This window comes from Heptranchias perlo, chromosome 42 (genome assembly GCF_035084215.1).
Source record: "Heptranchias perlo isolate sHepPer1 chromosome 42, sHepPer1.hap1, whole genome shotgun sequence".
Lineage (NCBI taxonomy): Eukaryota > Metazoa > Chordata > Chondrichthyes > Hexanchiformes > Hexanchidae > Heptranchias > Heptranchias perlo.
The window spans coordinates 3,531,404-3,655,271 of NC_090366.1; the positions used below are offsets into that span (position 1 = coordinate 3,531,404).

Consider the following 123,868-nt stretch of genomic DNA (forward strand, 5'->3'; position numbering starts at 1 on the left):
TTGGTTTTACTGACTAGTTTAGGGATGTGTGTTCAGGTCCATGGCCCAGTTTGGTTTTACTGACTAGTATGGGGATGTGTGTTCAAAATGAGTCTACAGTTTTGTTTTCTTGATTAGTTTAAGGATGTGTTTTTGGATCAAGGGCCATTTTGCTTTTCCTGGTTAGATTAGAGATGTGTATTCATGTCCAGGGGCCAGTTTGGTTTTAATGACTAGTCTTGAGATGTGTGTCCAGATCCAGGCTCAGTTTGGTTTTACTGACTAATTTAGGGATGTGTGTTCAGATCCAGGGCCAAGTTTGGTGTTACTGACTAGGTTAAGGATGTGTGTTCAATTCCACGACACAGTTCTGTATTGCTGACTAGTTCAGTGATGTTTGTTCAAATACAGGGTCCACGTCGTTCTAACTGACTAATTTCCGAACGTTTTTTCAGAACGAGGGCCCAGTTTGATTTTACTAACTAGTTTAGGAATGTTTGTTCAGATCTCGGCCACAGTTTGGTTTTACTGACCAGTTCAGGGATATGCGTTGAAATTCTGAGCCCAGTTTGGTGTCTACTGAATAATTTAGGGAAATGTTTTCAGATCCAGGACCCAGTTTGGTTCTACTGAATAATTTAGGGAAATGTGTTCAGATCGATGGCCCAGTTTTGTTTTACTGACTAATTTGGCGAAGTTCCAGTTCGATCCAATTTGGCAGGTTACGTGATATGTCGTCAGCCCTGGGCTCAGTTTGGTTTAACACAGAAAGTTCATATGTTGCAGACTCAATGTCGCGCCACTGCTCACATTGGGACCGAGTCAATGTCTCACCCACTGTTCTCAATTCAGTGTGGCTACACCGAGATGGGTTTATTTGCACCCTGTACCAGTACAGCTCGAGAGCAGAGGTGTGAAGAGCTCAGTTTTATTTAGAACCCAAGTAGTTTCGGTTTCTTTAGCCCACAGCCCCCTGCTATCTATGACGTTCGTAGGTGTGAATCATTCTGACCAGTTTAGGGATGTGTGTTTTGATCCAGGCCCCATTGTGTGCTGTATCGTGAAAGTTCCTGTTGTGTTTGCAGCTGTATGTTTAAACTGTAAGGCAAAGTGAGAGGTCAGAACGTCCATGTTAATAATGTATCTACATAACTAATAAATCCTGTTAATAACAAACGCAATATTAAGGTGTCAGCTGTGGCTCAGTGGGTAGCACTACCACCTCTGAGTCAGAAATTCATGAGATCAAGTCTCATTCCAGAGACTTGAGTACAAAATCTAGGCTGGCGATTCACAGATGAAGGAGCCGTCTTTCAGATGATGCGTTAAACCCAGGCCCCGTCTGCCCGAACAATTGGACGTAAGAGTTCCTGTGCCATTGTTTCCAAGAAAATCAATTGAGCTCTCCCTGATTTCCTAATCTTTGTTTATACCTCAACCAACATCACCAAAATAGATTATCTGGTTATTATCTCATTGTTGTTCGGGGAATTTGCTGTGCACAGATTGGCTGCAGCCTTTGCTACGTTACAACCGTGACTGCACTTCAAAAGTACTCCACTGGCTGTAAAGCGCTTTGGGACGTCCTGAGACCGTGAACGGCGCTGTATAAATGCAAAGTCTTTCTTTTCTCCGCATTCTCTCTGACATTAGGGTAAATGTTGTTGTCGGTGTTATTATTAACAAACATTCAAAGCCTTTATCCCAAATTTCTCCTCTCCAGTATTTTTTAAAAACTGTACAAACCTATTGGAAATAAACGAATCAAAAGGTCTATGTTCTCTTTCACATGCTGACCGACCGGCGGTGCATTTTAGCATTTTTGCCTTATTTTATGAATGGATTGTCTGTGCTGGGATTGTGATATTTTATCAAACAGAGATCAAAGGCATATTTGGTTCTTTTATCACTGTAAGCAGTGAAAACAGACCCACACTCACACAGAATATATTCCACCACCCACCTTTAACATTCAGTTACAACCGACTGGGCCATTAGGTCACACATTCCAGCACACAGTGGACTCGAATTATATTAAAACCACTAATGCGGTGTATTTCTGAAATTGGCAAAACGTTGCACGTAAGGGTGGTTAAGATGCCTTGGGTAGTAAAAGAACATAACAGATAGGAGCAGGAGCAGGCCATTTGGCCCATCGAGCCTGCTCCGCCATTCAGTGAAATCATGGCTGATCTGATTCTGGCCTCAACTCCACTTTCCCGCCTGTTCCCCTTATCCTTTGACTCCCTTGCTGATCATTTTTTTTTCTAACACGGCCTTGAATATATTCAATGACTCAACCTCCGCCGCTCTTTGGGGCAAAGAATTCCAAGAGTTCACAACCCTCTGAGAGAAGAAATTTCTCCTCATCTCCGTCTTAAATGGACGATCCTTTATTCTGAGAACATGCCTCCTAGTTCTAGAACTAGCGTATGGAATAGTAACAGGTATCAGTCACATCCAGCAGCCTCACTGTGTTCACATTAAGTTCGTAGTACCACCTCCCACTTTAACTTTTCCTTTCCCAAGATGGCAAAACAGTGAAACACTTCGATACTCTCCTCTCCCATCTTCCCTTCCCTTCTACAGATATTTAACCCTCTCGTTTGTCCTAATTTAGCGATTTGAGTTGTCTCTGCTTCATTCCTACTTTTCGCCCCTTCCACATCCTTTCGCCCACATCCCATGAACGAATAAAAAAAACTGGGTTTCTCTACGAAAATAAAAATTCTGCTTACCTGCCACACAATGACTTATTCCATTTTCACTGGTTCATTTATTTATCACCGTCACTTTCTCAATTTGTATCTTCAATTTTCCTGTGTATTGTGGCTTCTCTTTACTCTCTTTCTCTCTAGCTCTGCTCCTCCCCTTTTCACTCTCTCGTCCTATCTCTCTCCGCTTAGTAACTGCGAGTTGAGCAATTACGGATGAAACATAAGAAACATAAGAAATAGGAGCAGGAGTAGCCTACATTGCTCCTCGAGCCTGCTCCGCCATTCAATCAGATCATGGCTGATCTTCGACCTCAACTCCACTTTCCCGCCCGATCCCCATAACATTCGGCCATCCCTTGATTCGCTTAGAGTCAAAAATCTATCAATCTCGGTCTTGAATATACTCAACGACTGAGCATCCACAGCCCTCTGGGGTAAAGAATCCCAAATATTGACAACCTTATGATTGAAGAAATTCCTCCTCATCTCAGTCCTAAATAGCAGACCGCTTTATCCTAAGACTGTGTCCCCCAGTTCTAGACTCTCCAGGTAGGGGAAACATCCTCTCAGCATCTACGCTGTCAGGCCCTCTTGTTATCTTATATGTTTCAATGAGATCACCTCTCATTCTTCTAAACTCCAGAGAGTATAGGCCAATTCTACTCAAACTTTCCTCATAGGAAAACCCCCTCATCCCAGGAATCAATCCAGTGAACCTTCATTGCACCGCCTCAAAGGCAAGTACATCCTTCCTTAGGTATGGAGACCAATATTGCTCACACTCTCGTTGTGGTCTCACCAAAGCCCTATACAATGTCAGCAAGAATTCCTTACTCTTAAACATCAATCCCCTTGCAATAAAGGCTAACATACCATTTGCCTTCCTAATTGCTTGCTTTACCTGCATATTAACTTTCTGTGCTTCATGTACAAGGGAACCAAAATCCCTCTGAACACCAACATTTAATAGTTTCTCACCTTTTTTTTTAAATACGTTTTTCGATTTTTCCTACCAAAGTGAATATCCTCACATTTCCCCACATTTTACTCCATATGCCACCTTCTTGCCCACTCAGTTAACCTGTCTATATCCCTTTTCCGACTCTTTGTGTCCTCCTCACAGCTTATTTTCCCACCTAGCTTTGCATCGTCTGCAAACTTGGATACAATACGCTCGGTCTCTTCATCTATGTCATTAAAATAGATTGTAAATAGTGAGCCACCAGCACCAATCCCTACGGCAACCAACGAGAAACAACCTGCCAAATGACCTGTTTATCCTACCCTCTGATTTCTGTCCGTTAACCAATCCTTAATCCAAGCTAATATGTCATCCCCAATCCCATGTGCCCCAATATTGTGTAACACCCTATTATATGGAACCTTATCGAATGCCTTTTGAAAACCAAAATATGCTACATCCACTGATTCCCTCTTATCTGCCCTGCTCGTTACATCCTCAAAAACACTAACAGATTTGTCAAACACGATTTTCCTTTCATAAGACCATGTTAACTCTGCCTAATCATATTATGATTTTCTAAGTGCCCTGTTACTGCGTCCTTAATAATAGATTCTAGCATTTCCCTTACTCCTGATGTGATGCTAACTGGTCTATATTTCCCTGTTGTCTCTCTTTCTCCTTTCTTGAATAGCGGGGTTACATTTGCTATCTTCCAATCCACGGGGACCGTCCTAAACGCCACAGAATTCTGGAAGATCAAAACCAATACATCCTCTATCTCTGCAGCCACCTCTTTTAAAACCTTAGGGCGCAGACTATCAGGTCCAGGGGATTTGTCGGCTTTTGGACCCATTCATTTTTCCAAAAATTTTCTTTAATAATCTGAATTACTTTAAGTTCCTCACTCTCATTAGACCTTTGGTTCCACATTATTTCCATTATTTTTTTTGCCTTCTACTTTGAAGACAGATGTAAAACATTTGTTTCGCGTCTCTGCCCTTTCCTTATTTCCCATTATAATGTCTCCTGTCTCTGCCTCTAAGGGGCCAACGTTTACTTTTGCTACTCTCTTCCTTTTCATATACTTAGCGAAGCTCTTGCAATCTGTTTTCATAGTACTTGCTAGTTTGCTTTCATATTCAATTTCCTCCTGCCTCTATTAATTTCTTGGTTATCGTTTGCTGATTTCTAAAACCCTCCCAAACATCAGGCTTACTACTCTTTTCGACAGGATTGTAAAGCTGTAATGCTATCATTAGCTTCTCTATTTAGCCATGGTTGGATCACTTTTCCTGTGGAGTTTTTATTGCTCAAGGGTAATTCGTTAGGAATTATGAATTATGTCTTCAAATGTTTTCCATTGCTTATCTACCGTCATATCTTTTAATCTAGTTTTCCAATCTACCTTAGCCTACTCACCCCTCCTACCTACGTAATTGGCCTTGTTTAAAGGTAAGACCATAGTTTCGGACTTAACTATATCACTCTCAAACTCATTATGAAATTCTATCGCATCATGATCACTCTTCCCTAGAGGATCCTTCATTATATGATTACTAATTAATCATGTCTCATTACCCAATGCTAGATCTGATATAACCTGTTCCTCGACATATTGTTCTAGAAAACTGTCTCGAATGCATTCCATGAATTCGTCCTCCAAACTACTTTAGCCAATTTGGTTTGCCCAGTCTATATGAAGATTATAGTTCCCCCATGATTATTCATTACTCTTGTTACATGCTTCTCTAATTTCCTGATTTATATTCTGTTCAACACTGTAGCTATGTGTTAGGGGGCCTGGAAACTACTCCTACCACTGTTTTCTGCCCCTTGTTATTTCTTAGTTCCACCCATTCTGATTCTACATCGTGATTTTCTGAATTAAGATCCTTTCTCACTGCTGCCTTTATCTCATCCTTTATTACCAGATCATAATAACGGGCTGCATAAACAAATGTATCCTCACCTCAACTCTGGCTCTTTTGCCAATTACTTAAATATGTGGCCTCTGGTTACCGACCCTTCTTGCAGTGGAAACAATTTCTCTTATTTACTCTATCAAAACCCTTCATGATTTTCAACACGGCTATTCAATCTCCTTTTAACTTTTCTGCTCTAAGGAGAACAATTCCAGTTTGTGTAGTCTCTGCATACCTGAAGTCCCTCATTCCTGTTACCATTCTAGTAAATCTCCTCTGCACCATCTCCCAAGGCCGTGACATCCTTCCTAAAGTGTGTTGCCCAGAATTGGACACGATACTCCAGCTGAGATATAAACAGTGATTTAAGGGATTCTCCCCAGTAAACCTGAACTGGAGAGTCTGCCTGGATTATGTGCTCAAGTTTCGTGAGAGGGAATTGAACCAACGAACGAACCCACAGCCTCTGAGGCGAAAGCGCCACCCACTGAGCCAAGGTTGACACAACACGCCACCAAAGCAAATCGATCCATCCAAAATCCCTAGCACGAAGGCTGCACTTTGAGCCGGTGGGAAACCCAGCGAACTTTGAGGCGAAATTATTATGTGCATTGATTATTTAGACACCAGCGGATATAATATTTGAAATGAAACGAAGAAAATGCATCAACGATTAAGTCCCATACAGTGCTGTAAAACCAGCGACCAATGGTAAAACATTGAAAAAATGTTTGTGATTGCAAATCAAACGTGCCAAAAAAAAGTGAATTTATTAAATATCCTCTGAACGATATTCTTTCTCGCGTGCGTTCCTGCAGTGTTTGGGGAGATAGGAGATTGCATCAAACCCTGCCCCCTAACGATGTACATCGTATTTCCGTTCAGTTATGTTAATTGTTCCATGTTCACCTGTCCCCATGCTGGATAGATCCTGCACATTGTTCAGTAATTGACAAACTCCCAGCAGCGTCCGTGAGTCTCAATTGGTTTCATCGCGAGAAAAGGAAACTTAAAGTTGAACTTCTGTGCGTCCATCGTCACTCCGTAACAGAAACAGTGGGGATGGAGATAAACCGGATCTGAACTGACAATGGAATCTGATCTGACCCTTTTATGGTATTCGTCCAGGGTTAATAAATTTCTGCTGAGTGAGTTGCGGATTTGCGAAGAAGTGTACATTCCTATGGGATTGCTCTGCACTCTTTACGTAGACACGTCGTAAATGCGTTTTCAAACATTTACATAGATTTACCTAGAATTTCACAGAATATACAGCACAGAAACAGGCCATTCGGCCCAACTGGTCCATACTGATGTTTATGCTCCACACGAGCCTCCTCCCTCCCTACTCCACCTCACCCTATCAGCATATCCTTCTAGTCCTTTCTCCCTCATGTGTTTATCCAGCTTCCCCTTAAATACATCTATGCGATTCATCACAATTATTCCTTGTGGTAGCGAGTTCCACATTCTCACCACTCTCTGGGTAAAGAAGTTTCTCCTGAATTCGTGATTGGATTTATTAGTGACTGTCTTATATTTTTGGCCCCTAGTTCTGGTCTGCCCCACAAGTGGAAGCAGCTTCTCTTCATCCACCCTATCAAACCCTATCTTAATCGTATAGCGCTGTATCAGCCTTGTCCCACGAAGCCTTCCGTCCACGAAGAATTTAATCATAGTGGGAAGATTTCACATGGTTCTCATTTCCAGCGAATTTGTAAACGGTCCAGAAGATTTAGATTTCACTGCAAATGGTCACCAGAAGAAATGATCCCTCCTACCGTGTTATTAGAACACTTTACAATCATTAAATTTGGGGTGCGTGTTATGCTGTAACAAACCAGGTGAATTCTTAAGGTTTAAATTTGTGATTTTATTTAACTCCGTTTTTATTTGGAATGCACTGATATGGACGATGTTAATATAATGGGCCTGTAGGACCATATTCGCGACCCAAGAAGGTAATTGCTGAGTCGAGCTTCATACAATACAAACAGGTGCCACAATTGTCTCCGCGTGAAAGACAACTGAAACAATGTACATTTATCTATCGCCTTTCACGTTTTCGGGATGTCCCAAGGTGCTGTGCAACTAATGGATTAATTAGAAATTCTTAATTACCTTGTTGGTTTACGTCAGAGATAACACATGCCGTTTGAGGGTAAAGACTTCGCCAGTTGTGAAATGATCCCAAGCTTCAATTTCAGTTATGTGCTAGCATAGCAGTGGCCGCACTGTGAATGGCCTCGACGCTCCTGGCCTAAATGGCAGAAAACAGCCAGCGTTCCCATTCCTGATCATTGTCGAGTGAGCCATTTCCAGCTGGTAAACGTGCCGATGCCACGGCTGAGTAAGCACAGGATCAGGCACAACCGTGAGCACTTAGCTACGCCCAGGACAAGTTTTTACCACTACATGTTCTGAAAAGGAAGGATGCATTGTGAAGGAACAAGGCCACACAGTTTAGTGGTAAATAGTGAAAGATCCCCCGGGTGCTGACAGTGTGTCACAGGAAAAAATACAGTGCACTTACTGCGCCACCTAGTGGCCGTAGCCAGCAACTACACCTACATTCGAACTCGCTGGAAATAACTATATTAACATGCCCATAAGGCAATAAGACCGTAAGAGATAGGAGCAGGAGTAGGCCATTCGGCCCCTCGAGCCTGCTCCGACATTTAATGAGATAATAGTTGATCAGATTATTACCTCAACTCCACTTTCCCGCCCTTTCCCCATATCCTTTGACTCCCTTGCTGATCAAAAATTTGTCTAACTCAGCCTTGAATGTATTCAATGACTCAGCCTCCACAGCTTTTTGGGGTAAAGAATTCCAAAGATTCACGACTCACTGGGAGAAGAAATTCCACCTCATTTCTGCCTTTTTCTGAGACTATGCCCCTTAGTTTTAGATTCCCCCATCAGGGGTAACATCCTCTCAGCATCGACCCCAGAGAGTCCTCTCAGAATCTTGTATGTTTCAATAAGGTCTCATCTCATTCTTCTAAACTCCAATGAGTATAGACCCAACCTGTTCAATCTTTCCTCATAAGACAACCCTCCATACCCGGAATCAACCTCGTGAACCTTCTCTGAATTGCCTCCAATGCAAATATGTCCTTCCTTAAATAAGGGCACCAGAACTGTACGCAGTACTCCGGGTGTGGTCTCACCAGCACTCTGTACAGTTGCAGCATGACTTCCCTGCTTAAATATTCAATCCTCCTGGAAATAAAGGCCAATATTCCGTTTGCCTTCCGGATTACCTACTGCACCGGTATGTTGATATTTTGTGTTTCCCAAATCCCCGGGGCCTGATAATCTACACCCCAGAGTACTAAAGGAAGTGACCCTGGAAATAGTGGATGCATTGGTGATCACCTTCCAAAAATTCTAGATATTCTGGAACTGGTCCTACAGATTGGAGAGTGGCAAATATAATCCCACTAATTAAAAAAGGAGGAAGGGAAAAAACAGGGAATTGCAGACCAGTTAGCCTATCATCAGTAGTGGGGAAAATGCTAGAGTCTATTATAAAAGATATGATGACAGAACCTTTGGAAGGCATTAACGGGATTGGACAACGTCGGCATGGGTTTATGAAATGGAAATCATGCTTAACAAATCTACTGGAGTTTTTGGAGGATGTAACTAGTAGAATAGACAGGGCAGAACAAGTGGATGTGGTGTATTTGGATTTGCAGAAGGCTTTTGATAAGATCCCACAAAAGAGGTTATTGTGCAAAATTAAAGCACATGGGATTGGGTTAAATATACTGGCATGGATTGAGAATTGGTTGACAGAGAGGAAACAGAGAGTAGGAATAAACGGGTCTTTTTCCGGATGGCAGGCAGTGACTAGTGGGGTACCGCAGGCATCAGTGCTTTGGCCCCAGCTATTCACAATATATATCAATGATTTGGATGAGGGAATTAAATGTAACATTTCCAAGTTTGCAGACGACACAAAGCTGGGGTGGAATGTGAGCTGTGAGGAGGATGCAAAGTGGCTCCAACGTGATTTAGACAAGTTGGGTGAGTGGGCATAACATGGCAGATGCAGTAAACCGTGCATAAATGTGAGGTTATCCACTTTGCTTGTAAAAACAGAAAGACAGATTATTATCTCAATGGTGATGGATTGGGAAAAGGGGAGGTGGAACGAGGCCTGGGAGTCCTTGTACACCAGTCGCTGAAAGCGAGGATTCAGCTGCAGCAGTTAGGAAGGCGAATGGTGTGTTGGCCTTCATTGCAAGAGGATTTGAGTACAGGAGCAGGGGTGTCTTACTGCAGTTATACAGGGCCTTGGTGAGACCACTTCTGGAGTATTGTTTGCAGTTTGGTCTACTTATCATGGAGGGAGTGCAACAAGGTTTACCAGACTGATTTCAGGGATGGCAGGACTGACGTATGAGGAGAGATTGGGTCGACTAGGCCGATATTCACTAGAGTTTAGAAGAATGAGAGGTGATCCCATCGAAACATATAAAATTCTAACAGGACTAGACAGACTAGATGCAGGGAGGATGTTCCCGATGGCTGGGGAGTCCAGAATCAGGGGTCACAGTCTCAGGATACGTGGTATGCCATTTGGAACCGAGATGAGGAGAAATTTCTTCACTCAGAGGGTGGTGATCCCGTGGAATTCTCTACCACAGAAGGCAGTGGAGGCCAAGTCATTAGATGTATTCAAGAAGGAGATACATATATTTCTTAATGCTAAGGGGATCAACGGATATGGGGAAAAAGTGGGAACAGGGTACTGAGTTAGACGATCAGCCATGATCATTTTGAATGGCGGAGCAGGCCCGAAGGGCGGAATGGCCTACTCTTGCTCCTATTTTCGATGTTTCTATGTTTCATGTACGAGGACACCCAGATCCTTCTGTACCGCAGCATTTGGTATTATTTCTCCATTTAAATAATATTTAGCTTTTTTATTTTTCTCACAAAGTGGATGACTTCACATTTTCCCACATTATATTCCATCTGCCAAATGTTTGCCCATTCGCTTAACCTATCAATATCCCTTTGCAGACACTTTGTGTTCTCATCGCAACTTGCTTTTCCACCTATCTTTGCATCTTCAGCAAAGCTGGCCACAAGACACTCTGCTCCTTCATCCAAGTCATTGATATATATTATAAATACTTGAGGCCCCAGCACTGATCCCTGCGGCACCCGACTAGTTACAGATTGCCATTTTGAAAATGACCCTTTTATCCCGACTCCTTGTTTTCTGTTAGTTAGCCAGTCCTCTATCTATGCCAGTATATTACCCCCAACACCATAAGCTCTTATCTTGTGCAGTAATCTTTTTTGTGGCACCTTATCGAATGCCATTTGGAAATCCAAATATACTGCATCCATTGGTTCCTCTTTATCCACCCTGTCCGTTACTTCCTCAAAGAACTCTAATAAATTTGCCAGACATGATTTCCCCTTCATAAAACCATGTTGACTCTCCTTGATTGCATTATGAGTCTCCAAATGTCCTGCTACTACGTCCTTAACAATGGATTCTAGCATTTTCACAGTGATAGATGTTAGGCTAACTGATCTACAGTTACCTGCTTTCTGTCTCACTCCCTTCACTAACACACAGATTGCAACGGCAAGAGAGACCATAGTGAGTCTTTCCCTGCACTTCCCCGCCTCTCCAGTTTGTGTTTTCCAACTCTGATTCTAATTAATACGAAGCAGAAATACTCCTTCGTGTATCTGTACCATGTGTTATTTGCCTATGTGTACCACATGTTTTTGTGTATCTGTACCGCGTGTTCATTGTGTATCTGTACCACGTGTTCTTTGAGGATTTACACCACGTGAACTTTATGTCCCTCTATCGCGTATTGTTTGTGGACCTCCACCAAGTGTTCTTTGTGTATCTGCACCATGCATTCTTTGTGAATGCACCACATGTTCTTTGTGTTGCAGGGAGAACATTGTGAGAATGATCCAGACAGTGGCGTCAGGGAACTGATATCAGATTCGTCTCAGCAGAACGAATACATTAATTACGCCAGTGTGCATTTTTCACATATTCCTCAAGAGCATGCATGTGTACATGGTAAAGGGATGAGTCAATTTGCAGCTATTAAGTACAACTGAAAAGGACCGGAAACTGCAGAGGCCGCATTTTCTGATTCCCCACATTTCAGTTTCTTTCTCTAAACGATCTAAGTATAAAAACCAGGAGATACTGTGCGTTTTTACAATCCAGACATCGGCAACGCTCGCTGTTGTTGCTTGCAGTGTTTGCCCCAGTATTCACCTCCTCCACCTTGAACGAGTTGACTCCTTGCTGAGCTTCGGTTCCTCCAATCCCTCGCTCAAGTTGCTACTTTGCAGATGGCTCTATTAACACTGAAGTTTGCTGCGAGACCCACCACCCCGAATCTGATCCTGCCCTCTCTGGATGTCCACAGGGAAACTTGCAACTGGGTTCACTCAACAGCGATAATAAACTATGGATGACATTTGTGACGTTATAACGGCAACATCGTGTTAGGAAGTACATATGTATTAGGGCGTTTTCCTAAAAGATATCGTAGATTTACAATAGGGCAAACATAATTAACATCAAACCTTCCCAGTGGAACCTAAAGCTTATCTATTGCCTAAGTAGGAAGTTTGCGGGGCGGAAAGAATAGGAATGAGTGGGAAGCCGTGCACTCTGGTCCTCCGGATGTGACATCTCCGGGTTTCCAAACGATATATAAAATGTCAGGGCAATCTGACAGAAACGTCACAGCCTCCCCATGTGACTTCACATGTTAAAAAATCAGTTCACGAGCGAGAGGTTTGAACATTGGGTGCAGTGCAGAGGAACGCTGCGACCGGTGAAAATAAAATACATTTAATGCCTCTCCATTAAATGTTGCCCGTTATTTTATTCACGATCATCAGATTGAAACGAAATATATAAAATATGAATAGACGATAAAACAGAACTGACAATCCGATTGTTAAAGCATTTTCAATGAAAGGATAATCAGTAAACATTTATTGGGAAATTTTGAAGGTCAAAATATTTCCCTTCAAGGGGCAATGTGCTTGTGTGAATTAAAGGAAACACGGGTCGGAGATAGGCCGCATCACTGTATCCAATTCTTTGACAACACCTCAAACCACCCCCACCCCCACCAAGCCCCTCCGCCCCCAGCCCCCACCCTCCATCCCCCCCCCCCCCCCCCGCCCCACCAAATCATTTCAAGCGTGGTTCTGAGGTTGTAGTGTGGAACAGTGCAATTACCCCTACAATCAAAATGTAAGCTAGGAGGAAGCAATTATTGCTTCCATGTGAGGCCAGTAGGTGTCTCGGAACACGGTCAACTCCAAATTCGCCTCCAAGTCACACACCATCCTGACTTGGACCTGTGTCGCTGTTCCTTCATTGTCGCTTGGTCAAAATCCAGGAATTCCCTACCGAACAGCACCGTAAGAGCACCTTCACCAGGCGGCATGCAGCGTTTCTAGATGAAAGGTCACCACCACCTTCTCAAGGGCAACTAAGGATGGGCAAAAAATGCTGGCCTTACTAAAGACACCCACACCCCGAGAATGAATAAAAAATGTCCTAGTATTTTTCAATCAATTTCACTCCAATTTTCCAATGATGTCCATGTTCTGAAGTTCATTGTTCTTATTGAAATGTGTTTCCACCGCTGCACAGTTGACCATTTTAACTTGCAAACCGAAAAACGAGTATATGCGGGTTTTTCGACAATAGCGGGCGCCCTGACTGACCTTTAAGTTCTGAGCCCAGGTTCGCTGGGCTTGGGACAATTTAATTGCTCAATTGTTTTCTGGTTACCGTGGAAAACCTACAATCGCATTTTGAATTGCAGTTTGTTATAATTTCTCTGATTCCTTCTGGCGCCTGAGGTCTTGATTGCTGCGTATTATCAGTGTGGAATATAAAGTCTACTCAACTCAACAGCGCGCCACACAGTGACAGACCGGCAGCATTACAAAGGCTATTTGTCACTGCATTCATCAGGCACATCTGAGTCCGACAGAGGTAGAGAGACGTGACATGCAAAGATCAACTCCTGATTTACATCACTCTTTCCAACATTGACTGTCGAAATGTGTACTGAGTGTGCTAAACAAAACAGATGTGGCCGGAGAATGTGTTCTTCCTGAGGAAATGCACTTGCTACATTTGTCAAATAGAAGAATAGAAGGCGTGCACTGTGATTTGGTCGCTTTCCTCTCATCCTGTAGATGGAAACAACAGCACAAACTGCCATTTGGATACCAAGCACAGGAATCTTCAGTTATGGAAGGTAAATCATAATCGATACACGTTGTAAAGCTTGTGACGTTCCTCGTGCAATGCTTGGTCGTATTAACAACACAGTTCTTGGTATATTAGGTTGAATCAAAGTAAATGGAGGAGTTTCACCAAAGTGAATCTTTGCTACGTTTCATGCAAATTATCCTCTTTGATGTTTGGAACATAGTTATTTTATGGAAATTAACGTGTTTTAATATTTAATTGGGACATTATAATCTAGACTGTGACGTCAAATCAATTCGTGCTGGTTTGTTGTCCGAATAATCTAGTTCATCCTTCAGAATCGGTTCTCCTGAAACAGAGACTCAAACAAAACCGAAGGTTGACCGAAGATTCCTCTGGAGGCTGTGTTTTAGTGACAGTGTAAACATAATTGGAGGATTAATCACTATTTTAAGCATAACACCTGGGAAACTTTTACGATTATTTCGAGACACCGAACAAGGGACATATTCACAAAAATCATGACCAATGTCACTAACGCAGAGGGACCAAATGGAAATCCTCCAGCAATATTTACACTGTCACTAACACAGGGAGTTAAAAGGGAGGATCCAACCCAGTTGCTGTACAAACTAACAAAAGCGTATTTCTTCTGCTGACTACTGTACCTGACTGGGGAAGGGTGGATGCTTATTTTGACTTTCAGTAAAGTAAAGTAATCCACGTTCATTGGAGAACAAAAACAATAACAAATGACCAGTTACGTCATGACCATTTTCTAACCATGGCCCCACCATCTTTAAGCAAGTATTAATTTTCAGTACAATTTGATAAAGATTGGAATCCAATACTTCATGGAACTCCCTGCTCCGCCCTTTGTAATCAGTTCGCTTCCATTTCAAACTGCTTCTGAATGAATCAATAAGTTTATAAATGTCTAGATATCGTCGTGAATGAAACTGATGAAATTTGACACTGAGCTGAAGCTTCATTACTCTGGATGGGAGAGGCTTCCAAACTAACACAGCCGCCTATTGAGACGTTTAGCGCCGTGCAACAGGGCCATATAACAAGGTGAGAGAGGGAAGCCTTCCATGGAAGGAACGTTAAAATTACTTAGGAGATTACTTCGTTTTATTAAAATAAAAATAAAGTTTTTAAAAAGTTATATTGACCACTAGAGTCCGCCTCACTGCATTTCAGATTGGTGGTTTAAATGAAAGCACATGTGGGGTTATAAATCATATGTTCCAACAAAGAGAATTGAAAATGTTAGCAATTAATCTCGGGAAGATGTCCATTTTCACAGCACTTCCTGAGTGTGAAGTCCCTGTTCTATCTCATGAAACCAGTTGTGTTGAGTTGTTGATGAGATCTTTCTGTCCAAATCCAGTAAATCCCATTCGATTTTCACTTAAATTTAATTGCGGTGTATTCACTGGATTCCTCAGTGTGGGGATATCTTTCAAGCTTGCGAAAGTTTCAAACATTGGCCACTGCATACAAAACCTCTTCACACCAATGTTTGTACACAGACCAATGATTCAATACAGGCCTTGGCTCTATAACATAAAGTACTGCCTTAGACATGGAGTTATTGTTCCGGGTGAGAGTGCGCGTTCAGTACCGGAATAATCCGCTTCATCCCACCTCTGGCACGAATCTATTGTTCGTACTGAGTTAGGGGAACATTTTGAGCTTCACAACATACAATCATACGAAAAGACGGGAAGGAAAAGACCGACTAGTCCATCGAGCATGAACCAAACTGTCATTTCCCAACAATGTATCAGGACACCAGCCTTCCCTCCCACCATGACGAACTGTCCAGGAAGAGGCAAAAACATAGTAAAAAGCATTAGGCCACTTCATCAAAAAATATATGTTAAATTCCTCTCTGATCACTAAAAGGAGTTAGAGGTTGATAACAGTGCCGATGAAGTAAATTAAACAACATCCAACCTATGGTTTGAATGCCAGGAGGGAACACATCCAGTTGCTTTATGAACTTTTGCAGATTCCTCTCCAACTTCACCAGGACACCGACTGCAATCAGAATGATAACTGCGGCGGTTGTTCTTATTCGCATGGCTATTATCAATGAAAATGTAACTAAAATATTCAAAAGAAAAAGCTTGCTGCTCACTATTCTTCCAAGATTACAACACGGTATGAGGATAGTATTTATCAGCTTGTATGGGAATCTGTAAACATTACAGCCCAGCGTTACACTTCTTAACTAAACAATGGAGGGAGCTTCTGCAAGTTGCCGAGAATTCAATTATTTCTGTTCAATTCAAAACCTAACACACATCTCGGTATTATTCAATGTACCAGCAGCCTCCCTGTAGCTTGTGACGTAGGTGAGGAGTATCACGATATATTTCCATTCTAGGCTTAAGTTAAATGGCACTGAGAAGATGGAACATAAACGACAAAAGGAACAAATGAAGAAAAAAATCCTGAAATAGAAAGATTGACATGAGATCTGGAAGCGTGTTCTTCTATAATATTCCGGGCATTAGTTTTATTCAGTCGGAATTAATAGTCACCTTCATCGATGTCTTTTATCCGTAAGAAATATTGTTTTTTTGTGAAGTCGCTGGTGAACTCACCTCTCCCTCTATAGATCAAGTTTATATTGTCTAGGCCTCTGGGATCAGGGACAATAAAGACCCCTCGGGTTCCACGATCAGAACCCATCTTCAACCACATACCCCGTGGGTTGCGGCCATAGACGGGATAATCACATTTGCACTGGATCTCTGCACATGAACCGCTCACTTCCGTCACAAAGCATGGCATCGCCACAGACCATGGTGACCTATGGACAACTGATGATAAATAGAAATTTAGCACCCGTTGAAATCCCCAATATCGTTCCATTTCAAACATTCCAGAAAAGTCCAGCTAAATGCTTTTAAATTACTCTTTAATGCTGAAATAGCCACTTCGTGAATTTACAAATCACTAACTAACCATATAACACGTCTGTAATTAATTACTTTGATAGTTTTCCACAAGATGGAAAACGTCGCCAGCAGAAATAATTAGAACGAATATTTTAATTCCAGGGATGAAGGGCTTTAGTTATATGGATAGATTGGAGAAGCTGGCGTTGTTCTCCTTATAACAGAGAAGGTTGTGAGGTGATTTGATAGAGGTTTTGAAAATCATGAGCGGCATAAATAGAGTCGATAGAGAGAAACTATTCGCATTGGCAGAAGGGTCAAGAAGCAGAGGTCATAGATTTAATGTGATTGGCAAAAGAACCAAAGGTGACATGAGGAAAAGCTTTTTTACACAGCAAGTGGTTAGGATCTGGAATGCGCTGCCAGAGAGGATGGTGGAGGCAGATTTAATTATGGCCTTCAAAGAGGAACTGGATAAATACTTGAAAGGAAAAACAATGCAGGGCTACGGGGAAAGGGCGAGGAAGTGAGACCAGCTGGATTGCTCTTGCATAGAGTCGGCACAGAGTTGACAGGCCGAATGGACTCCTTCCGCGCAGTAACTTTTCTTTTATTCTATGATTTAACCTTCGCTAAATAATAAGAGAGAAACGAACTTCATATTCTTCATCACTACAGACGGTTCATGATGTAAACACAATAAAAAAACAGCTATCTCAATCAGATCTAAGACTAATCACGGGTCTGGATTCCGCTCGCTGGGAATATATTCGATGTCGATGACAATCGAAATAGAGTATTGGAAGACCAGCTGTTGGGCACCAGCCAATAATTGGGAACCATGTGAACTCACACAGCTTGAGAAACCCCTTCACTGTTAGTGACCATAACTGCTCGCACTCTCGAACAGTTCGAATATGAAGAGGGACATCTATGTGAGACCATTGTTACTGGATATAACGTCAACATAGCGCCAGACTCTCGATCAGAGAATTATCCCTCCCCCTCATCAGCCACACATTTACTGGACAGGAAGTAACATTTAAGATTCGAATATCTAAAATAACCCGGTATACAAACGTTAGCCTTTCATCTCCCACATGTTTAACTACTTGGCTGTCATTGCGCCAAGAACGAGACGGTGTGGTTAGTTTTGCAGCCGCTGTCTCCAGACATGTGGGTTTATCACCTTCAGTGTTTGGAGACACAATATGTATCTGAAATGTCAAAGGCACAAAAGAGTTTGCTATATTTCGAAGTGACCTCAACAGTTTATTTTCACTCTCCAACGATGTGAAATCTGCTGAAATTAACTCATTTATAACCCGGTGGCTACAGTGACCGGTGTGTGATTAAGAACGAGATCTGGGGCGTGTGACTTGAGCTTTTAGATTCGAGTGTCAATGCTGGAGAAAACCATATGGATATTTTTATCTGCATCAATTTGAGTTGATCAGTGTAAACAAATTCTGGATCCAATCGGGAACTCAATCAAACCCCATCCACTTTAAGCATTAGGCGCCATTAGCGTTTGATTGAGACCGAATCAGTTCAAACTAATTCTGCCAGCAGGAGGTAAAAGGCCCGTGTTATTACTGCCGTGAAACTGAGGTCCAGAGTCAATTGCCATTTTATATTACAGATCACAGTGAAGTGACCGGATGAGCCTCGTACAGTTTGCTCAAAATTCTTTTTAGTTTTATTCAATTTCACTGATCGGTTGGCGATGTGGTGGTTATGTCACTGGACTCATAATCCCGAGAACGTGAGTTCAGAATCCCACCATGGCAGTTTGAGAATATGAATTCAGTTTTTAAAAATCTGGAAAGAGAAAGCTGCCTCTGAGTCAGAAGTTTGTAGGTTCAATCCCACTCCAGTGACTTGAGCACAAAATCTAGGATGAGATTCCCGTGCTGTCCTGGGGGGTGCTGCACTGTCAGAGGCGTTGTCTTTCAGATCAGAAATTAAACCGAGGACCCATCAGCTCTTTCTGGTGGACCTAAAATATCCCACGACACTATTTCGAAGAAGAGCAGGGGTGTTCTCCCTGGTGTCCTGGCCAACATTTATCCCTCAATCAACACCACCAAACAGCACGTTACCTGGTCAATATCACACTGCTGTTTGTGGTACATTGCTTTGTTCAAATTGGCTCCCGCGCTTCCTACCACAGTGACGACAATTCAAAAAAGGCCTTCATTGGCTGTAAAGCGCTTTAGGTCGTGAAAGGCGCTATATAAATGCAAGTGTTTCTTTAAAAACTCAACTGGTTCACTCATGTCATTGAGCCAAGGGAACATGCTGTCCTTAGCCAGTCTGCGCCTATGTGTGTCTCCTGTCCCACATCAACGGGGTTGACACTTAACTGCCCTCTGAAGTGGCCTAGCAAGCCATTCAACCGTATCAAACTCAGGACAGCTCGAGGTGAGAAATAAATTGGCCCGTTTCCAGCGACCTGACCTTCTCGATATTTTGTTTTTGAAATGCTAAGCCTGAATCCGGAGCAGAAAGGCTGACAGTAGAGATTCGCCAAACCCAAAGATCCACCCTTTATACTTCCTTCCCTTCTGCATGATGCCGGTGAAATCACAATAAATAAACTGATGGAAGTTTAAACCCGAAAAATCGTTTGTTACAATGGGCTGGGAGAGGGTGCAAACAAACCCAGCCCCGGATAGAGACAGTGAACGCTATTCGATAGGGCTTTGTAATATGTTAGCAAAGATAGGTCTTAAATGAAAACAACGGTCGAATTTTAAAAAAATATTTATTTTACTAGAGCAGATAAAAAAAGTTTCAATTCTCATTGACGATTAAAGCCCATTTTCCGACGCTTTTCACAAGTGTATTTGGAAAGGAAACACGTGTTCGGATTGCAAATCAAATGATCTCACAAAGATTTAAAAATGTTAGCATGATGTCCATTCCCACAGCACTTCCTGGAATGTGAAGTTCCTGATCTAGCTCAGAAAACCAATTGTGTGAAGATGCTAACGAGCTCCCTCTCTCCGAACGCTGTAAATCCTGCTTCATTTCACTCAAATTGAATTGCTCCGTATTCACTGGACTCCTCATTCCGCAGATATTCTTCATGTTTTCGAACGTTTGATACTTTGACAGCTGCGTACAGCACATTTTCTCTTTGAGCTAGTTGGTTGGAGGCAGCCCCTCGAACATCAGTGTTTGCATACTGCCCTTGGCTCTGTAACAGAAAGTGAGAATTAGATATGGAACTACTGCCGGTTGGGAGTGCGCTTCCTGTGCCAGAATAACTCGCCTTATTCCCTACCTGGTGCATTCTAATGTTCCTACTCAGTGTGAAAAGCATTTGAAGTTCTAATACAATAAGTAACGTGTGTTTACATAATACCTCATTACAGCGTCTTGTAACCAACGGATTACATTTAAAGTACATCAGCTAATTTGCCCACAATAAAAGGAAATGAGTAAAATGACCTGGCGATCCATTTTGGTGGTGTTTTGAACAATTTTAACCATGACAGGTGGAGAAATCGCTACTCTTCTTCCAATAGTGCATTGAGATTTCTAACTTCCAACTGAACTACTGGAACAGGCAGCCAAGGCCCTGGATTAAGCAGTCATTTGAAAGACGGCACCTCCCTTAATGCAGCACTTGCTCTGTACTACATCCCGGTCACACTCTAGATGGAAGGCTCAAAATGTGACTTAGAAACATAGAAACATTGAAAATAGGAGCAGGAGTAGGCCATTCGGCCCTTCAAGCCTGCTCCGCCATGCAATATGATCATGGCTGATCCTCTATCTCAATACCATATTCCCGCTCTCTCCCCATCCCCCTTAATGCCTTTTGTGTCTAGAAATCTATCTACTTCCTTCTTAAATATATTCAGTGACTTGGCCTCCACAGCCGTCTGTGGTAGAGAATTCCACATGTTCACCACCCTCTGAGGGAAGAAATTTCTCCTCATCTCAGTCCTAAATGTCGTACACCATATCCTGGGACTCTGACCCCTCGCTCTGGATCCCGCCAGCCAAGGGAAACATCCTCCCTGCATCCACGTTTGGTGACGTAGTTTTTGAACCACCAACACTGTGAAACAGACCGTGGGCGCGACGAAAGGAGCCAAACCAATATTAATGCCCTGAATATTAATCCTCTGTGCGCCTGGCGGATACCAGGTAGGGCACTTGAAATCTAGCGGGCTACTTATCTACCCCTTTCCCACCCAGATATGACCGCCTGCAATTTTAAATTGCAGGGGGCAAGGGCATCCACCGCAAGACGGCGGGGCCCTCTTTAAATATGCAGTTCGGGCTCCATATCCGGCATTGGAGCCCAATGTGTCATTTTAGCCCGAAGCCTTAGCGAGGGACACGTGTCTGGAGCTGAATGGTGGCCAGAACAGCCCCAGTATGATTTATTTCTTATTTCGGTTTCCTTGTGGGCAAGGAGTGGAAGGAGTACTGCGTCTGGCGCCACAAAGAAACCTTATGGCTGCCTTGTCGCGGGCTCCTCTCCCCCTACCCAGATTAACTTCGCCCCCACTTCCAACCCTTACCTGACTTTTGTGGACTATTCCCGCGGTCGCAAGCAGCGGCCGGCCAGGCAATCATTTATGTCGGGGCTTGGATATGGAAATGAGGCACCGGGCGTAAAATCTATCCGGCTTTCGGCAGGCGAGCATGTTGCTCAACCAAGCCCCTCGCACGGACCGATCGCACCCCACAATAAAATAGGGACGTAAAATCCAGGGAGGAAAATGCAGATAGTCCCAGAGAACTGCAATGCGGTTTGTCGCTTCTCAGGCCCGTCACACACTGTGATCGTGCTGAGAATTTAAACCAACGGACATAAGAAATAGCAGCAGGTGGAGCCCATAGGGCCCCTCGAGCCTGCTCTGCCGTTCAATAAGTTCATAGCTGAACAACGACCTGAACGAAACTTTCCTCCACAATCCCCATATCCCTTGATTCCGTTAGAGTCCAAAAATCTATCCATCTCAGCCTTGAATATACTCAACCACTGATTATTCACAGTCCCCCGGGTGTCACAATGTCATGAGGGAGGGCAGTGCAAGATTTTTTTCCTTAAGAGATATGAGAAAACGATTTTCTTCGACTGACTTTGATTTCAATAAAATCCCCAATAATGTAAACGTCGATGACCGATTTATCAGGTCATGACCAGCGCATCAGTTCCTGTTAGTAGGCTGAGGTGGCCATTCAACCCTTTAAAAATTCCGTCAAACTATTTTCTAAAGCACCCGTTAAACCGTTGCGTTGTGTGTTGAATGTCATTCCCACTGGTTACAAACAGAGCAAATATCAGGTAGGTAACTCCAGCGAATGCTGGATAATTTCCATATGCTCACTTACCTCATTGTTAAACGGGTGCTGCACTGCAGCGTAAATCACGGAATCGCTGTTTGTTGGGGGGACAGTAACGGTGTCTCTTGTCTTCTTGCTGATTCAAAACAATACAAACAATCAAAATCTCATAACTGCTGATATTTAAAGTTAATAAATCTTCTGGTGCCCTATGTTGAACTACGTCATCGAGGATTTGTGTATATAACGTTTCCTGATTAGCATAGACATGATTTCATTCCAGTTTCTGTTCTATCCTTACGCTTCCATATTTCTGAATGAGGATTTATCTCTATCCCGTGAAGCTGGATAATGAATTGGCGCAGTCTGCACTTGGAGAAAAGATTAGCCTGGACAGTGTGTTATCACACTTGGAGATAGATTGCTAACAACTGTTCAAAAACCGGACACAGGAGTTGCATACATTGAGGTAACACCTTGTTAAAATAGGAAATAGAGGAGTTTTATCAAGTGTGTTCCCACTTTATTAAGTAGCGGGGTTGTTTTAATTGATTATTAACACTATTTGAACTGCAGGTATGAGCTTCACAAATTAACACCTTATTAAGTAGCAGAGAAGTGGTTAAAGAGGCGGGATTTGCAGACATTGGCTTAACATATTGCCGAAAGAGCAGTCGGAAGAGTTTCCTGCGATATATTAACACATTTCTAAAATTACAGACGGGACTTTTATGTTGTGTGTTACCACATTCGTTACTGGTATTGAACAGTTGAATTCCAACCGATTAGATTTTTGAAAAGAGGAATAAATTAACTTTCTTCTGATTCAGTTTGAAAACCTGGGGTCGAATTTCTGATATTTCTTATATTTTTTGTGAAGTTAAGCTAGTTTGTGATTTTCTGAGTTTTTTTATGGTAAATTGGAGGCAACAACCACCTTCGCTCACAGAAGAATGTTGGAGCTCATTGAGATCCCGTTGTTGCCAGTGTGTGGTTCTAATCAGGCATGGGTATGAGGGAAAAGCCTGATATTTTTTAAACCACAAACATCTTTTGTGATTAAGTAACACGTCTTCGAAGAAGCTGCTTTTTTTAGAATCGCCGAGCTGTTTAAATTTAGATGCTCCCAATTACTTTTTTGAAAGTATTTAACAGCCAATCTTTCAGCTGACAGCAATGCTGACAGTAGCCTTGGAAGGAAATTAGTGAAACTAAATAGGTTCATCAGGAAAAGAGACACAGGAAAATAACTCATTTCTCCTATAATATTTTCTCTACTCCATTAGTAATAACTACCATCATACTATTATTGGACAGATTAACATTTGTATAAATCCCTCCATGGTTTCACCCCACCCGGCACATGTAACAGCCTCTCGCCCCACAATAAACCCCGCGCATCGAACTCTGTGATGTTCTGACTCTCGCCTCTTATTTCCCTCTTCCCTCCACCCACAATTGGCGGACGTGCCTTCAGCTAGTGAGCCCACAGAGTCTGGAATTACCTGCTCAGAGCCTTTCACAACTCCATCTCACTCTTCTCCAAGGGGGCCCTCCTTAAAACCCATCTCCTTGACCAAGATTTTACTCACCGCTCATAATATCAGATTCTTTGAATCCGTTTCCGATTAGTTTTTCCTTGTAGCTCTTTTAAACCCTTGGGACGGGTTAGTACAAGGTGCTTTAGAAATTTAACTTGGTTTTTTTGGCACTTGAGTCCAAAATTAAGAAGAATGACCTTGCAATTATAGATTGCCTTTATCTGAAGGTCTCTCTCCAAAGCACTTCACAGCCAAATAATTAATTTTGCAAACTGTTGTTTCGTAGACAAACACGGCAGCTATTTTGAGCATAGCAAGATCCCACACGAGTTAAGTGAACAGTTAATCTGTTTTCCTGGCTTGACTGGCTGGATATATGTTTGCCATGACACTTGGTGAACTCCCTTCTCTTCCGCCAATATTATTAAGTGATATTCCATATCCGCTTGAGCATACAGACGATGCTTTGGTTTAATTTCTGATATGAAAGAAGGCACCTCCCACAATGCTGCACTCCACTACAGTGGTGTGTCCGGCTCGATGCGGTGCTCATGATTTATTTGGATGCTGGAACCACAAGCTTTAAACTTAGAAGCGAAGGAGAGGAAGCCAAGGTCGAGAATAGGATTTTTCTGGTCTGTTAATCGAGCTGGGAGAAGTGATAGACAACTCTTAGCTGAGTTTCAGGGTCAAAGCTTTCAAGGGTTAATTATTTGAAGAAATAGCATCATATTAATGCAGTATAGTACAGCACAGAAGGAGGCCATTCGGCCCCTCGCGCCTGTTCCGGTTATTTGAAAGAGCTATCCAATTCGTCCCACTCCACTGCTCTTTTCCCATAGATATGATTTGTTTCCCCTTCAAGTATTTATCCAAGTCATTTTTGAAAGTTATTTTTGAATCTGCTTCTACCGCTCTTTCATGAAGTGCTTTCCAGATCATAACAACTCATTGTTTGAAAAAATGTTTGCTCATGTCGCCTCGAGTTCTTTGAGAATCACCTTAAATCTGTGTCCTCTGTGTCCTCTTCTGCCACTGGAAACAGTTTCCCCTCATTTATTCTATCAAAACCGTTCATGATTTTGAACACCTCTATTAAATCTCCTCTTAAACATCTCTGCTGTAAGGAGAACAATCTCAGCTCCTCCAATTAATCCACATGACTGAAGTCCCTCATGCCTGGTCCCATTCTAGTAAATCTCCTCTGCACCCTCTCCAAGACCTTTACATCCTTCCTAAATTGAGATGCCCAGAATTGAACACAATACTCCAGCTGGGGCCTACCCAGTGTTTCATAAAGGTTTAGCATGACTTCCTTGCTTTTGCACTCTATGCTTCTATTGATAAAACACAGGATCCCAAATGCTTTTAAACGATCTTGTCGACTTTTCCTGTCACCTTCACACTCTGAGTTCTCTGTTCCTGCACTCCCTTCAAAATTGTACCATTTACTTTATATTGCTTCCCATTATTCTTCCTACCAAAATGAATCACTTCACACTGCGTTAAATTTCATTTGTCATGTGTCAGCCCATTTCACAAATCTGTCCATGTCCTCCTGATATCTGTTACTATCCTCTACACTGTTGACTATAATAGTTTCTCAGTTGCAGAAATCCTGATGCCATGGACCCCTTTCAGATCTGTGATTGGCACATGACTTCATGTGAACTGTGCACCACACATACCTCAGTGCCATAACCGCGATCAGAAACAGGATGATCAAAGTGGCCGCTGCTGCAACTGGGATGACAATTTTCCAAGGAAAAGTTCCTGAAATATTCAAAAAGACCTTGTTGTTCATTATTGCTCTACGATTACAACATGGTATTAGGATCACTTTAATCCGCCTGAATTGGCAAGTTCCCTCTATGTTCACATCTCAAAAGCAAGAATCAAAGATTTTATATCTTTACTGAAACCTCAGAACTCTGACCCGGCGATTAAAGGACGGACGATTTGAAAATGGTCCCAAATCTAATCTCCCTAAAAATCGTCAATGTGCTTCATTAATATATTGGGAAATATTTGCAGAAAATGCACAGGGCAGCATTTAAACTGATTACTTTTTCCCCGAACTAACACTGGATTTCCCACATCGTTTTACCCTTGTTGTGAGTGTTCTGTAAATTTAAAATAAATATTTATGGATTGAATTCCTCTCTGTTCCGTTCATATCAAATTATGGAAAGAGAAATGTACACGGACAGTCCATCGAATACACCTCTGCCTCGATAAAACAGTCGGATTCTTTTAATGCAACTGGGACACTTGTTAAAATGCAACATCGGGTCACGAAGCAACAAACGAACCCCCCTCACACGGTGCCTTATTTACTTTAGCAGGATGATATCTGCCTTGAATGGATGTTATTGAGGACTGTATAAAGCACAACAAAGAATTCAGTCTCCAATCGCGAATGTGTGAAAATATCCATCTCACAAACATGGGTCGATTCGCTTGAATTCAGTCTCTCATCTTCAATTATCCCAGGTATTCGGGTATTCAGACTCCATTTTCAGAATTACCCAAATTAACAGTCTTCTCAGAACATCTTCAGGAAAGCAATCCCAGGAGCAGTCTGAAATAGCTGTAAGAGCTGCTTAGTTCTACTGTATGAACAAGATAGAACTGAGCAAGTATGAATTCAATGATGCATCCAGCCCGCGACTGTTGTAGTGCGAGACAACCTGACTTCAGAAAGCGTCGAGTTAATTCTGAAGATTCTGTTTTGTTCAAAATCGCATGGCACTTATACTGTTTTATATTAATCCCTTCCGATTTGCGCAAAACAAAGCAACAATAAATACATCCGGTAAATCAGTGACACATCTGCAGCAAGACCTGGACAACATCAGGCTTGGGCTGATAAGTGGCAAGTAACATTCGCGCCAGACAAGTGCCAGGCAATGACAATCTCCAACAAGAGAGAATCTAACTGCCTCCCGTTGACATTCAACGACATTACCATCGCCGAAGCCCCCGCCATCAACATCCTGGGGGTCACCATTGACCAGAAACTTCATTGGACCAGCCACATAAATACTGTGGCTACAAGAGCAGGTTAGAGGCTCGATATTCTGCGGGGAGAGACTCACCTCTTGACTCCCCAAAGCCTTTCCACCATCTACAAGGCCCAAGTCAGGAGTGTGATGGAATACTCTCCACTTGCCTGGATGAGTGCAACTCCCGCAACACTCAAGAAGCTCGACAACATCCAGGACAAAGCAGCCCGCTGGATTGGCACCCCATCCACCACCCTAAACATTCACTCCCTCCAACACCGGCGCACTGTGGCTGCAGTGTGCACCATCCACAGGATGCACTGGAGCAACTCGCCGAGGCTTCTACCACAGCACCTCCCAAACCCGCGACCACTAACACCGAGAAGGACAAGCGCAGCAGGCACATGGGAAAAACACCACCTGCACGTTCCCCTCCAAATCACACACCATCCCGACTTGGAAATATATCGGCCGTTCCTTCATCGTTTCTTGGTCAGAATCCTGGTACTGCCTTCCTAACAGCACTGTGGGAGAACCTTCACCACACGGACTGCAGCGGTTCAAGGAGGCGGCTCACCACCACCTTCTCAAGGGCAATTAGGGATGGGGAATAATTGCTGGCCGCGCCAGCGACGCCCACATCACGTGAACGAATAATAAAAAATTATTATTCTGATCGCAACTTTTAGTGAGTTAGTGGTCAGTGGCGGACAATACCTATAGACTACTTAAATTATCCAGTGGATTCTGTCCTTAATTGCAGATGGATTTGGTATTCAACTGCCGAATGGAGCTGATATTTGCTGACACTAACACCGTTCACTTAGTGACGGGTCAGTGATGGAAAAATCCAACGACAGTAATGAAATCCCAGGAAATGTCACGATTTACCTGTTAAATGGAGTTGATATTTGCCGACACTAACGCCGTGCTGGTTTGCTGCAACACATGAGATCTGGTTTCCAGTTCTAGTTGGGTGAATCAATATCAGAGAGCTCTGCACCAAGTGACCATTCACTGCCCAGGAGATAAATTAATCTGAACTGTTCCTGGTGATGTTTCTTCCATTGAGACCCCATGTGATGTTTGCCGGGCGGTTGGCTCTGACACCGCAGGTACAATCAATCCCACTCTCAGAAATGATGCAGTTCGGGCCTGATACTATTGAAGGTTTATCTAAAAAAAATAAGAAAAGAGTTCACCTTCAGATAGCTTTCATCAAGCAGTTTGCAGTGTCTTAGTAGAACCGACTTGGACTTTTAGACTAACCAGAGAGGTTACTGCACAGCCGTGTTTAATTGGAGCCATTAAATGTTACATTCGTTTCATGGATCATCAGATTTTGCTTTTTGCTCAATTCCAGCAATCAATAAGTTCACATCGAACCAATGAGAGGTCATTTAATCCATTCATCTTCATGCTGTGGGCGATCACCCAGTTACAATATTGTAAAAATACCCGACTAACTCACCTCAACTGTCAGTATATATAAAGTTATACATATAAAGTTATACATTTCTACCTTTGTGACTGACTAACGTGTTCTTCCACTTCAGGGCCGCTGGGATCAATCCCCCGCACATTAATTCTGCAGATCCACATCTCACATATTCATTAACTTGGTTTCAACCAGTCTGAGATACATTTTACCTTGTTTTATGCAATCGGGTCTCTGTTATTTAACAATGTTTTTTTACACGCTAAATGTGATCAAATTATCCTTTTACTAGCCTTTCTGTGACCATTACTGACATCGGCTCGTGAGAGAATTGTGTGAACATGTGGGAAATAACACCCATGCGTAGTCACTGTGGAACGGATCATTCATGTCCCTTTGTGCATTCAATAGGTGGAACCTCCAATAATACTCCATGGGTCTGGGAAAAATGTTAAGCAAAGTGACTGACAAGAATTAGCTGGTAGACAGTTCGATTAATTGATGATCCGGTCGAGCTCTCACTACACTGAGAATAACAACAACTTTTGAACCTGTTTATCAACAAGTTAGTTGAATCAAGCATAGAGCGGGTATTTACATTTAACGGCCAGTGCAAGAGTTTCTTGAACAGTAGCTTCGACACCTTCAACTATAACTTTACATCCCAGAGTTTTCCCATGAAGGTCCGAGGATGGGACGAAGGTGAAAATGGATGAAACCCTCCGGGAATAATCCAAACCGTTGACATTTTGTTCGGAAGTTTTAGTCTCTGTCAGAAAAGGAAAGTAACCTTGATCATAAGTCCACTTCAGCTCAAGGTTGGCGGATGGGCAACTGTGGGTGATCGAGCAGGTCAGTTGCGCTGGTTGTCCAACAACCAATTCCCCAGAGACCGATACATTTAGTTTTTCTGTACGGGGAGAAGGAAATTCGCGTTACAGTGGATTTCAATTTTGAAAATGGCCAATAGTGTGAAAGGCGATTCAATCCAAAGACTGAGAAAATATCACCATGAAAATGAATTCTTTTCTTTTCCGCCTGCTTTCAGCTGCAGGCAAAGATGCCTAAAGTCAATTACTCCTTAATATTACTGAACTAATCAGATCATATATGCACTCAGCCGCTTTATCACTCGAATTATTCACGTTATTGGCCAGTGAATTAATTTCCACACATCCACTGCGTTGCTGACAACTCAAAATGAGCTCTTCAAATATCAGCAAGCATTAAACCCGTTCATGCCTCATTGGGTAAATTAATTCTTTGATGTGATACTGAACGATTAGGCCAGCCCGGTCCCACATTCTATCCCAAGTCTGTGGTTGGGATAGAATCTGGTATCTTCTTTGCCCGAACTGCTTCAAAGAAACGATGGTTGAAGACAGTCCTGACGGGGAACCGAGAGCCTGATAAAATCTTACGGGAGGAAACAACAAACAGGGGCCTGTCCTGAAAAAGTCATGCAGTCTTCAGCGGAAATATCATGCTGGTGGTGTGCGATGGAATCAATAAATAAATCAGAATTGGAAATCCGGTCAATTGTCGCATAGGCATTTGGTTATTAAATATTGAAAGACAAATCTCAGTCCCAAACCTGCGGGGACTCGGGGAGATCTCTGTAAAACTTAATCTGTCGGTGATGAGGAAGCGAAAATTGTGAACTTATATTGTTTAATATTGGGAGAAAGGGTCACATTTAGTCGTTTTATCTTACTGGGAGTTGCCCTGTGGATTTTCACCACCCATCGGTCATTAGGTATTTTGAGAAATTGCTTTGTTGAAAATTGTACTTGGACGATTGGAAATTGGTCCTTATTGGCCCTGTCTTTATTATGATAATGGACTTAAAATTATCACTTGGGATAATAGCAGAAGACGTTTCTGTCTAATTTCTTGCCACGCCGTTTTAGTGAGCTTTTCTCCATCTATTCTACATTTCAGCTAAACCTAAGCATTCAATGGCTCCAAGTGCATGGTGTAATTTCGCAGCCCGTGAGCTCTTTAACGAATTTGTTTGAGTCGGGTTACTGGGATAAATAACCCGCAGTCGTTATTCATGCAATCTTTATGACCAGTGCGGTGTGACAATACATGGGAAAACGTACAAAGAGACTGGTCCATCTGCCTCCCATTGGGACTATTCAAAGTAAAGCAGGGATGTTCTCCCCGCTGTCTTGGCTAAAATATATCCACCAAGCAACTCCTAAAAACAGATTTCCTGGTCATTATGTCATTGCTGTTTGAGAGAACTTGGTGTGCGAAAATTGGCTGGGGGATTTTCTACATTACATTAATCATTACATTTCAAAGTACTTCATTGGCTGTGAAGCGTATTGGGATGTCCTGATGTTTTGAAACTCCATGTATCAATTCAATCTTTATTTTTTTTTATTCCTTTATGATATTGAGACCTGTAGGTGATGTTACCAGAGAAATCCCTCCCGTGTTTAAACCATGTCCACCTACCCTTCCTTCAGAATTGCAAACGTTGACTTAGTTTTGCGCTTCAATTATGGATTGAATTTTGACCCGCCGTTCTGTACGGTTCAATACAACATCTAACGTTGCACTTACTAACCTAACAACGCGGAGCGCTTCTGTAAGTTTTTAAGAATACCTATGCCATTTTTCAACTCAAGTCAAAACATAATCCTCACCTGGGTATTATTCAATGGACCAGCCCGGCAGCTATAGCCAGTGACGAAGGCCAAAAGTATCAAGATATTTTTCCATTCTAGGCTTAAATTAAATGGCACTGAGGAGACGGAGTATAAACTAAAAAAGGAACAAATGAAAAAAATCTTACCTAAAATATAAAGACTGACGTGAGATGCGGATGTGTTTGTTCTATACTATTCTGGGATTTGCTGATCTTCGGTCTAAATAATAGTCACCTTCATCGCTCTTCCTGATATCTTTTATCCGTAAGAAACATTGTTTCCTTGCAAAGTTGCCGTTCAACTCAGTTCGTCCTCGATAATTAAAGTTTATTTTGTTTAAATCTCGGGGATCATGGACAATAAAGACCCCCTGGCTACGAGGATCAGAAACCCCCTTTAACCACATACCCCATGGACTGTGGCCAAATGTACACAAGATCTCTGCACATGAACATTTCACTGCTGACACAAACCACGGCATCTTCACAGACCATCGTGAACAAAGGACAACTGATGAAAAATAGAAATTAAACACCCATTGAAATCCCTAATAACATACCAATTGCAACATCCCATGACATTCCAGCTAAGTACTGTTAAAAATAACCTTTAAACATTCACGAACATATTCATTAGTATGTCTATTAAAGCGTGTGAAATTATCACTAAAACTCTTTAAATTCCATCAAAATTTCGATTACAGTCGAACAAAACAGAAATATTCAAAAATATCCTACTTAAATACAGAATAAAAGTCCGAATACAATGTACCTTAAATACCCACTTCTGAATTTACAAATCACTAAATAACCATACACGATTTGAATCACTAATTACCTTGTTATTTTGCAATACAAGTTATTAAAAAGAATATTTTACCTTCGCTAAATATCAGGATGAAAATAACCATAATGCTCTTCATGACTATCACGGTGTTTCACTGTGTCAAAATGAACAAATAAAAACGACCTCAGATCGAAGATTAATTACGTTTCTTGACTCCGCTCGCCGGTAATATACTGGATTTCAATATCAGTATGTCCGGAGGTCAGCAGTTCGGCACGAACCAATCCAGGCCAACCGTGATAGCTCACACAGCTTGCAACATTCCTCCACTCTGGGACAGTTCGACGATGACAATGTGACTTCAGTGTGTGGCCCGCAGTTCCAGGACGTGATAACTCCAAACTACTGCTAAATTCAGATAAATGCCTCCACCTCATTATCTGCACAGTTACAGGGCAGGCGATGGCATTTTAAATTGCAAACTCTAAAATAATCTTCTACACCAAGTGTTAGACGCCCACACTCACAACTCCCACATATTTAGCTAATTTTCAGCACTTGAGCTCTGAATGTTTGAAATGTGCAGCTGTGGTTAGTTCTGTAGCCGCTGTCTCCAGACATGTGGGTTTATCATCTTCAGTAGTTTGGGGCGTAACACGCATCTGAAATATCAAAGGCACAAAAGTATTTGTCAGTAAACAGTTTCAGACGAGCAAACCGCCGTTTTTCGAAGTGACCTCAAGTATTTATATTCACAATCCAGAGATATGAAATCTGCTGAAATTAACTCATTTATATCCCAGTTGCTTCAATAACCCGTTTATGATTTTTCTGATGCTGGATCTGGGACGCATGGCTGGATCTTATAGATTCGTGTGTCAGTGCTACAGGAAACAAGATATTTTTATCTACAGAATTAAATTCCTTCAAATTGATCAGTGAGAGCAAATCTTAGATCCAATTAAACACCGCCCATCCTCAACTGAGCGCTTTTTCAGATTCGGTTAAGAGGAAGAATAAGTTCAGACCAGTTGGACGGTAAGAGGCCCGTATCACCGCTGCCTTGGACACGGCGTTAGTGATCAATAAATATCTTAAATTATACGTTCCAGTAAAGCGTCGGATGAGCCTCGTAGAGTGTGCTCAACTCACTTATTCCATTTTCTGTTTCACAATTCCAAACCTGAAATCCGTTCCACTTTCATGAGGAAATCGCTCATTTTCTGCCGCACTCTCAAGTGACCAATTTTTGCACGTTCTAGTCATACTTATTGGACTTCTCGACACGGGAAACATAATTCACTCTCCGCGATATCCCCACGCCCACAAGGAGAAGGGTCACGGCAGCCAGGCGAGATAAATCTGGACTCTTGGACATCCCGTGAACCCAAAGGCTTGTAGCAAACCAGAAAATGCTGGAAAGACATTACAGGTCAGTCGCTATCGGTAGGGGAGAAGAAATTCGTAAATTTTGGGTTAATAGTTCATCAGAATTGAAAGCAAGCATTTTAGTAAAGTGAAAGAAAGGAAGTCTTGACGAGAACGATGTCTCACATTACAGAATGGCGACTAATCGTTTACAAATCGGTTACTTGAAATCTATTAGGAAATATAAAATATCATCGGGGAGTGAAAGGAAATACAATATACGAACGTAGGAATGTGTAAGTATTTCAGCGGATGAAAATTGTCTGCGAGGAACAATCAATGTGGAGCTCTGAATTTAACTATTTGAGCCTTCTAGGATGTACACGCACTGGACCGAACATGCAATGGCAGTTTCCCTGAAATATCTACGGTTTCAAGAACTCTGAAAACGGAGCGCTAAATTCTCGGGAGTGACCGTGTACCAATCCAGCTTCCCTTAAATGCATCTGTGCTATTCTCCTCAACCACTCTTTGTGGCAGCGAGTTCCACATTCCAACGACTCTCTGGGTAAAGACGTTTCTCGTGAATTCCCTATTGCATTGATTAACGACTATCTTATATTTATGTCACCTAGTTTTGGACACCCCCTTAGGTGAAAACATCTTCTCCACATCTAGACTATCAAACCCCTTCATAATTTTAAGGACGTCAATTAGGTCTCCTCTCAGTCTTCTCTTTTCCAGAGAAAATAGAGAGTGTAGGAGCGTGAGTAAGTACAGATGCGTGCTCAGATCCATGTCCAGTTCAGCTTTACTGACTAGCTTAGGGAAGTGTGTTCAGATCCAGGGCCCAGTTTGGATTGACTGACTAGTTTATGGATCTGTATTCAGATCCAGGGCAAGTTTGGTTTTACTGACTAGTTTAGGCATGTTGGTTCAGATCCAGGTACCAGTTTAGTCCTACTGACCAGTTTAGGAATGTGTGTTCAGGTTGAGGGCCAGTTTGGTTTCACTGACTAGATTAGGGATGTATTTTCAGATCCTGGCGCAGTTTTGCTCTACTCACCAGTTTAGGCATGTGAAATCTCATCCAGGGCCCAGTTTGGTTCTACTGACTAGCTTAGTGATGTCGGGTCAGATCCAGGTACCAGTTGAGTCTTACTGACTAGTTTAGGGATGTGAAATCAGATCCAGATCCCAGTTTGGTTTTGCCACCTAGATTCGGGATTTGTTTTCAGATCATGGCCCCAGTTTGGTTCTACTCACTAGTTTGGAGAAGTGAGATCTGATCCAGGGCCCAATTTGGTATTGCTGCCGAGATTAGGGGTGTGTGTTCAGATCCAGGTCCCAGTGTGTTTTTACTGACGAGATTAGTGATCGTCTCAGGTCCAGACCCCAGTTTTTTTTTTGCTGCCGAGATTAGTGATTATTTTCAGAGCCAGGGCCCAGTATGGTTTTACTGACAAGATTGGGGATTGTTTTCGGATTCAGGGCCCAATATGGTTTTACTGACTAGATTCGGGATTATTTTCAGATCCCGGTTCCAGTGTGGTCTTACTGACTAGATTAGGGATTGTTTTCGGATCCAGGGCCCAGTATCTTTTTAATGACTCGATTTAAGGATTGTGTACAGATCTCGTGTCATGTGTGGTTTTACTGACTAGGTTAGGGATTGTTTTCGCATCCAGGGCCCAGTGTGGTTTTACTGACAAGATTAGAGATTTTTTACAGATCCCGGGTCCAGTATGGTTTTACTGACTAGATTAGGGATTGCTTTCAGATGCAGGGCACAGTATGGTTTTCACTCACTAGTTTAGGGATGTGTATACAGATCCAGGGCCCAGTTTGGATTTATTGTATTTTTTAGGTGTGATCGTTTATTAATCCAGGGCCCAGTTTTGCTTTACTGCCAAGCTTAGGGATTGTGTTCAAATGCAGGCTCCACTCAAGAACCAGTTTGCTCTGAGGCTGACAGCTGAAGTGGTGTGTGGTCAGCCCAGGGGCTCTGTCATCTGATGCTACCTCATTGTCTCGGTACTGTTCACATTGGAAACGAGTTAGTGTCTCACACTGTTCTCATTGAGTGTGGCTGCACCGGGGTGGGTTTATTTACACCGTGGGCCAGTACAGCTCCAGAGCTGAGATGTAAAGAGCTCGGTTCTATTTAGAGCCCAATTAGTTGTGGGCTGTACAGCCCATGCCCCGCTGCTATCTATGACGTTCTTGAGGTGTGAATCATTCTAGCAATTGAACCAGAATGAGCTTACTTGTGGTCAGGTAACATCCGGTTATAGTATGTGTTGCATCGTGAAAGGAGCTGTTGTGTTTTCAGCTGAATGTTTAAAGTGTAATGCAAAGTGAGAGTTCAGAACTTGAGTATTCATAATATATCTGCATCATTAATAATACCTGCTAATAACAATGGCGTTATTAACGTGTCAGCTGTGGTTCAGTGGGTAGCGCAGCATCAGGCACAACTGTGAGCATGTAACACCGTCCAAGGTGGATTTCTACCCCTAACATGTTCTGAAAAGGATGGATGCATTGGGAAGGGAGGCGAACAATCAGTTTTCTGGTAAATAGTAACAGACCCCCCGTGTGCTGACAGTGTGTGGCTGGATCAATCACAGCAGACCTACGGGAAATTGAGGAGCAAATATGTAAGGAGATTACAGACAGCTGCAAGAAAAATAGGGTGGTAATAGTAGGGGACTTTAACTTTCCCAACATTGACTGGGACAGCCATAGCATTAGGGGCTTGGATGGAGAGAAATGTGTTGAGTGTATTCAGGAGGAATTTCTCATTCAGTATGTGGATGGCCCGACTAGAGAGGGGGCAAAACTTGACCTCCTCTTGGGAAATAAGGAAGGGCAGGTGACAGAAGTGTTAGTGAGGGATCACTTTGGGACCAGTGATCATAATTCCATTAGTTTTAAGATAGCTATGGAGAAGGATAGGTCTGGCCCAAAAGTTAAAATTCTAAATTGGGGAAAGGCCAATTTTGATGGTATTAGACAGGAACTTTCAGAAGTTGATTGGGAGAGTCTGTTGGCAGGCAAAGGGACGTCTGGTAAGTGGGAGGCTTTCAAAAGTGTGTTAACCAGGGTTCAGGGTAAGCACATTCCTTATAAAGTGAAGGGCAAGGCTGGTAGAAGTAGGGAACCTTGGATGACTCGGGAGATTGAGGCACTAGTCAAAAAGAAGAAGGAGGCATATGACATGCATAGGCAGCTGGGATCAAGTGGATCCCTTGAAGAGTATAGAGATTGCCGGAGTAGAGTTAAGAGAGAAATCAGGAGGGCAAAAAGGGGATATGAGATTGCTTTGGCAGATCAGGCAAAGGTGAATCCAAAGAGCTTCTACAAATACATAAAGGGCAAAAGGGTAACTAGGGAGAGAGTAGGGCCTCTTAAGGATCAACAAGGTCATCTATGTGCGGAACCACAAGAGATGGGTGAGATCCTGAATGAATATTTCACATCGGTATTTACGGTTGAGAAAGGCATGGATGTTAGGGAACTTGGGGAAATAAATAGTGATGTCTTGAGGAGTGTACATATTACAGAGAGGGAGGTGCTGGAAGTCTTAACGCGCATCAAGGTAGATAAATCTCCGGGACCTGATGAAATGTATCCCAGGACGTTATGGGAGGTTAGGGAGGAAATTGCGGGTCCCCTAGCAGAGATATTTGAATCATCCACCGCTACAGGTGAGGTGCCTGAAGATTGGAGGGTAGCAAATGTTGTGCCTTTGTTTAAGAAGGGCGGCAGGGAAAAGCCTGGGAACTACAGACCAGTGAGCCTGACATCTGTAGTGGGTAAGTTGTTAGAGGGTATTCTGAGGGACAGAATCTACAGGCATTTGGAGAGGCAGGGACTAATTAGGAACAGTCAGCATGGTTTTGTGAGAGGAAAATCATGTCTCACGAATTTGATTGAGTTTTTTGAAGGGGTAACCAAGAAGATAGATGAGGGCTGTGCAGTAGACGTGGTCTACATGGACTTCAGCAAAGCATTTGACAAGGTACCGCATGGTAGGTTGTTACATAAGGTTAAATCTCATGGGATCCAAGGTGAGGTAGCCAATTGGATACAAAATTGGCTTGACGACAGAAGACAGAGGGTGGTTGTCGAGGGTTGTTTTTCAAACTGGATGCCTGTGTCCAGCGGTGTGCCTCAGGGATCGGTGCTGGGTCCGCTGTTATTTGTTATTTATATTAATGATTTGGATGAGAATTTAGGAGGCATGGTTAGTAAGTTTGCAGATGACACCAAGATTGGTGGCATTGTGGACAGTGAAGAAGGTTATCTAGGATTGCAACGGGATCTTGATAAATTGGGCCAGTGGGCCGATGAATGGCAGATGGAGTTTAATTTAGATAAATGTGAGGTGATGCATTTTGGTAGATCGAATCGGGCCAGGACCTACTCCGTTAACGGTAGGGCGTTGGGGAGAGTTATAGAACAAAGAGATCTAGGAGTACAGATTCATAGCTCCTTGAAAGTGGAGTCACAGGTGGATAGGGTGGTGAAGAAGGCATTCAGCATGCTTGGTTTCATTGGTCAGAACATTGAATGCAGGAGTTGGGATGTCTTGTTGAAGTTGTACAGGGCATTGGTGAGGCCACACTTGGAGTACTGTGTACAGTTCTGGTCACCCTATTATAGAAAGGATATTATTAAACTAGAAAGAGTGCAGAAAAGATTTACTAGGATGCTACCGGGACTTGATGGTTTGACTTACAGGGAGAGGTTAGACAGACTGGGACTTTATTCCCTGGAGAGTAGGAGGTTAAGGGGTGATCTTATAGAAGTCTATAAAATAATGAGGGGCATAGATAAGGTCGATAGTCAAAATCTTTTCCCAAAGTTAGGGGAGTCTATAACGAGGGGGCACAGATTTAAGGTGAGAGGGGAGAGATACAAAAGGATCCAGAGGGGCAATTTTTTCACTCAAAGGGTGGTGAGTGTCTGGAACGAGCTGCCAGAGGCAGTAGTAGAGGCGGGTACAATTTTGTCTTTTAAAAAGCATTTGGACAGTTACATGGGGAAGATGGGTATCGAGGGATATGGGCCAAGTGCAGGCAATTGGGACTCGCTTTGTGGTATAAACTGGGCGACATGGACATGTTGGGCCGAAGGGCCTGTTTCCATGTTGTAACTTCTATGATTCTTCTATGATTCTATGATTCTACCGCGCCATCTATTTGTCACAGCCAGAAACTAAACCTGCATTCGAACTCGTGGCAATAACTGTATTAACATGTCGCTAAAACACAGAGTGCAGAGGCAGGAGAGACCAGAGCGAGTCTCTCCCCACTCTGTCCCATGACAATTTGTGTTTCACAAAACTGATTCTTACTAATTCGAAGCAGAAATACTCTTCTGTATATCAGTAGCACGTGTTCTTTGCGTATCTGAACCATGTGTATTTTGGGTATCTGCACCACGTGTCTTTTGTGTAGCTGCAGCACGTGTTTTTTGTAGCTGTACCACGTGTTCCTTGCCTATCTGTATCGCGTGTTCTTTGTGTATCTGCATCATATGTTCTTTCCGTATCTGTACCGCGTGTCTTTTGTGTATCTGTATCACGTTTTCTTCTTGTATTTGTACCACGTGCTCTTTACGTATCTGTACCACGTGTTATGTGTTGATCTTTAGCACGTCGTCTTTGTGTACCCATTCCACGTGTTCTTGATGCAACTGTACCATGTGTTCGTTCTGCATCCGTAACGTGATGATTGTGTATCCGTACATGTTCTTTGTGTAATTGTACCACGTGTTATTTGTGCAACTGTGCCACGTCTTTTTTGTGTATCCGTATCCAGTGTTATTTTTGGATCTGTACCCCGTGTTCTTTGTGTATCTGTACCACGTTTTCTTATTGTATCTGTACCGTCTGCTCTTTATGTATCTGTATCACGTGTTCATTGTTGATCTGTACGTCGTGATCTTTGTGTACCTGAACCACGTGTTCTTTTTGCATCTGTACCACGTGTTCTTTATGTATATGTACCACATGTTCTTTGTGTATCTGCACTAGTGTCTTTGTGCATCTGTACAACGTCTGCTTGGTATACCTGTACCACAAATCTATATGCATCTGCACCACATGTTATTTTCTATCCGAACCAAGTGTTCTTCATGTATCTGTACCGAATGTTCTTTGTGTATCTGTACCAGGTAGTCATGTCGTATCTTGTGCCACGTGATCCTTTTATATGTGCACCACATGTTTTTTTGTGTATCTGGACCATGTGTTCCTTTTGTATCTGTAGCACTTGTTCTTTGTGCATCCGTGCCAGGTGTTCTATGCGCATGTGTACATGTGTTCCTTGTATATCTGCATCACGTGGTGTTTGTGTATCAGTACCAAGTGTTCTTTTTGCATCTCCATATATTCTGCTCATACCTGTAACATGTGAACTTTGTGTATCTGTACCACGTATTCATTGTATATCTGTACCAAGTGTTCTTTGTGTATCTGTGCAAATGTTCTTTGGGTATCTGTATCTGCGAATCTGTACCAGGTGTGCTTTTATATCTACACTACAGTTATTTGTGTACCTGTGACACGTGTGCTTCGTATAGCTGTTTAATATTGGTACCAAGTTTTGTTTGTGGATCTGTACCACGTGTCTTTGTGTATCGGTCCCTCCAGTTGCTTTTGCATCTGCACTATCTGTTCTTAGTTTAACTGCACCAGGTGTCCTTTGTGTTGCAGTGTGGTCATTGTGAGAATGATCCAGATAATAGTGTCGGGGAACTGATATCAGATCCAACTGTGCAGAACCAAGAAATTAATTATGCCACTGTGCACTTTTCAACTCTTCCTCCAGGGCATAGAGATGAGACAATTTGTTGATATTAAGTCGAATGAAAAGGACCAGAATCTGCAGAGGCCGCATTGTCTGATTGCCCACATTTCAGTTTCTTTCTCTAAACGAACTAAATATAACAACCAGGAGATACCAGCCGTTTTTACAATCAAGACAATGGAATCGCTCGCTGTTGTTGCTTGCAGTATTGGCACCAATATTCTCCTCTTCTACCTTGAACGAGTTGACTCCTTGCTGAGCTCCGGTTCCTCCAATCCCTCGCTCAAGTTACTACTTTGCAGATGGCTCTATTAGGAATGAAGTTTGCCGCGAGACCCTTCACCCCGAATCCGATCCTGCCATCTCTGGATATCCACTTGCAACTGGGTTCACTCAACAGCGATAATAAACTATGGATGACTTTTGTGACGTTATAACGTCAACATCGTGTTCGGAACTACATATGTATTAGCGCATTTTCCAAAGAGATATTGTAGATTTACAACAGGACAAACATAGTTAAGATCAAACCTTCGCAGTGGAGCCTAAAGCTTATTTATTACCAAAGGAGGAAATGTGCGGGTCGGAAAGAATAGGAACGAGTGGAAAGCCGTGCACCCTGGTCCTCGGGATGTTACATTTCCGAGTTTCCAAACGATATATAAGATGTAAGGATAATCTGACAGAAACGTCACAGCCTCCCCATGTGACTTGACATGTTAAAAAATCAGTACACCAGCGAGACGTTTGAACAATGAGTGCAGTGCAGGGCAACACTGCGACCGGTGAGCTTAAAATATATTCTAATCCCTCTCTAGTAAATGTTGCCAGTTATTTTAGTCACTATCATTAGATTGAAACGAGATATATTAAATATTAATAGACGATTAAACAGAACTGACAATCGGATTGTTAAAGCATTTTCAATAAAAGGATAATCAGTAAACATTTATTGGGAAATTTTGCAGATCAAAATATTTCCCTTCAATGGACAACGTGCTTGTGTGAATTACAGGAAACACGGGTCGTAGATAGGCCGCATCAATGTTCCCAATTCTTTGTCAACACCTCAAACCCTCCCCCACCCCCACCCCCACCACCCAAAATCATTTCAAGCGTGGTTCTGAGCTTGTAGTGTGGAACTGTGCAATTACCCCTACAATCAAAATGAAAGCTAGGAGGAAGCAATTATTGCCTTCATGTGAGGCCAGTAGGTGTCTCAGAACACCATCAACTCCAAACTCGCCTCCAAGTCACACACCATCCTGACATGGACATATATCGCTGTTCCCTCATGGTCGTTTGGTCAAAATCCGACAACTCCCTTCCTAACTGCACTGTGGGAGCACCTTCACCACACAATATGCATCGGTTCAAGATGAAAGCCCACCACCACCTTCTCAAGGGCAACTAGAGATGGGCAATAAATGCTGGCCTTACCAACGACATCCACATTCCGAGAATGAATGAAAAACGGCCTTGTATTTTTCCACGACTTTTCCCTCCAATTTTCCAATGATGCTCCTGTTCTGAAGTTCATTCTTCTCATTGAAATTTGTTTCCCCCGTGCCTCACACAGTTGAACATTTTTAACCAGCAAATCGAAAAACGAGTATGTGCGGGTTTTTCGACAGTAGCGGGCGCCCTGACTGACCTTTAAGTTCCGAGCCCAGGTCTGCTGGGCTTGGTACAGATTAATTGCTGAATTGTTTTATGTTTACCGTGAAAGTTGGAAAACCTACAATCGCATTTTGAATTGAAGTTTGTTACAATTTCCCTGATTCCTTCTGCCACCTGAGGTCTTGTTTGCTCCGTATTATCAGTGTGGAAGAAAATGTCCACTCAACTCAACAACGCGCCACACAGTGGCAGACCGACAGCATTGCATAGGCTATATGTCTCTCATTGCATCATCAGGCACATCTGAGTCCGAGAGAGATAGAGACACGTAACATGCAAATTTCAACTCCTAATTTACCTCACTGTTCCCAACATAGACTGTTGAAATGTGCACACAGTTTAATGAACAAAACAGATGTGGCCGGAGAATGAGTTCCACACGATGAAATGCACTTGCTATCTTTGTCCAATAGATGGCGCGCACTGTGATCTTGTCGTTTTCCTTCCATCCTGTTGATGGAAATAAAAGCTCAAACTGCCATTTGGATACCAAGCACAGGAATCTTCAATTATCCAAGGTAAATCTTAATCGAAACAGGTTGTAAAGCTTGTGACTTTCCTCAAGCAATGTTTGGTCTTATTAGCAACACAGTTTAAGGTGTGTTAGGTTGAATTAAAGTAAATGAGGGAGATTCACCAATGTGAATCTTGGCTATGTTACATGCAAATTATTCTCTTTGATGTTTGGAACAAAGTCATTTTATGGAAATTAACATGTTTTAATATTTAATTGGGACATTATAATGTAGACTGTGACGTCAAATCAATTCGTGCTGGTTTGCTTTCCGAATTTCAGGATACCGTCGTTACCTCCCTCTCCGACATTCCTCTTCTTACGATTCATAGAATCATATAGCACAGGAGAACATTCGGTCCATCATCCATGTGCCGGCACTTTGAAAGGGTTATCCAATCACTCCCACTTCCCCTTTTCTTTCCCTATAGATCTGTATTTTTTTTCCTTTTCAAGTATATATCCAATTCCGTTTGGAAAGTTAGTATTGAATCTCTTTCCATCAACATTTTAGGAAGTGCATTCCAGATCGTAAGAGTTCTCCTTCCATTCGCTGCAACTTTTTGCGAATTTACTTTCCTGCACTATTCGTGCTGTGATTGTGACGTCCACATTGCAACATCCCACCATTGTTGACAAGCACTCACAGCTGCCTCGGACATGCAATGTGGCGCCCCCTTGCTGTCCTCGTCCCCTCTTTCCTTCACTCTCTTCCTCCCAAGCCATCATTTGGTTCTAGCCTTCAATTGGCTCTCTCTAACACTCTTAAACATCCTCTACTGTCTTGGCATTCCGCGTCTCTTGCTACAAAGTCAGCAAGCGGCTTTGCATACTTTATACTTCAAAACACTATATTAATGCGAGATTTACTTACGGGCTTGTAGTTCATCCATTATATCTCATATTGAATATGGTTAATGGACTCGCTCATGTCGATTTCCCATTGAATATTGCATTCAGGGTTGTGAATTGAACATGCTTGAGGGCATGTAGATCCCACCTTGTATTTCGCAGTGGGTGGTCTGCATGGACTAACCGTGTTGACGTGTAGTTTGCCTATTGTTTCGTACGTTGGGGGTGGTTAATGATTATCTCTGAGGACAAGTAGATCATCCAATGTAGCTCACATTATGGGTGGTGAATGGGTATCCCATAGTCATGAAGTTTGTCCATTGTATCTCGAATGGTGAGCTGCGGTTCGTTGATATTGTCTCAATATTCCATGGTCCAAAATCTAGCAGGTTAGTTGTGCTAGTTTGCAACACAGTAAACACACAGTTTAACAGATGTTCTAAATACTACTGACCTGTTAGACAATAATGAAAAGTGAGGTGATATTTCATCACTGATAAAGTGACAGAAGTAATCAATGACCCATTATTATAAAACACTATAATCCAGTTCATCCTTCAGACTCGCTTCTCCTGAAATAGAGACACAAACATAACCGAAGGTTGACAGAAGATCCCTCTGGCGGCTGTTTTGGTGACAGTTCAAACATAATGGGAGGATTTATCTCTATGTTAATCATAACACCTGGGAAACGTTAACGATTATGTGGAGATACCAAAGAAGGGAAATAGTCATAAAAATCTTGACCAATGTCACGAACGCAGAGAGAGCAAATGGAATCCTCCAGCGATATTTACACTGTCACGAACACAGGGAGTTAAAAGGGAGGGTCTAACCCAGTTGTAGTACAAACTAACAAGAGCGTATTTCATCTGCAGACTACTGTACCTGACCGGGGAAAGGTGGATGCTTATTTTGACTTTAAGTAAAGTGAAGTGTTCCACGCTCATTGGATAACAAAAACAATAACAAATTACCAGTTACGTCATAGAATCATAGAATCATAGAAGTTACAACATGGAAACAGGCCCTTCGGCCCAACAGGTCCATGTCGCCCAGTTAATACCACTAAGCTAGTCCCAATTGCCTGCCCTTGGCCCATATCCCTCTATACCCATCTTACCCATGTAACTGTCCAAATGCTTTTTGAAAGACAAAATTGTACCCGCATCTACTGCTGCCTCTGGCAGCTCGTTCCAGACACTCACCACCCTTCGAGTGAAAAAATTGCCACTCGTGACCCTTTTATATCTCTCCCCTCACACCTTAATTCTATTTCCCCCCCCCCCCCCCACACTTTATAGACTCCCCTACCTTTGGGAAAAGATTTTGACTATCTACCTTATCTATGCCCCTCATTATTTTATAGACTTCTATAAGATCAGCCCTTCACCTCCTACTCTCCAGGGAAAAAAAGTCCCAGTCTATCTAACCTCTCCCTATAAGTCAAACCATCAAGTCCCGGTAGCATCCTAGTAAATCTTTTCTGCACTATTTCTAGTTTAATAATATCCTTTCTATAATAGGGTGACCAGAACTGTACACAGTATTCCAAGTGTGGCCTTACTAATGTCTTGTACAACTTCAACAAGACATCCCAACTCCTGTATTCAATGTTCTGACAAATGAAACCAAGCATGCCGAATGCCTTTTTCACCACCCTATCCACCTGTGACTCCACTTTCAAGGAGTTATGAACCTGTACTCCTGGATCTCTTTGTTCTATAACTCTCCCCAACGCCCTACCATTAACGTAGTTGGTCCTGGTCCGATTCGATTTACCAAAATGCATCACCTCACATTTATCTAAATTAAACTCCATCTGCCATTCATCGACCCACTGGCCCAATTTATCAAGATCCCGTTGCAATCCTAGATAACCTTCTTCACTGTCCACAATGCCACCAATCTTGGTGTCATCTGCAAACTAACGAACCATGCCTCCTAAATTCTCATCCAAATCATTAATATAAATAACAAATAACAGCGGACCCAGCACCGATCCCTGAGGCACACCGCTGGTCACAGGCCTCCAGTTTGAAAAACAACCCTCCACAACCAGCCTCTGTCTTCTGTCGTCAAGCCAATTTTCTATCCAATTGGCTACCTCACCTTGGATCCCGTGAGATTTAACCATATGTAACAACCTACCATGCGGTACCTTGTCAAAGGCTTTGCTGAAGTCCATGTAGACCACGTCTACTGCACAGCACTCATCGATCTTCTTGGTTACCCCTTCAAAAAACTCAATCAAATTCGTGAGACATGATTTTCCTCTCACAAAACCATGCTGACTGTTCCTAATCAGTCCCTTCCTCTCCAAATGCCTGTAGGTCCTGTCCCTCAGAATACCCTCTAACAACTTACCCACTACAGATGTCAGGCTCACCGGTCTGTATTTCCCAGGCTTTTCCCTGCCGCCCTTCTTAAACAAAGGCACAGCATTTGCTACCCTCCAATCTTCAGGCACCTCACCTGCAGCTGTCGATGATTCAAATATCTCTGCTCGGGGACCCGCAATTTCCTCCCTAACCTCCCATAACGTCCTGGGATACATTTCATCAGGTCCCGGAGATTTATCTACCTTGATGCGCGTTAAGACTTCCAGCACCTCCCTCTCTGTAATATGTACACTCCTCAAGACATAACTATTTATTTCCCCAAGTTCCCTAACATCCATGCCTTTTTCAACCGTAAATACCGATGTGAAATATTCATTCAGGATCTCACCCATCTCTTGTGGTTCCGCACATAGATGACCTTGTTGATCCTTAAGAGGCCCTATTCTCTCCCTCGTTACTCTTTTGCCCTTCATGATAATTTTATAACCATGACCCCACCATCTTTAAGTAAGTATTAATATTCAGTACAGTTTTATAAAGTGTGGGATCCAATACATACTTCAATAATTCATGGAACTCCATGCTCCGCCCTTTTGTAATCAGTTCGTTTCCATTGCAAATTGCTTCTGAATGAAGCAATATTTTTATAAATGTCTGTAGCGTTTATTTTTTAGTGAATCAAGGTCCCTAGTGTAGTTAACATTCTCTAAATTGAGAACAATTTAAAGGTGTAAACTCCTTAAAGGGAGTGGTAAGTAGTTTTACTTTCCTTTTTTTTTCTCTTGACATTGTAGTTGTTCTTAAGCTAATTTAAGGGTTAAGTCATGGCAGGAGATCCCAGGGCCGTGTCATGTTCCTCTTGTGGGATGTGGGAATTCAGGGCTCCTTCCTGTATCCCTGATTCCTTCACCTGCGGGAAGTGTGTCCAGCTGCAGCTATTGTTTGACCGCTTGACGGCTCTGGAGCTGCGGATGGACTCACTTTGGAGCATCCGCGATGCTGAGAAAGTCGTGGATAGCTCGTTCTGTGAGTTGGTCACACCGCAGATAAAAATTACTGAGGGAGATAGTGAATGGGTGACCAACAGACAGAGGAAAAGTAGGAAGGCAGTGCAGGGGTCCCCTGCGGTCATCTACCTCCAAAACAGGTATAACGTTTTGGATACTGTTGGGGGAGATGGCTCACCAGGGGAAGGTGGCAGTGGCCAGGTTCATGGCACCGTGGCTGGCTCTGCTGCACAGGAGGGCAGGAAAAAGAGTGGCAGAGCTATAGTGATAGGGGACTCGATTGTAAGGGGAATAGACAGGCGTTTCTGCGGACGCAACCGAGACTCCAGGATGGTATGTTGCCTCCCTGGTGCAAGGGTCAAGGATGTCTCGGAGCGGCTGCAGGACATTCTGGAGGGGGAGGGTGAACAGCCAGTTGTCGTGGTGCATATAGGCACCAACGATATAGGTAAAAAAACAGGATGAGGTCCTACAAGCTGAATTTAGGGAGTTAGGAGTTAAACTAAGGAGTAGGACCTCAAAGGTAGTAATCTCAGGATTGCTACCAGTGCCACGGGCAAGTCAGAGTAGGAATGACAGGATAGCTAAGATGAATACGTGGCTTGAGAAATGGTGCAAAAGGGAGGGATTCAAATTCCTGGGCCATTGGAACCGGTTCTGGGGGAGGTGGGACCAGTACAAATTGGAGGGTCTGCATCTGGGCAGGACTGGAACCAATGTCCTAGGGGGAGTGTTTGCCAGTGCTGTTGGGGAGGGTTTAAACTAATGTGGCAGGGGGATGGGAACCGATGCAGGAAGTCAGTGGGAAATAAAGTGGTGACAGAAACAAAAGGCAGTAAGGGAGAGTGTACAGAATATGACCGGACAGATGGTCTGAGAAAGCAGGGCAAAGACCAAGGGAAGTCTAGATTAAACTGCATTTATTTCAATGCAAGAAGTCTGATGGGCAAGGCAGATGAACTCAGGGCATGGATGGGTACATGGGACTGGGATGTTATCGCTATTACTGAAACATGGCTAAGGGAGGGGCAGGACTGGCAGCTCAATGTTCCAGGGTACAGATGCTATAGGAAAGATAGAGCAGGAGGTAAGAGTGGAGGGGGAGTTGCGTTCTTGATTAGGGAGAACATCACGGCAGTAGTGAGAGGGGATATATCCGAGGGTTCGCCCACTGAGTCTATATGGGTAGAACTGAAAAATAAGAAGGGAGAGATCACTTTGATAGGATTGTACTACAGACCCCCAAATAGTCAACGGGAAATTGAGGAGCAAATATGTAAGGAGATTACAGACAGCTGCAAGAAAAATAGGGTGTTAATAGTAGGGGACTTTAACTTTCCCAACATTGACTGGGACAGCCATAGCATTAGGGGCTTGGATGGAGAGAAATTTGTTGAGTGTATTCAGGAGGAATTTCTCATTCAGTATGTGGATGGCCAGACAAGAGAGGGGGCAAAACTTGACCTCCTCTTGGGAAATAAGGAAGGGCAGGTGACAGAAGTGTTAGTGAGGGATCACTTTGGGACCAGTGATCATAATTCCATTAGTTTTAAGATAGCTATGGAGAAGGATAGGTCTGGCCCAAAAGTTAAAATTCTAAATTGGGGAAAGGCCAATTTTGATGGTATTAGACAGGAACTTTCAGAAGTTGATTGGGAGAGTCTGTTGGCAGGCAAAGGGACGTCTGGTAAGTGGGAGGCTTTCAAAAGTGTGTTAACCAGGGTTCAGGGTAAGCACATTCCTTATAAAGTGAAGGGCAAGGCTGGTAGAAGTAGGGAACCTTGGATGACTCGGGAGATTGAGGCCCGAGTCAAAACGAAGAAGGAGGCATATGACATGCATAGGCAGCTGGGATCAAGTGGATCCCTTGAAGAGTATAGAGATTGCCGGAGTAGAGTTAAGAGAAAAATCAGGAGGGCAAAAAGGGGATATGAGATTGCTTTGGCAGATCAGGCAAAGGTGAATCCAAAGAGCTTCTACAAATACATAAAGGGCAAAAGGGTAACTAGGGAGAGAGTAGGGCCTCTTAAGGATCAACAAGGTCATCTATGTGCGGAACCACAAGAGATGGGTGAGATCCTGAATGAATATTTCACATCGGTATTTACGGTTGAGAAAGGCATGGATGTTAGGGAACTTGGGGAAATAAATAGTGATGTCTTGAGGAGTGTACATATTACAGAGAGGGAGGTGCTGGAAGTCTTAACGCGCATCAAGGTAGATAAATCTCCGGGACCTGATGAAATGTATCCCAGGACGTTATGGGAGGTTAGGGAGGAAATTGCGGGTCCCCGAGCAGAGATATTTGAATCATCCACCGCTACAGGTGAGGTGCCTGAAGATTGCAGGGTAGCAAATGTTGTGCCTTTGTTTAAGAAGGGCGGCAGGGAAAAGCCTGGGGACTACAGACCAGTGAGCCTGACATCTGTAGTGGGTAAGTTGTTAGAGGTTATTCTGAGGGACAGGATCTACAGGCATTTGGAGAGGCAGGGACTAATTAGGAACAGTCAGCATGGTTTTGTGAGAGGAAAATCATGTCTCACGAATTTGATTGAGTTTTTTGAAGGGGTAACCAAGAAGATAGATGAGGGCTGTGCAGTAGACGTGGTCTACATGGACTTCAGCAAAGCATTTGACAAGATACCGCATGGTAGGTTGTTACATAAGGTTAAATCTCATGGGATCCAAGTTGAGGTAGCCAATTGGATACAAAATTGGCTTGACGACAGAAGACAGAGGGTGGTTGTAGAGGTTTGCTTTTCAAACTGGATGCCTGTGTCCAGCGGTGTGCCTCAGGGATCGGTGCTGGGTCCGCTGTTATTTGTTATTTATATTAATGATTTGGATGAGAATTTAGGAGGCATGGTTAGTAAGTTTGCCGATGACACCAAGATTGGTGGCATAGTGGACAGTGAATAAGGTTATCTAGGATTGCAACGGGATCTTGATAAATTGGGCCAGTGGGCCGATGAATGGCAGATGGAGTTTAATTTAGATAAATGTGAGGTGATGCATTTTGGTAGATCGAATCGGGCCAGGACCTACTCCGTTAATGGTAGGGCGTTGGGGAGAGTTATAGAACAAAGAGATCTGGGAGTACAGATTCAGAGCTCCTTGAAAGTGGAGTCACAGGTGGATAGGGTGGTGAAGAAGGCATTCAGCATGCTTGGTTTCATTGGTCAGAACATTGAATGCAGGAGTTGGGATGTGTTGTTGAAGTTGTACAGGGCATTGGTGAGGCCACACTTGGAGTACTCTGTACAGTTCTGGTCACCCTATTATAGAAAGGATATTATTAAACTAGAAAGAGTGCAGAAAAGATTTACTAGGATGCTACCGGGACTTGATGGTTTGACTTACAGGGAGAGGTTAGACAGACTGGGACTTTTTTCCCTGGAGAGTAGGAGGTTAAGGGGTGATCTTATAGACGTCTATAAAATAATGAGGGGCATAGATAAGGTCGATAGTCAAAATCTTTTCCGAAAGGTAGGGGAGTCTATAACGAGGGGGCATAGATTTAAGGTGAGAGGGGAGAGATACAAAAGGGTCCAGAGGGGCAAATTTTTCACTCAAATGGTGGTGAGTGTCTGGAACGAGCTGCCAGAGGCAGTAGTAGAGGCGGGTACAATTTTGTCTGTTAAAAAGCATTTGGACAGTTACATGGGTAAGATGGGTATAGAGGGATATGGGCCAAGTGCAGGCAATTGGGACTAGCTTAGTGGTATAAACTGGGCGACATGGACATTTTTTTGGCCGAAGGGCCTGTTTCCATGTTGTAACTTCTATGATTCTATGATTCTATGATTCTATGATATCGTCGTGAATGAAACTGATGAAAATTGACGCTGAGCTGAACGTTTATTATACTGGATGGGAGAGGCTGCCGCAATAACACAGCCCCCTTTGGAGACGTTTAACGCATTGCAGGGCCATATAACAAGGTGAGAGAGGGAAGTCTTCAATGGAAACAATGTTAAGATTACTTAGGAAATTAGTTCTTTTTATTAAAGTAAAAAGATTGTCCATTAACGTCCGCCTCACTGCATTTCAGATTGGTGGTTAAAATGAAAACCCATGTGGGGTTATAAATCATATGTTCCAACAAAGAGAATTGCAAATGTTCGCAATTAATCTCGGGAAGATGTCCATTTTCACAGCCCTTCCTGAGTGTGAGGTCCCTGTTCTATCTCGTGAAACCAGTTGTGTTGAGTTATTGTTGAGATCTATCCGTCGAAATGCAACAAATCTCACTCGATTTTCACTTAAATTTAATTGCGGGGTATTCACTGGATTCCTCAGTCTGGGAATATCTTTCAAGCTTGCGAAAGTTTCTATCATTGGCCACTGCATAAAACCTCCTCACACCAATATTTGTATACAGGCCAATGAATATATATAGGGCATTGGCTCTATAACATAAAGTACTGCCTTAGACATGGAGTCATTGTTCCGGGTGAGAGTGCGCTTTCAGTGCCGGAATAATCCGCATCATCCCACCTCTGGCACTAATCGACTGTTCCTAATGAGTTCGGGGAACATTTTGAGCTTTAGAACATGCACACGAACTAAAAGACGGGAAGCAAAAGACCGACTGGTCCATTGACCATCACCCAAACTGTCATGACCCATACAATGCATCACGACAGCAGCCTTCCCTCCCTCCACCACGAACTGTCCAGGAAGAGGCAAAAAAATAGATAAAAAGCATTAGGCCACTTCATTAAAAAAAATGTTAAATTCCTCTCTGATCACTAAAAGGAGTTCCAGGAGATAACAGTGCCGATTAGGTACATTAACCAACATCCCACCTGTGGTTTTTATGCCAAGTGGGAAGACATCCAGTTGCTTTATGAACTTTTCCAGATTCCTCTCCAACTTCACCAAGACAACGACTGCAATCAGAATGATAACTGCGGCGGCTGTTCTTATTCGCATGGCTATTATCAATGAAAATGTACCTAACATATTCAAAAGAATAAGTTTGGAGATCATTATTCCTCTGAGATTACAACACGGTATGAGGATAGCATTTATCAGCATGTATGGGAATCTGTAAACATTACAGCCCAGCGTTGCACTTATTAAATAAACAATGGAGGGAGCTTCTGCAAATTGCTGAGAATTCAATTATTTCTGTTCAAGTCAAAACCGAACACACACCTCGGTATTATTCAATGTACCTGCAGCCTCCCTGTAGCTTGTGACTTAGGCTAGGAGTATCAAGATATCTTTCCATTCTAGGCTTAAGTTGAATGGCACTGAGGAGATGGAATATGAACTCCAAAAGGAACAAACAAAAAAATACCTAAAATAGAAAGATTGACATGAGATCTGGAAGCGTGTTGTTTTATAATATAGCGGGCATTGGTTTTCTTCAGTCGGAATTAATAGTCACCTTCATCGATGTCTTTTATCCGTAAGAAATAATGTTTTTTGTTAAAGTCGCTGGTGAATTCAGCTCGCCCTCTATAGATCAAGTTTATATTGTCTGGGCCTCTGGGATCCTGGACAATAAAGACCCCTCGGTTTCCAGGAACAGAACCCCTCTTTAACCACATACCCCGTGGGTTGCGGCCATCGATGGGATAATCACATTTGCACGGGATCTCTGCACATGAACCGCTCACTGCCGTCACAAAGCATGGCATCGCCACAGACCATGGTGACCTTTGGACAACTGATGATAAATAGAAATTAAGCATCCATTGAAATCCCCAATAACATTCCAATTCAAACATTCCGGAAAAGTCCAGCTAAATGCTTTGAAATTACTCTTTAATGCTGAAATAGCCACTTCGTGAATTGACAAATCACTAACTAACCATATACCACGTCTGTAATAAATTACTTCGATATTTTTCCACAAGATGGAAAACGTCGCCAGCAGAAATAATTATAACGAATATTTTAATTCCAGGGATGAAGGGCTTTAGTTACGTGGATAGACTGGAGAAGCTGGCGTTGTTCTCCTTGGAACAGAGAAGGTTGTGAGGTGATTTGATAGAGTTTTTGAAAATCATGAAGGGCCTAAATAGAGTAGATAGCGAGAAACTATTCCCATTGGCAGAAGGGTCAAGAACCAGAGGTCATAGATTTAAGGTGATTGGCAAAAGAACCAAAGGTGACATGAGGAAAAAAATTTTTACACAGCGAGTGGTTAGGATCTGGAATGCGCTGCCAGAGAGGATGGTGGAGGCAGATTTAATTATGGCCTTCAAAGAGGAACTGGATAAGTACTTGAAAGGAAAAACAATGCAGGGCTACGGGGATAGGGCGAGGAAGTGGGACTAGCTGTATTGCTCTTGCATGGAGTCGGCACGGAGTTGGTGGGCCGAATGGCCTCCTTCCGCGCAGTCACCTTTCTATTATTCAATGATTTTACCTTCGATAAATAATAAGAGAGAAACGAACTTCATATTCTTCATCACTACAGACGGTTCATGATGTAAACACAATAAAAAAAACAACTATCTCAATCAGATCTAAGACTAATCACGGGTCTCGATTCCGCTCGCTGGGAATATATTCGATATCGATGATAATCGAAACGGAGTATTGGAAGACCAGCTGTTGGGCACCAGCCAATTATTGGGAATCATGTGAACTCACGCAGCTTGAGAAACCGCTTCACTGTTAGTGACCATAACTGTTCGCACTCTCGAACAGTTCGAATATGAAAAGGGACATCTATGTGAGACCATTGTTACTGGATATAAGGTCAACATAGCGCCAAACTCTCGATCAGAGAATTACCCCTCCCCCTCATCAGCCACACATTTACTGGACAGGAAGTAACATTTAAGATTCAAATATCTAAAATAACCTGATACACAAACGTTAGCCTTTTATCTCCCAAATGTTTAGCTACTTGGCTGCCAATGCGCTATAAACGAGACGATGTGGTTAGTTCTGTTGCCGCTGTCTCCAGAAATATGGGTTTATCAGCTTCAGTGGTACGAGGCACAACATATATCTGAAATGTCAAAGGCACAAAAGATATATTTCGAAGTGAACTCAACTGTTTATTTTCACACTCTAGCGATGTAAAATCTGCTGAAATTAACTCATTTATAACCCGGTGGCGACAATGACCCGTCTGTGATTCAGAACGAGATCTGGGCCGTGTGTCTTGAGCTTTTAGATTCGAGTGTCAATGCTGGAGGAAACAATATGGATATTTTTATCTACATCAATTTGAGTTGATCAGTGTAAACAAATTCTGGATCCAATCAGGAACTCAATCAAACCCCATCAACTTGGAGCATTCGGCGCCATTAGCGGTAGATTAAGAGACAGAATCAGTTCAAACTAATTCTGCCAGCAGGAGGTAAAAGGCCCGTGTTACTACTGCCGTGGAACTGAGGTCCAGCGTCAATTGTCATCTTATATTACTGATCACAGTGAAGTGACCGGATGAGCCTGGTACAGTTTGATCAAAACTCTTGTCAGTTTCTTTTTTAATTTCACTGACCGGTATGTGATGTGCTGGTTATGTCACTGGACTAATAATCCAGAGAACGTGAGTTCATAATCCCACCAAGGCAGTTTGCGAATATGAATTCAGTTTTTAAAAATCTGGAAATAGAATGGTGCCTCTGAGTCAGAAGATTGTAGGTTCAATCCCACTCCAGTGGCTTGAGCACAAATTCTAGGCTGAGACTCCAGTGCTGCACTGAGGGGTGCTGCACTGTCAGAGGCGCTGCCTTTCAGGTTAGAAGTTAAACCGAGGGCCCATCAGCTCTTTCTTGTGGACGTAAAAGATCCCACTTCACTATTTCGAAGAAGAGCAGGGGGGATCTCGCTGGATTTCCGGCCAATATTTATCCCTCAATCAACACCACTAAACAACACATTACCTGGTCACTATCACACTGCTGTTGTGGGACATTCCTGTGCGCAAATTGGCTCCCGCGTTTCCCACAACAGTGACTACACTTTAAAAAAGCCCTTCATTGGCTGTAAAGCGCTTTGGGTCGTGAAAGGCACTATATAAATGCAAGTCTTTCTTTAAAAACTCAATTGGTTCACTCATGTCATTTAGCCAAGGGAACATGCTGCCCTTAACCAGTCTGCTCCTATATGTCTCTGCTGTCCCACATCAACGTGGTCGGCACTTAACTGCCCTCTGAAGTGGCCTAGCAAGCCATTCAATCGGATCAAACTCAGGACAGTTCGGGATGAGAAATAAATTGTGCAGTCGTTAGCGACCTGACCTTCTCGATGACATATTTTATTGAAATGCTGAGCCTGAATTCGGAGCAGAAAGGCTGACAGTAGAGATTCGCTAAACACCCAGATCCACCTTTTATAATTCATTCCCTTCTGCATGATGCCGGTGAAATCACAGCAAATAAACTGATGGAAGTTTACACTTGGGTAATCGCTTGTTACAATAGGCTGGGAGAGGGTGCAAACAAACTTAGCCCCGAATAGAGACAGTGAACGCTGATCGACAGGGCTTTTTATAAATTAGCAAAGAGAGGTCTTAAATGAAAACAACGTTCGAATTAAGAAAGTAATTATTTTACTAGAGCAGATGAACAAGTTTCAATTCGTATTGACGATTAAATCCCATTTCCCGCTCCTTTTCACAAATGTGCTTGGAAACCAAAGGCGTGTTTGGATTGTAAATCAAATGCTCTCACAAATATATGAAAAATGTTAGCAATTAATGTCTGAAAGATATCCATTCTCACAGCACTTCCTGGAATGTGAAGTTCCTGTTCTAGCTCATAAAACCAATTGTGTGAAGATGCTAATGAGCTCCCTCTCTCCGAATGGTGTAAATCCTGCTGCATTTCATTTAAATTTAATTGCGGCGTATTCACTGGACTCCGCATTCCGGAGATATTTTTCATGTTTGCGAACGTTTGATACTTTGACAGCTGCGTACAGCACATTTTCTCTTTCTGCTGATTGTTTGGCGGCAGCCCCTCTAACATCAGTGTTTGCATACTGGCCTTGGCTCTGTAACAGAAAGTAGATATTAGATATGGAACTACTGCCGGTTGGGAGTGCGCTGCCTGTACCAGAATAACTCGCGTTATTCCATATCTGGTGCATTCCAATGTTCCTACTCAGTGAGTAAAGCATTTTAAGCTCAAACACAATAAGTAAGGTGTGTTTACATAACAACTCATTATAGCGTCTTGTAACCAACGGATTACATTTAAAGTACATGAGCTAGTTTGTCCACAATAAAAGCAAATGAGTAAAATGATCTGGCGGTCTATTTTCGTTGCGTTTCGACCAACTTTAACCAAGACATGTGGTGAAATCCGGACTCTTTTTCCAATAGTGCATTGAGATTTCTAACATCCAACTGAACTACTGGAACAGGCAGCCGAGGCCCTGGATTAATCAATCATCTGAAAGATGGCACCTCCCTTAATGCAGCACTTGCTCGGTACTACATCCCAGTCACACTCTAGATGGAAGGCTCAAAATGTGACATAGAAAAATAGAAACATAGAAAATAGGAGCAGGAGTAGGCCATTCGGCCCTTCGATCCTGCTCCGCTATTCAATGGCTGATCCTTTATCTCAATAACATATTCCTGCTCTCTCCCCACACCCCTTAATGCCTTTCGTATCTAGAAATGTATGTAGCTTCTTCTTAAATATATTGAGTGACTTGGCCTCCACAGTCTTCTGTGGGAGATAATTCCACAGGCTTACTACGCTCTGAGTGAAGAAATTTCTCCTCAGCTCAGTCCAAATTGTCCTACCCCCTATACTGAGACTTTGACCCCTCGTGCTGGACACCCCAGCCAGGGGAAACATCCTCCCTCCATCCACGTTAGGTGAGGTAGAGTTTGACCCACCAACACTGCGAAAAAGACCGTGGGCGCTACCAACTCAGCCAAACCAACATTAATGCCCCGAATCTCACTCCGGCCGCCTGGCGGAAATCACGTAGGGCACTGGAAATGGAGCGGGCTACTTATCTGCGCCTTTCCCACCCAGATATGACCGCCTGCAATTTTAAATTGCAGGGGGCAAGGGTATCCATCGCAAGACGGCGAGGCCCACTTTAAATATACAGATCTGTCTCCATATACGGCATTGGAGCCCAATGTGTCATTTTCGCCCGAAGCCTTAGCGGGGGAGACGTGTCGGGAGCTGAGTGGTGGCCAGAACAGCCCCAGTGAGCTTTTATTTTTCATTTCGGTTTCCTTGTGGGCCGGGAGTGGCAGGAGTACTGCATCTGGCGCCAGAAGGCAAACTTATGGCTGCCTTGTCACGGGCTCCCCTCCCCCTGCCCAGATCGACTTCGCCCCCACTTCCCACCCTTACCTGACTGTTGGGGACTATTCCCGCGGTCGCAAGCAGCGTCCTGCTCAGAGCCCTTCACAACTCAATTTCATTCTTCTGCAAGGGGGCACTCTTTAAAACCCACCTCCTTTCCTGCCTAAAAATAAGGGCGCTCCCGCAGGCCAGGCAATAATTTATATCGGTGCTTGGATTTGGAAATGAGGCCCAGACCGTCAAATCTCTCTTGCTTTCGGAGGCGAGCTCGTTGCTCACCCAGCCCCCCCGCACGGACCGATCCCAACCCCAGAATAAAATCGGGGCGTAAAATCCAGGGAGGGAAATGCAGATAATCCCAGGGAACTGCAATGCCTTTTGCCGCTTCTTAGGCCCCTCACACACTGTGATCTTGGTGAGAATTTAAACCAACGGATATAAGAAAAAGTAGCAGGAGGAGGCCATTCGGCCCCTCGAGCCTGCTCCGCCATTCAATAAGTTCATGGCTGATCTACGACCTCAACTCCACTTTCCTGCGCGACCCCCTATCCGTTGATTCCCTTAGAGTCCAAAAATCTATCCATCTCAGCCTTGAAATTACTCAACCACTGAGCATCCACAGCCCTCTGGGGTTGAGAATTCCAAAAATTCATTCCCCCCGCCCGCCCAGTGCCATAATATCATGAGGGAGGGGTGTGCAAGAATTTTTACCTCGTGTGACATGAGAAAACGATTTCCTTCGACTGACTTTGAATTCAACAAAGTCCCCAAAAGAGAAAAAAGTCCATGACCGATTTATCAGGTCATGACCAGCGCATCAGTTCCTGTTAGTCGGCTGAGGTGGCCATTCCACCCTTTAAAAATTCCGTCAAGCAAGTTTGTAAAGCACCCGTTAAACCGTTGCATTGTGTGTTGAATGTCATTCCCACTGGTTACAAACAAAGCAAATATCAGGCAGGTAACTCCAGCAAATGCTGGACAATTTCCATATCCTCACTTACCTCAGTATTAAATGGGTGCTGCACCACAGCGTCAGTCACTGAATCGCTGTTTGTTGGTGGGACATTAACGGTGTCTCTTGTCTTCTTCCTGATTCAAAACAATACCAATTATGCAAATCACATAACTGCTTATATTTAAGGTTAATAAATCTTCTGGTGCCCTATGTTGAACTATGTCATCAAGGATTTGTGAAAATAACGTTTCCTGATTAGCATAAATATGATTTCATTCCAGTTTCTGTTCTATCCTTACGCTTCCATATTTCTGAATGAGGATTTCTCTCTATCCCAATTGGTGCAGTCTGCACTTGGAGAAAAGATCAGCCTGCACAGTATATTATCACACTTCTAGATAGATTGCGAACAACTGTTCAAAAACCGGACACGGGAGTTCCACTCCTTAAGGTAACAGTTTATTTAAATAGCAAATAGAGGAGTTTAATCAAGTGTGTTCCCACTTTATTAATTAGCGGGGTAGTTTTATTCATTATTAACACTGTGTTTCAATGGCAGACATGAGTTTCACAAATTAACACCTTATTAAGTAGCAGAGATGTGGTTAAAGAGGCAGGATTTGCAGACATTGGCTTAACATATTGCCTAAAGAGCAGTCGGAAGAGTTTCCTGCAATATCTTATCACATTTTTAAATTACAGACGGGACTTTTAAGTAGTGTGTTGACGCATTCGTTACTGATATTGCACAGCAGAATTCCAACACATTAGAGTTTTGAAATGAGGAAGAAATTAATCTTCTTCTGATTCAGTTTGAAAACCTGGGTTCTAATTTCTGATATTTCTTATATTTTTTTAAGTTACAGCTAGTTTGAGATTTTCTGAGATGTTTTATGGTAAATTGGAGGCAACAACCAGCTTCGCTCACACAAGAATGTTGGAGCTCATTGAGATCCCGTTGTTGGCCAGCCTGTGGTTCTAATCAGGCATGGGTCTGAGGGAAAAGCCAGATATTTCATTTCAACCACAAACATTTTGTGTGATTTATTAACATATCTTTGAAGAAGCTGTTTTCTTTTGAATTGCCGAGTTATTTAAATTCAGATGCTCCCAGTTACTTTTTTGAAAGTATTAAACAGTCTATCGTTAGTGAAACTAAATAGGTTCATCAGGAAAAGAGACAGAGAAAAATAACACATTTCTCCGATAATATATTCTCTACTACATTAGTAATAACTACCATCATACTATTATTGGACAGATTAATATTTGTATATATCCCTCCATGGTTTCCCCCAACCCGGCCTCTGTAACAGCCTCCAGCTCTACAAGAAACCCCGCGCTTCGAACTCTCCGATGTTCTGACTTTCGCCTCTTGTTTCCCTCATCCCTTCACCCACAATTGGCGGACGTGCCTTCAGCTAGTCAGCCCACAGAGTCTGGAATTACCTGCTCAGAGCCGTTCACAACTCCATCTCACTCTTCTCCAAGGGGGCCCTCCTTAAAACCCACCTCTTTGACCAAGATTTTAATCACTGCTCATAATATCAGCTTCTTTGAATCCGTGTCCGGCAAGTTTTTCCTTGTACCTCTTTTAAACCCTTGGGACGGGTCAGTACAAGGTGCTGTAGAAATTTAACTTGTTTTTTGGCACATAAGTCCAAAATCAAGAAGAATGAACTTGCAATTATAGATTGCCTTTAACTGAAGGTCTCTCTCCAAAGCACTTCACGGCCAAGTAATTAATTTTGCAAACTGTCGTTTCGTAGACAAACACGGCATCTATTTTGCGCAAAGCAAGATCCCACACGAGTCAAGTGAACAGTTAATCTATTTTCCTGGCTTGACTGGCTGGATATATTTTTGCCATGACACGGGGGAAGCTCCGTTCTCTTTCGCCAATATTATCAAGGGATATTTCACATCCGCGTGAGCATGAAGACGATGCTTAGATTTAATGTCTGATGTGAAAGAAGGCACCTCCCACAATGCTGCACTCCACTACAGTGGTGTGTCCGGCTCGATGCGGTGCTCATGATTTATTTGGAGGCTGGAACAACAAGCTTTAAACTTAGAAGCGAAGGAGAGGAAGCCAAGGTCTAGAGTAGGATTATTCTGGTCTGTTTTTTCGAGCTGGGAGAAGTGATAGACAACTCTTGGCTGAGTTTCAGGGTCAAAACTTTCAAGGGTTAATTATTTGAAGAAATAGCATCATAATAACACAGTATAGTACAGCACAGAAGGAGGCCATTCGGTCCCACGCGCCTGTTCCGGTTATTTGAAAGAGCTATCCAATTAGTCCCACTCCCCTGGTCTTTTCCCATAGATATGATTTGTTTCCCCTTCAAGTATTTATCCAAGTCCTTTTTGAAAGTTATTATTGAATCTGCTTCTACCGCTCCTTCATGAAGTGCATTCCAGATCATAACAACTCGTTGCTTAAAAAAATGTTTGCTCGTATCGCCTCTAGCTCTTTGCGAATCACCTTAAATCTGTGTCCTCTGGTTAACAGCCTTTCAGCTACTGGAAACAGTTTCTCCTTATTTATTCTATCAAAACCGTTCATGATTTTGAACGCCTCTATTAAATCTCCTCTTAAACATCTCTGCTGTAAGGAGAACAATCTCAGTACCATTCAAGTAAATCTCCACTGCACCCTCTCCAAGACCTTGACATCCTTCCCAAAGTGAGATGCCCAGAATCGAACACAATACTCCAGCTGGGGCCTAACCAGTGTTTCATAAAGGTTTAGCATGACTTCCTTGCTTTTGCATTCTATGCCTCCATTGATAAAACACAGGATCCCAAATGCTTGCTAACGACCTTGTCGACTTTTCCTGTCACCTTCACACTCTGGATCCTCTGTTCCTGCACTCCATTCAAAATTGTACCATTTACTTTATATTGCCTCCCCTCATTCTTCCTACCAAAATGAATCACTTCACACTTCTCTGAGTTAAATTTCATCTGTCATGTGTCTGCCCATTTTACAAGTCTGTCCATGTCCTCCTGATATTTGTTACTATCCTCCACACTGTTCACTACAATAGTTACTCAGAGGCAGAAATCCTGATGCCATGGGCCCCTTTCAGATCTGTGATTAGCACAAGAGTTCATGTAAACTATGCACCACACATACCTCAGTGCCATCACCGCGATCAGAAACAGGATGATCAAAGTGGCGGCTGCTGCAACTGGGATGACAATTTTCCAGGGAAAAGTTCCTGAAATATTCAAAAAGACTTTGTTGTTCATTATTGATGTGAGATTACAACATGGTATTAGGATAGCTTTAATCCGCCCGAATTGACAAGTTTCCTGTATATTCATATCTTAAAAGAAAGAATCAAAGATTTTATATCCTTCCCTGAAACCACAGAACTCTGACACGACGATCAAAGGGAGGACTATTTCAAAATGGTCCCAAATCTAATCTCCCTAAAAATCGTCAATGTGCTTCATTAATATATTGGGAAATAATCGTAGAAAATGGACAGCGCAGCATTTGAACTGATTACTTTTGCCACGAACTAGCATTGGATTTCACCCATCGTTTACATCTTGTTCTGTGCCCTGTCTAAATTTAAAATAAATATTATAGATTGAATTCCTCTCTGTTCGGTTCATATCAAATCATGGAAAGAGAAACCTACACGGACAGTCCATCGAATGCATCTCTGCCTCGGTAAAACAGTCGGAATATTTGAATGCAACTGGAACACTTGGTAAAATGCAACATCGGGTCACGAAGCAACAAACGAGCCCCCCTCACACGGTGCCTTATTTAAATTACCAGTATGACATCAACCTTGAAAGGATGTTATTGAGGACTGAATAAAGCACAATAAAGAATTCAGTCACCAATCCCGAATGTGTGCAAATATTCATATCACATACATGGGTCGATTCGCTTCCGAGCCGTATTTCAATTCAGTCTCTCATCTTCAAAGATCCCAGGTATTCAGGTATTCAGACTCCATTTTCAGCATTACCCAAATTAACTGTCTTCTCAGAACATCTCCAAGACAACAATCCCAGAAGCAGTCTAAAATAGCTGGAAGAGGTGCTAAGTTCAACTGTATGAACAAGATAGAACTGAGAAAGTATGAATTGAATGATAGAATGCAGCCCGCTACTGTTGTAGTGCGAGACAACCTGACTTCATAAAGCGTCTAATTAATTCAGAAGATTCTGTTTTATTAAAGATCGCATGGCACTTATACTGTTTTATATTAATCCCTTCCGATCTTGAGCAAAACAAGGCAACTGTAAACAAATCCGGTAAATCAGTGACAAATCTGCAGCCAGACCTGGACAACATCCAGGCTTGGGCTCATGACTGGCAACTAACATTCGCGCCAGACAAGTGCCAGGCAATGACCATCTCCAACAAGAGAGAGTCTAACCATCTCCCCTTGACATTCAACGGCATTACAATCGTCGAATCCGCAACCATCAACATCCTGGGGGACACCATTGACCAGAAACTTAACTCAACCAGCCAAATAAATACTGTGGCTCGAAGAGCAGGTTAGCTGCTGGGTATTCTGCCGCGAATGACTCACCTCCTGACTCCCCAAAGCCTTTCCACCATCTACAAGGCACAAGTCAGGAGTGTGATGGAATACTCTCAACTTGCCTGGATGAGTGCAGCTCCAACAACACTCAAGAAGCTCAACACCATCCAGGGCGAAGCAGCCAGCTTGATTGGGCCCCATCCACCACCCTAAACATTCACTCCCTCCACCACGGACGCACGGTGGCTGCAGTGTGTAAAATCCACAGGATACACTGCAGCAACTCGGCAAGACTTCTTCGACAGCACCTCACAAACCCGCGAATTCTACGACCTGAAAGGACAAGGGCACCAGACTCATGGGAACAACACCACCTGCACGTTCCCCTCCAAGTGACACATCATCCTGACTTGGAAATATATCGCTGTTCCTTCATCGTCGCCGGGTAAAAATCCTGGAACTCCCTTCCTAACAGCACTGTGAGAGAACCTTCACCACACAGACTGCAGCGGTTCAAGGAGGCGGTTCACCACCACCTTCTCAAGGGACAATTCGGGATGGGCAATAAATGCTGGCCCCGCCAGCGAGGCCCACATCCCATGACCGAATAAAAAAATATTATTCCGTTCGCACCTTTCAGTCAGTTCGTGGTCAGTGGCGGACTATACCTACAGACGACTTAAATTATGCAGTGGATTCTGTCCTTAATTAGAGATGGATTTGGTATTCAACTGCCAAATGGAGCTGATATTGGCTGACACTAACACCGCTCATATAGTGACGGGCCAGTGACGGAAAAATCCAGCTCCAGTAATTAAATTCCACGAAATGTCAGGACTTACCTGCTGAATGGAATTGATATTTGGCAACACTAATGCCGTGCGTGTTTGCTGCAACATATGAGATCTGGTTTCTCGTTCTAGTTGGGTGAGTCAGTGTCAGGGAGCTCTGCACCAGGTGACCATTCACTGCCCAGGAGATAACTTCATCTGAACTGTTCCTGGTGATGTTTCTTCCATTGAGACCCCATGTGATGTTTGCCGGGGGGTTGGCTCTGACACTGCAGGTACAATCAATCCCACTCTCAGAAATGGTGCAGCTCGGACCTGAGACTACTGAAGGTTGATCTAAAAAAGTAAAAGAAGAGTTCAACTTCAGCAAGTATTCTTCAAGCAGTTTGCAGTGTCTAAGTAGAACCGATTTGAACCTTTAGACTAACCAGAGAGGTTACTGCACAGCCGTGTTTAATTGGAGCCATACAATAATTCTAGCAATCAATAACTCAGGTAAAAGTTCACATCGAACCAATAACCGGCATTTGAATCATTTATCTTCATGCGGGAGATTACCCGGTTAGAATACTGTTAACAATACCCGGCTAACTCACCTCAACTGTCAGTTCTGGTAAAACTGTTTGTATTTAATCTTATAAACTTCTACCTTTGTGATTGAATAACGTGTTCTTCCACTTCAGGGCCGCTGGGATCAGTCCCCCGCACATTAATTCCAGCGTTTCACATCTCACATATTCATTAATTTGGTTTCAACCAGTCTGAGATACATTTTACCTGGTTTTGAGCATTGGGGTCTCTGGTGTTTAACGATTTTTTTTACCCGCGAAATGTGGTCAAATTCTCGTTCTTTTACTGGCTTTTCTGTGACTATTACTGACATCGGCTATTGAGAGAATTGTGTGAACACGGGGGAAATAATACCCACGCGTAGTCACTGTGGAACGGATCATTGATGTCCCTTTATATATTTAATAGGTTGCATAAAAATCTCTGTAGAGCTGTTTGCGGTGCCCAAGTTATCTCCAGCCATGCGCCAATGTTACATTTATGTTACGTTTGATCCTCAACGGAATCGGGTGTGAGGAAGATTAGCTTTCCAAATATCAGTGGGATAAATAGGAAATGTTTAACACCACTCCCAGTCTAAGAGTTTTGAAGATGATTGTTTATAACAGCACGCTTAACTTCAGTAAAGAAACATAATAAAGAGAATGAAGGTAGTTTCACACCGCACTTACATTGTACAGAAATCTGTGTGGAGCTGTTTGCGTTGCCCACGATATTTTCAGCCACGCACCAATATTGTCCGTCATCTTTAGAACTAATATTGTGAAATATCTGCCTCAGTTCACCGGTGGAAGACATGCTGATCTCCAAACCATCTCTCACCCATCTTAAACTGACCGGTAGTTTGCCCTGGGTCGTGCAGTACAGTAATACTGAACTTCCTTCCACTGCTACTATCGAGGAATTGACGGTTGGTTTCCGTGGGATAGCTGGTACTGTTGAGGACATTGGCGGCCAATGAGAATTCCAGTGCATTAAAGAGAAATAACTTTTTAAGTGACAACCAAAGAACAATATTAAGTAATATATGGTGACTATCTCACCCTATTATAGAAAGGATATTATTAAACTAGAAAGAGTGCAGAAAAGATTTACTAGGATGCTACCGGGACTTGATGGTTTGACTTACAGGGAGAGGTTAGACAGACTGAGACTTTATTCCCTGGAGAGTAGGAGGTTAAGGGGTGATCTTATAGAAGTCTATAAAATAATGAGGGGCATAGATAAGGTCGATAGTCAAAATCTTTTCCCAAAGGTAGGGGAGTCTATAACGAGGGGGCACAGATTTAAGGTGAGAGGGGAGAGATACAAAAGGATTCAGAGGGGCAATTTTTTCACACAAAGGGTGGTGAGTGTCTGGAACGAGCTGCCAGAGGCAGTAGTAGAGGCGGGTACAATTTTGTCTTTTAAAAAGCATTTGGACAGTTACATGGGGAAGATGGGTATCGAGGGATATGGGCCAAGTGCAGGCAATTGGGACTTGCTTAGTGGTATAAACTGGGCGACATGGACATGTTGGGCCGAAGGGCCTGTTTCCATGTTGTAACTTCTATGATTCTATGATTCTATGAACTCTAAATTGAGAAGCGAGCTCGTGTTTTTTGATGTCTTAGACCTTAAGCTCATTTCAAACATAAGCATCGTTTCCTCTCTTGTCATTAAAGATTTGTCTGTTTGCCCGGGTAAGGTTCTAGTCCAGCGGTACGTCAACGAAGTGACCATTCCTCCCAGAACAAGAACTTGGTCGACTTTCCCTTCCCTCACGCAGGGATGTTGAGGCGAATTGTAGCATCTCGACCCCACCGCCCCAGCTAATTCAAAACAGACTCTCCTGGTCTGCATGATGCATTTAAGGGGAAGCTAGAGAAACACAAGAGGGAAAAAAGAATAGAAGGTCACGTTGATGGGGTTGGATGTAGAGAAGTGGGAGAAGGCTCGTCTGTAGCATAAACAACAGCATGAACCAGTTGGGCCGAACGGCCTGTTTCTGTGCTGCACATTCTTTGCAATGTTATTCATTTACTCTGTGGCTAAAACGATATCTGACATTGGGATCCTTTGGAATAATATTGTACATAAACCACACCCGTGGAACGATCAATATTACTCCAATGGTTTGGGAAAAATGTTAAGTAAAGTGACTGACAAGAATTAGCTGATAGACAGTTCGATTAATTGATTATCCAGTCGAGCTCTCACTACACTGGGCAGAACAACAACTTTAGAACCTGTTTATCAACAAGTTAGTTGAAACAAGCATAGAGCGGGTATTTACATTTAACGGCCAGTGTAAGAGTTTCTTGAACAGTAGCTTCGACACCTTCAACGATAACTTTACATCCCAGCGTTTTCCCATGAATGTCCGATGATGGGACGAAGGTGAAAATGGATGAAACCCTCCGGTAACCATCGAAACCGTTGACATTTTGTTCGGAAGTTTTAGTCTCTGCCAGAAATGGAAAGTAACCTTGATCATAAGTCCACTTCAGCTCAAGGTTGGCGGATGGGCAATTGTGGGTGATCGAGCAGGTCAGTTGCGCTGGTTGTCCAGCGATCAATTCCACAGAGACTGATACACTTGGTTTTTCTGTGAGGAGAGAAGGAAATTCGCGTTACAGTGGATTTCAATTTGAAAATGGCCAATGGTGTGCAAGTCGATTCAACCCAAAGTCTGGGAAAATATCACCTTACAAATCGAATTCTGTTCTTTTCCGCCTGCTCTCAGCTGCAGGGAAAGATGCCTAAAGTCAATAGCTCCTTACAATTACTGAACTAATCGGATCACATATGCACTCAGCCGCTTTATCACATGAATTATTCACGTTATTGGCCAGTGAATTAATTTCCACTCACCCACTGCGTTGCTGACAATTCAAAATGAGCTATTCAAATATCAGCAAGCATTAAACCCACTCATGAATCATTCGGTAAATTAATTGTTTGATGTGATACTGAACCATTCGGCCAGCCCGGAGCCACATTCTATCCAAAGTCTGTGTTAGGGATCGAATTTGGCATATTGTTTGCCCGAATTGCTTCAACGAAACGATGGTTGAAGATAGTCCTGACTGGGAACCGAGAACCTGATGCAATCTTACGGGAGGAAACAACAAACCGGCGCTTGTCCTGAAAAAGTCATGTCGTCTTCAGCAGAAATATCATGCTGGTGGTGTGCGATGGAATCAATAAATAAATCAGAATTGGAAATCCGATCAATTGTCGCATAGGCATCAGGTTATTAAATATTGAAAGACAAATCTCAGTACCAGCCCTGGGGGGACTCGGGAAGGTCTCTGTGGAATTTAATCTGGGGTGGATGAGGAAGCGAAAATTGTGAACTTATATTGTTTAATAATGGGAGAAAGGCACAAAATTATTAGATATATCTTATTGGTTGTTGCCCTGTAGGTCATTGAGTATTTTGGCAAAATTATTTGTTGAAAATTGTTCTTGTGAGCTTGGAAATTGGTTGTTTTGGCACTATATCGCAGTTCCTTTATCGTCGCTGCGTCAAAATCCTGGAACTCCCTTCGCAACAGCACTGTGTGAGAACCATCACCACATGGACTGCAGCGGTTACATTTTTTTATTATGATTATGGACTTAAAATTATCAAGTGGGATAATAGCAGAAGACATTTCTGTCTAATTTCTTGCCACGCCGTTTATGCGAGTTTTACTCCATCTATTCGACACCGGTTATCATTTCAGGTACGCTGAAGCATTCAAAGGCTCCAAGTGCCTGGGGTAATTTCGCGGCCCTTCATTGGCTGCAAAGCGTGTTGGAATGCCCTGCTGTTGTGAAACGCCCTATATTAATACAAGTCTTTATTGTTTTTAATTTCTTTATTATATGGAGACCTACAGCTCATTTGACCCTTGAAATCCCTCCTGTGCATAGACCATATCCAACCTACCCTTCCTTCAGAATTGAAAACTTTGACTTACTTTTGCGCTTCAATTATGGATTTAATTTTGACCCGCCGGTCTGTACGGTTCAATACAACATCTCAGGTTGCACTTACTAACTGAACAACGCGGTGAGCTTCTGTGCGTTATTAAGAATACCCCAGTGTCATATTTCTGTTGAAGAGAATAAATAATACTCACCTGGGTATTATTCAATGGACCAGCCCTGCCGCTGTAACATGTGACGTAGGCCGAAAGTATCACGATATTTTTCCACTCAAGGCTTAAATTAAATGGCACTGAAGAGATGGAATATAAATTACAAAAGAAACAAATGAAAAAAACTTACCTAAAATAGAAAGACTGACGTGAGATCTGGATGGGTGTTGTTCGAAACTATTCTGGGATTTGCTGATCTTTGGTCTGAAGTAATAGTCACCTTCATCGCTCTTCCTGATATCTTTTATCCGTAAGGAACATTGTTTCTTTGCAAAGTTGCCGTTCAACTCAGTTCGTCCCATATAGATAAAGTTTATATTGTCTGAACTTTTGGGATCATAGACAATAAAGACCCCATGGCTGCTAGGATCAGAACCCCCCTTCAACCACATACCCCATGGACTGTGCCCATAGACGGGATAATCAAATGTACACGGGATCTCTGCACATGAACCCTTCACTGCCGACACAAACCACGGCATCTTCACAGACCATCGTGAACTATGGACAACTGATGAAAAATAGAAATTAAACACCCATTCAAATAGACAATAATATTCCAATTAAAACATTCTCTACAATTCCAGATAAATACTATTAAGTGACCATTTTAACACCCACAGACATTTACATCTCCAGACCCATCTAAACTCGTAAATTTCCCAGTGCAACTGTTGCGTTAAAATTTCCTTTATTTCCCAATCAAACACACATTAATATTCAATAACCCTAATAAATTACAGAATTCAGTTCCGAATATAATATACATTAAAAACCTTCTTCGCGAATTTACAAAACACTAAGTATGTTATATTTCTATAACTAATTACTTTGTTATTTTGCCACGAGATGGAAATCGCTTGAGAGAATTATTAAAAAGTATATTTTACCTTCATTAAATACCAGAATGAAAATAATGTTTATGCCTTTCATGACCAGCGGAGTTTCACGTTGTCAAAATGACAAACAAACATTTATCCCCGATCGAAGATTAATCACGGTTCTGGATTCCGCCCACCGGTAATATACTGAATTTCCTCGCGAATCGAATCAGAGTACCGAGAGGTCAGCTGTTCGGCACCCACCAATCCACGGGAACCGTGATGGCTCATACAGGTTGAGACACTCCCCCACTGTTATCCACCATTTCTGCTGCCACTCTGCGACACTTCGGCTATGACAATGTAGATCAGTCTGTGGCCCGCAGTTACAGGACGTGATCAGACCAAACTATTGGTCAATACCCCTGGCCAGTAAATGCCCAGCCTCCCTCGTCATCAGGACAGTTACAGGGCAGTGGATGGCTCTTTAAGTTGCACTCTCGAAAATAATCTTATGCACTGACTTTAGACGCCCAGACTCACAACTCCCACATATTTAGCTATTTGTTAGCACTTTAAATCTGAATGTTTGAAATGTGCAGCTGTGGTTAGTTCTGGAGCCGCTGTCTCCAGACATGTGGGTTTATCATCTTCAGTAGTTTGGGGCGTAACACGGATCTGAAATATCAAAGGCACAAAAGTGTTTGTTAGGAAACAGTTTCAGATAGGCAAACGGCCATTGTTCGAATTGACCTCAAGTATTCATATTCACACCCCAGACATATGAAATCTGCTGAAATTAATTCATTTATATCCCAGTTGCTTCACTAACCCGTTTATGATTTTTCTGAGGCTGGATCTGCGACGCGTGGCTTGAGCTTTTAGATTCGTGTGTCAGTGCTGCAGGAAACAAGGTCGATATTTTGAACTGCAGGATCAAATTCCTTCAACTTGATCGGTGAGAGCAAATCATAGATCCAATCAAACACTGCTCACCTGCAACTGGGCGCATTTCAAATCAGGTTAAGAAGCACAATAAGTTCAGACTAGTTGGACGGTAAGAGGCCCGTATCACCGCTGCCTTGGACGCGATGTTAGTGATCAATCAATATCTTAACTTATACGTTCCAGTAAAGCCTCGGATGAGCCTCATACAGTTTGCTTAACTCACTTATTCCGATTTCCGTTTCACAATTCTAAACCTGAAATCCGTTCCACTTTCACGAGGAAATCGCTCATTTTCTGCCGCATTCTCAAGTTACCAATTTTTGCACGTTCTTTTCATACTTATTGGACATCTTGATACGGGAAACATAATTCACTCTCTGAGTTACCACCACGCCCATAAGGAGAAGGGTCACGGCAGCCAGGCGAGATAAATCAGGACTCTTGGACATCCCGTGAACCCAAAGGCTTGCAGCAAACCAGAAAATGCTGAAAAGACATTACAGTTCAGACGCTATCGGTGTGGGAGAAGAAATTAGTACATTTGTGGAAAATAGTTCATCAGAATTGAAAGCAGGCATTTTAGTAAAGTGAAAGAAAGGAGGTCTTGACGAGAACGATGTCTCACATTACAGAGTGGCGACTAATCGCTTGCAATCTATTAGGAAACATAAAATATCATCGGGGAGTGAATGGAAATACAATATACGAACCGAGGAATGTGTAAGTATTTCAGCGGATGGAAATTGTCTCCGAGAAACACAAATGTGGAGCTCTGAATGAGACTGTTAGGATGTACACGCACTGGACTGAACAAGCAATGGCAGTTTCCCTGAAATATCTATGGGTTCAGGAATTCAGAAAAGGGAGCGCTAACTTCTCGGCAGCGACCGTGTTCGAATCCAGCTTCCCTTAAATGCATCTGTGCTATTCTCCTCAACCACTCTTTGTGGCAGCGAGTTTCACATTCTAACGACTCTCTGGGTAAAGAAGTTTCTCGTAAATTCCCAATTGGATTGATTATCGACGATCTTATATTTATGTCCCCTAGTTTTCGACACCCAATTAGGTGAAAACATCTTCTCCACATTTGATTTTCAAATCCCTTCATAATTTTAAGGTGGTCTATTAGGTCACCTCTCAGTCTTCTCTTTTCCAGAGAAAACAGAGAGCGTAGGAGCGTGAGTGAGCACGGATGCGCGCTCAGATCCATGTCCAGTTCAGCTTTACTGACTAGTTTAGGAAAGTGTGTGCAGATCCAGGGCCCAGTTTGGATTGACTGACTGGTTTATGGATCAGTATTCAGATCCAGGGCCATTGGTTTTACTGATTAGTTTGGGGATGTCGGTTCAGATACGGCTACCAGTTTAGTCTTACTGACCAGTTTAGGAACGCGGGCTCAGGTTGAGGACCATTTTGGTTTCACTGACGAGATTAGAGATTGTTTTCAGATTCAGGGCCCAGTATGGTTTTACTGATCAGATTAGGGATTGTTTTCAGATCCAGGGCCCAGTTTGGCTTCATTGTCTCGTTTAGTGATGTGTGTTCGGCTCCAGGCCCAATTCACTTTTGCTGACCAATTTAGGGATTTGTATTCCGATTGAGGCCTCAGTTTGGTTTTACTGACTAGTTTAGGGATGTGGGTTCACCTACAGTGCCCAATTTGGTTTAACTGTCTTGTTTAGGGATGTGTTCACAGATCCAGGGCCCAGTTTGGTTTTATTGATTAATTTAGGTGTGTTTGTTCAGATTCATTGACAATTTTGTTTTACTGACTAGTTTCGGGATTGTGTTCAGATGCAGGCTCCACACAAGAACCAGCTCGCTCTCAAGCTGACAGCGGAAGTGGTGTGTGGTCAGCCCAAGGGCTCTGTCTGTTCATATGATGCTACATCATTGTCTCGGCACTGTTCACATTGGGAACGAGTCAGTGTCTCAATCACTGTTCTCATTGAGTGTGGGTGAACCGAGGTGGGTTTATTTGCACCGTGTGCCAGTGCAGCTCCAGAGCAGAGGTGTAAAGAGCTCGGTTCTATTTGGAGCCCAATTAGTTGTGGTTTATACAGCAACTATGTATCGCTGCTATCTATGACGCTGTTGGGGTGTGAATCATTCTGGACAATTGAACCAGTATGAGCTTACTTGTGGTCAGGTAACATCCGGTTATAGTATGTGCTGCATCGTGAAAGGAGCTGTTGTGTTTTCAGCTGAATGTTTAAAGTGTATTGCAAAGTGAGAGTTCAGAACTTGAATATTAATAATATATCTACATCATTAATAACACCTGCTAATAACGATGGCGTTATTAAGGTATCAGCTGTGGTTCAGTGGGTAGCGCAGCATCAGGTACAACTGTGAGTATTTAACACCGTCCAAGGAGGATTTCTACCCGAACATGTTCTGAAAAGGAAAGATGCATTGGGAATTGAGACGAACAATCAGTTTTCTGGTAAATAGTAACAGACCCCCCGTGTGCTGACAGTGTGAAGCGGGATAAAACACATTGGACCCACCGCGCCATCTATTTGTCACAGCCAGAAACTAAACCTTCATTCGAAATCGTGGCATTAACTATATTAACATGTCGCTAATACACAGAGTGCAGAGGCAGGAGAGACCAGAGTGACTCTCTCCCCGCTCTGTCACATGGCAGTTTGTGTTTCGCAAAACTGATTTTGACTAATTCGAAGCAGAAATACTCGTTTGTGTATCGGTAGCACGTGTTCTTTGTGTATCTGTACCGCGTGTTCTTTGTGTATCTGAACCATGTGTATTTTGGGTATCTGTACCACGTGTCTTTTGTGCAGCTGCACCACGTGTTTTTGTGTAGCTGTTCCACGTGTGCTTTGACTATCTATATCAAGTGTTCTTTGTATATCTGCATCACATGTTCTTTCCGTATCTGTACTACGTGATATTTATGTATCTGTGCCACGTGTTCTTTGTTGATCTGTAACACCTAGTCTTTGTGTACCTGTTCCACGTGTTTTTGATGTATCTGTACCATGTGTTCCTTGTGCGTATGTAACGTGATGATTGTGTATCCTTACAACATGTTATTTGTGTAACTGTACCACGTGTTCCTTGTGTAACTGAACCACGTGTTTTTGTTTATACGTACCCAGTCTTCTTTTTCGATCTGTCCCCCGTGTTCTTTGTGCATCTGTATTACGTCTGCTTGGCATACGTTCACCACAATTCGATGTGCATCTGCACCAAATGCTATTTGTGTATCTGAACGAAGTGTTTTTATGTATTTGTACCTAATGTACTTTGGGTATCTGTACCAGGCGGTCCTTTTATATGTGCACCACATGTTATTTGTGTATCTGGACCATGTGTTCTTTATTTATCTGTACCACGTGTTCTTTGCGCATCTGTACCAAGTGTTCCTTGTGTATCTGCACCACGTGGTGTTTGTGTAACAGTACCACGTGTTTTTTATGCACCTCCATATATTCTGCGCATATCTGTACCACGTGTTCTTTGTGTATCAATCCCACGTGTTCTTTGTGCATCAGTCCCACGTGTTCATTGTGTATCGTCAAATCTGTACCAGGTGTGTTTTTTATATCTGCACTACAATTATTTATGTATCTGTGTCACGTGTGCTTCGTATAGCTGTTTGTGTATTGGTACCAAGTTTTGTTTGTGCATCTGTAGCACGTGTTCTTTGTGTGTCTGCACCGCGTGTACTTTGTGTATCTGTACCACGTGATGTTTGTGTATCTGTAAATCGTAACCTTTGTGTATCTGTACCAAATATTCTTTGCGTATCTGTACCAGTGCCTTGTGTATCTGTACAAAATGTGCTTTGTATATTTGTACCACAATTCTTTGTGTATCTGTACCACGTGTTTTTTGTGTATCCATACCAAGTGTTCCATAAGTGTCTGTGCCACGTGTTCTTTGTGGATCGGTACCACGTGTTCTTTGTGTATCTGCCCCACGTGTACTTTGTGGATCTGTATAACGTGCCTTTGTGTATCTGTACCAACAGTTCTTTTTGCATCTGCACTCTGTGATCTTTGTGTACCTGCATCAGGTTTCCTTTGTATTGCAGGGAGGTCATTGTGAGAACGATCCAGACAATAACGTCGGGGAACTGATAGCAGATCCGACTGAGCAGAACGAAGAAATTAATTACGCCACCGTGCATTTTTCAACTGTTCTTCCAGGGCATAGACTTGAGTCAATATGCCGATATTAAGTATAACTGAAAAGGGCCAGAACCTGCAGAGGCCGCATTATCTGATTGCCCACATTTCAGTTTCTTTCTCCAAACGAACTAAACATAAACACCAGGAGATACCAGCCGGATTTACAATAAAGAGAATGGAATCGCTCGATGTTGCTTGCAGTATTTGCCCAAATATTCTCCTCCTCCACCTTGAACGAGTTGAATTCGTGCTGAGCTCCGGTTCCTCCAATCCATCGCTGAAGTTGCTAATTTGCAGATGGCTCTATTAACAATGAAGTTTGCTGCGAGGCCCATCACTCCGAATCTGACCCTGCCCTCTCTGGATGTCCACAGGGACACTTGCAACTGGGTTCACTCAACAGCGATAATAAACGTTGGATGACTGTTGTGACGTTAAAACGTCAACATCGTGTTCGTAACTATATATATATTAGCGCGTTTTCATAAAAGATATCGTAGATTTACAACAGGCAAACATAATTAAGATCATACCTTGCAGGGGACCTAAAGCTTATTCATTACCTGAGGAGGAAGCGTGCGGGTGGAAAGAATAGGACTGAGTGGGAAGCCGTGCACTCTGGTCCTCGGGATGTTCCATGTCCGGGTTTCCAAACGATATATAAGATATAAGGGCAATCCGACAGAAACGTCACAGCTTCACCATGTGACTTGACATGTTAAAAATTCAGTACACCAGCAAGCCGTTTGAACAGTGGGTGCGGTGCAGAGCAACGCTGCGACAGGTGAACAAAAAATACATTCTAATACCTCTATATTAAATGTTGCCAGTTATTTTAGTCACTATCATCAGGTTCAAACATTTGCGCCAGACAAGTGCCAGGCCATGACCATCTCCAACAAGAGAGTCGAACCATCACCCCTTGACATTCAACGGCATTACCATCACCGAAACCGCCACCATCAACAGCCTGGGGGGTCATCATTGACCAGAAACTGAACCAGCCATATATATACTGTGGCTACAAGAGCAGGTCAGAGGCTCGGTATTCTGCGACGAGTGACTCACCTCCTGACTCCCCAAAGCCTTTCCACCATCAACAAGGCACAAGTCAGGAGTGTGATGGAATACTCTCCACTTGCTTGGATGAGTGCAACTCCAGCAACACTCAAGAAGCTCAACACCATCCAGGAAAAAGCAGGCCGCTTGATTGGCACAAGTCAGGAGTGTGATGGAATACTCTCCACTTGCCTGGATGAGTGCAGCTCCAACAACACTCAAGAAGCTCGACACCATCCAGGACAAAGCAGCCCGCTTGATTGCCACCTCACCCACAACCCTAAACATTCACTCCCTTCAACACCGGCGCACAGTCGCTGCAGTGAGTACCATCCACAGGATGCAGTGCAGCAACTCGGTAAGGCTTCTTCGACAGCACCTTCCAAATCTGCGAGCTCTACCACCCAGAAGGACAAGAGATGCATGTACATTGGAACAACACCACCTGCACGTTCCCCTCCAAGTCACACACCATCCCGACTTGGAAATATATCGCCGTTCCTTCATCGTCGCTGGGTCAAAATCCTGGCAATCCCTTCCGAACAGCATTATGGGAGAAACTTCACCACACGGACTGCAGCGGTTCAAGAAGTCGGCTCCCCCACTACCTTCTCAAGGACAATTAGGGATTGGCAATAAATGCCGGCCTCGCCAGAGATGCCCACTTCCCATGAACGAATGAAAAAAACGACATAAATAAAATATGAAACGACGATTGAACAGAATCGACAAACGGATTGTTAAAGCATTTTCAATATAAGGATAATCAGTCAACATTTATTGGGAAATTTTGAAGGTTCAAATATTTCCCTTGAAGGGAAAATGTGCTTGTGTGAATTACAGGAAGCACGGGTCGGAGATAGGCCGCATCACTGTTCCCAATTCTTTGACAACACCTCAACCCCTCCCCGCGCCACCCATCCAAACTTTTCAAACGTGTTTCTGAGCTTGTGGCATGGAACTGTGCAATTACCGCTACAATCAAAAAGTAAGCTAGGAGGAAGCTATTATTGTCTCCATGTGAGGCCAGTAGGTGTCTCGGAACAAAAACAACTCCAAATTCGCCTCCAAGTCACACACCATCCTGACTTGGACATATATCGCTGTTCCTTCATTGTCGCTTGGTCAAAATCCAGGAACTCCCTACCGAACAGCACTGTGAGAGCACCTTCACCACACGATATGCAGCGGTTCAAGATGAAAGCTCATCACCACCTTCTCAAGGCCAACTCGGGATGGGCAATAAATGCTGGCCTTACCAAAGACATCCACATCCCGAAAATGAATAAAAGTATGTCCTTGTATTTTTCCATGACTTTTCCCTCCAAATTTCCAATGATGCCCCTGTTCTGAAATTTTTTCTGCTTATTGAAATGTGTTTCCACTGGAGCCGCACACAGTTCACCATTTTAACTTGCAAACCTAAAAACCAGTATATACGGGTTTTTCGACAATAGCGGGCGCCCTGGCTGACCTTTAAGTTCCGAGCCCAGATTCGCTGGGCTTGGGACAGATTAATTGCTCAATTGTTTTATGGTTACCGTTGCAGTTGGAAAAACTACAATCGGATTTTGAATTGCAGTTTTTATAATTTATCTGATTCCTTCTGCGACCTGAGGTCTTGTTTGCTCCGTATTATCAGTGTGGAAGAAAAAGTCCACGAAACTCAACAGCGCGCCACATAGTGGCAGACCGACAGCATTACATAGGCTATTTGTCACTGCATCATCAGGCACATCTGAGTCCGACAGATGTAGAGGGACGTAACATGCAAATTTCAACTCCTGATTTACATCACTGTTCCCAACATAGACTGTCGAAATGTTTACAGAGTGTGCTAAACAAAAGAGATGTGGCCGGCGAATGTGTTCTTCCGGATGAAATGCACTTGCTACCTTTGTCCAACAGATGGCGCGCACTGTGATCTTGTCGCTTTCCTTCCATCCTGTTGACGGAAACAACAGCTCAAACTGCCATTTGGAGACCAAGCACAGGAATCTTCAGTTATCCAAGGTACATTTTAATCCAAACACATTGTAAAGCTTGTGACGTTCCTCGTGCAATGTTTGGTCTTTTAGCAACACAGTTTACGGTGTATTAGGTTGAATTAAAGTAAATGAGGGAGTATCATCAATGTGAATCTTGGCTATGTTACATGCAAATTATTTTCTTTGATGCTTGGAACATAGTTATGTTATGGAAATTAACATGTTTTAATATTTAATTGGAACATTATAATGTAGACTATGACGGCAAAACAATTTGTGCTGGTTTGTTTCCCGAATTTCAGGATACCGTCGTCACCTCTCTCTCCGATATTCCTCTTCTTACCATTCAAAGAATCATACGGCACAGGAGAACATTTGGCCCATCATCAAAGTGCCTGATCTTTGAAACGGTAATCCAATTCGTCCCATTTCCCCTATTCTTTCCCCATAGATCTGTTTATTTTTTTCCTTTTCAAGTGCATATCCAATTACGTTTGGAAAGTTACTATTAAATTTCTTTCCATCAACAATTGAGGAAGGGCATTCCAGATCATAACATTTCGCCTTCCATTCGCTGCAACTTTTTGCGAATTTACTTTTCTGCACTATTAGTGTCGTGATTGTGGCGACAAAATTGCATCATCCCACTATTGTTGGCTAGCACTTACAGCTGCCAAGGCCATGTTGTGTGGCGCCCCCTTGCTATCCACGTCCCCTCTCGACTTCACTCTCTTCCTCCAAAGGCATCATTTGGTTCTAGCCTTCAATTAGCTCTCTCTAATACTCTTAAACATCCTGTACTGCCATGGAATTCCGTTTCTCTTGCTACCAAGTCAGCAAGCGGCTTTGGATATTTTCTGCTTTAAAGCACTATATTAAAGCAAAATGTTCTTACCGGCTTGCAGTTCATCCGTTATATCTCACATTAGATATGGTTTATGGTCTAGCTATGGACACGTGTAGATTTCCCATTGAATATTGCATTCAGGGCTGTGAATTGAACATGCTTAAGGCATGTAGATCTCACCTTGTATCTCGCAGTGGGTGGTCTGTATGGACTAACCATGTTTACCTGTAGTTTCTGGCTATTGCGTCGCAGGTACATATTGATTAATGATTGGTTCTGAGGACAAGTAGATCATTCAATGTAGCTCACATTATGGGTGGTGAATGAGTATCCCTTAGGGCATGAAGGTTTCTCCATTATATCTCGAACTGTGAGCTGTGGATGCATTGCTCCTTGGTGGCTCGCTGATATTCTCAATATTCCATGCTCCAAAATCTAGCAGTTTAGTTGTGCTAGTTTGCAACACAGTAAACACACATTTTAACAGATGTTCTAAATACTACTGACCTGATAGGCACTAATGAAAAGTGAGGTGATGTTTCATCACTAATAAAGTGTCAGAAATAACCAATGACCCAGTATTATAACACATTATAATCTAGTTCATCCTTTACACTCGCTTCTCCTGAAATAGAGACACAAAGATAACCGAAGGTTGACCGAAGATTCCTCTGGTGGCTGTATTTCAGTGACAGTGCAAACATAATGGGAGGATTTATCTCCATTTTAATCATAACACTTGGGAAACGTTTACAATTATGTGGAGACAGCGAACAAGGGAAATAATCACAAAAATCATGATCAATGTCACTCACGCAGAGGGACAAAATGGAAACCTCCAACCGTATTTACACTGTCACTAACACAGAGAGTTAAAAGGGAGGGACGAACCCAGTTGCTATACAAACTAACAAGAGCGTATTTCTTCTGATGACTAATGTACTTTACCGGGGAAAGGTAGATGCTTATTTTGACTTTAAGTAAACTAAAATGTTCCACGTTCGTTGGATAATAAAAGCAATAACAAATGACCAGTTACCTCATGATCATTTTCTAACCATGGCCCCACCATCTTTAAGCAAGTATTCATGTTGAGTACAATTTTATAAAGTGTGGAATCCAATACATGCTTCAATAATTCATGGGACTCCATGCTCCGCCCTTTGCAATCAGTTCGCTTCCATTGCAAACCGCTTCTGAATGAAGCTATATGTTTATAAATGACTGGATATCGTCGTGAATGAAACTGATGAAAATTGACACTGAGCTGAACTTTTATTACACTGGATGGGAGAGGCTGCCAAACTAACACAGCCGCCTTTGAAGACGTTTAACGCGGTGCAGGGCCATATAACAGGGTGAGAGAGGGAAGTCTTCAATGGAAACAATGTTAAAATTACTTCGGAAATTAGTTCTTTTTATTAAAGTAAAAATAAAATTATTAAAAAGTAAAATTGACCATTAACGTCCGCCTCACCGCATTTCAGATTGATGGTGAAAATGAAAACACGTGTGGGGTTATAAATCATATGTTCCAACAAAGAGAATTGAAAATGTCAGCAATTAATCTCGGGAAGATGTCCATTTTCACAGCCCTTCCTGAGTGTGAAGTTCCTGTTCTATCTCATGAAACCAGTTGTGTTGAGTTATTGATGAGTTCTATCCATCCAAATGCAATAAATCCCGTTCGATTTTCATTAAATTTATTTGCGGTGTATTCACTGGATTCCTCAGTCTGGGGATATCTTTCAAGCTTGTGAAAGTTTCAAACATTGGCCACTGCATACAAAACCTCTTCACACCAATGATTGTATACAGGCCAATGATTGAATACAGGCCTTGGCTCTATAACATAAAGTACTACCTTAGACATGGAGTCATTGTACCGGGTGAAACTGCGCGTTCAATGCCGGAATAATCCGCTTAATTCCACCTCTGGCACTAATCTATTGTTCCGACTGAGTTAGGGGAACATTTTGAGCTATGGAACATGCACACGTACGAAAAGACGGGAAGGAAAAGACCGACTGGTCCATCGAGCATCACCCAAACTGTCATGACCCAACAATGCATCAGGACACCAGCCTTCCCTCCCTCCACCACGAACTGTCCACGACGAGGCAAAAAATGGATAAAAAGCATTCGGCCACTTCATCCAAAAAAAAGTTAAACTCCTCTCTGATCACTAAAAGGACTTCCAGGAGATAACAGTGCCGATAAGGTACATTAACCAACATCCCACCTGTGGTTTGTATGCCAAGAGGGAACACATCCAGTTGCTTTATGAACTATTGCAGATTCCTCTCCAACTTCACCAAGACAATGACTGCAATCAGAATGATAACTGCGGCGGCTGTTCTTATTCGCATGGCTATTATAAATGAAAATGTACCTAACATATTCAAAAGAATAAGTTTGGAGCTCATTATTCCTCTGAGATTACAACACGGTATGAGCATTTATCAGCATATATGGGAACGTGTAAACATTACAGCCCAGCGTTACACTTATTCACTAAACAATGGAGGGAGTTCCTAATAATGCATGTATTTCTATTCAAGTCAAAACTTAACACACACCTCGGTACTATTCAATGTACCAGCAGCCCACTGTAGCCAGTGACGTAGGCGAGGAGTATCACGATATCTTTCCATTCTTGGCTTAAGTTAAATGGCACTGAGAAGATGGAATATAATCGACAAAAGGAACAAGCGAAAAAAAAATACCTAAAATAGAAAGATTGACATGAGATCTGGAAGCATGTTCATTTATAATATTCCGGGCATTGGTTTTGTTCAGTCCGAATTAATAGTCACCTTCATCGCTCTCCCGGATGTATTTTATCCGTAAGAAATATTGTTTTTTTATAAAGTCGCTGGTGAACTCAGCTCGCCCTCTATAGTTCAAGTGTATATTGTCTCGGCCTCTTGAATTATAGATAATAAAGACCCCTCGGGTTCCAGGATCAGAACCCCTCTTTAACCACATACCCCGTGGGTTGCGGCCATCGACGGGATAATCAAATTTCCACGGGATCTCTGCACATAAACCGCTCACTGGCGTCACAAAGCATGGCATCGCCACAGACTATGGTGAACTCTGGACAACTGATGATAAATAGAAATTAAACACCCACTGACATCACCAATAATGTCCCAATTCAAACATTCCCGAACAGTCCAGCTAAATGCTTTTAAATTACTCTTTAATCACGCACTAATCTATTCATCCCTAACCATTAAAACTCGTGAAATCCCCACTGAAACTCTTTAAATTCGATTACAATTCTCATTGATACCCAATAAAACACACATTGTGTTCAATAAATCCTAATAAAATACAGAATAAAGTTTTGAATGTGACTTAAATAGCCACTTGGTGAATTTACAAATCACTAACTAACCATTTAACATGTCTGTAATTACTTTGTTATTTTTCCACAAGATGGAAAACGTCTCCAGCAGAAATAATTATGACGAATATTTTAATTCCAGGGATGAGGGGTTCAGTTAGGTGGATAGACTGGAGAAGCTGGGGTTTTCTCCTTCGAACAGAGAAGATTGCGAGGTGATTTGATAGAGGTATTCAAAATCATAAGCGGTCTAAACAGAGTAAATAGAGGGAAACTGTTCCCAGTGGCAGCAGGGTCAAGAACCATAGGTCATAGATTTTAGGTGATTGGCAAAAGAACGAAAGGCGACATGAAGAAAAACGCTTTTACACAGTGAGCGGTTAGGATCTGGAATGCACCGCCCGAGGGGGTGGTGGAGGCAGATTCAATCATGGCTTTCAAAAGGGAACTGGATAAGTACTTGAAAGGAAAAAAAAATTACAGTGCTACGGCGAAACGGTGGGGAGTGGGACGAGTTGGATTGCTGCTTCATAGAGTCGGCACGGAGTTGATGGGCCGAATGGCCTCCTTCCGTGCTGTAACCTTTCTTTGATTCTATGATTTCACCTTCGCTAAATATTAGCAAGAGAGAAACGAACTTCATAATCTTCATCACTATAGACGTCTCATGATGTAAACACAATAAAAAACAACTATCTCAATCAGATCTAAGACTAATCACGGGTCTGGATTCCGATCGCTGGGATTATATTCGATATCGGTGATAATCGAAACAGAGTATTGGAAGTTCAGCTGTTGGGCACCAGCCAATCATTGTGAACTCACACAGCTGGAGAAACACCTTCACTTTTAGTGACCATAACGGCCAGCACTCTCGAACAGTTCGAATATGAAAAGGGACATCTATGCGAGACCACAGTTACTCGACAGAAGGTCAATATAGCTCCAGAATCTCGATCAGAGAATTCCCCATCCCCCTCATCAGCTCCACATTTACAGGACAGGAACTAACATTTAAGATTCGAATATCTGAAATAACCTGATACACAAACGTTTGCCTTTTATCTCCCACATGTTTAGCTACTTGGCTGCCAAGGCACTACAAACGAGACGGTGTGGTTAGTTCTGTAGCCGCTGTCTCCAGACATTTGGCTTTAACACCTTCAGTGGTTCGGGGCACAACATGTATCTGAAATGTCAAAGGCACAAAATAGTTTGTTTTATTTCGAAGTGACCTCAGCTGTTTATTTTCACACTCCAGCGATGTGAAATCTGCTGAAAATAACTCATTTATAACCCGGTGGCTACAATGACCGGTCTGTGATTCAGAATTGGATCTGGGGCATGTGACTTGAGCTTTTAGATTCGAGTGTCAATGCTGGAGGAAACAATATGGATATTTTTGTCTACGTCTATTTGAGCTGATCAGTGCAAACAAATTCTGGATCCAATCGGAAACTCAATCAAAACCCATCCACTTTAAGCGTTAGGCGCCATTAGCATTGGATTGAGAGACAGAATCATTTCAAACTAATTCTGCCAGCAGGAGCTAAAAGGCCCGTGTTATTACTGCCGTGGAGCTGAGGTCCAGAGTCAATTGCCATTTTATATTACAGATCACAGTGAAGTGACCGGATGAGCCTCGTCCAGTTTGCTCAAAACCCTTGTCATGTTTTTTTTTAATTTCATGGACCGGTAGATAATGTGGTGGTTGTCACTGGACTAACAATCCAGAGAACGTGACTTCACAATCCCACCATGGCAGCTTGAGAATATGAATTCAGTTTTGAAAAATGTGGGAATAGAAAAGTGCTTCCAAGTCAGAAGTTTGTAGGTTCAATCCCACTCCAGTGACTTGAGCACAAAATCTACGCTGAGACTCCAGTGCTGCACTGAGGCGTGCTGCACTGTCAGAGGCGCTGTCTTTCAGATCAGAAATTAAATCGAGGACCGGTCAGCTCTTTCTGGTGGACGTAAAATATCCCACGTCACTATTTCGAAGAAGAGCAGTGGGGTTCTCCCTGGTGTCCTGGCCAATATTTATCCCTCAATTAACACCACTAAACAACACATTACCTGGTCACAATCACACTGCTGTTTGCGGTACATTGCTCTCCGCAAATTGGCTCCCGCGTTTCCTACCACAGTAACTACACTTCAAAAAAGTCCTTAATTGGATGTAAAGCGCTCTGGGTCGTGAAAGGCGCTATATAAATGCAAGTCTTTCTTTAAAATCTCAACTGGTTTCGCTCATGTCATTTAGCCAAGGGAACATGCTGTCCTTAACCAGTCTCCGTCTATATGTGTCTCCTGTCCCACTTCAACGTGGTTGACACTTAACTGCCCTCTGAAGTGGCCGAGCAAGTCATTCAATCGTATCAAACTCAGGACTGCTCGGGATGAGAAATAAATTTCCCCGTTGTTTGCGACCTGACCTTCTCGATAATATATTTTTTTGAAATGCTAAGCCTGTATCCGGAGCAGAAAGGCTGACAGTAGAGATTCACCAAACCCACAGATCCACCCTTTATACTTCCTTCCTTTCTGCATGATGCCGGTGAAATCACAATCAACAAACTGATGGAAGTTTACACTCGGGTAATCGCTTGTTACAATAGGCTGGGAGAAGGTGCAAACAAACTCAGCACCGGATAGAGACAGTGAACGCTGATCGACAGGGCTTTTTAATAAGTTAGCAAAGAGAGGTCTTAAATAAAAACAACGTTCGAATTAAGAAAATAGTTATTTTACTAGAGCAGATGAACAAGTTTCAATTCGGATTGACGATTGAAGCCCATTTCCCGCTGCTTTTCACAAGTGTGTTTGGAAAGGAAGCACGTGTTTGGATTGTAAATCAAATGCTCTCACAAAGATATTAAAAATGTTCGCAATTAATGTCTGAAAGATGTCCATTCTCACAGCAATTGCTGGAATGTAAAGTTCCTGTTCTAGCTCATAAAACCAATTGTGTGAAGATTCTAATGAGCTCCCTCTCTCCGAATGGTGTAAATCCTGCTGCATTTCATTTAAATTTAATTGCGGCGTATTCACTGGACTCCGCATTCTGGAGATATTTTTCATGTTTGCGAACGTTTGATACTTTGACAGCTGCGTACAGTAAATTTTCTCTTCCTGCTGATTGTTTGGCGGCAGCCCCTCTAACATCACTGTTTGCATACTGGCCTTGGCTCTGGAACAGAAAGTAGGAATTAGATATGGAATTACTGCTAGGTGGGAGTGCGCTTCCTGTACCAGAATAACTCGCGTTATTCCCTACCTGGTATATTCTAATGTCCCTGTTCATTGAGTAAAGCATTTTAAGCTCAAATACAATAAGTAACGTGTGTTTGCTTAGCACCTCATTACAGCATATTGTAACCAACGGATTACATTTAAAGTACATCAGCTAATTTGCCCACAATAAAAGGAAATGAGTGAAATGACCTGGCGATCAATTTTGGTGACGTTTCGACCAATTTTAACCATTACATGCTGAGAAATCCCGACTCTTCTTCCAATATTGCATTGAAATTTCTAACATCCAACTGAACTACTGGAACAGGCAGCCGAGGCTCTGGATTAAGCAGTCATCTGAAAGACGGCACCTTCCTTAATGCAGCACTTGCCCTGTACTACATCTCAGTCAAACTCTGGATGCAAGGTTCAAAATGTGACATAGAAACACAGAAAATAGGAGCAGGAGTCGGCAATTCCGCCCTTCGAACTTGCTCCGCTATTCAATATGATCATGGCTGATCCTTTATCTCAATACCATATTCCCGCTCTCTCCCCATACCCCATGTTGCCTTTTGTATCTAGAAATCTATCCAGCCCCTTCTTAAATATATTCAGTGACTTGGCCTCCACAGCCTTCTGTGGTAGAGAATTCCACAGGTTCACCACCCTCTGCGGGAAGAAATTTATCTTCATCTCAGTCCTAAATGTCCTAACCCGTATCCTGAGACAGTGACCCCTCGTTCTGGACCTCCCAGCAAGGCGAAACATCCTCCTTCCATCCACGTTTGGTGAAGTAGATTTTGAACCGACAACACTGTGAAACGGAACGTGGGCGCGACCAACGCAGCCAAACCAGTATTAATGCCCTGATTCTAACTCCGTGCGCATGGCGGATACGAGGTAGGGCACTTAAAATGGAGCGGGCTACTTATCTAACCCTTTCCCGCTCAGATCTGACCGCCTGCAATTTTAAATTGCAGGTGTCAAGGTCATCCACCGCAAGACATCGGGGCATTCTTTAAATGTGCAGATCGGGCTCCATATGCGGCATTGGAGCCCAATGTGTCATTTTAGCCCGAAACCTCAGCGGGGGAGACGTGTCGGGAGCTGAATCGTGGCCAGAACAGCCCCAGTAAGTTTTTATTTCTTATATCGGTTTCCTTGTGGGACAGTAGGGGCAGGAGTAGTGCGTCTGGCGCCACAACCCAACCTTATGGCTGCCTTGTCGCGGGCTCCTCACCCCCTGCCCAGATCGACTTCGCTCCCACTTCGCACCCTTACCTGACTGTTGGGGCCTATTCCGGTAGTCGCAAGCAGCGGCCTTCTACTGCACAAAAAAATGGGCCCGCCCGCCGGCCAGGCCATAATTTATATGGGGGCGCTGATATTTAAATGAGGCCCGGGCGTAAAATCTCTCAGGCTTTCGGCAGGCGAGCATGTTGCACACACAGGCCCCTCGCACAGACCGATCCCACCCCAGAATAAAATCGGGGCGTAAAAACCAGGGAGGATAATGCAGATAATCCCAGAGAACTGAAATGCGGTTTGTCGCTTCTCAGGCCCCCCACACCGTGGGATCTTGCTGAGAATTTAAACCAACGGACATAAGAAATAGAAGCAGGAGGAGGCCATACGGCCCCTCGAACCTGCTCCGCCATTCAATAAGATCATGGCTGATCTACGACCTCAACTCCACTTCCCCTCCCTATCCTCATATCCCTCGATTCCCCTAGAGAACAAAGATCTATCCATCTCAGCCTTGAATATACACAACCAATGAGCATCCACAGCCCTCTGGGGTTGAGAATTCCAAAGATTCACTGCCCGCTCCTGCACCCCCGCCCCCACCCCGCCCCCCTCAGTGCCATAATGTCATGAGGGAGGGGAGTGCAACATTTTTCCCTTAAGTGATATGAGAAGACGATGTCCTTCAACTGACTTTGAATTCAATAAAATCCCCAATTGACAAAATGTCCATGACCGATTTATCAGGTCATGACCAGCGCGTCAGTTCTTGTTAGTAGGCTGAGGTGGCCATTCCACCCTTTTAAAATTCCATCAAACAAGTTTCTAAAGCACCCGTTAAACCGTTGCATTGTGTGTTGAATGTCATTCCCAATGGTTACAAACAGAGCAAATATCAGGCAGGTAACTCCAGCGAATGCTGGACAATTTCCATATCCTCATTTACTTCATTGTTAAACGGATGCTGCACCGCAGCGGAAATCACTGAATCGCTGTTTGTTGGTGGGACACTAACGGTGTCTCTTGCCTTCTTCCTGATTCAAAACAATACAAATAATGAAAATCTCATAACTGCTTACATTTAAGGTTAATAAATCTTCTCGTGCCCTATGTTGAACTACGACATCAAGGATTTGTGAAAATAACGTTTCCTTATTCGCACGGACATGATTTCCTTCCAGTTTCCATTCTATCCTTAAGCTTCCATATTTCTGAATGAGGATTTGTCTCTCTCCCATGAAGCTGGATAATAAATTGGTGCAGACTGCACTTGGAGAAAAGATCAGGCTGTGCAGTATTTTATCAAGCTTGCAGATAGATTGCGAACAACTGTTCAAATAACGGTCAGAGGAATTCCTCACGCTAAGATATCACTTTGTTTAAATAGTAAATAAAGAATGTTTATCAAGTGTGCTCCCACTTTATTAAATATCGGGGTTTTATTGTTTATTAACACCTTGTTTGAATTGCAGACATGAGTTTCACAAAATAGTAAGTAGGAAGAAGCAGAGAAGTGGTTAAAGAGACAGGATTTGCAGACATTGGCTTAAAATATTGCCTAAAAAGCAGTCGGAAGAGTTTCCTGCAATATCTTATCACATTTTTAAAATTGCAGCCGGGACGTCTTTTAGTGTGTTAACACATTCGTTGCTGATATTGTACAGCTGAATTCCAATCCATTAGAGTTTTGAAATGAGGAAGAAATAAATTTTCTTCTGATTCAGTTTGAAAACCTGGGTTCGAATTGCTGATATTTCTTTTATTTGTTGTTAAGTTTTAGCTAGTTTGAGATTTTCTGAGTTTTTTTATGGTAAATTGGAGGCAACAACCACCTTCGCTCAGACGAGAATGTTGGAAATCATTGAAATCCCGTTGTTGGCCAGTCTGTGGTTCTAATCAGGCATGGGTCTGAGGGAAAAGCCAGATATTTCTTTTCAACCACAAACATCTTGTGTGATTTATTAACATATCTTTGAAGAAGCTGCTTTTTGTTTTGAATTGCCAAGTTATTTAAATTTAATTGGTCTCAGTTGCTTTATTGAAAGTATTTAACAGCCAATCTTTCAACAATTCTGACAGTCGTCTTGGAAGGAAATTAGTGAAACTAAATAGGTTCATCAGGAAAAGAGACACAGGAAAATAACTCATTTCTCCTGTAATGTTTCCTCTATTACATTAGTAATAACTACCATCATACCATTATTGGACAGATTAATACTTGTATAAATCCCTCCATGGTTTCCCCCCACCCGGCCTCTGTAACAGCCTCTAGCCCAACAACAAACCCCGGCTTCGAACTCTCTGATATTCTGACTCTTGCCTCTTGTTTCCCTCTTCCCGACACCCACAATTGGCGGACGTGCCTTCAGCTAGTGAGCCCACAGAGTCTGGAATTACTTGCTCAGAGCCCTTCACAACTCCATCTCACTGTTCTCCAAGGGCCCTCCTTAAAACCCACCTCCTTGACCAAGATTTTAATCACCGCTCATAATATCAGCTTCTTTGAATCCGTGTCCGATTATTTTTTCATTGTGCCTTTTTTAAATTCCTTGGGACGGGTCAGTACAAGGTGCTGTCGAAATTTAACTTTTTTTTGGCACTTGAGTCCAAAATTTAGAAGAATGGCCTTGCAATTATATATTGCCTTTATCTGAAGGTCTCTCTCCAAAGCACTTCACAGTCAAATAATTAATTTTGCAAACTGTTGTTTCGTAGACAAACACGGCAGCTATTTTGCGCATAGCAAGATCCCACACGAGTCAAGTGAACAGTTAATCTACTTTTCTGGGTTGACTGGCTGGATATATTTTTGCCATGAAACGGGGGAAGCTCCCTTCTCTTTCGCCAATATTATCAAGGGATATTTCACATCCGCTTGAGCATGCAGACGATGCTTAGGTTTAATGACTGAGATGTAAGACGGCACCTCCCACAATGCCGCACTACACTACAGTGGTGTGTCCGGCTCGAGGCGGTGCTCATGCTTTACTTTGAGGCTGGAACCACAAGCTTCAAACTTAGAAGCGAAGGAGACTAAGCCAAGGTCTAGAGTAGGATTATTCTGGTCTGTTATTCCAGCGGGGAGAAGTGATAGACAACTCTTAGCTGAGTTTCAGGGTCAAAGCTTTCAAGGGTTAATTATTTGAAGAAATAGCATCATAATAACACAGTATAGTACAGCACAGAAGGAGGCCATTCGGCCCCTCGCGCCTGTTCCGGTTATTTGAAAGAGCTATCCAATTCGTCCCACTCCCCTGCTCTTTTCCCATAGATATGATTTGTTTCCCCTTCAAGTATTTATCCAAGTCCTTTTTGAAAGTTATTATTGAATCTGCTTCTACCGCTCTTTCATCAAGTGCATTCCAGATCATAACAACTCGTTGCTTCAAAAAGTGTTTGCTTATGTCGCCTCTAGTTCTTTGCGAATCACCTTAAATTTGTGTCCTCTTGTTACCGACTTTTCTGCCACTGGAAACAGTTTCCCCTCATTTATTCTATCAAAACCGTTCATAATTTTGAACACGTCTATCAAATCTCCTCTTAAAGTTCTCTGCTCTATGAGTACCAATCCATCTTCTCTAGTCTGTCCACATAACTTAATCCCTCATCCCTGGTACCATTCTAGTAAACCTCCTCTGCACCCTCTCTAAGACGTTTACAGCCTTCCTAAAGTGAGCTGCCCAGAATTGGACACAATACTCCAGCTGGGGCCGAACCAGTTGTTCATAAATGTTTAGCACGACTTCCTTGCTTTTGCAATCAATGCCTCTATTTATAAAATACAGGATCCCAAATGCTTTTTAACGATCTTGTCGACTTTTCCTGCCACCTTCAAAGATTTGTATACCTGCACCCTCAGGCCTCTCTTTTCCTGCACTCCCTTCAAAATTGTACCATTTACTTGATATTTCCTCTCCTCATTCTTCCTACCAAAATGAGTCACTTCACAAGTCTCTGCGTTCAATTTCATCTGACATGTGTCTGCCCAGTTCACAAGTCTGTCCGTGTCCTCCTGATATCTGTTACTATCCTCCACACTGGTCACTACAATAGTTACTCAGAGGCAGAAATCCTGATGTCATGGACCCCTTTCAGATCTGTGATTAACACAAGAGTTCATGTAAACTATGCACCACACATACCTCCGTACCATCACCGCGATCAGAAACAGGATGATCAAAGTAGCCGCTGCTGCAACTGGGATGACAATTTTCCAGGGAAAAGTTCCTGAAATATGCATAAAGACTCTGTTGTTCATTACTACTCTACGATTACAACATGGTATTCGGATAACTTTAATCCGTCTGAATTGGCAAGTTTCCGACATATTCACATCTTAAAAGTGAGAACCAAAGATTTGATATACTTCCCTGAAACCTCAGAACTCCGACCCGGTGATCAAAGGACAGACTATTTGAAAATTACTCCAAATCTAATCTCCCGAAAAATCGTCAATGTGCTTCATTAATATATTGGGAAATATTCGCAGAAAATGGACAGGGCAGCGGTTGAACTGATTACTTTTTCGACGAACTAACACTGGATTCTCCCCATCATTTTACCCTTGTTCTATGCCCTGTGTAAATTAAAAATAAATATTTACACATTGAATTCCTATCTGTTCCGTTCATATTAAATCATGGAATGAAAAACGTACACGGACAGTCCACCGAATACATCTCTGCCTCGATAAAACAGTCGGATTCTTTTGATGTAACTGGGACACTTGGTAAAATGCAACGTCGGGTCACGAAGCAACAAATGAACCCCCCTCACACGGTGCCGTATTTAAATTACCAGGATGACATCTACCTTGAAATGATCTTATTGAGGACTGAATAAAGCACAATAAAGAATTCAGTCTCCAATCCCGAATGTGTGCAAATATTCATATCACATAGAATCATAGAATCAAAGAAGTTTACAACATGGAAACAGGCCCTTCGGCCCAACATGTCCATGTCGCCCAGTTTATACCACTAAGCTAATCCCAATTGCCTGCACTTGGCCCATATCCCTCTATACCCATCTTACCCATGTAACTGTCCAAATGCGTTTTAAAAGACAAAATTGTACCCGCCTCTACTACTGCCTCTGGCAGCTCGTTCCAGACACTCACCATCCTTATTTTATAGACTTCTATAAGATCACCCCTTAACCTCCTACTCTCCAGGGAAAAAAGTCTCAGTCTATCTAACCGCTCTCTATAAGTCAAACCATCAAGTCCCGGTAGCCTCCTAGTAAATCTTTTCTGCACTCTTTCTAGTTTAATAATATCATTTCTATAATAGGGTGACCAGAACTGTACACAGTATTCCAAGTGTGGCCTTACTAATGTCTTGTACAACTTCAACAAGACAACATACATGGGTCGATTGGCTTCCGAGCCGTATTTCAATTCAGTCTCTCATCTTCAATTATCCCAGTTATTCAGGTATTCAAACTCCATTTTCAGGATTATCCAAATTAAGAGTCTTCTCAGAACATCGCCAGGAAAACAATCCCAGCAGCAGTCAGAGATAGCTGTAATAGCTGCTTTGTTGAACTGTATAATAAAGATAGAACTGAGCAAGTATGAATTCAATGATGGACTGCAGCCCGCTACTGTTGTCGTGCGAGGCAACCTGACTTCATAAAGTGTCGAATTAATTTCGAAGATTCTCTTTTATTAAAGATCGCAGTATACTTACACTGTTTTATATTAATCCCTTCCGATATTGAGGAAAACAAGGCAACTATAAACAAATCCGCTAAATCAGTGACACGTCTGCAGCAAGATCTGGACAACATCCAGGCTTGGGCTGACAAGTGGCAAATAACATTGGCGCCAGATAAGTGCCAGGCACTGACCATCTCCTACAAGAGAGAGTCTAACCATCTCCCCTTGACATTCAACGGCATTACCATTGCCGAATCCCCCACCATCAACGTCCTGGGGGTCACCATTGACAAGAAACTGAACTAGACCAGCCACATAGATACCGTGGCTACGAGAGCAGGTTAGAGGCTCGGTATTCTGCCGCGAGTGAGTCACCTCCTAACTCGCCGAAACCTTTCCAACATCTACAAGGCACAAGTCAAGAGTATGATGGAATACTCTCCACTTTCCTGGATGGTGCAGCTCCACCAACATTCAAGAAGCTCGACACCATCCAGGACAAAGCAGCCCGCTTGTTTAGGCACATTCCACCCCACTAAACATTCACTCCCTCCACCACCGGCGCACCGTGGCTGCAGAGTGTACCATCCACAGGATGCACTGCAGCAACTCACCGAGGCTTCATCGACAGCACCACCCAAACCCACGACCTCGACCATCTAGAAGGACAAGGGCAGCAGGCAGATGGGAACAACACCACCTGCACGTTTCCCTCCAAGTTACACACCATCCCGACATGGAAATATATCGACGTTACTTCGTCGTCGTTGGGTCAAAATCCTGGAACTCCCTTCCGAACAGCACTGTGGGAGAACCTTCAACACACGGACTTCAGCGGTTCAAGAAGGCGGCTCACTACCACCTTCTCAAGGGCAATTGGAGATAGACAATAAATGCTGGCATTGCCAGCGACGCCCACATCACATGAACAAATAAAAAAAATAATGTATTATTCCGATCGCAACTTTTAGTGAGTTAGTCGTCAGTTGCGGACTATACCTACTTAAATTATTCATTGGAATCCGTCCATACTTGCAGATGGATTTGGTATTCAACTGTCGAATGGAGCTAGTATTTGCTGACACTAACACCGTTCATTTAGTAGCGTGCCAGTGACGGAAAAATCCAGCTATAGTAATTAAATTCCACGAAATGTCAGGATTACCTGCTAAATTGTGTTGATATTTCCCGAAACTAACGCCGTGCTCGTTTGCTGCAACACATGAGATCTGGTTTCCAGTTCCAGTTGGGTGAGTCAATATCAGGGAGCTCTGCACCAAGTGACCATTCACTGCCCAGGAGATAACTTCATCTGAACTGTTCCTCGTGACGTTTCTTCCATTGAGACCCCATGTGATATTTGCCGGGGGGTTGGCTCTGACACTGCAGGTACAATCAATCCCACTCTCACAAATGGTGCAATTCGGGCCTGATACTATTGAAGGTTTATCTAAATAAAAATAAAAGAGTTCAGCTTCAATTAGTTTTCATCAAACAGTATGCAGTGTCTAAGTAGAACCGATTTGGGCCTTTAGACTAACCAGAGAGGTTACTGCACAGCCGTGTTTAATTGGAGCCATACAAAGATACATTCATTTAATGGATCATCTGATTTTGCTTTTTGCTAAATTCTAACAATCAATAACTCAGTTATAAATTCTCATCGAACCAATAAGCGGTCATTTGATCAATTTATCTTCATGCTGTGGGCGATTACCCAGTTAAAATATGGTAAACAATACAGACTAACTTACCTCAACTGTCTGTTCTGGTAAAACTGTTTGTATATAATGTTATCAATTTTTACCATTGTGATTGAATAACGTGTTCTTCCACTTCAGGCCTCTGGGATCAGTCTTCCCGCACATTAATTCTGGAGCTCCACATCACACATATTCATTAATTTGGTTTTAACCAGTCTGAGATACATTTTACCTGGTTTTGTGCAATGGGGTCTCTGGTTTTTAACGATGTTTTTTACCCGCTAAATGTGGTCAAATTCTCCTTCTTTTACTGGCTTTTCTGTGAATATTACTAACATCGGCTATTGAGAGAGTTGTGTGAACACGGGGGAAATATCACCCATGCGTAGTCACTGTGCAACGGATCATTGATGTCCCTTTATACATTTAATAGATTCACACTGTACTTACGTTGTATAAAAATCTGTGTGGAGCTGTTTGCGGTCCCCTAGTTATCTCCAGCCATGCGCCAATGTTATATATATGTTACGTTTGATCCTCAACAGAACCTGGTGTGAGGAAGATTAGCTTTCCAAATATCAATGAGATGAATAGGAAATGATTAACTCCAGTACCAGTCTGCGAGTTTTGATGGTGATTGTTTATAACAGTGAATAACTTCAGTAAATTAATATAATAAAGAGAATGAACGTAGTTTCACACCGCACTTACATTGCACAGAAATCTGTGTGAAGCTCTTTGCGTTGCCTACGATATTTTCAGCAACGCACCAATATTGTCCGTCATCTTTAGAACTAATGTTGTGAAATATCTGCCTCAGTTCACCGGTGGAAGACATGCTGATCTCCGAACCATCTCTCACCCATCTTAAACTGACCGGTAGTTCACCCTGGGCCATGCAGTACAGTAATACTGAACTTCCTTCCACTGCTACTATCGAGGAATTGACGATTGGTTCCCGAGAGGCAGCTGGTAATGCGGAGGTCATTGGCGGTAAATGAGAATTCCAGCACATAAGACAAAAAAAACAATTTAAGTGACAACCAGAGAGCAATATGTCGTGACTATTTTGTTAATTCTGATGAGGATCAAACGTAACATAAATGTAAGAATGGCGCATGGCTGGAGATAACTTGGTCACTACAAACAGCTCAACACAGATTTTTATACAACGTAAGTACAGTTTCAATCTATTAAATGTATAAGGGGACATCAGTGATCCGTTCCACATTGACTACGTATGGGCGTTATTTCACTCGTGATGTCTTATTCCTTCAGCTCATTTCAAACATAAGCATCTTTCCCCCTCTTGTCATTAAAGATTTGTCTGTTTGCCCGGGTAAAGTTCTAGTCCAGCGTTACTTCAACAAAGTGAACATTCCTCCCAGAACAAGAACTTGGTCGACTTTCCCTTCCCTCACACAGGGATGTTGAGGCCAATTGTAGCATCTCGACCCAACCGCACCAGTTAATTCAAAACAGACACTCCTGCTCTGTATGATGCATTCAAGGGCAAGGTCGAGAAACACACGACAGTAAAAAGAATAGAAGGTCACGTTGATGGGATTGGATGTAGAGAAGTGGGAGAAGGATCATTTGGTGCATAAACGCCAGCACGAGCACGTTGGGCCGAATGGCCTGTTTTTGAGCTGTACATTTTATGTAATGTTAATCAGTTACTCTGTGGCAAAAACGGCATCTGGCATTGGGATCCATTGGAATCATTTTGTACACAAACCACACCCGTGGAACCACCAATATTACTCCAATGGTTTGGGGAAAATATTAAGCAAAGGGACTGACAAGAATTAGGTCTTAGACAGTTCGATTAATTGATTTTCCAGTCGAGCTCTCACTACAATGAGAATAATAACAACTTCACAACCTGTTTACCAACAGGTTGGGTGAATCAAGCATAGAGCGGGTATTTACATTTACCGGCCAGTTAAAGAGTTTCTTGAACAGTAGCTTCGACACCTTCAACAATAAGTTTACACCCCAGCGTTTTCCCATGATGGTCTGATGATGGGACGAATGTGAAAATGGATGAAACCCTCCGGGAATCATCGAAACCGTTGACATTTTGTTCGGAAGTTTTAGTCTCTGTCAGAAAAGGAAAGTAACCTTGATCATAAGTATACTTCAGCTCAAGGTTGGCGGATTCGCAACTGTGGGTGATCGAGCAGGTCAGTTGCGCTGGTTGTCCAGCGATCAATTCCCCAGAGACTGATATACTTGGATTTTCTGTAAGGAGAGAAGGAAATTACAGTGGATTTCAATTTTGAAAACGGCCAATGATGTGCCAGGCGATTCAACCCAAATTCTGAGAAAATATCACCTTAAAAATGAATCCTGTTCTTTTCCGCCTGCTCTCAGCTGCAGGGAATAATGCCTAAACTTAATAACTTCTTAAAATTACTGATCTCATCGGATCACATATGCACTCAGACGCTTTATCACATGAATTATTCACGTTATTGGCAGTGAATTAACTGCCACTCACACACTGCTTTGCTGGCAACTCAAAATGGTCTCTTCAAATATCAGCAACCATTAAACCCGCTCATGCCTCATTGGGTAAATTCATTATTTGATGTGATACTGAACCATTCGGCCAGCCCGGACCCACATTCTATCCCAAATCTGTATTTGGGATAGAATCCAGTACCTTTTTTGCGCGAACTGCTTCAAAGAAGCGATGGTTGGAGACAGTCCTGACTGACCCTAGAAATCCCTCCTGTGCTGAGACCATATCGACTCTACCCTTCCTACAGAATTAAAAACTTTGACTTCCTTTTGCGCTTCAATTATGTATTTAAATTTGAACCGCCGGTCTGTACGTTTCAATACAACATCTAACATTGCACTTACCAACTGAACAACGCAGGGAGCTTCTGTAAGTTATTAAGAATAGCCCAGTGTCATATTTCTGTTCAAGATAATGCATAACACTCACCTGGGTAATATTCAGTGGAGGAGCCGTGCCGCTGTAACATGTGACGTAGGCCAAAAGTATCACGAAATTTTTCAATTCAAGGCTTAAATTAAATGGCACTGAGGAGACGGAATATAAACTACAAAAGGAATAAATGAATAAAAACTTGCCTAAAATAGAAATATTGGCCTGCGATCTGGAAGTGTATTGTTCTGTAACATTCCGGGCAGCGGTGATCTTCGGTCTGAAGAAATAGTCACCATCATCGCTCTTCCTGATATCTTTTATCCGTAAGGAACATTGTTTCTTTGCAAAGTTGCCGTTCAACTCAGTTCGTCCCATATAATTAAGGCTTATATTGTCTGAACTTTTGAGATCATAGACAATAAAGACCCTTCGGCTACTAGGATCATAACCCCCCTTAAACCACACACCCCATGGACTGTGACCATCGACTGCATAATCAAATGTACACGGGAGCTCTGCACATGAACCCTTCACTGCCGACACAAACCACGGCATCTTCACAGACCATCGTGAACTCTGGACAACTGATGAAAAATAGAAATTAAACACCCAATGAAATACACAATAATTTTCTAATTAAAAAATTCCCTGCCATCCCAGATAAACACTATTAAATGACCCTTCTAACACCCACTGATATTTCCCTCTCCATATCCATTTAAACTCGTAAATTTCCAACTGCAAATTTTCCGTTAAAATGTCCTTTATTTCCCAATCAAACACATTAATAGTCAATTATCCTAACAATTTACAGAATTCAGTTCAGAATATAATATACATTAAAAACCTTCTTCGCGAATTTACAAATCACGAACGATGTATTATTTCTATAACTAATTACTTTGTTATTTTGCCACAAGATGGAAATCGCTTGAGAGAATTATTAAAAATAATATTTTACCTTCGCTAAATACCAGAATTAAAATAACATTTAGGCTCTTCATGACTGGCGGAGTTTCACGTTGTCAAAATTACAAACTAAAAATTAACCCCGATCTCACATTAATCACGTTTCTGGATTCCGCCCACCCTGAATATACTGGATTTCCTCGCGAAACAGAGCACCGAGAGGTCAGCTGTTCGGCACCCACCAATCCACGGGGACCGTGATGGCTCATACAGCTTGAGACACTCCCCCACTGTTTTCAGATCCATGGCCCAGTTGGTTTTACTGTCTAGATTAGGGATTGTTTTCGGATCCAGGGCCCAGTATTGTTTTACTGACTAGTTTAGGGATTGTTTTCAGCTCCAGGGTCCAGTCTGGTTTCATTGTCTAGTTTAGTGATGTGTGTTCAGCTTAAGGCCCAATTCACTTTTGCTGACTAATTTAGGGATTGTATTCCGATTGAGGCCTCAGTTTGGTTTTCCTGACGTGTTTAGGGATGTGTGCTCACCTATAGTGCCCGATTTGGTTTAACTGTTAAGTTTAGGGATGTGCTCACAGATCCACGTTCCAGTTTGGTTTTACTGATTAATTTAGGTGTGTTTGTTCAGATCCAGGGCCCAGTTTTGTTTAACTCACTAGTTTAGGGATTGTGTTCATGTAGGCTCGACACAAGAATCATTTCGATCTCAGGCTGACAGCTGAAGTGGTGTGTGGTCAGCCAAGAGTCTCCGGCAGTTCATATGATTCTATCTCATTGTCTCGGCACTGTTCACATTGGGAATGAGTCAGTGTCTCACCCGTTGTTCTCATTGAGTGTGGCTGCACCGAGGTGCGTTTATTTACACCGTGTGCCAGTACAGCTCCAGAGCAGGGGTGTAAAGAGCTCGGTTCTATTTAGTGCCCAATTAGTTGCGGTTTATACAGCAACTATGTATCGCTGCTATCTATGACGCTCTTGGGGTGTGAATCATTCTAGAAAATTAAACCAGAATGAGCTTACTTGTGGTCAGGTAACATCCGGTTATAGTTTGTGCTGCATCGTGAATGGAGCTGTTGTGTTTTCAGCTGAATGTTTAAAGTGCAATGCATGTGAGAGTTCAGAACGTGAATATTAATAATATATCTACATTATTAAAAATACCTGCTAATAACAATGGCGTTATTAATGTGTCAGTTGTGGCTCAGTGGGGAGCGCAGCATGAGGCACAAGTGTGAGCATGTAACACCGTCCAAGGCGGATTTCTACCCTAACATGTTCTGAAAAGGAAGGATGGATTGGGAAGGGACAGGAACAATCAGTTTACTGGTAAATAGTAAAAGATCCCCCGTGTACTCGCAGTTTGTGGCGGGATGAAACACAGTGGACCCACCGCGCCTCCTATTTGGAACAGCCAGAAACTAAACATGCATTCGAACTCCTGGCAATAACTATATTAACATGTCGCTGTACAAAGGTGCAGAGGCAGGAGAGACCAGAGTGAGGTTCTCCCCACTCTGTCCCATGGCAGTTTCAGTTTCGCAAAACTGATTCTTACTAATTCGAAGCAGAATTACTCCTTTGTGTATCTGTAGCACGTGTTCTTTGTGTATCTGTACCGCATGTTCATTGCGTATCTGATCCATGTGATTTTGGGTATCTGTACCACGTTTCTTTTGTGTAGCTGCACCACGGGTTCGTTGCCTACCCGCATCACATGTTCTTTGCCTATCTGTATCGAGTGTTCTTTGTGTATCTGCATCACATGTTCTTTCCGTATCTGTACCACGTTTTCTTTGCGTATCTGTACCACGTTTTCTTTGTTGATCTGCACCACGTAGTCTTTGTGTACCTGTTCCACATGTTCTTGGTGTATCTGTACCAAGTGTTCGTTGTGCATCTGCAACGTGGTAATTGTGTATCCGTACAACATGTTCTTTGTGTAACTGTACCACGTCTTCTTTGTATAACTGCACCAAGTGTTTTTGTGTATTTGTACCCAATGTTATTTTCGGATCTGCACCCCTTGTTCTTTGTGTATCTGTACCACGTTTTCTTGTTGTATCTGTACCACGTGGTCTTTATTTGCCTGTACCACGTGTTCTTTGTTGATCTGCACCTCTTGATCTTTGTGTACCTGTACCACGTGTTATTTGTGCATCTGCACCACATTTTCTTTATGTATCTGTACCACATATTCTTTGTGTGTGTGCACTAGTGTCTTTGAGCACCTGTACCACGTGAGCTTGGTGTACCTGTACCGCAATTCTTTATGTATCTGCACCACACGCTATTCGTTTATCTGAACCATGTGTTCTTTATGTATCTGTACTGAATGTACTTCAAGTATCTGTACCAGGTATTCATTTCGTGTCTGTACCACGAGGCCCTTTTGTATCTGCACCACAAGTTATTTGTGTATCTGGACCATGTGTTCTTTATGTATCTGTACCACTTGTTCTTCATGCATCTGTACCACGTGTTCCTTGTGTATCAGTACCAGGTGTTCTCTGTGTATCTTCATATATTCTGCGCATATCTGTAACATGTGAGCATTGTGTATCTGAACCACGTGTTCATTGTTCATCTGTGCTAAGTGTTTTTGTGTATCTGCCCCACGTGTTCCTTGTGTATCTGTACCTGCGAATCTGTACCAGGTGTGCTTTGTATATCTGAACGACAATTATTTGTTTATCTGTGCCACGTGTGCTTTTTATAGCTATTTGTAATTATTTGTGCATTGGTACCAAGTTTTGTTTGTGCATCTGTAACACGTGTTCTTATTGTATCTGGTCCACGTGTTCTTTGTGCATCTGTACGGCTTGTAATTTGTGTAACTGTACCAATTGATTTTTGTGTGTCTGTAACACGAGTTATTTGTGTATATGGACCACGTGTTCTTTTTGTATCTGTATCACGTCTTCTCTGTGTATCTGTAGGGCGTGTGCTTTGTGTATCTGTACCACGTGATCCTTGTGTATCTGTACCAAATATATTTTGGGTGTCTGTACCACGTCTTGTTTGGGTATCTGTACTGCATGTTCTTTCTTACTCTGTGCTACCTGTTCTATGAGGATCTGAACCACGTGTTCTTTGTGCATCTGTCCCACGTGTTCTTTGTGGATCTGTGCCGCGTGTCTTTTTGGATTTGTGCCACGTGTTATTTGTGTATCTGTACTAAGTGTTCTTTGCGTATCTGTACCACGTGTTCTTTTTGTACCTGCACCACGTTTCCTTTGTGTTGCAGAGAGATCATTGTAATAATGAACTAGACAATAATGTCGGGGAACTGATATCAGATTCGACTGAGCAGAACCAAAAAATTAATTACGCCAATGTGCACTCTTCAATTGTTCCTCTAGGGCATAGAAATGAGTCAATATGCCGATATTAAGTATAACTGAAAAGGACCAAAACCTGCAGAGGCCGTATTGTCTGATTGCCCACATTTTAGTTTCTTTCTCTAAACGAACTAAATATAAAAACCAGGAGATACAAGTCGTTTATCCAATCAAGGCAATGGAAACGTTCTCTGTTGTTGCTTGCAGTATTTGCCCCAATATTCTCCTCTTCCACCTTGAAAGAATTGACTCCTTGCTGAGCTCCTGTTCCTCCAATCCCTCACTCAAGATACTACTTTGCAGATGGCTCTTTAACAATGAAGTTTGCTGCGAGACCCATCACCCCGAATCTGATCCTGTCCTCTCTGGATGTCCACATGGACACTTGCAACTGGGTTCACTCAAGAGCGATAATAAACATTGGATGACTTTTCAGAAATTATAGCGTCAACATCGTGTTAGGAACTAAATATGCAATAGTGCGTTTTCCTAAAAGATATCTTAAATTTACAAATGGATAAATACACTTAAGATGAAACAATCTCAGTGGAATCTAAACTTATTTATTGATTAAAGAGATGGCGTCTGGGAAGGAAAGAATGGGAAGAGTGTGAAGCCTTGCACTTTGGTCTTCGGGATGTTACAACTCCGGGTGTCCAACCGATAGATAAAATTTAAGGACAATCTGACAGACACGTCACAGCCTCCCCATGTGTTTTAACATGTTAAAATTTCAGTACACCAGCTGCAATTTTGACCAATATGGTGCAGTGCAGAGCAATGCTGCGGCCGGTGAACACATCACAATACATTCCAATGCCTTTGTGTTTCATGTTGCCTGTTATTTTAGTCAATATGATCAGTTTCAAACTATATATATCAAATATTAATTGAGTATTAAACAGGCACACAATCGGATTGTTAAAGCACATTCACTGTAAGGATAATCAGTACATATTTATTGGGCAACTTTGCAGGTCCAAATATTTTTCATAAAGGAGCAACGTGTTCGTGCGAATTGCAGGAAAAACGGGTCGGAGATAGGCTGCATCACTCTATCCGAAACTCTGACAGTCGTTGCAAGCGAGGCTTACAGCTTGTCGAGGGGAGCAGTGCAATTACCATTAAAATTAGAAAGTAAGCTAGGAAGAAGCAATTTTGAGAGCCATTTGTTGTAATGGATCACCATCACTTCCAAATTCGCCTCCAAGTCACACAAACCTCCTGACTTGGGCATAAATTGCAGTTCCTTCATCGTCGTTTGGTCAAAATCCTGGAATTCCCGACCTAACATCATTATGGGAGTACCTTCATCACTCGGACTGCAGCGGTTCAAGAAGAAGGCCCAACAACACCTTCTCAAGTGCAAATATCAATGGGCAATAAATGCTGGTATCACCCATCAAGCCCACACCCTGAGAACAAATTAGAAATATCGCTCCATTTTTTCACGGGTTTTCCTTCCAATTTTCCAATGATGCCCCTGTTCTGAAGGTCTTACTTTTCATTGAAATGTGTTTCCGTGATTCCTCACAAAGTTGCTCATTTTTAACTTAGAAACCTAAAAACGAGTGTATGCGGATTTTTCGATAGCAGCGGGAGCCCTGACTGACCTTTAAGTTCCGAGCCCAGGTTAGCTGAGCTAGGGACAGATTAATTGCAGAATTTTTACCTGGTTATTGAGACAGTTGTAAAATGTATTGTATTTTGAGTTGTAATTTCTCTGATTCCTTGTGCCATCTGAGATCATTTTATCCCCATGTAATCAGGGAGAAAAGAAAAGGCTTCTCAATCCAACATCGCGACACACAGTGTCAGGCCGACAGCATTGCATAGGCCACTTCCCATTGCACCTTCAGGCACATCTGAGTCCAACAGAACTAGAGAGAAGTATCATGCGAAGTTCAACTCATGATTTACCTCACCGTCCCAACATCAACTGTCGAAGTGTGTACTGAGTGTGCTGAACGAAAAAGGTGTGGCCGGAGAATGAGGTTCTACCTGAAGAAATGCACTTGCTTCCTTTGTCCGTTAGATGGCGTGTATTGTGATCCGGTCGTTTTCTTCACATCCAATCGATGGAAGGAACAGCACCAATTGGTATTTGAGCCACTTTGAACACCAAGCACAGGAATCTTCAGTTATCCATGGTAAGTTTTGTCCTGGACACATTGTAAAGCTTGTAAAGTTGTTCGTGAAATGTCTGTTCTTATTGCTAACACAGTGTATAATTTGACTTATGGGAAATGGTGGAGTTTTCCAAATGTGAATCTTGGCTACGTTTCATTGAAAATATTATCTTTGATGCTTGGAACAGAGTTATTCTATGGTAATCAACGTGTTTTTAATATGTAATTGGGACTTTGCAATCTGTTAGACTGTGACGGTAAATCAATTAGTGCTGGTTTGTGCACCGAGTTTCAGGATAACGTTTTACCTCCCTCTCCGACATGCTTGTCCTTACTTGCATTCATAGAATCATACAGCCCAGGAGGAGGCCATTCGGTCCATCATAGCTGCTCCGGCTCTTTGAAAGAACTATCCAATTAATCCCACTTTCCCTGCTCTCTACAGATAGCACTGCATGTTTTTCCTTTTTAAGTATATATCCAATTGCCTTTTGAGTATAAATGTAAATATTTTCTGATCCGTTAACATTGCAAACTGCTTCTGAATGACTAAATATGTTTATAATAGGCTGGGTGTTGTCATGTAGGAAACGGAAATCAATTGACACGGAGATGAACGTTTATTACACTGGGCTGGGAGAGGCTGCCAAACCAACCGCCAATAGTGACATTTAACACTGTCCAACAATGTTATAGAGGAAGGTCATCAATGAAAACAACTTTAAAATTGGTTCTGGAAATAGTTATTTTATTGGAGCGAATAGAAAATGTTAAAAAGTTGCACTGACGACTAAAGCCCGCCGCCGCTGTATTTCAGACGCATGGTTAGAATGAAAACACGTGTGAAATTTTAAATCAAATATTCCAACAAACCGAATTGAACATTTTAGCAATTCATCTCCGAAAGATATCCATTTCCGCAGAGCTTCCCGAGTGTCAACTTTCTGCTCTACTCATCAAACTAGTTGCGTTAAGATATTGATGAGCTCCATTTGTCCAAAAGGAGTAAATGCCGAAGGATTTCATTTAAATTCAATTGCGGCGTATTCACTGGATTCCTCATTCTGGAGATATTATTCCTGTTTGCGAAAGCTTCGAACATTGATCGCTGCGTACACAGTGATTGGATAGATGCATTCCTCCAACACCAATGTCTGTCTCTGGGCCTTGGCTCTGCAACAGAAAGCGGTGCGTTAGATATGGAGAGACTGGACCCTCTGAGAGTTAGCTTTCTGTACCAGAGTAAACGTCTTTATCCCATCTCTATGTGGACAGACTATTTCAACTAGATGGGTAAGGGAAAACAAGGGCCCATCATCGAAATACATAAAGGTAGTTTACATATCGGGAGGTTATTTTGTTCGGGCAAAGTGTCAATGATGCTTCGATCATCGATCTCTGCTGCCTTACTATGTTCCCACTCAGTAACGAGAGCTTTTTGAGCTTTGCGTTGTACAAACATAAAAAAAGGCGGACAGGGAAAGTACCAACTGTCATGACGCTGGCGTTCTCTCCCACCATCATGTAATCTCTCGCGAGATACAAAAAAAGAGATAAAAAGAACGAGGCCAATTCAGGGAAAAGAAATCCTTGCGGGGAGGTTTGCTAGCACTGTTGGGGGGTGGTGGGGTTAAACTAATTTTGCAAGGGGATGGGATACAGAGTGGAGCTACAATAGGGGGTGTTGTGCAGCCAAATATAGAGAAAAAAAAAATTCAGCTTGGAAGACAGGGCAAATATGTGAGGGCAAGGCTGGATGGCATCTATTTTAATGCAAGGAGTCTTGCGAATAAGGTGGATGAACTGAAGGTGTTGATAAACACATGGGAGTATGATATTGTTGCTGTCACAGAGACATGGTTGAGGGAGGGGCAAGACTGGCTGCTCAATATTCCGGGGTACAGAATCTTCAGGCGAGTCAGAGGGGGAGGTATAAGAGGAGGGGGGTGGCAATATTAATTAAAGAATCAATTACTGCCATAAGGAGGGATGATATATTAGCAGGTTCCTCTAATGAGGCCATATGGGTGGAGCTTAAAAACAAAAAGGGGGCAAGCACTTTGATGGGAGTGTACTATAGGCCCCCAAACAGTCAGGGGGAGATAGAGGAACAGATATGTCGGCAAATCTCAGAAAATTGTGCAAATAATAGGGTAATAATAGTGGGGGATTTCAACTTCCCCAATATTAACTGGGATACTCAGAGTGTAAAAGGCTTAGAGGGTACAAAATTCTTAACGTGCATCCAGGAGAGCTTTTTGAGCCAGCATGTAGAAAGTCCTACAAGAGAGGGGGCGGTACTGGACATAATTCTAGGGAATGTGGCCGGCCAAGTGGAAGAAGTGCTAGTAGGTGAACACTTTGGTGACAGTGACCATAATTCGGTGAGATATAAGGTGGTCATGGAAAAGGATAGCGAGGGGCCGGAAATAAAGGTTCTAAATTGGGGGAAGGCCGATTTTAATAGGATAAGGCAGGATCTGGCCAAAATGGACTGGGATCAGCTGCTTGTAGGAAAATCCGCATCGGAGCAATGGGAGTCTTTCAGAAGGGAGATTGAGACCATACAATGGCAATATGTTCCCGTAAAGGTCAAGGGTGGTTCCAAGAACTCCAGGGAACCTTGGATGTCAGGGGATATACGAGAATGGATTAGGAAAAAAAGGACGGCTTTTGGCAGATACAAAAGGCTAAAGACGGAGGAAGCCCTAGAGGAGTACAAAAAGTGCAGGGGGATACTTAAAAAAGAAATTAGGAGATCAAGGAGGGGCCATGAAATAACACTGGCGAGCAAAAGAAAGGAAAATCCTAAGATGTTTTATAAGTATATTAAGGGTAAGTGGATGACTAGGGGAAAAATAGGGCCCATTAGGGACAAAAATGGCAATCTGTGTGTGGAGCCGGCAGATGTAGGAGGGGTTCTAAATGAATTTTTTGCATCTGTTTTCACTATGGAGAAGGACGATGTAGACATAGAAATACGGCAGGGGGACTGTGATATACTCGAACATATTAACATCGAGTGGGAGGAGGTATTGGCGCTTTTAGCAGGCCTAAAAATGGATAAATCCCCAGGCCCGGACGAAATGTATCCCAGGCTACTGTGTGAGGCAAAGGAGGAGATTGCGAGGGCTCTAACACAAATATTCAGAACCTCTCTGGCCACAGGGGATGTGCCAGAGGACTGGAGGACCGTTAATGTAGTACCATTATTCAAGAAGGGGAGTAGGGAAAAACCGGGGAACTGCAGGCCAGTGAGCCTAACATCAGTGGTAGGAAAATTATTGGAAAAAATTCTGAAGGACAAAATTAGTCTCCACTTGGAGAAGCAAGGATTAATCAGGCATAGTCAACATGGCTTTGTCAAGGAACGATCATGTCTGACTAATTTGATTGAATTTTTTGAGGAGTTGACGAGGCGTGTGGATGAGGGTAACGCAGTGGATGTGGTACACATGGATTTCAGTAAGACCTTCGATCAAGTCCCCCACAGGAGACTGGTCAAGAAGGTACGAGACCATGGAATCCAGGGTGCCTTGGCACTTTGGATACAAAACTGGCTTAGTGGCAGAAGGCAGAGGGTGATGTTCGAAGGTTGTTTTTGTGACTGGAAGCCTGTGGCCAGTGGGGTACCACAGGGATCGGTGCACAGGAGGGCAGGAAAAAGAGTGGCAGAGCTATAGTGATAGGGGACTCGATTGTAAGGGGAATAGACAGGCGTTTCTGCGGACGCAACCGAGACTCCAGGATGGTATGTTGCCTCCCTGGTGCAAGGGTCAAGGATGTCTCGGAGCGGCTGCAGGACATTCTGGAGGGGGAGGGTGAACAGCCAGTTGTCGTGGTGCATATAGGCACCAACGATATAGGTAAAAAACAGGATGAGGTCCTACAAGCTGAATTTAGGGAGTTAGGAGTTAAACTAAAGAGTAGGACCTCAAAGGTAGTAATCTCAGGATTGCTACCAGTGCCACGGGTTAGTCAGAGTAGGAATGACAGGATAGCTAAGATGAATACGTGGCTTGAGAGATGGTGCAAGCTGGAGGGATTCAAATTCCTGGGCCATTGGAACCGGTTCTGGGGGAGGTGGGACCAGTACAAATTGGACGGTCTGCATCTGGGCAGGACTGGAACCAATGTCCAAGGGGGAGTGTTTGCCAGTGCTGTTGGGGAGGGTTTAAACTAATGTGGCAGGGGGATGGGAACCGATGCAGGAAGCCAGTGGGAAATAAAGTGGTGACAGAAACAAAAGGCAGTAAGGGAGAGTGTACAGAACATGACCGGACAGATGGTCTGAGAAAGCAGGGCAAAGACCAAGGGAAGTCTAGATTAAACTGCATTTATTTCAATGCAAGAAGTCTGATGGGCAAGGCAGATGAACTCAGGGCATGGATGGGTACATGGGACTGGGATGTTATAGCTATTACTGAAACATGGCTAAGGGAGGGGCAGGACTGGCAGCTCAATGTTCCAGGGTACAGATGCGATAGGAAAGATAGAGCAGGAGGTAAGATAGGAGGGGGAGTTGCGTTCTTGATTAGGGAGAACATCACGGCAGTAGTGAGAGGGGATATATCCGAGGGTTCGCCCACTGAGTCCATATGGGTAGAACTGAAAAATAAGAAGGGAGAGATCACTTTGATAGGATTGTACTACAGACCCCCAAATAGTCAACGGGAAATTGAGGAGCAAATATGTAAGGAGATTACAGACAGCTGCAAGAAAAATAGGGTGGTAATAGTAGGGGACTTTAACTTTCCCAACATTGACTGGGACAGCCATAGCATTAGGGGCTTGGATGGAGAGAAATTTGTTGAGTGTATTCAGGAGGAATTTCTCATTCAGTATGTGGATGGCCCGACTAGAGAGGGGGCAAAACTTGACCTCCTCTTGGGAAATAAGGAAGGGCAGGTGACAGAAGTGTTAGTGAGGGATCACTTTGGGACCAGTGATCATAATTCCATTAGTTTTAAGATAGCTATGGAGAAGGATAGGTCTGGCCTAAAAGTTAAAATTCTAAATTGGGGAAAGGCCAATTTTGATGGTATTAGACAGGAACTTTCAGAAGTTGATTGGGAGAGTCTGTTGGCAGGCAAAGGGACGTCTGGTAAGTGGGAGGCTTTCAAAAGTGTGTTAACCAGGGTTCAGGGTAAGCACATTCCTTATAAAGTGAAGGGCAAGGCTGGTAGAAGTAGGGAACCTTGGATGACTCGGGAGATTGAGGCACTAGTCAAAAATAAGAAGGAGGCATATGACATGCATAGGCAGCTGGGATCAAGTGGATCCCTTGAAGAGTATAGAGATTGCCGGAGTAGAGTTAAGAGAGAAATCAGGAGGGCAAAAAGGGGATATGAGATTGCTTTGGCAGATCAGGCAAAGGTGAATCCAAAGAGCTTCTACAAATACATAAAGGGCAAAAGGGTAACTAGGGAGAGAGTAGGGCCTCTTAAGGATCAACAAGGTCATCTAAGTGCGGAACCACAAGAGATGGGTGAGATCCTGAATGAATATTTGACATCGGTATTTACGGTTGAGAAAGGCATGGATGTTAGGGAACTTGGGGAAATAAATAGTGATGTCTTGAGGAGTGTACATATTACAGAGAGGGAGGTGCTGGAAGTCTTATCGCGCATCAAGGTAGATAAATCTCCGGGACCTGATGAAATGTATCCCAGGACGTTATGGGAGGTTAGGGAGGAAATTGCGGGTCCCCTAGCAGAGATATTTGAATCATCCACCGCGACAGGTGAGGTGCCTGAAGATTGGAGAGTAGCAAATGTTGTGCCTTTGTTTAAGAAGGGCGGCAGGGAAAAGCCTGGGAACTACAGACCAGTGAGCCTGACATCTGTAGTGGGTAAGTTGTTAGAGGGTATTCTGATGGACAGGATCTACAGGCATTTGGAGAGGCAGGGACTAATTAGGAACAGTCAGCATGGTTTTGTGAGAGGAAAATCATGTCTCACGAATTTGATTGAGTTTTTTGAAGGGGTAACCAAGAAGATAGATGAGGGCTGTGCAGTAGACGTGGTCTACATGGACTTCAGCAAAGCATTTGACAAGGTACCGCATGGTAGGTTGTTACATAAGGTTAAATCTCATGGGATCCAAGGTGAGGTAGCCAATTGGATACAAAATTGGCTTGACGACAGAAGACAGAGGGTGGTTGTCGAGGGTTGTTTTTCAAACTGGATGCCTGTGTCCAGCGGTGTGCCTCAGGGATCGGTGCTGGGTCCGCTGTTATTTGTTATTTATATTAATGATTTGGATGAGAATTTAGGAGGCATGGTTAGTAAGTTTGCAGACGACACCAAGATTGGTGGCATTGTGGACAGTGAAGAAGGTTATCTAGGATTGCAACGGGATCTTGATAAATTGGGCCAGTGGGCCGATGAATGGCAGATGGAGTTTAATTTAGATAAATGTGAGGTGATGCATTTTGGTAGATCGAATCGGGCCAGGACCTACTCCGTTAATGGTAGGGCGTTGGGGAGAGTTATAGAACAAAGAGATCTAGGAGTACAGATTCATAGCTCCTTGAAAGTGGAGTCACAGGTGGATAGGGTGGTGAAGAAGGCATTCAGCATGCTTGGTTTCATTGGTCAGAACATTGAATGCAGGAGTTGGGATGTCTTGTTGAAGTTGTACAGGGCATTGGTGAGGCCACACTTGGAGTACTGTGTACAGTTCTGGTCACCCTATTATAGAAAGGATATTATTAAACTAGAAAGAGTGCAGAAAAGATTTACTAGGATGCTACCGGGACTTGATGGTTTGACTTACAGGGAGAGGTTAGACAGACTGGGACTTTATTCCCTGGAGAGTAGGAGGTTAAGGGGTGATCTTATAGAAGTCTATAAAATAATGAGGGGCATAGATAAGGTCGATAGTCAAAATCTTTTCCCAAAGGTAGGGGAGTCTATAACGAGGGGGCACAGATTTAAGGTGAGAGGGGAGAGATACAAAAGGATCCAGAGGGGCAATTTTTTCACTCAAAGGGTGGTGAGTGTCTGGAACGAGCTGCCAGAGGCAGTAGTAGAGGCGGGTACAATTTTGTCTTTTAAAAAGCATTTGGACAGTTACATGGGGAAGATGGGTATCGAGGGATATGGGCCAAGTGCAGGCAATTGGGACTAGCTTAGTGGTATAAACTGGGCGACATGGACATGTTGGGCCGAAGGGCCTGTTTCCATGTTGTAACTTCTATGATTCTATGATTCTATGATTCTATGGGTCCCTTGCTGTTTGTGGTCTACATTAATGACTTGGATATGAATGTAAAAGGTATGATCAGTAAGTTCGCTGATGATACAAAAATTGGTAGGGTGGTAAATAGCGAGGAGGACAGCCTCAGTCTGCAGGACGATATAGATGGGTTGGTCAGATGGGCGGAACAGTGGCAAATGGAATTTAACCCGGAAAAGTGCGAGGTGATGCACTTTGGAGGGACTAACAAGGCAAGGGAATACACAATGAATCATGGAATCATAGAATCATAGAAGTTACAACATGGAAACAGGCCCTTCGGCCCAACATGTCCATGTCGCCCAGTTTATACCACTAAGCTAGTCCCAATTGCCTGCACTTGGCCCATATCCCTCTATACCCAACTTACCCATGTAACTGTCCAAATGCTTTTTAAAAGACAAAATTGTACCCGCCTCTAGTACTGCCTCTGGCAGCTCGTTCCAGACACTCACCACCCTTTGAGTGAAAAAATTGCCCCTCTGGACCCTTTTGTATCTCTCCCCTCTCACCTTAAATCTATGCCCCCTCGTTATAGACTCCCCTACCTTTGGGAAAAGATTTTGACTATCGACCTTATCTATGCCCCTCATTATTTTATAGACTTATATAAGATCACCCCTTAACCTCCTACTCTCCAGGGAAAAAAGTCCCAGTCTGTCTAACCTCTCCCTGTAAGTCAAACCATCAAGTCCCGGTAGCATCCTAGTAAATCTTTTCTGCACTCTTTCTAGTTTAATAATATCCTTTCTATAATAGGGTGACAAGAACTGTACACAGTACTCCAAGTGTGGCCTCACCAATGCCCTGTACAACTTCAACAAGACATGCCAACTCCTGCATTCAATGTTCTGACCAATGAAACCAAGCATGCCGAATGCCTTCTTCACCACCCTATCCACCTGTGACTCCACTTTCAAGGAGCTATGAATCTGTATTCCTAGATCTCTTTGTTCTATAACTCTCCCAACGCCCTACCATTAACGGAGTAGGTCCTGGCAAGACAGAGGTTCAGAGGGATCTTGGTGTGCAAGTTCACAGATCCCTAAAGGCGGCGGAACAGGTAGATAAGGTGGTAAAGAAGGCATATGGGATACTTGCCTTTATTAGCCGTGGCATAGAATATAAGAGCAAGGAGGTTATGATGGAGCTGTATAAAACACTGGTTAGGCCACAGCTGGAGTATTGTGTGCAGTTCTGGTCGCCACACTGCAGGAAGGATGTGATCGCTTTGGAGAGGGTGCAGAGGAGATTCACCAGGATGTTACCAGGGCTGGAGCGCTTCAGCTATGAAGAGAGACTGGGAAGATTGGGTTTGTTTTCCTTGGAGCAGAGGAGGCTGAGGGGGGACATGATTGAGGTGTACAAAATTATGAGGGGCACAGATAGGATGGATACGAAGGAGCTTTTTCCCTTCGTTGAGGGTTCTATAACGAGTGGACATAGATTCAAGGTAAAAGGCGGGAGGTTTAGAGGGGATTTGAGAAAGAACTTTTTCACCCAGAGGGTGGTTGGAGTCTGGAACTCACTGCCTGAAAGGGTTGTGGAGGCAGGAACCCTCACAACATTCAAGAAGCATTTGGATGAGCACTTGAAATGCCATAGCATACAAGGCTACGGACCAAATGCTGGAATATGGGATTAGAGTAGACAGGGCTTGATGGCCGGCGCGGACACGATGGGCCGAAGGGCCTCTATCCGTGCTGTATAACTCTATGACTCTATGACTAAATCTGGAAAATTTCTCTCTGAGCCCGAAGGTGAACGGAACGAGTTCCAGGAAATAACAGCGTCCATGAGATACATTACGCAACACCCCACTGGTGTTTTGTGTGCAGTCAAATTAGCCTCAGGAGGGAATTCGTTCAGTTCTCCTTTGAAATATTGCAGCGAAGTTACACTCGCCACATGAGCTGGCAACTTGATCCAAGCGTCTTTGACACTCTGCGACAAGATAAACGTCCCGATATCTAACCTGCCTTAAAGTTTATATCGCATTGTCCCTCGTTTTCCCTAACCTGTCGAGTTCAAATAATCTGTCCACACAGACACAGTCTAGTTCCTTCGTAATTTAAAAGAGAATTTCAATTAAATTGCTCCTTAGCCGACACTTTTCTGGAGTAAAAGGTCACAGCTCACTCGGGCAAGGGCACTTAAGGGCTTTTAAACCAGGTATCTCTCGGATGGCCCTCCGCTGAACCTTCTTTCAGGTACTCGACCTCACCCATCGCGTGAGGGGACCAAAACTGGACACAGTATTCCAAATGAGGCATAACCAGCGCCTTTATAAAGACTGTAAAGCTACTTTTCTTTTATTTTACACTGTTTCACCCTCACTAACCATCCAAGTATTCTATTATCCTTTGCAATGGCCTTTTCGCACTGGTCGTGCACATTCAGTGACTCGTGTACTGTAACACTTACATCACCTTCCCGCTCAATAGATTTTAATTCTCTACTCAGCATGGTATATACATATTTGATGTTAGCCCTACGTATTGGTCGGAAGAACGAGGAGCGGCAATATAAAGTAAATGATACAGTTTATAAGAGGGTGCAGGAACAGAGAGACATAGGAACATCAAAAAGATTGGAACAGGATTAGTGCAATCGCCCCCTCGAGCCTGTTCCGCTATTCGATGAAACATTGGCTGCTCCGTATCGTGACGTGGGAAAGATGTTTTTTGAGACCGTTTGATTTCAATAGAAATCCCAAACAGAGAAAATGTCAATGATTCCAATTACCAGGTCATGGCACACAGTGAGCATTTCAACACTTCCCTGTTAGCGGGTTGAGGGGAGCATTCCATCCTTTATAACAAGTTTCTGTAACACCTGTTTAACATTTGGATTGTGCATTTAATGTGACTCCCATAAACCAAACATCAGACAGATAACTCCAGCGGATTCTCAACAGATTCGATGTCCTCACATACCTCAGTTAAATGGGCTCCGAACCAGAAGGCAAGTCATCGAGCCGCTGCCTGTAGGAGGGACACCAACAGGGACATTTAACATTCTCTTGATTCAAAAAATACAAATGCTGTCTATCACGTAATTACTGGTAATTAGTTTTAATAAATCATCCAGTGTCCGTATGGTGAATCACGCGCGTGCACTATCGCAGCAGCGATTTGTTATCATAGTGGCCTTGTAGGTAGAGCACAGGAGGAGACCATTCGGCCCAGCGGGCCTGTGCCACCTCTTTGAAAGAGCTATCCAATTAGTCACATTCCACTGCTCTTTCCCCATTGCCCTGGATTTTTTTTCCTTCAAGTATTTATCCAATTCGCCTTTGAAAGTTATTATTGAATTTGCTTCCACCGCCCTTTCAAGCGGAGCATTCCAGATCATAACAACTCGCTGCGGAAAAAAATATTTCCTCATGTCACTTCTTTTGCCGATCACCTTAAATCTATGTCCTCTGGTTACCGACCCTTCTGCCACTGGAAACAGTTTCTCCTTATTTACTCTGTTAAAACCGTTCATGATCTTGAACACCTCCATCAAATCTCCCCTTAACCTTCTTTCTTCTGAGGAGAACAATCCCAGCTTCTCCAGTCTCTCCACATAACTGAACTCCCTCATCCATTGGACTTCCTTGATTAGATGGAACCATATTTCAGTTCCGTTCGCTTTCTATCTCTACACTGCCATAATCCTTAAGGAACGTTTCTCTCGATCTGATAAAGTAGGTAAATTCTATCGTCATCTGCTTTGACATTCCCAAATTTAGTGTTCACTGTACAGTTTCTGAATGGTCGACTGAGCGCCGGCGACTGATGCAAAGTATCTATTTGAAATCACATGTCCTAAACGTTGGCGTGAGTTTGCCCTGCAGTGTCCTGGAATGGCTCTGTGGAGTTTTTTTGTTATTACCTCCTGAGTCCTGAGTTTTCGATTGGCGTTTGTTTTAAGAACTTTGAACTTACAAGTGAAAGAGCTACGAACGCGCCATGGTCCAGAGTGGAGTTATTCTGGTCTATTACCAGAGCTGGGAGAAGGGATACACCGATCAGGGTCGATTGACACTCGGATATTGCCCTACTTTCACCACAGATTCACCCGACCTCCATTAACCCTTCCCTCCACAACTGGTAGCTAACATTGATGTGCAATGCTTTCAGGTTTTAAGTATTTTAAGAAATATTTTCTCATAGGCTGAAATCCTGATGTCACAGTCCCTTTGAAATCTGTCTGACTAATTCATGAGTGTAAATAATTGTAAATCATACCTGTATGAATTCCTCTCTATCTTCACCATGGAAATGGCAGCAATCAGAATGAAAACTGCGACCGCTGTTCTTATTGCCATGACAATTTTCCATGAAATTGTTCCTAAAATATTCAGAAAAAAAGACCTTGCTGCTGACTATTGTACTAAGATTACAACACGGTGTTCGGATAGCATTTATCCTCAAGTACCGGAATCTGTAAAGAAAGAACTCGCACTTCACGCCATCCCAAAGCGCTTTACAGCCAATGAAGTACTGCTGAAAAGTAGCCACTGTTGTAATGCAGGGAACGCGGCAGCCAAATTGCGCATGGGAAGATCCCACAAACAGCGATGAGGTAATGACCTCGTGATCTGTTTTTAGTGATGTTGGTTGAGCGATAAATATTGGCCAAGACGCAAGGCGAGAATTTCCCTGCTCTTATTCCAAAGATTAAACAGTACAGTTTCGAAGTGCAGTCCCAGGAGGGTGTATATGCACATATTGTATCCTCGGATCTGTTTCCGTCCTATCCAATATTTCAATTCAGTCTGTAATCTGCTTTTTTCCAATTATCCCAGGTATTCTGGCTCCATTTGCAGGATTATCGCACTTTATATTCTTCTCAGAATATCGTCACGGTAACAATCCGAGGAGCAATCTGAACTAGACATAAGAACTGCTTCATTAAACTGTGCGAACAGGATGGAACAGAGCTTGTATCAATTGACTGATAGACAGCAGCACGCAACGGTTACAGTGAGAGGAAACAGGACTTCATACAGCGTGTAATTAATTCAGCAGGTTCCGTTTTGTTGAAGATCGCACGCTACTTCTATTGTTGTATATTAATCCCTTCCGAACTCAACAAAATCCAGGCATCAGTAAACCTTGGCCGGGTTATGGAAAATCATTGACAAATTTAAAATGGATTATTCCGATTGCAACTTTCAGTGCGTCATTGGTCGGTGAGGGGCCAGACCCCTTTAGTTCTGAAATTATCCGTCGATTCTGTACTAAATTACTGGTGGATTTGGCAATTAACTGCCAAATGGAGCTGGTATTTGCTGACGCTAACACCGTTCACCTAATGACGGGCCAATAATCAAAGAACCTTTCTACAGTAATTAAATTGCTGCAAATATCAGGACTTACCTGCTGAATGGAGTTGATGTTTGCCGAAAGTAACGCCGTGCTCGTTTGCTGCAACACATGAGATCTGGTTTCCAGTACGAGTTGGGTGAGTCAGTGTCAGGGAGTTCGGCACCAGGTGACCATTCACTGCCCAGGAGATAACTTCATCTGAACTGTTCCGAGTGATGGTTCTTCCATTGAGACCCCATGTGATATTTGCCGGGGGGTTGGCTCTGACACTGCAGGTACAATCAATCCCACTCTCAGAAATGGTGCAGTTCGGGCCTGATACTACTGAAGGTTTATCTAAAAAAAAGAGGCAATTTCAACTTCAGGTAGTTTTCATCAAGCAGTTTGCAGTGTCTAAGTAGAACCGATTTGGACCTTTAGACTAACCAGAGAGGTTACTGCACAGCCGTGTTTAATTGGAGCCATACAAAGATACATTCGTTTAATGGATCATCAGATTTTGCTTTTTGCGAAATTCTAGCAATCAATAACTCAGTTATAAGTTCACATCGAACCAATGAGCGGTCATTTGATCCATTTATCTTCATGCTGTGGGCGATTACTCGGTTAGAATACTGTAAACAATACAGACTAACTCACCTCAACTGTCCGTTCTGGTAAAACTGTTAGTATTTAATCTTATAAACTTCTACCTTTGTGATTGACTAACGTGTTCTTCCACTTCAGGGCCGCTGGGATCAATCCCCCGCACATTAATTCTTGCGTTTCACATCTCACATATTCATTAATTTTGTTTTAACCAGTCCAGATACATTTTACGTGGTTTTGTGCATTGGGCTCTCTGGTTTTTAACGATGTTTTTTCACTCTAAATATGGTCAAATTCTCCTTCTTTTACTGGCCTTCCTGAAAATATTACTGACATCGGCTATTGAGAGAGTTGTGTGAACACGGGGGAAATAACACCAATGCGTAGTCACTGTGGAGCGGATCTCTGATGTCCCTTTTAACATTTAATAGATTCACACAGTACTTACGTTGTATAAATGATATAATGTTAATCAGTTACTCTGTGGCTAAAACGGTAATCTGGCATTGGGATCCTTTGGAATAATATTGGACATAAATCACACCCGAGGAACCACCAGCATTACTCCAATGGTCTGGGAAAAATTTTAATCAGAGTGACTGACAAGAATTAACTGATAGACAGTCCTTTTAATTGATTATCCAGTCTCGGTCTCACTACATTGAGCATAACAACAACTTTAGAACCTGTTTATCAACAAGCTAGTTGAATCAAGCATAGAGCGGGTATTTACATTCAACGGCCATTGTAAGTGTTTTCTGAACAGTAGCTTCGACACCTTCAACTATAAGTTTACATCCCAGCGTTTTCCCATGAATGTCCGAGGATGGGACGAAGGTGAAAATGGATGAAACCCTCCGGTAACCATCGAAACCGTTGACATTCTGTTCTGAAGTTTTAGTCTCTGTCTGAAAAGGAAAGTGTCCTTGATCATAAGTCCACTTCAGCTCAAGGTTGGCGGATGGGCAATTGTGGGTGATCGAGCAGGTCAGTTGCGCTGGTTGTCCAGCGATCAATTCCCCAGAGACTGATATACTTGTTTTTTCTGTAAGGGGAGAAGGAAATTATAGTGAATTTCAATTTTGAAAACGGCCAATAATGTGCCAGGCGATTCAACCCAAGGACTGGGAAAATATCACCTTAAAAATGAATCCTGTTCTATTCCTCCTGCTCTCAGCTGCAGGGAATGATGCCTCAAGTCAATTACTCCTTACAATTACTGAACTAATCGGATCACATATGCACTCAGCCGCTTTATCACATGAATTATTCACGTTATTGGCCAGTGAATTAATTTCCACTCACCCCCACTACGTTGCTGACAATTCAAAATGAGCACTTCAAATATCAGCAAGCATTAAACCCGCTCATGTCCTCATTGGGTAAATAAATTGCTTGATGTGATACTGTACCATTAGGCCAGCCCGGTCCCACATTCCATCCCAAGTCTGTGGCTGGGATAGAACCTGGTATCTTCTTTGCCCGAACTGCTTCAAAAAACGATGGCTGAAGATAGTCCTGACTGGGAACCGAGAGCCTGATACAATCTTACGGGAGGAAACAACAAACAGGCCTGTCCTGAAAAAGTCATGCAGTCTTCAGCGGAAATATCATGCTGGTGGTGTGCGATGGAATCAATAATTAAATCAGAATTGGAAATCCGGTCAATTGTCGCGTAGGCATTAGGTTATTAAATATTGAAAGACAAATCTCAGTCCCAAACCTGCGGGGACTCGGGAAGGTCTCTGTAAAACTTAATCTGTCGGTGATGAGGAAGCGAAAATTGTGAACTTATATTGTTTAATAATCGGAGAAAGGGACAAATTTAGTAGTTTTAGGTGACTGGGAGTTGCCCTGTGGGTTTCACCACCCATCGGTCATTAGGTATTTTGGGAAATTTATTTGTTGAAAATTGTACTTGGACGATTGGAAATTGGTCCTTATTGGCCTTTTCTTTATTATGATAATGGACTTAAAATTATCACTTGGGATAATAACAGAAGACGTTTCTGTCTAATTTCTTGCCACGCCGTTTTAGTGAGCTTTTCTCCATCTATTCTACACGGGTTAACATTTCAGCTAAACCTAAGCATTCAAAGGCTCCAAGTGCATGGTTTAATTTGGCGGCCCGTGAGCTCTTTAACGAATTTGTTTGAGTCGGGTTACTGGGATAAATAACCCGCAGTCGTTATTCATGCACTCTTTATGACCTGCGCGGTGTGACAATTCATGGAAAAACGTACAAAGAGACGCGTCCATCTGACTCCCATTGGGACTATTCAAGGTAAAGCAGGGATGTTCTCCCCGCTGTCTTGGCCAAAATATATCCACCAAGAAACTCCTAAAAACAGATTACCTGATCATTATCTCATTGCTGTTTGAGAGACCTTGCTGTGCGACAATTGGCTGGGGGATTTTCTACATTACACAAATCATTACGCTTCAAAGTACTTCATTGGCTGTAAAGCTTATTGGGATGTCCTGATATTTGAAACTCCCGATATCAATTCAATCTTTATTTTTTATTCCTTTATGATATGGAGACCTATAGGTGATTTGACCCTAGAAATCCCTCCCGTGTTTAAACCATGTCCACCTTCCCTTCCATCAGAATTGCAAACGATGACTTACTTTTGCGCATCAATTATGGATTGAAGTTTGACCCGCCGGTCTGTACGGTTGCACTTACTAACTGAACAACGCAGGGCGCTTCTGTAAGTTTTTAAGAATACCAATGCCATTTTTCAACTCAAGTCAAGTATTATTCAATGGACCAGCCCGGCAGCTGTCGCCAGTGACGAAGGCCAAAAGTATCACGATAACTTTGCATCCGTGGTTTAAATTAAATGGCACTGAGGAGACGGAATATAAACTACAAAAAGAACAAATGAAAAAATCTTACCTAAAATATAAAGACTGACGTGAGATGCGGATGTGTTTTGTTCTATACTATACTGGGATTTGCTGATCTTCGGTCTGAAGTAATAGTCACCTTCATCACTCTTCCTGATATCTTTTATCCGTAAGAAACATTGTTTCCTTGCAAAGTTGCCGCTCAACTCAGTTCGTCCTCGATAATTAAAGTTTATTTTGTCTAAATCTCGGGGATCATGGACAATAAAGACCGCATGGCTTCTAGGGTCAGAACCCCCCTTCAACCACATACCCCATGGACTGTGGCCATAGACGGGATAATCAAATGTACACGGGATCTCTGCACATGAACCTTTCACTGCCGACACAAACCACGGCATCTTCACAGACCATCGTGAACAAAGGACAACTGATGAAAAATAGAAATTAAACACCCATTGAAATCCCTAATAACATATCAATTGAAACATTCCATGGCATTCCAGCTAAATACTGTTAAAAATAACCTTTAAACATTCACGAACATATTCATTAGTACGTCTATTAAAGCGTGTGAAATTATCACTAAAACTCTTTAAATTCCATCAAAATGTCGATTACAGTCGAAGAAAACAGAAATATTCAAAAAATATCCTACTAAAATACAGAATAAAAGTCCGAATACAATGTACCTTAAATACCCACTTCTGAATTTACAAACCACTAAATAACCATATACGATTTGTATCACTAATTACCTTGTTACTTTGCCACATAAGTTGTTAAAAAGAATATTTTACCGTTGCTAAATAGCAGGATGAAAATAACCTTAATGCTCTTCATTAGTATCACGGTATTTCACTGTGTCAAAGTGATCAAAACAAAACTGCCTCAGATCGAAGATTAATTACGTATCTTGACTCCGGAGGTCAGCTGTTCGGCACCAACCAATCCAGGCCAACCGTGATAGCTCATACAGCTTGAAACACTCCTCCACTGTTGGTGACCATTACTGCAACCACTCTGGGACAGTTCGATGATGACAATGTGACTTCAGTGTGTGGCCCGCAGTTCCAGGACGTGATAACTCCAAACTACTGATAAAGTCAGATAAATGGCCCCACCTCATCATCTGCACAGTTACAGGGCAGGCGATGACATTTTAAATTGCAAACTCTAAAATAATCTTCTACACCAAGTGTTAGACGCCCACACTCACAACTCCCACATATTTAGCTAATTTTCAGCACTTGAGCTCTGAATGTTTGTAATGTGCAGCTGTGGTTAGTTCTGCAGCCGCTGTCTCCAGACATGTGGGTTTATCATCTTCAGTCGTTTGGGGCGCAACACGCATCTGAAACATCAAAGACACAAAAGGGTTTGTCAGTAAACAGTTTCAGACAGGCAAATGGCCATTTTTCGAAGTGACCTCAAGTATTTATATTCACACTCCAGAGGTATGAAATCTGCTGAAATTAACTCATTTATATCCAAGTTGCTTCAATAACCCGTTTATGATTTTTCTGATGCTGGATCTGGGACGCATGACTGGATCTTATAAATTCGTGTGTCAGTACTACAGGAAACAAGATATTTTTATCAATATAATTAAATTCCTTCAAATTGATCAGTGAGAGCAAATCTTAGATCCAATCAAACACCGCCCACCTTCAACTGAGCGCATTTCAGATTAGTTTAAGAAGCAGAATAAGTTCAGACTAGTTGGAAGCTAAGAGGCCCGTATCACCGCTGCCTTGGACACGGGGTTAGTGATCAATAAATATCTTAAATTATACGTCCCAGTAAAGCCTCGGATGAGCCTCGTACAGTTTGCTCAACTCATTTTTTCCATTTTCTGTTTCACAATTCTAAACCTGAAATCCGTTCCACTTTCATGATGAAATCGCTCATTTTCTGCCGCACTCTCAAGTGACCAATTTTTGCACGTTCTAGTCATACTTATTGGACTTCTCGACACGGGAAACATAATTCACTCTCCGATATATCCCCACGTCCACAAGGAGAAGGGTGACGGCAGCCAGGCGAGATAAATCTGGACTCTTGGACATCCCGTGAACCCAAAGGCTTGTAGCAAACCAGAAAATGCTGGAAACATATTACAGGTCAGTCGCTATCGGTAGGCGAGAAGAAATTAGTAAATTTTGGGTAAATAGTTCATCAGAATTGAAAGCAGGCATTTTATTAAAGTGAAAGAAAGGAGGTCTTGAAGAGAACGATGTCTCACATTACAGAATGGCGACTAATCGTTTACAAATCGGTTACTTGAAATCTATTAGGAAATATAAAATATCATCGGGGAGTGAAAGGAAATACAATATACGAACGTAGGAATGTGTAAGTATTTAATCGGATGAAAATTGTCTCGGCGAAACACTCAATGTAGAGCTCTGAATGTGACTATTTGAGCCTTCTAGGATGTACACGCACTGGCCTGAACATGCAATGCCAGTTTCCTTGAAATATCTGTAGGTTCAGGAATTCAGAAGAGGGAGCGCTGACTTCTCGGGCGTGACCGTGTACCAATCCAGCTTCCCTTAAATGCATCTGTGCTATTCTCCTCAACCACTCTTTGTGGCAGCGAGTTCCACATTCTAACGACTCTCTGGGTAAAGACGTTTCTCGTGAATTCCCTATTGCATTGAATAACGACTATATTATATTTATCTTGATTTTCAAAACCCTTCATAATTTTAAGATGGTCTATTAGGTCACCTCTCAGTCTTCTCTTTTCCAGAGAAAACAGAGAGTGCAGGAGCGTGAGTGGGCACGGATGCACGCTCAGATCCATGCCCAGTTCAGCTTTACTGACTAGTTTAGGAAAGTGTGTTCAGATCCAGGGCACAGTTTGGAATGACTGACTGGTTTATCGATCTGTATTCAGATCCAGGGCCATTGGTTTTACTGATTAGTTTAGGGATGTCGGTTCAGGTCCGGGTACCATTTAGTCTTACTGACCAGTTTAGGAATGCGTGTTCAGGTTGAGGGCCAGTTTGGTTTTACTGACTAGATTACGGATTGTTTTCAGATCCAGGACCCAGTATGGTTTTACTGACCAGATTAGGGATTGTTTTCAGATCCACGGCCCGGTTTGGTTTCATTGACTAGTTTAATGATGTGTGTTCGGCTCCAGGCCCAATTCACTTTTGCTGACCAATTTAGGGATGTGTGTTCCGATTGAGGCCTCAGTTTGGTTTTACTGACTAGTTTAGGGATGTGGGTTCACCTACATTGCCCGATTCGTTTTAACTTTCTAGTGTGGGGATGTGTTCACAGATCCAGGTCCCAGTTTGGTTTTATTGATTAATTTAGGTTTGTTTGTTCAGATTCATTGCCCAATTTTGTTTTACTGACTAGTTTAGGGATTGTGTTCAGATGCAGGCTCCACACAAGAACCAGCTCGCTCTCAAGCTGACAGCTGAAGTGGTGTGTGGTCAGCCCAAGGGCTCTGGCTGTTCATATGATGCTACGTCATAGTCTCTGCACTGTTCACATTGGGAACGAGTCAGTGTCTCAACCACTGTTCTCATTTAGTGTGGCTGCACCGAGGTGGGTTTAATTGCACCGTGTGCCAGTACAGCTGCAGAGCAGAGGTGTAAAGAGCTCGGTTCTATTTAGAGCCCAATTAGTTACGGTTTATACAGCAACTATGTATCGCTGCTATCTATGACGCTGTTGGGGTGTGCATCATTCTGGACAATTAAACCAGAATGAGCTTACTTGTGGTCAGGTAACATCCGGTTATAGTTTGTGCTGCACCGTGAAAGGAGCTGTTGTGTTTTCAGCTGAATGTTTAAAGTGTAATGCAAGGTGAGAGATCAGAACTTGAATATTAATAATATATCCACATCATTAATAATACCTGCTAATAACGATGGCGTTATTAAGGTATCAGCTGTGGTTCAGTGGGTAGTGCAGCATCAGGCACAACTGTGAGCATGTAACACCGTCCAAGGAGGATTTCTACACTAAAATGTTCTGAAAAGGAAGGAAGAATTGGGAAGGGAGACGAACAATCAGTTTACTGGTAAATAGTAATAGATCCCCCATGTGCTGGCAGTGTGTGGCGGGATTCAACACAGTAGACCCACCGCGCCACCTATTTGTCACAGCCACAAACTAAGCCTGCATTCGAACTCGTGGCATTAACTATATTAACATGTCGCTAATGCACAGAGTGCAGAGGCAGGAGAGACCTGAGTGACTCTCTACCCACTCTGCCCCATGGCAGTTTGTGTTTCGCAAAACTGATTCTTACTAATTCAAAGCAGAAATACTCGTTTGTGTATCTGTAGCACGTGTTCTTTGTGTATCTGAACCATGTGTATTTTGGGTATCTGTACCACGTGTCTTTTGTGCAGCTGTATCACTTTTTTTGTAGCTATACCACGTGTGCTTTGACTATCCATATCGAGTGTTCTTTGTATATCTGCATCACATGTTCTTTCCGTATCTGTACCACGTGATTTTATGTATCTGTGCTACGTGTTCTTTGTTGATCTGTAACAACTAGTCTTTCTTTACCTGTTCCTCGTGTTTTTGATGTATCTGTACCATGTGTTCCTTGTGCCTATGTAACGTGATGATTGTGTATCCTTACAACATGTTATTTGTGTAACTGTACCACGTGTTCCTTGTGTAACTGTACCACTTGTTTTTTGTGAATACATACCCAGTGTTCTTTTTCGATCTATCCCCCGTTTTCTTTGTGCATCTGTACTACGTCTGCTTGGCGTACGTTTACCACAATTCTATGTGCATCTGCACCAAATGCTATTTGTGTATCTGAAACAAGTGTTTTTATGTATTTGTACCGAATGTACTTTGTGTATCTGTACCACGCGCTCCTTTTATATGTGCACCACATGTTATTTCTGTATCTGGACCATGTGTTCTTTATCTATCTGTACCACTTGTTCTTTGTGCATCTGTGCCAGGTGTTCCTTGTGTATCTGCACCAAGTGGTGTTTGTGTATCAGTACCACGTATTTTTTATGCATCTCCATATATTCTGCGCATATTTATAACGTGTGAACATTGTGTATCTGTATCACGTGTTCGTTTTGTATTTGTACCAAGTGTTCTTTGTGTATCAGTCCCACGTGTTCATTGTGTATCGGTACCAAGTGTTCTTTGTGCATCTGTGCAAGTCTTCTTTGGCTATCTATTTCTGCGTATCTGTACCAGATGTGTTTTTTTTTAATCTGCACAGCAATTATTTGTGTATCTGTGTCACGTGTGCTTCGTATAGCTTTTTTGTGTATTGGTACCAAGTTATGTTTGTGCATCTGTAACACGTGTTCTTTGTGTGCCTGCAACGCGTGTACTTTGTGTATCTGTACCACGTAATCTTTGTGTATCTGTAAATCGCATCCTTTTTGTATCTGTACCAAATATTCTTTGCGTATCTGTACCAGTGCCTTGTGTATCTGTGCAAAATGTGCTTTGTATATTTGTACCACAATTCTTTGTGTATCGTAACACGTGTTTTTTTGTGTATCCGTACCACGTGTTCGATAATTGTCTGTGCCTCGTGTTCTTTGTGGATCGGTACCACGTGTTCTTTGTGTATCTGCCCCACGTGTACTTTGTGGATCTGTATAACGTGCCTTTGTGTATCTGTACCAACAGTTCTTTTTGCATCTGCACTCTCTGTTCTTTGTGTACCTGCATCAGATTTCCTTTGTATTGCAGGGAGGTCATTGTGAGAACGATCCAGACAATAACGTCGGGGAACTGATAGCAGATTCGACTGAGCAGAAACAAGAAATTAATTACGCCACTGTGCACTTTCCAACTGTTCCTCCAGGGCATAGAGTTGAGTAAATATGCTGATATTAAGTATAACTGAAAAAGACCAGAACCTGCAGAGGCCGCATTATCTGATTGCCCATGTTGGCCAGGAGCTGCAGAAAACTACTGAGTTCAATTCGAATTGCTGACAAAGAGACTAACTTTTGAACTGAGGTGACCTGGAGTTCAGTTACTGGTCTGAACTGGCCAGAACCGGTTTCAATTCGTTCCGCTTCTTAGAGGGACAAAGGAGCTTTGATGAGACACCAGGCCTTATTTAGAAAAGGAGTAATGAGGTGATGCTACCAAGCCCCTTGGAACAGAGCCAATCAGGGGATGACACTGACCACTCCAGCAACTTTAAGCCAACCGGAGAAGACAGCATCATTCGAAAAGACAGGCTTGAATTTAAAACTGAAAAAATGCAGGCTTGGTGCCAGTGGTTTGTGAGGGAGACTCCGGAGACGAACCATCGCGGAAA

The 123,868-nt window shown here is 42.8% G+C and overlaps 1 protein-coding gene across 1 annotated transcript; it reads right to left on the reverse strand.

Moving 5' to 3' along the window:
* Positions 1-54,636: 54,636 nt before the first annotated feature.
* Positions 54,637-118,507, reverse strand: LOC137306113 (hemicentin-1-like). Its single transcript, XM_067975173.1, has 15 exons — positions 118,377-118,507; positions 117,626-118,006; positions 115,457-115,768; positions 114,187-114,471; positions 91,746-92,030; positions 89,064-89,148; positions 85,868-85,955; positions 83,491-83,629; positions 67,398-67,778; positions 65,416-65,727; positions 63,812-64,075; positions 62,622-62,906; positions 60,402-60,486; positions 57,309-57,396; positions 54,637-55,027 (listed from the first exon to the last, which is right to left on the reverse strand). The coding sequence occupies exons 1-15, from the start codon at positions 118,417-118,419 to the stop codon at positions 54,860-54,862; spliced, it is 3,201 nt and encodes a 1,066-aa protein (XP_067831274.1). The 5' UTR covers positions 118,420-118,507; the 3' UTR covers positions 54,637-54,859.
* Between the last annotated feature and the right edge of the window lie 5,361 nt (positions 118,508-123,868).

Excerpts from the sequence above, each read along its gene's own strand:
- LOC137306113 (XM_067975173.1), bottom strand. The coding sequence starts at position 118,419 with ATGAAGAGCATTAAGGTTATTTTCATCCTGCTATTTAGCAACG. Across the intron at positions 83,630-85,867 it reads AGCATCCGTTTAACAATGAA|AGCCAAGGCCAGTATGCAAA; the intron begins GTAAATGAGGAT and ends TTTCTGTTCCAG. Across the intron at positions 57,397-60,401 it reads ATCGCGGTGATGGCACTGAG|GAAGAAGACAAGAGACACCG; the intron begins GTATGTGTGGTG and ends GTTTTGAATCAG.